Source organism: Talpa europaea (assembly GCF_964194135.1).
Source record: "Talpa europaea genome assembly, chromosome: 3".
Taxonomy (NCBI): Eukaryota; Metazoa; Chordata; class Mammalia; order Eulipotyphla; family Talpidae; genus Talpa; species Talpa europaea.
In genome coordinates, this window is record NC_140069.1 from 62,859,003 (window position 1) to 63,003,181 (window position 144,179).

At 37.2% G+C, this 144,179-nt stretch overlaps 3 protein-coding genes and 1 pseudogene across 4 annotated transcripts in view; 2 read left to right on the forward strand and 2 right to left on the reverse strand.

The window, feature by feature from the left end:
* Positions 1 to 25,947: 25,947 nt before the first annotated feature.
* LOC311168840 (large ribosomal subunit protein eL36-like) lies at positions 25,948 to 26,349 on the forward strand (the record flags this gene model as incomplete). The annotated part of the gene is made up of 1 exon (XM_084230565.1): positions 25,948 to 26,349. One exon carries the CDS (start codon positions 25,948 to 25,950, stop codon positions 26,347 to 26,349), a length of 402 nt encoding a protein of 133 aa, XP_084086691.1.
* A 16,608-nt stretch (positions 26,350 to 42,957) lies between these two features.
* LOC311168841 (transcription elongation factor A protein 1) lies at positions 42,958 to 92,439 on the forward strand (the record flags this gene model as incomplete). Its single annotated transcript, XM_084230566.1, has 11 exons — positions 42,958 to 43,044; positions 52,102 to 52,164; positions 58,847 to 58,952; positions 63,521 to 63,608; positions 66,889 to 67,034; positions 68,580 to 68,645; positions 69,663 to 69,820; positions 78,886 to 79,032; positions 82,487 to 82,558; positions 91,370 to 91,460; positions 92,252 to 92,439. Exons 1-11 carry the CDS (start codon positions 42,982 to 42,984, stop codon positions 92,437 to 92,439), a joined length of 1,188 nt encoding a protein of 395 aa, XP_084086692.1. The 5' UTR covers positions 42,958 to 42,981.
* Positions 92,440 to 94,719: 2,280 nt separating this feature from the next.
* Positions 94,720 to 113,195, reverse strand: RGS20 (regulator of G protein signaling 20; the record flags this gene model as incomplete). Its single annotated transcript, XM_084229809.1, has 4 exons — positions 113,045 to 113,195; positions 102,342 to 102,425; positions 95,820 to 96,054; positions 94,720 to 94,908 (listed from the first exon to the last, which is right to left on the reverse strand). Exons 1-4 carry the CDS (start codon positions 113,188 to 113,190, stop codon positions 94,720 to 94,722), a joined length of 654 nt encoding a protein of 217 aa, XP_084085935.1. The 5' UTR covers positions 113,191 to 113,195.
* Positions 113,196 to 142,841: 29,646 nt separating this feature from the next.
* The window catches only part of LOC311168842 (protein SGT1 homolog), a 22,409-nt pseudogene continuing 21,071 nt past the window's right edge, over positions 142,842 to 144,179 (reverse strand). The window contains exon 5 of the transcript in view: positions 142,842 to 142,976. The product of the transcript in view is annotated as a protein SGT1 homolog (transcript). The remainder of the gene's footprint in view (positions 142,977 to 144,179) is intronic.

Genomic DNA, 144,179 nt, shown 5'->3' on the forward strand with positions numbered 1-144,179 from the left:
TTGAATGACAAGGAGGACACCAATTTCCTAAATGTATGGAATGCAGCAAAAGCAGTAATAAGAGGAAAATATATAGCAATAGAAGCTCACATCAACAAACAAGAAAGAACTCAAAGAAACAACCTAATCTCAAAGCTCAAAGATCTAGAAAAAGAACAACAAAAAACCCCCAAAGCCAGTAGAGGAAAGGAAATAATAAAAATCAAAGCAGAAACAAATGAAATCGAAACTAAAAAAAAATCCAAAAGATCAATAAAATCAAGAGCTGGTTCTTCGAAAAAAATCAATAAAATAGACAAACCCCTAACCAGACTCACAAAGGAAAAAAGGGAGAAAGCACAAATAAACAGGATCATCAAAAAAGAGGAGAAATCACAACGGACACAGCAGAAATCAAAAGAATAATCAGTAACTACTATGAACAGTTATATGGAAACAAGTTCAACAATCTAGAGGATATGGACAAATTCCTACAACTCTACAATCACCCAAAGCTAGATAGAGAAGAAATAGAACACCTAAACAGACCAATTACAAGCAGCGAAATTGAAATGGTAGTCAAAAACTTCCCCAAAAACAAAAGCCCAGGACCTGATGGATTTACAAATGAATTCTACCAAACATTCATAGACGAATTAGTGCCTATCCTTCACAAACTTTTCCAAAAAATTGAGAAGGAAGGGTCAATACCAAACATTTCCCAAAAATTGAGAAGGAAGGGTCAATACCAAACACGTTCTATGAAGCCAACATTACACTAATACCAAAACCGAACAAGGACAACACAAAAAAGGAAAACTACAGGCCAATCTCCCTAATGAACACTGATGCAAAAATCCTCAATATAATTTTAGCTATCAGAATCCAACAATGTATCCATAAGATAATTCACCACGGCCAAGTAGGATTCATTCCAGGGACACAAGGAATGAACATCCAAAAATCAAACAACGTATCCAATCCATGAACAAAAAGAAATATAAAAACCATATGATAATATCATTAGAAGCTGAGAAAGCTTTCGACAAGGTGCAACACCCATTCATGATAAAAGCCCTTGAAACTCTTGGGATACAAGGAACATACCTCAACATGATAAAGGCCATCTATGACAAGCCAACAGCCAGTATCATCCTCAATGGTGAAAAGTTGAAAGCATCTCCATTAAGATCTGGAACAAGACAAGGATGTCCACTCTCACCACTGCTTTTCAATATAATACTGGAAGTCCTAGCTAGAGCAATAAGACAAGAGAAAGACATACAAGGAATCCAAATAGGAAAAGAAGAAGTCAAACTACCACTCTTTGCAGATGATATGATAATATACATAGAGAATCCCAAAAACGGCACAGAAAACTAATTCAACTAATCAATCAGTTCAGCAAAGTGGCAGTAGACAAAATCAACACGCAAAAGTCAGTAGCCTTCCTATACACAAACAATAAATCTGAAGAAGAAATTAAAAAAAACCATCCCTTTTATTATTGAAACAAAAAAAATCAAATACTTGGGAATAAATCTAACAAAAGAGGTAAAGGACCTATACAAAGAAAACTATAAAACACTGTTAAAAGAAATAGAAGAAGACACAAAGAAATGGAAAGACATCCCCTGCTCATGGATTGGAAGAATAAACATTATTAAAATGGCCATCCTACCAAAAGCAATATACAGATTCAATGCTATTCCAATGAAAATTTCAATGTCATTCTTCAAAGAAATAGAACAATTATTGATGAAATTCATATGGAATCACCAAAAACCCCGAATAGCCAAAGCTCTACTGAAAAAAAAAGAAGGAAATGGAGACATCACACTCCCAGACTTCAAACTATACTACAAAGCCATAATCCTCAAAACTGCATGGTATTGGAACAAGAACCGACACACAGACCAATGGAATAGAATAGAAAATCCAGAAATAAACCCACAGATTTATGGTCAACTAATCTTTGACAAAGGAGCAAAGACTATGCTTTGGAGCAAAGAAAGTTTGTTCAATAAATGGTGCTGGGAAAACTGGGTCGCTACATGCAAAAGAATGAAGCTTGACCACTACCTCACACCATATACAAAAATCAACTCAAAATGGATTAAAGAACTAGACATGAGACCTAAAACAATAAAATACACAGAAGGTAATATAGACAAAACACTACGTGATATTCACATCAATGACATCTTTACAGACACATCACCCAAAGCAGTGATAGTGAAGGCAAAGATAAACAGCTGGGACTACATCAAATTAAAGAGCTTCTGCACAGCAAAAGAGACAATAACAAAAACAAAGAGAAACCCTACCAACTAGGAGAACATTTTTGCACACAACACTAATGATAAAGGACTGATCACAAAAATCTGCAAAGAGCCAATGAGACTCAACAACAACAAAGAAAATAATCCAGTGAAAAAATGGGCAGAAGAGCTAAAAAGAAACTTCTCTGAAGAGGAAATGCAAATGGCCAACAGGCATATGAAATAATGTTCAACATCACTTGTAATCAGGGAAATGCAAATCAAAACTACCATGAGATACCATCTTACACCAGTGAGAATGGCACATGTTAAAAAAACTAGCAACAATAAATTTTGGCGAGGATGTGGAGAAAATGGAACTCTTCTGCACTGTTGGTGGGAGTGCAAACTGGTCCAACCACTATGGAGAGCTGTGTGGAGATTTCTTGACCTACTAAACATAGAGCTTCCATATGATCCAGCAATTCCACTCCTAGGTATTTACCCAAAGGACACAGAAACATCAATTCCAAAGAGCACCTGCACCCCTATGTTTATAGCAGCACTATTTACAATAGCTAAGCTTTGGAAACAACCCAAATGCCCAAAAATAGATGACTGGATCAAGAAGATGTGGTACATATACAGCATGGAATATTACTGAGCAATCAAAAAAGATAAGCACATGTAATTTCAGCAACATGGATGGCGCTGGAAGGGATCATGGTCAGCGAAATAAGCCAGAAAGAAAAAGAAAAATACCGGACGGTCTCACTCATAGCAGGAATCTAGAAAACCTAAATAAGGGACCAGGAACATGAATAACTATAAGAAAGTGAAAATCAAAATCAACAAACAACTATGAACCAGAGACACTCTATGGGTCATGGGGTGGGCGGGCAGGGGAGGGATTGGGGTCAAAATAAGGCGATTGCAATTGTATGGGGAATATACAAATAAAATTTATTTAAAAAAATCCCATTGGCATTCTTCAAAGAAATAGAACAAACATTAGTAAAATGAATATACAACAACAAAATACCCCAAAAAGCAAAGTTCTCCTTACAAAAAAATAATGGGAAAAATAGAGGAATTGCATGTCCAGACTTCAAACTATATTATAATAAAACAGCATGGTAATGGAAAAATAAAACACATAGACCAGTGGTATCGAACTGAAAGCCCAGAAATAAAACCACACATTTATGGATAGCTAATCTATGATAAAGGGCAAAGTATATATAATAGAACAAGAAAAGCCTCTTCAGTAAATGGTGTTGGGAAATTGGACTGTCACATGAATGAAAACTAGACTGCTATCTCACACCATACACAAATATCAACTCAATATGGGTAAGACATACATTATTCTACAATAAAATATATAGAAGAAAACATCAGCAAACACTCCCTGACAAACTTCAGAAACATCTTTGTGGAATCATCTCCAGCAGAAAGAAAACAAAGGAGAATTTAAACAATTGGGACTATAGCAAACTAAAAAGATCTGTACAGCAAAAGAGAAAGTAACCCAAATGAAGAGACACCCTACTGAAAGGGAGAAAATATTTGCACACTATACATCTGGCTAGGACTGATTTTAAAAGTCTATAGAGGGGCCTCCCTGGTGGCGCAGCGGTTGAGCGATGGGTTGCAAAGCTGCCTGCAGCCTCTGCAGTGCCAGTTCAATCCCTGGCCGCCGGCGAGGGTCCCACATGGCACGCAGACCTCTCCTGCCACCCGCTGCTCCTCTCAGCAGTGTACTTCATCAGTCTGCCTGTTCTGCTACCTGCTCTGGCTCTGGTGAATTCTCTCACCCTCCCGTGCTTCTGACTGTACCCAGTGCTTGTATAAATAAATTTTAAAAAAAGTCTATATAGACTTCATACAGCTGAACAAAAAGCAAAACAACTCCAAAATGGGCACTTCTTCAAAGATGACATACAGATGACCAACAGGTATATGAAAAAGTATTCATCATTTATCATCATGGAAATGCAAATCAAAACCACAAGGAGATACTGTAAGAATGACCCATATTAAAAAACCTAGAAACAAGTGCTAGCAAGGATGTGGAGAAAAAGGAACCCTCTTACACTCTTGGTGGGGAGGTAGACAGGTCCATCCCATATGGAAAGCATTATGGAGGTTCATCAGAGGACTGAAAATGGATCTGTCATAGAACCTGGCAATTCCACTTCTAGGTATCTATCCAAAGAACAAACAAAAACAAAAGCCCACTAAATTGAAAGGAAACCTGCACTACAACATTTATTGCAGCACTATTTATAATATCCAAGATTTGGATACAACCTGAATACTCCAAAACACATGAGTAGAAGAAGATGTGGTATATGTTCACTGTGGAATACTACTCAGTTATCAAAAAAGATAAACTCATGCTATTTGTGGCAACATGGATGGAGCTGGAAGGGACTATGCTAACCAAAATAAGCCAGAAGGAGAAAGATAAATACCTGATGGTTTCACTTATATGCGGAATATAGAAAAACAAAACAAAGGGTCAAGGTAAATCTTAAACTCTGAAAAGCTGATCATAGATCTGAGATATCCAGGAGGGCAAAGGGATTAAGAGGGAGGGAAGGAAGGGTGAAAATGGGGGTGAGTGTGGTGGCGGGGGAGAGGACACTGAGGACTATGGTGGAGGACTATGAGTGCTTTGGTGGTAGAGAGCTAAAGTGACCACACCTGAAGGTAGAAATCTTATACTGTTAAAACACTAAAATGGGTTTAAGAAAATGGTATCAAATTTTTTTAAATAATTTTTTTTTAAAAAGGCTATGTAAAAATGGAGGCAGAGGGCCTTCCCTGGTGGCCCAGTGGTTGAGCGCTGGGCTGTGAAGCTGCAGGCAGCTTCACAGCCCCGGTTTGATCCCTGGCCACCAGGTGAGGGTCCCACATGGCTCGCAGACCTCCCCTGCCACCTGCTGCTCCCCTCAGCAGTGTATTTCGTCAGTCTGCCTGTTCTGCTCCCTGCTCTGGCTCTGGTGAATTCTCTCACCCTCCCAGTGCTTGAAAGGGGAAAAAAAAAAAAAAAAAACCAACTAGAGGTGGTAATAGTTAAAAAAGAAAAATGGACCTTTCTTGCTGGAGACTGTGTGAACCCAGCAGAAGGCTCACCAAGGAGACAGAGGTAAGCTGGGAGGCTTGCCCATGCTGGGCGCCTTCTAGCCTGCAGTTCCAGCCCAGAGGGGAGCAGCACCCACCGCTGGGGCAGACTGGGCGTGCAGGGGAGCACGTTCCCACATTGCCATTTTGCAGCAGGGACCTTTCTTGCTGGAGACTGTGTGAACCCAGCAGAAGGCTCACCAAGGAGACAGAGGTAAGCTGGGAGGCTTGCCCATGCTGGGCGCCTTCTAGCCTGCAGTTCCAGCCCAGAGGGGAGCAGCACCCATCGCTGGGGCAGACCGGGCGTGCAGGGGAGCGCGTCCCTGGCACCGGCATTTTGCAGCAGGGACCTTTCTTGCTGGAGACTGTGTGAACCCAGCAGAAGGCTCACCTAGGAGACAGAGGTAAGCTGGGAGGCTTGCCCACGCCGGGCACCTTCTAGCCTGCAATTCCAGCCCAGAGGAGAGCAGCACCCACCGCTGGGGCAGACCAGGCGTGCAGGGGAGCGCGTCCCCTGCACTGGCATTTTGCAGCAGGGACCTTTCTTGCTGGAGACTGTGTGAACCCAGCAGAAGGCTCACAGAGGAGACAGAGCAGGGACCTTTCTTTGCTGGAGACTTGTGAACCCAGCAGAAGTTCCCCAGAGGAGCCAGTGGTGAGCTGGGAAGGTCGCCCAAGATGCCGGCCAGTACCAGCAACACAGTGTCACAAGGAATACGGCAAATTAGAAAACAGGCAGTAGGGAGTAGAAAAACCACATGCAACCCAGCAACTCCTCAGCAAAAAAGCACACCGCAAAAAGAAAACCATCTACCAGATTGCAATGACAGTAACTTGGAAGAACTTCTGAGCCTTCCAGATAGAGAATTTAAAATTGCTGTGATTAAAAAACTGACAGAAGTCATAAAGGAAAACAATGATAAGGGGAAAATAATTAATGACCAGAAGAATGAAATTGAGTCCCTAAAGAGGGAAGTAAAAGAAATGCAGGAGATCAAAGAATTAATGGAGACGCTAAAGAACTCTGGGAAAAGCAATGAAAGCAGAATAGATGAAATGGAAGAACGAATAAGTACTCTTGAAGACACAGAAATAAAAAGAACTAAAACAGAAAAGGAAGGAGAAGTATGAAGGAAAAAGACCGAAGAAAGACTTCAGGAACTATCTGACTCCATGAGGAAAGGAAATATAAGAGTTATAGGAATCCCAGAAGGAGAGGAGAGAGATGTAGGAACAGAGAAAATATTCATGGATATAATTGAAGAGAACTTCCCAAATGCGAAGAAGGATCTGAAAATTGATATACAAGAAGCAAGAAGAACACCAAACTTCCATGACGAAAGGAAAAATACAGCAAGACACATAATAATAAAGCTCCCAAGAATCCAAGACAAGGAAAAAATAATGAAACTAACAAGGGGGAAGAAACAGATAACATTCAAAGGGAAACCAATCAGACTGACATCAGACTTCTCTGAAGAAATACTACGGGCAAGGAGAGAGTGGAGGGACATAGTCAAAACAGATGCCAACCAAGAATACTCTATCCCGCAAAGCTCTCCTTCCTCTTTGAAGAAAGAATATGGACCTTCCCAGACAAACAGAAACTCCGGAATTTCATTAAAACTAAACCCCCACTCCAAAAAATACTACAAGGAGTCCTAAAGCCAGAACCTCAGAGGGACGAATAACAACAAAAGAAGTCCAAAGAAAGCTATTAAAAGAATAAATAAATAAAATCAAAGGAAAGACAAACACAATGGCAAATACAGATGCTAACATATCAATACTAACTCTAAATGTAAATGGACTAAACTCTCCAATAAAAGGACACAGAGTTGCAGGCTGGATTAAAAAACAAAACCCAACCTTTTGCTGTCTCCAGGAAACACATTTAGCTGCAAAAGATAAAAATAGACTCAAAGTTAAAGGATGGAAAACAATTCTACAAGCAAATGGACCAAAAAAGAAGGCAGGAACAGCTATACTCATATCAGATAAAAACAGATTTCAAACTTAAAAAGATAAAAAGAGACCCCAGTGGTCATTACATTATGATCAAGGGGACAATACTTCAAGAAGAAATAACACTCATTAACATATATTCACCAAACGAAGGAGCACCAAAATATATCAGACAACTATTGGCATCTCTGAAAACAGACATCAGAGAAAACACAAACGTAGTGGGAGACTTCAACACACCACTATCAACAATGGATAGATCAACAAGACAAAAAATAAGTAAAGACACTAAAGCTCTAAATAAGGATCTAGAGTGCTTGGGCTTAACAGACATATATAGAACACTAAACCGAAAAAAATCTGAGTATACATTTTTCTCAAGCGCACACGGATCATTCTCTAGGATCGATCATATACTGGGGCACAAGACAAACATCAACAGATACACCAAGATTGAAATCATATCAACCATCTTTTCTGACCATGAAGGCATCAAGCTAGAAATAAACCATAAAAAGAAGGCAAGGTACTCTCCTACCTGGTGGAGATTGAAACCCACACTACTGGAAGTCCACTGGACTAACGAGGAGATAAAAGAAGAAATTAAAAAATTCTTTGAATTGAATGACAAGGAGGACACCAATTTCCTAAATGTATGGGATGCAGCAAAAGCAGTAATAAGAGGAAAATATATAGCAATAGATGCTCACATCAAGAAACAAGAAAGAACTCAAAGAAACAACCTAATCTTGAAGCTCAAAGATCTAGAAAAAGAACAACAAAAAACCCCCAAAACCAGTAGAAGAAAAGAAATAATAAAAACCAAAGCAGAAATAAATGAAATTGAAACTAAAAAAACAATCCAAAAGATCAATGAAACCAAGAGCTGGTTCTTCGAAAAAATAAATAAAATAGATAAACCCCTAGCCAGGCTCACAAGGGCAAAAAGGGAGAAAGCACAAATAAATAGGATAATAAATGAAAGAGGAGAAATCACAACGGACACAGCAGAAATCAAAAGAATAATTATAACTACTATGAACAGTTATATGGAAACAAGTTCAACAATCTAGAGGATATGGACAAATTCCTACAACTCTACAATCACCCAAAGCTAGATAAAGAAGAAATAGAACACCTAAACAGACCAATTACAATTAGCGAAATTGAAATGGTAATCAAAAACCTCCCCAAAAACAAAAGCCCAGGACCTGATGGATTTACAAATGAATTCTACCAAACATTCAGAGACGAATGGGTGCCTATCCGTCACAAACTCTTCCAAAAAATTGAGAAGGAAGGTATAATACCTAACACGTTCTATGAAGCCAACATTACACTAATACCAAAACCGAACAAGGACAACACAAAAAAAGAAAACTATAGGCCAATCTCCCTAATGAACACGGATGCAAAAATCCTCAATAAAATTTTAGCTATCAGAGTCCAACAGTGTATCCATAAGGTAATTCACCACGACCAAGTAGGATTCATTCCAGGGACACAAGGATGGTTTAACATCCGAAAATCAATCAATGTTATCCAACACATCAACAAAAAGAAATATAAAAACCATATGATAATATCAATAGATGCTGAGAAAGCTTTTGACAAAGTGCAACACCCATTCATGATAAAAGCCCTTGAAATTCTTGGGATACAAGGAACGTACCTCAACATCATAAAGGCCATCTATGACAAGCCAACAGCCAGTATCATTCTCAATGGTGAAAAGCTGAAAGCAATTCCATTAAGATCGGGAACAAGACAAGGATGTCCACTCTCACCACTGCTTTTCAATATAATACTGGAAGTCCTAGCCAGAGCAATAAGACAAGAGAAAGACATCCAAGGAATCCAAATAGGAAAAGAAGAAGTCAAACTATCACTCTTTGCAGATGATATGATAATATACATAGAGAACCCCAAAAACTCCACAGAAAAACTAATTCAACTCATCAATCAGTTCAGTAAAGTGGCAGGATACAAAATCAACACGCAAAAGTCAGTAGCCTTCCTATATACAAACAATAAATCTGAAGAAGAAGAAATCAAAAAAACCATCCCTTTTATTATTGAAACCAAAAAAAAATCAAATATTTGGGAATAAATCTAACAAAAGAGGTAAAGGACCTATACAAAGAAAACTATAAAACACTGTTAAAAGAAATAGAAGAAGACACAAAGAAATGGAAAGACATCCCCTGCTCATGGATTGGGAGAATAAACATTATTAAAATGGCCATCCTACCAAAAGCAATATACAGATTCAATGCTATTCCAATCAAAATTTCAATGTCATTCTTCAAAGAAATAGAACAATTATTGATGAAATTCATATGGAATCACAAAAAACCCCGAATAGCCAAAGCTCTACTGAAAAAAAAAGAAGGGAATGGAGGCATCAAACTCCCAGACTTCAAACTCTACTACAAAGCCATAATCATCAAAACGGCATGGTATTGGAACAAGAACAGACATACAGACCAATGGAATCGAATAGAAAATCCAGAAATAAACCCACAGATTTATGGTCAACTAATATTTGACAAAGGAGCAAAGACTATGCATTGGAGCAAAGAAAGTTTGTTCAATAAATGGTGCTGGGAAAACTGGGTCGCTACATGCAAAAGAATCAAGCTTGACCACTACCTCACACCATATACAAAAATCAACTCAAAATGGATTAAAGAACTAGACATGAGACCTGAAACCATAAAATACATAGAAGGAAATACAGGCGAAACACTACGTGATTTGCATATCAAAGACATCTTTACAGACACATCACCCAAAGCAGTGATAGTGAAGGCAAAGATCAACAGCTGGGACTACATCAAATTAAAGAGCTTCTGCACAGCAAAAGAGACAATAACAAAAACAAAGAGAAACCCCACCAACTGGGAGAACATTTTTGCACACAACACTAATGATAAAGGACTGATCACAAAAATCTGCAAAGAGCTGATGAGACTCAACAACAACAAAGAAAATAATCCAGTCAAAAAATGGACAGAGGAGCTAAAAAGAAACTTCTCTGAAGAGGAAATGCGAATGGCCAACAGGCATATGAAAAAATGTTCAACATCACTTGTCATCAGGGAAATGCAAATCAAAACTACCATGAGATACCACCTTACACCAGTGAGAATGGCACATATTAAAAAAACTAGCAACAACAAATGTTGGCGAGGTTGTGGAGAAAAAGGAACTCTTCTGCACTGTTGGTGGGAGTGCAAACTGGTCCAACCACTATGGAGAGCTGTGTGGAGATTTCTGGACCTACTAAACATAGAGCTTCCACAGGATCCAGCAATTCCACTCCTAGGTATTTACCCAAAGAACACAGAAACATCAATTCCAAAGAACACCTGCACCCCTATGTTTATAGCAGCACTGTTTACAATAGCTAAGCTTTGGAAACAGCCCAAATGCCCAAAAATAGATGACTGGATCAAGAAGATGTGGTACATATATACCATGGAATATTACTCAGCATTCAAAAAATATAAACACATGGAATTTGCAGCAACATGGATGGCGCTGAAGGGATCATGCTCAGTGAAATAAGCCAAAAAGAGAAAGAAAAATACCGGATGGTCTCACTCATAGCAGGAATCTAGAATACTTAAATAAGGGACCAGGAAAATGAATAACTATAAGAAAGTGAAAATCAAAATCAACAAAAACTATGAACCAGAGACACTTTTTGGGGGGTTGGGGGCGGGAGGGGAGGGATTGGGGTCAGAATGGGGGGATTGCAATTGTATGGGGAATATAAAAATAAAATTTATTAATTAAAAAAAAAATGGAGGCAGAGATTGGAGGCAACTAGAAACCTGAGAATTCCAAGGCTTACTCGCAGCCTCCAGAAGCTTGGAGAGAGGCATGGAACAGATTTTCCCTTCAGAATTGATTTCAGAAGAAACCAACACTGCTTACGCCTCGCTTTTAGACTCTGGCTTCCAAGACACTGAGAGAATAGATTTATGTTGTTTAAAGTCATCAAATTGTGGCAATTTCTTATGACAGCCCAGAAAACTAATATAATGTTTATAATTTTTGACAATTTGAGAATGTTATATAAATGGGATCACATAGTAGATGACCTTTTCAGAATGGCTTTTTTTTTCCTTCAGCATAATCCCATGGAGATCTATCCAAGTTGCTGTGTGTAAATGAGTCTAATCCATGGTATGGATTATTTAACAATGATTTATTTAACCATTCTCTTACAGGGGGATATCTTGGTTGTTTCTACTATTTGGCTATTATAAAGTTGGCATTAAAATCATAAAATAATCTAAATGCTAGAAGAATACTGAGGAATCTAACAAAATGATTACAGAGTAGGAATGAGGAAGAAATGATATAGGCAAGGACAGGATGGGGAGCAAAACTACCCGGGTATACTTTTTCATCAGACATTTTTATTGAATATAATATACATAAAATTTTCCATTTTAACTATTTCAAGTGTACAGTATCATTAAGTGCATTCACAGTTGTCTGACAACTGTCACCATCATCCACCTTCAGAAATGTATCAGCTTCCAAACCCCATACTCATATTTTAATCATGTTAATTAATGACCTATGAAAATATTCGAATGGATATGTTAAATTGTATATTAGACACAACAGAATTGAAAAGAACTTTGAGGAATTTACTTGCAAGAAATCTCAGCAAAAGGCAGGGTAAGAAACTAGAAAAATAAAATTAGGAGATTCAATATAAAATTTACCAGATATTTATTACAAAAGGAGAGAAAAATATTTAAATGGAAAATAAACAATATTTAAAGATAAAATCACTTAAATTTTTCCAGAATCGAGGCATATTAAGGAACTTCAGAATAAGGAAGCAAAATGAATTAATAAAATGAGGATACACTAAATCTTTAAAGAGAACTTCATGGTGAAAGTAAGTTAAACACAATAGAAAAACATAATACCATCTAAAGAGAATGTATTTAAATTATCACACTGTACACATAAGAAAACAACACCAAATGTCTGGAGATAATGGAATAATATCAACTTGAAGAGTAAATAGTAATTTGGAATTTTCTACATAGGCAAAGTCAGGTCAGAACAAAAGAAGACCTTTTTTTTTTAAGATTTATTTATTTATGCATACAGGAGCTGGGGTATAGGCCAGAGATGCAGGGGGTGTGAGAGGATTCACCAGAGACACCAGAGACAGAGTGGGGAACAGAACAGACAGATTGACTGAAATACACTGCTGAGGGGAGCAGCGGGTGAGACAGGAGAGGTCTACTTCGGCATGTGGGTTGCTCCCTGGCAGGCCGGGATCGAACTCGTGCTGCAGAGGCTGTGTATTGCTTCATAGTGTGGTGCTTAACCCCTTGCACCACCAGGGAGGCCCTAAAGAAGACCATTCTTAAATAAATAAAACATATATAAGAAAATTGTCAGAACTTTTAAATTATGTTCTTTCAGAAAAAGAAAAGTAGACCAGAATAAAGAAAAATACAAAGAATGGAAAATGAAAACAATAGTAATTGGATAAATAAACAAACAAACTGATTATATAAAATTAGTAACACTAGGAGAGGAGATCAACTCGGTGGCTGGGAAATGCTGCAAGTAAGTCCTCCCATTAAAAAAAAGTTAATAGGGAGGAAAAGCTGAGTGTTCCTAAGAAAATCAGGACACAGAAGATAAACGGGCAACTCTGGCAAACTGCCCGAAGAGGAAAGTTGCCATAAAAGAGGACTAAAAGGGAGGAAAGCTCAGAACCCTGCTACCCTCCGCTACCCACAAAGCTTGCACTCTCCCACCAACAGAAAGAAAAAACAACAATAAGAACAAACTACAGATCAAGCAGGACTGTGAGTGGAAAGGAACCATTGCAGGCAACGCACCCCATGCTGCCAATGGGACCTGTGGAGCACTCTGTGGGAATTGCCACAGAGGTGAGCGAATGGCTCCAGGCGCCATTAGAGGAAGATAAAGACACTGCAGAGACCTGCAAATAGCCCTAGGCCAGCTGGTAAGCTTGTGCGGAAAAGCACGTGTGCGCTCAAAAAGTATATGTGGATCATGGCTGCCCAGTTCCCCACCCCCGCCACCTAGGTTCGTGGGGAGACACGTGGGAACAGTCACTGAGTTGAATGACCCTCACTGAGTAACCAAAAACCAGGCACTCAGGCACGGGAGCGGGGTGCAAAAGGCACCATTTCTGCAGATACTGAACTGGGCTACCGTCCGCATCCTGGATCTGAGGGCTTAGGAACGGAGACCCGAGGCACGAAATTTGGGGCGTGGGATCCCCACGAAGCGTGGCACAGGGCAGACACAGCACCCCATGCCGTTGAGCCATTCCATGCCACCCCCACTCAGTTCCCCGGAGACCCACTAGGGAAAAAGCACAGCTCTGGAGGATACTAAGAATGATCTCTGGTGACACCTAGTGATCAGAACAAAATCATCAACTTCCTAATAGTTGGAAGCCAGGGTTTCCAAAACCACCCTCAGGCTCTGAGAGGGAGTGGGCCAATCAAACAGGGGTAAGAAGGGAAACAAGGCCTGGAGCAAGACCCCATTCTGGTACTGAGAGCTAGGCACAGGATTCAGGGCATGGGACACGCCATAACAGTGGGCACTGCACAGGGTGACAGCTGTCATTTTGGATCTGAAACCCTGAGATTGAGAACTAGAGTGCAGAATTCAGAGCACAGGATTCACACAGCTGCAGGCATAGCACCAGGTGAACATGGGGCAGACACAGCACCCGGCAAGAGCAATAGCCTAGGTGCTCCCCTTCGCCCTTCCATTTCTCAAAGAACCACAGGGGAAAAGCACGGGTCGGCAGGTACAGGTCTCCTGCGCCACCTAGTGACCAGAGCAAAATCACCAACTAACTGATGCCCTTTGGAACTGAGTAAATACTAAAGGAGGGAACTGTAAGAGATAGTGTCCAGCAACACAGCCACAGCATCAACACTCTGGTGGGGTTTTGGCCTACCAGTGTTGGTTTCAGTCTGGTAAGTGGTTTTCGACACTCCAAAGAGATGCCCACCAACACCAGTGGCACAAAGTCCTATTGCACAAAACAAATTAGAAAGCAAACAGCAGGGAGAAAGAAAAATACAAATAATCAAGCAAGCCCGCAGGAGAAGGACACACAACAAAAAGAAAATCAGTCACCAGCGCTCAACAATGACATGGAAGAACTTCTCTCCCTGTCAGGTAGAGAATTAATAATCATCATGATTAAAAAGTATAATGAGGTTGAGACAAATAAACATTGAACCAAAGAATGAAAATGAGGCCTTAAGAAAGGAAATAAAAGAAAAGGAGGAGAACTAAAAAATTACTGCAGGAGACAAAGAGCTCTTGGAAAAACATTGAAAACAGGACAGAGGAAATGGAAGAATGGATCACTACTCTTGAAGATACAGAAATAGAAAGAACCAAAAGAGAAAAAGAGAAGTGCAAAGGAAGAAGAATGAGAATACCCTCAGACAATTATTAGACTCCATGAAGAGAGGAAATATAAGAGTTACAGGCATTCCAGAAGGTGAGGAGAGAGACAAAGGATCTGAGAAATTATTCAAAAAGATAATTGAAGAAAACTTCTCAAGTATGAAAAGGAGATGAATATAGATATACAAGAAGAGAGAAGAACACCCAATTTCTTTTCATTACAATGAAAAGAAAACTACAGCAAGACACATAATGGTAAAGCTTGCAAGTGTCCAAGACAAAGAAAAAATAATGAAGCTGGTAAGGGGGAAGAAATGGATAATTTATAAGGGAAAATCAATCAGGTTAACCTCAGACTTCTCCAAAGAAACACTACAGGCAAGAAAAGAACGGAGTAACATATTCAACAAACTTCAAGAATGAAAATGCCAACTAAGAATATTTTATCCTGCAAAGCTCTCCTTCCTCTGTGAAGGAAAAAATATGGATCGTCTCAGACAAACAGAAACTCCAGAAATATATTATAACTCAATGCCCACTCTAAAAAATTCTACAAGAAGTCCTAAAGCCAAAGCTAACAGAGGAACGATCAAGAAACCAGAATAAAGCAAGGAATAAAATCACAAAAAAGACAAACAAAATGGCAAATATAGATGCCAACATATCAATATTAACCCTAAATGTAAATGGATTACACTCATCAATAAAAAGACACAGAGTAGCACGCTGGATTAAAAAACAAAATTCATCCTTCTGCTGTCTCCAGGAAACACATTTAACCACAAAAGATAAACATGGACTGAAAGTAAAAGGTTGGAAAATAATCCTATAAGCAAATGGACCAAAAAAGAAGGCAGGAACAGCTATACTTATATCAGATGAAATAGACTTCAAATTTTAAAAAAAGTAAAAAAAAAGGGTCTCCCTGGTGGGTGCAGCGGGTTGAGCATCACTGTGAAGCTGTTCACAGCCTCTGCAGCGCAGGTTCGATTCCCAGCTGGCCAGGGAGAAACCCACATGGAGCGTCAGACCTCTCCTGCCTTGCTGGCTGCTCCCCTCAGCAGTGTCTTCGGTCTATCTGCCTCTTCTGCTCCCCACTCTGTCTCTGGTGAATTCTTTGACCCTCCCACACCTCTGGCCTGTACCCCAGGTTCTTGTATAAAAAAAGTAAAAAGAGACATAGATGGACACTATATTATGATCAAGGAGATAATGCATCAGGAAGACATAACACTCATCAACATATACTCACCAAATGAAGGAGCACCAAAATATATTAGACAGTTACTATTAGCTCTGAAAACGGACATTAAAGGAAATACATGTATAGTGGGAGACTTCAATCCTCACTTTTACCAATGGACAGATCAATGAGACAAAAAATAAATAAAGACACTAGAGCCCTAAATAAAGACATAGAACTCATGGACTTAACAGACATCTATAGGACACTGCACCCCAAAAAATCTGAGTACACATTTTTCTCAAGCACAAATGGATCATTCTCCAGGATCGATCACATATTGGGCAACCAGACAAACATCAACAAATACAGGAAGATCAAAATCATTCCAACTATAATCTCCCATCATAAAGGCATCAAACTAGAAATAAATCATGAAAAGAAAACAAGGAACCCTCCCACTTCATGGAGATTGAAATCCACACTACTGGAAGACCACTGGACTAATGAGGAGATCAAAGAAGAAATTAAAAAATACTTTAGTTGAACAACAAGGAGGACACCACTTTTCAGAATGTATGGGATGCAGCAAAAGCAGTAATAAGAGGAAAATATATAGCAATACAGGCTCACATCAAGAAACAAGAAAGAGCTCAAAGAAACAACCTAATTTCACATTTCAAAAAGCTAGAAAAAGGACAACAAAAAAGCCCTAAAGCCAGTAGAAGAAAGGAAAAAATAAAAATCAGAGCAGAAATAAATGAAATAGAAATTAAAAAAACAATCCAAAAGATCAATGAAACCAAAAGTTGGTTCTTTGAAAAAAAAAAAAAATAGACAAACCTCTAGCCAGACTCACAAAGGAAAAACAGGAGATAACACATACAAATAGGATTATAAATGAAAGAGGAGAAATCACAACAGACTAAGTAAAAATCAAAAGAATAATCAAAAATTACTGTGAACCCTTATATGCAAACAAATACAGCAACCTGGAAGAGATGGACAAATTCCTAGAACTATATAATCATCCAAAGAAGAAATAGAACACCTAAACAGATCATTAGAAACAGCGAAATTGAGGCAGTAATCACAGTACTCCCCAAAAACAAAAGCCCAGGACCAGACAGCTTCACAAATGCATTCTACCAAATGTTCAGCAGTGACTTAGTGCCTATCCTACACAAACTCTTTCAAAAAATTGAAAAAGAAGGAATACTACCAAATATGTTCTACAAAGTCAACATTACACTAATACCAAAACCAAACAAAGACAGCACAATAAAAGAAAACTACAGGCCAATCTCCCTAATGAACACTGATGCAAAAATCCTCAACAAAATCCTTGCCAACAGAATCCAACAATGCATCAAAGGGATAATACACCACGATCAACTGGGATTCATCCCAGGGGCACAAGGATGGTTCAACATATGAAAATCAATCAGTGTAATCCAACACATCAACAAAAAGAAAAATAAAAACCATATGATCATATCAATACAAGCTGAGAAAGCATTCGACAAAGCCCAACATCCATTTATGATGAAGGCCCTTGAAATTCTTGGGATAGAAGGAACATACCTTAACATGATAAAAGCCATACACAACAAACCCACCGCCAATATTATTCTCAATGGCGAAAAGCTGAAGGCCTTTCCTTTAAGGTCAGGAACAAGACAAGGATGTCCTCTCTCACCACTGCTCTTCAATATAACACTGGAGGTCCTAGCCAGGGCAATAAGACAAGAGAAAGGCATACAAGGAATCCAGATAGGGAAAGAAGAAGTAAAACTATCAGTATTTGCAGATGATATGATAATATACATAGAGAACCCTAAAAGCTCCACAGAAAAACTACTCAAAATAATCAACCAGTTCAGTGATGTAGCAGGATAGAAAATCAACACACAAAAATCATTAGCCTTCCTATACACAATCAATCAATCAATCAGAAGAAGAAGAAATAAAAAAAAAATCCCTTTTATAATTGAAACAAAAAAATCAAATACTTGGGAATAAACCTAACAAAAGAGGTGAAAGACCTATACAAGGAAAATTATAAAACATTAAAAGAAATAGAAGAAGACACAAAGAAATGGAAAGACATTCCCTGCTCATAGATTGGAAGAATTAACATTATTAAAATAGCCATCCTACCAAAAGCAATATACAGATTCAGTGCTATTCCAATAAAAATCTCAATGACATTCTTCAAAAAAATAGAACAAATACTGATAAAATTCAAATGGAACCACAAAAAAACATGAATAGCCAAAGCCCTACTGATGAAAACAAAGGAGAAAGGAGGTATCACACTTCCAGACTTCAAGCTATACTACAAACCCATAATAATTAAAACAGTTTGGTATTGGAACAAAAACAGACACACAGACCAATGGAACTGAATAGAGAGCCCAGAAATAAAACCACACTTATATGGACAACTCATCTTTAACAAAGGAGCAAAGAATATGTAATGCAACATGGACAGTTTGTTCAATAAATGGTGCTGGGAAAACTGGACCACCACATGCAAAAAAAAAAAAAAGAAAGAAAGAAAGAAAGAAATTAGACAACTACCTTTCACTGTGTACAAAAATCAACTCAAAATGGATAAAAGAGTTGGATATGAGACCTGAAACCATAAAATATATAGAAGAAAATATAGGTAAAACACTACAAGACATACATCGCAGTAACATCTTTAAAGACTAATCACCCAAAGCAAATAAAGTCAAGGAAAAGATAAACACCTGGGATTACATCAAACTGAAAAGCTTCTGAACAGCAAAAGAGACATTAAGCAAAACAGAGAGACACCCCACTGATTGGGAAAAATCTTTGCACTACACTCAACTGATAAGGGACTGATCACAAAGATATACAAAGAACTCACAGGACCCAACAAAAACAAAATAAACAATCCAGTCAAGAAATGGGCAGAAGACACTGCTGGTGGGAGTGCAAACTGGTCCAACCACTATGGAAAGCTGTATGGAGATTCCTCAACCGACTAAAGATAGAGCTTCTATATGATCTAGCAATTCCACTCCTAGCTATTTACCCAAAGGACACAGAAACATTAATTCAAAAGGGTACCTGTACCCCTATGTTTATAGCAGCACTATTTACAATAGCTAAGCTATGGAAACAACCCAAATGCCCAAAAACAGATGACTGGATCAAGAAGATGTGGTACATATACACAATGAAATATTACTGAGCAATGAAAAAAGATAAACTCATGCAATTTGCAGCAATATGGATGGAGCTGGAAGGGATCATGCTCAGCGAAAAAAGCCAGAAAGAAAAAGAAAAATACTGGATGGTCTCTCTTGTAGCAGGAGTTTAGAAAACCTAAATAAGGGACCAGGAAAAAAACTAATTATAATAAAGAAAAAATCAAAATCAACAAGCAACTGAAAACCAGAGACACACTATGGGGGGGGCGGAGAGATTAGGGTCAAAATAAGGGGGGTGTAATTGTATGGGGAATATAACCAAAATGAAAATGCATACATTGTGCAAAAATGAAAAATAATGTAAGAAATATATTTAAAAAAATTTAACACTTCCAAAAAGAGGAGGAAAAGAACAGGACCTTAATGATGGGTAAGCATCATAGGTACTCAGTCTTGGACTTCTGTGTTCCACTGTTAGGGATTTCTTTTGAAATAAAACTAGATACATTAAAAAAAAAAAAGAAATGGGCAGAAGAATTTAAAAGACTTTTCTCCAAAGAGGAAATGCAAATGGCCAACAGGCATATGAAAAAATGTTCAACATCCCTTATAATCAGGGAAATGCAAATCAAAACCACACTGAGATACCACCTTACACCAGTAAGAATGGCACGTATCAAAAAACAAGCAAAACAAATGTTGGTGAGGATGTGGTGAAAAGGAACTCTCCTACATTGCTGATGGGAGTGCAAACTGGTCCAACCACTATAGAAAGCTGTCTGGAGGTTCCTCAGTCTACTAAAAATGGAGCTACCATACCACCCGGCAATTCTACTACTAGGGATCTACCAAAAGGACACAAAAACAATGATTCAAAAGAACACCCGTACACCTATGTTTACTGCAGCACTATTTACAATAGGTAAAACCCAAATGCCCAAAAATAGATGACTGGATCAAGAAGATGTGGCATATATACACAATGGAATATTATTTAGCAATCAAAAAAGATAAACTCATGCCATTTGCAGCAACGTGGATGCTTAGTGAAATAAGCCAGAAGGAAAAAGAAAAATATCGGGTGGTTTCACTTATAGCAGGAATATAGGGGAACCAAATAAGACATCAGTGTAAAAAAAAAATAGTAACAGTACAAAACACAACAAAGCAAAAATGGACAATTAACATCAGAGACATACTGCAGGGAAGGAGGAGGGAGAGGGATAAGAGGGAGGGAGGGAGGAGCACAGGGGACTGAGGTGATGGTGCACTGGTACATTGGTGAAGGAAACTCTATGGGGACTACAACTGAGGGGGTGGGGGGAAGCAAATATTGTTTAAAAATGAACAATGATGGGGGCCTCCCCTCATGGCGGAGGAGGTTGAGTGCAGCACTGTGAAGCTGTCTGCAGCCTCTGTAGTGTGGGTTCGATCCCAGTTGCCAAGGAGAATCCCACATGGTGCGGCAGAACTCTCCTGTCTCACCTACTGCTCCCCTCAGCAGTGTATTTCAGTCAGTCTGCCTGTTCTGTTCCCTGTTCTATCTCTGGTGAATCCTCTCACCCTTCTGTGCATCTGGCCTGTACCCCAGTTCTTGTATGCATGAATAAATAAATCTTTAAAAAAATGTAAAAAATAAAATAATATAAAAAATAATTTTATATCATGAATTTTCATTAAACATGTTATAAATATATATCTTAAGAAAATAAAATTAGTAACACTAATTTGGGGCTGAAACATTAGATAAAAATTAAGTATACATGCAAAAATCAATTATTTTTTACAAGATACACATGGAACTCAAAATACAATATTTACAATCAATTTGAATTCTTAACTGTAAATCTAACACATGTATAAGATTTGGAGGCTAAAAACTATACAATGCTGATAAAAGACATCAAAGAAGAATTAACCCAAAGGAGACATAAGATTGTGTTCTTAGACTGGAAGACTCAACATAGTAAAGATTTTAATTCTTCTCAAGCCATACAAAATTTATTGCAGTTCCTACTGAATACCAGTGAGACTGTAATTATACATAAAATTATTTTAAAATTTATGTGGAAAGACAAAGACCAGATAAATTGAAGAATAATGTGGAAAAATATATGGGATTCAAATCTTTTATATAGCCATAGTAATCAAAACTGCAGTATTGGCAGAAAGACACATAGATGAGCAATAAACACCACGCAAATGTTGCCAAGTGATTTTTTTTTACAAAGGTATAAAGGAGGAAGAAGAATCACCAAATGGTACTATAGCAATTGGATATCCATAGGTCAAAAGAATTAACCTCAACCTAACCCTCATACATTTTATAGAAGTTAACTCAAAGTGGATCATGAATCTAAATGTCAAAGATAAAGCTTATAGAAAAAAAAAAAAACACAGAAGAAAATCTTAGAAATCTAGGGCTTGAAGTGTTTCAATATTTAAATTTACTTTTTTTGCTGGTTCCTTTATCCATTTGTATTTGTTTCTAAATAAGGGAGTGAAACTATAATCCCCAAAAGAAAAAAAAAATTAGTTTAACTTCATCAAAACTTAAACATTTTGCATTTTAGAAGTTATATAAGAGGATGTAAAGAAATTAAGCCTGGGAAAAAATATTTGCAAATCAAACCGTTTATCTGGAATACAAAAAAGAACTCACACAACTCAACAGTAAAAATAATCACATTAGAAAATAGTCAAAAGTCATGAAGAGGTATTTCACTGAAGAATGCTACATGGATGGCAAATGGGTTCATCAAAGTACATTCAACATCACCAAGCCATTAGTGAAATGTAAAATTAAAGCTATAATGAGTTTGTCACTATAAACAGAACAGCTAGAATAAAAAATGACAATACAGAGGTGAGGATGTACAAAAATTGGATTGCTGATACTTGGCTAGTGGGAATGTAAAATAGCATAATCACTTCATAAAAATTTGGTAGTTTCTGTAAAATCTAAACATACAGTTAATATAATACTTTGCAGTTGCACCATTGGACATTTATCCAGAGAAAGGAAATCTTATGACCACACAGAAACTTGTACATGATTGCTTATAACAATTTCATTCATAATGGCCCCAAACTAGACATAAATAAAATGTCCTAAATAGATGGATGGTTAAACTATAGCACTGCACAGTACTTTGCAATAAAAAGGGATCAATTATGGGTACAGAACAACTTAGATGGATCTCAATAGCATTATGATATGTAGAAGTCCACTTTCCAAATGCCACATACTGTATTACTTTATACAGTATGTATAGTTATATATTTTTTGTCAAGATGACAAAACTACAGTGGGTAAAAAAACAAGTAAATTGTTGCCAGGAGTAAAGGGGTTAGTGGTTAGGAGTGGGGGTGGGGTACAGCATTTGTGATTATAAAAGGATATCATGAAGGAAATTTTTCTGGTGAGGGGGCATTTCTGTGTCTTGACTGTGATAGTATTTACATGAATTTAAACATATGATAAAATGAGAGAACTCTATATATGTATTATAAATGCCAATTTCCTCATTTTAATATTTTATTATGATTATCTAACACTGGTGACCTGGGTGAAATGTATACATAACCTACCTGTACTATCTCCAACTCCCCATCAAACCGAATATTTTAAAAGAAATCTTAAAAAATATACATATAGCAGAAAGGATTTTAGAAGTTTAAATATGCAATGGTTTTTGTGTTTTCTGAAAGTAAATGAAAAGTATTGTTTCTTTAGATTAAGTATTTGCAATGTTGGGCTAACAAAAAAATATATATAGATGCAATTTCCAAATAGTGGACATGGGAATGAAATAAAGCTAGCTTAATTGAAGACAAGAAAGAAAAACGCACATAATACTGTAAAACAGAGCAAGAAATTTCATAAAATAATAAGACATAAATCCCAAAATAACAGGGGCCTCCCCGGTGGCGCAGAGGTTGAGCGCTGGGTTGCGAAGCTGCCCGCAGCCTCTGCGGCGCCGGTTCGATCCCCGGCTGCTCCCCGGCCAGCAGAGGAGGGTCCCACATGGCGCGCAGACCTCTCCTGCCGCCCGCTGCTCCCCTCAGCAGTGTACTTCGGTCCTTCTGCCTGTTCTGCTCCCCGCTCTGGCTCGGGTGAATTCTCTCACCCTCCCGCGCTTCTGACTGTACCCAGTGCTTGTATAAACAAAACAAACAAACAAATAAAACATGCCTCCATAAAAAAAAAAAATTAAAAAAAAAATCCCAAAATAACAGTAATTTCAATTGTGAATGTGAAATTGGACCAGAATTCCACAGCACAAGCCCCTTGGTAAGCCCAGCTCTTACCTGAGGCTTTCTCCCAAGGGATGTGAACCACTGGAGAGGTGTTGGTGATTTCTGAGGTCAGCCTCTCCCACATTCCCACATTCCCCAATTTCCTCACTGTGGGAGTTTCCACTGCTGATCAGGAGCCCTGCCTCTGGACAGCCCCCAGGCCATCCTGCAGCCCCCAGGCTGACTATGGGAAAGCCTACTTCAGTGAGCTGGGCTTGATGACAAATCCCAATAGCTGGTTTTGAGCAAAGAAGCAACCCTTCCACCTCGAGGATCAGGCACCTGGCCACAGAAGCTATATCCAGGCAGTGCAAGTAGCAGCAGGCAGAAGGATTTTACTGCTCATCCCCAGTGCTCTGGCTGTGGTTCCTCCAGTCCACCAGCCCATGAGTATGCCCTGAGATCAGAACAGGTTGGGTCTGTGCAGGTACCAAGTTTTTCTTTTTATATTTGGTGCCTGGATCATAGCATGGACCAATCAGGTGTGAGCTAAATGAATCAATCCTGTTCAATCAGCTCATTATTTAATTATTCAGATTGAAAATCTAGAATGGGCTGATTGATCCTTAAATGGTCTGATCAGTCACTTCGAATTGAATATGGTCCAATCATGCAAGTAGGGTGGGGGACCCTGAAAGAGGATATAAGGCAGGGCAGGTCAGTTCCTGGCCTCCAAAAACGAAAGAAGTACCAGCAGCTAACCCTGAAGAAAGAAGCGTCCGACAGCCAACCTCTGAAGAAAGAAGTCAAAGAGATTTGCAGAAACTGTGCTGGTGCACCCGCCCGGGTCCTGCCTCTGACGTCACCTGAAAGGAGCACCAAAGGCCCCTGGCAGAGGTCTACTGGCAGACCTTTGGTTCATTCTTTGTTGTCTCCCAGAGCTATTTGTTGGTGTAAACCAACAACTCACAAAGAGCTATTAACAGTGGTGTATCTAACACTGCCTCCTAGTGACTGGAAGTGACTGGTGTTGACTGGCACTACAGGCCAGTACTGCACTGTTGATGGGTGACTGGCACCCTGTCCTGGTCACCTCTGAGAGTTGTCCACAACTTCTGATCATCCAGCACTGCCTTCCATTGCTATTGTTTCCATTGCCCTCTAATCCACTGTCTAGTGCTGTCCAGCCCGACCTTCAAACTGTTGCTGTGGTGTCATCTCAGTGACCCCACCTGTGAGCACCACCAGTTGCCACTGTGAGTTGGATCCTGACCCCACTGCTTGCTGATGTGTCACAATCTCCAGGTCCTCATTGACAGGATAGCAATGTCTTGTAGGAGCAGTCTTTTGTTTGGGATTTCTGGACACTATGGACACTATATGGGGTGAGATAGCTGGTGACATGTAGCCTCGGGAACCTTTTGTTTCCCTTCTCTGTTAAATAAACCACATTGTAGTTGCACCTTGAGCCTGAGTGGTCTTGCAATTATGCACATAGGTAAGAACCCACAGACAGTGATCTGTCCTCTACCCTTGCACTGTCCTTTTGAGGTTACAGCATTGCTACAGCACTGTTTCAAATGGACTAAATTTTCCAGTAAAAAGACAGAGGTTATCAGATAGAACCAAAGGATGATAAAAAGCTACATTTTAATTATAAGAGATTATAGTCAATTACAAAAAGGTTGGAAGTAAAGAAACAGGAAAATGTAAGAAGCAAATAACACCAAATGTAAGCCACTTCAACTATTTTAGTATGAGGTGAAATAAACTGTAAGACAATGAATACATGTCAATGAAAAAAAATTATTCATGAATTTTGGTAGTATTACCCATAATAACAAAATGAGAAAAGAACCTAAATGTTCAAAACTGATGAATGGAAAAATAAAATATGGCCTGTTAAAATGCTATTAATACAATATAATAGTATTCAGCAATGAAAAAGAATGTAACAAAATGGACTAAACTTGCCAATGACTTCATATTTTATGATTCCTTTTATATGAAGAACTAGAATAGATGAATCTATAAAGTCAGGATGTAAATTACTGAGGATTGAGAGAGTAGAGGTGTTAGTAATGGGTTGTGACTGCTAATGGTTTTGGAATTCCTTTGGAGAGGACCAAGATTATTTTAAAATAAGATTGTAATGGCTTTTTTACAAATGTACGAGTACATTGGAAATCATTGATCTATATACACTTTAAATTCGGTGAACTATATGGTGTGCTAATTATATTTACAATATTTATAAAATCGACTTAAATACAAAGGGTATTCATAGGGAAAAACTGATCACTGTGTCATGGTAAGAGCAGTATTTCCCCGGGAAAATACACTATGCCCCAATGTGTGCCTAATACATTCTAAAATGATAGTGACATTAGTGAACAAAGTAATTCCACAGAAATAGACACACACACCTGGTGAAATCATCTTTATGGAACTCTGGAGAACAATTAAAAGTTTACAGGATCCGGAGTTCTGCGCGGCGCCGGCCTCTCCGCAGCGGCCGCCATCACACAGCAGCAGCCATGGCTCTGGCTGCTCCATGGCCGTGGGCCTCAACAAGGGCCACAAGGTGACAAAGAATGTGAGCAAGACGAGACACAGCCGCCGCCGCGGCCGCCTCACCAAGCACACCAAGTTCGTGCGAGACATGATCCGGGAGGTGTGTGGCTTTGCCCACTATGAGCGGCGCGCCATGGAGTTGCTCAAGGTCGCCAAAGACAAGTGGGCCCTCAAGTTCATCAAGAAAAGTGTGGGGACACACATTCGCGCCAAGAGGGAGAGAGAGGAGTTGAGCAATGTCCTGGCTGCCATGAGGAAGGCAGCTGCCAAGAAGACTAACCCTCCCACCTCCCAATATGCGCAAATAAAATCTTTGCAGAAAAAAAAAAAAGTTTACAGCATCCACGTTTCTGTTAATGGCATGAGTTTATCTTTTTTTTGATTGCTGATTAACTTTCCAGTGTGTATACATACTATATTTTCTTGATCCACTCATCTGTTTTGGGGCGCTTGAATTCTTTGTTGTTTCCATAATCTGGCTATTGTAAATAGTGCTGCAACAAACGTGGGAGTGTAAGTCCCCTTTTAAATTAGTATATTTGAATTTTGGGGGTGGATGGCTAGGGATAGAATTACTAGGTTGAATGGCAGATCCATTTTTAATGTTTTTAGATCTCTTCATACTAGTTTCCATAAGGACTGGACCAATCTTGATATTAATAAGCAATGCAGGAGGATTCCCTTTTCTCCAAATCCTCACCAGCATTTATTGTTTCTGATCTTTTGATATTGGTCATTCTCTCAGGAGTGAGGTGGCATCTCATTGTGATCTTGATTTGTATCTACCTGATAAGTGATGATGAACATTTTTTCATGTGACTGTTTGCCTTCTGTATGTCTTCTTTGGAGAAGTGTCTGGGTAGTTTTTCTGCATATTTCTTAATTGGTTTACTTGTTTTTATTGAGTTGCATGAGTTCTTTGTAGATCCTTGATATCAGTCCCTTGTCAGATGTATGGTATGCAAATACTTTCTCCCATTCAGGTGTCTTTTTGTTTTAGTGATTGTTTCTTTCACTGTGCCGAAGCATTTTAGGTTGATATAGTTGCAGTTGTTTATGTTTTCTTTTGTTTTCCTTGCTATTGGTGATGAATCACAAAAGACATCACTGAAGTTTAAGTCTTGAAATGTTTTGCATATGTTTTTTACTACATACTTATGGTTTCATATCTTACATCCAAGTCTTTTATCCATTTGAATAAATTTTTATTTATGATGTGATAATTGCATGCAATTATCTAGTTTTCCCAACACCATATATTGATGAGGCTGTCCTTGTTTCAGTGTATGTTCTTGCCTGTTTGTCATAAATTAACTGTCCACATAGATGTGGGTTTATTTCTGGTATCTCAATTCTATTTCATTGGTCTATGTTTTTGTTTAGGTACCAGTCTGTGCTAATTATTATGATTTTATTATATAATTTTAAGTCCAGAAGTCTGATACCTCCACTCTCATTCTGTAACAGGGTGGTCCCCAGGAAAGGGGGAGGTTCCCTGCCCCACCCAAGGGAGGGTGGAGCTGAGCAGGAAGAGGAGAAGCTGAAGAAGAGACTGAGGAAGGAAGCAGGATGGAGCCAGGAGACCTGGAGGAGGCGCATGGAGCCTAGAGACATGTGAAGAAACTGTGTTTGTCTTTTGGTCGTGGACTGGGTGACACAGATGTGGGTGAGACCCGTGGGGAGGTGACAATGGCAGCTTTTATCTTGATGTTGATTTTGCTCTTTTCCTTCTGGGCTTGTCTGATTGTTTCTGACCCTTTGCTGTGGGTCCCCACTGGAAGGTGCTTTAGACTCATGGCAGGCTTTGGGGCCTTGCTCTGGGCCAATCCCATTTGGATGGACTTTTACCCACGAGGGGACGGGTAACTTTGGGTACTTCATTTAGAAACTAGACTCTTTGCCTTACCTGTATTGTTTACGAGTTTTATTAAAGATCCTTCCCATTAAAGTCTCATGTGTTTTGTGTTGATGCAGCAGATGGCAGAACCCATTTAGAACAGGCAGGTTTGCAGGGTTTGGGCTGCCCCTCTCCCTGTCCTATAACAATTCTTTTTTTTTTTTTTTTTTGGTTAGGATTGCTTTGGTTATTTGGGGTCTTTTATGATTCCATGTAAACTTCAGTAGTGTTTGTTCCAGATCTTTGTAGAATGCCATTGAAATTTTTATTGATATTGCATTGAATCTGTATACTGATTTGATCAGGATGGTCATTTTGACAATGTTGACTATTCCAATCCACGAGTGGGGAATATTATTCCATTTCATTGCATCTTCTATTTCTTTTAACAAAGTCTTATTTTTCTCTTTGTATAGATTATTTACTACTTTGTTAGGCTTACTCTAGTTATTTAATTATTTTGGTGTGATTGAAATGGGATGGTTTTCTTAATTTCTTTCTCCTCAATCTCATTATTTGTCTCTAGTAAGGCAACTGATTTTTGTGTATTGATTTTATACCCTGCTATTTTGCTAAACTGATTGCTTTGATTAGTTTTTCTGTGGAGTCTTGAGGGTTATCTATGTATATTATTATGTCACCTGAAAATGACAGTCTTACTACTTCTATTTGTATTCCTTTAATTTGTATTCCTTTAATCTTTCTCTTGCCTAATTTCTCTAATACTCCCAATACTATATTAAATAGCAGTGGTAAGAGTAGAGATTCCTGTCTTGTACCAGATTTTACTGAAAAGTTTTCAGTTTTTCAACATTTTGGATGATATTAGTGGAGTTGCAAATGGCTTTTATTATGGTATGCTTCTGTTATCCCCACTTTTTTTAGTTTTTTCATCATAAATAGATGTTAGATCTGATAAGCAACTAATGATACGATTATATCATTTTTAACTTTCTTTTTGTTGATGTGGTGAATTACACTGATTGATTTTTAGATGTTGAACCACCCTTGTGTCCTTGGTATGAATCCCATTATGTCAAAAGGTCAAAAAGGTCCTGTTGTTTCCTTTTTGCATTGGTTTTGGCATTAGAATAATGTTAGCCTTATAAATGAATTTGCAATTATTCCTTTTTTCAGTTTTTGGAAGAGTTTGAGCAGAACAGGTAGTAGTTCATCTTTGAAGGTTTGTTAGAATTCAAATAGTAAAGCCATCTACTCCTGGATTTTTGTTTTTTTGGGAGCCTTTTGACTACTGTTTCAATTTCCTTGCTTGCGACTGATTTATTCAGGATTTCTATTTCTTTGCAATTCAGTCTTGGATGACTGTATAATTCTAAAAATTTGCCCATCTGTTCTATGTTATTGAATTTGTTAGCATTTAAGAGTTCATAGTAGTTTCTAATTACTTTCTGCAGCATCTGCTATAATTTCTCCTTTTTCATTCTTCACCTATTCATTTGCAATTTCTCCCTTAATTTCTTTGCCTTGCTAAAGAAAAGCTCAAAGAATCAGCTTTTGGCGTTGATAATCTTTTGGACTGTCTTTTCATTTTATTTCAACATTGATTTTTATTACAACTATTCTTTTACTGATTTTTGGATTTTCTTGTTCTTTTTCTAATTCCTTGAGAAAAATATAGGATATTTAATTAACTCTTGCTTTTTTTTTTCAAAAGGTTTATTTATTTATGCATACAGGAACTGGGGTGCAGGCCAGAGGTATGGGGGGTGGTGAGATGATTCACTAGAGACAGAGTAGGGAGCAGAACAGGTGGATCTACTGAAATACACTGTTGAGGGGAACAGTGGGCAAGACAGGAGAGATCTGCTGTACCACATAGGTTAGCTCTCTGGCCAGGGATCAAACTCATGTTGCAGTAGCTGGCAATAGCCTGATAGTGCTGTGTCTTTAACCCCTGTGCCACCAGGAAGGCCCCTCTTGTTTCTTGATATAGGTCTATATTCCTTTTCATTTCTCTCTTAGTACTGCTTTTGCTGCATCCCATAAGTTTTGGACAGTTGTGTCCTCTTTATGATTTGTGAGAAGGTATTTTTCTAAATTTCTTTTTGATTCCTTCATTTCCCCAGTAGTCTTTTGGTATTGTGTTGTTCTGTCTTCATAAAGGATTTCACTGCTTTCTTTTGATAGATGATTTCTAGTTTCTAATTGCCAGGTTATTATTTCAATCTTTGTGAATTTTTTGAATCTTTGTGAATTTGTAACCCAGAATGTGTTCTATTCTAGAGAATGTTATATGTGCACTTCAGAAAAATGTGTGTTCTAATTTTTTGTGATACAGTGCCCTGTAAATGTCTATTAGGTTTATGTGTTCTAATTCTTTGTGTCCCTGTTTATTTCCTGTCTAATTGGTCTGTCCATTGGTGAGTGCAGTGTTGAAGTCCCCTAACACAAATGTGTTTTTTCTAATGTCTCCTTTCAGAATTGAAAGTAGTTGCCTATATTATTTTGGTGCTCTTTCATTTGGTGAGTATACATTGATGAGTGCTGTGTCCTCCTGATATATCATCCCTTAATCATTATATAATGCTCTTTAATCTTTAAAAAGGGAAATAAAGGAGATGCAGGATGCTAAAAGATCAAAGAAGGAGCTAAAATATTCTGGGAAAAGCCATGAAAATAGGATAGATGAAATGGAAGAGCAAATCAGTACTCTCAAAGATACAGACAAAAAAGAACCAAAAAAGAAAAGCAAAGAGCTACAAGGGAAAAAGAATGAAGAATCACTTCAAGATTTATCTGACACCATAAGGAAAGGAAATACATAAGTCATAGCAGCCCCAGAAGAAGAGACATAGGAAAAGAAAATCTATTCAAAGAAATAATTGAAGAGAACTTACCAAACCTAAAGAAGGAAATGAAAATACACATACAGGGAGCTAGAAGCACACCAAATTATCAAAATGAAGGGAAAACTACAGCAAAATGCATAAAAGCTACTGGTAGTCCAAGACAAAGAAAAAATAGTGAAGCTGACTAGGAGGAGGAAACACACAACCTGTAAAGAAAAACCAATTAGGCTAATATCACACTTCTCTGAAGAAACACTAAGGGTGAGAAGAGAATGGTTGTAACATATTCAAAAACTCCTAGCCAAAAAATGCTGACCAAGAATACTTTATCCTGAAAAGCTCACCTTCCTCTATGAGGGAAAATAAGGACATTCTCAGACAACCAGTATTGTCATATACTTGCTTCTAAGCACCTCTCCAAGAAATATTACAAGAAGACTTAGAGTCTAAACCAACTGAAGAATGGACAGAAAGAACTGGGTAATGAATAGAACAATGAAACTATGAACAAAATGACAAGTATAGACATCTCATGTATCAATAATCATCCTAAACATAAATGGACTAAATTCACTAATAAAAGGGCACAGAGTAGCAGGCTGGATAAGAAAACAGAATCCAATCTCCTGTCTCCAGGAAACACACCTAACTTCTAAAGATAAACAGAGATTAAAAGTAAAGGCTTGGAAAACAATTCTACAAGCAAACGGCCCCCAAAAGAAGGCAGGGACATCCATACTATATCAGATAAAATAAACTTCAAGCTAAAAAGGTGACATACACTGATGAACACTATATAATGATAAAGGGGACAATACACCTGGAAAAAATAACTCAATAATATATATTCAGCAAATGAAGGAGCAACAAAATACATTAGATAATTACTATCAGGTATGAAAACAAACATTAGAGAAGATACATATGTAGTGTGAGACTTCAACACACCACTCTTATTAACCAATGAAAAGGTTAATAAGACCAAAAATAAATAACTACACAATAGCCCTAAACAAAGACTTACCATATGGGCTTAACTGGCATTTATATGACATTGCACCCCCCAAAACCCTGAACAAACATTTTCCTCAAGTGCACATGGACATTCTCCAAGATAGACCATGTACTGGGATGTAAGAGAAACTAACAAATACATGAAGATTAAAATCACACCAACTATCTTCTCTGATCATAAAGGTATGACTAAAAATCAACTCCAAAAAGAAAGCAAGGAACCTCCTCATTACACGGAGAATGAAGAACATGCTAGTGAAAGATCACTGGCTTATGAGGAAGTCATAGAAGAAATAAAATACATTGAGACAAGTGATAAGGAGGACACAACTTTCCAGACGATGGGACAGCAAAAGCAGTAATAAGAGGAAAATATATAGCAGTACAGGCCCACATCAGAAACAAGAAAGAATCCCCCCAAACCATCTAATCTCCCATGTCAAAGAAACAGAAAATAGACAACAAAAAGATACAAAAGTCAATAGAAGAAAGGAAATAATAAACATTTATGCAGAAATAAATGACAGAAATAAGAAAGACAATCCAAAAGATGGATGAAACCAAAAGTTGGTTCTCTGAAAAAAATATATAGACAAAACTGTAGAAAGTCTTGCAAAGAAAGGGAGAGAATTCAAATAGGATCATAATGAAAAAGGAGTAATTACAACAAACATAGCAAAAATCCAGAGGATAAGAGATTACTATGAACATTTATATGCAAACAAGTTCAACAATCTAGATGAGAAAGACAAATTCTTAGAACTATCAATCATTCAAAGCTGAATAAAGATGAAATAGAAAATCTAAACAAACCAATTACAAGCAGCAATACTGAAATGGCAATCAAAATCCTCCTCCAAAACAAAAGCCCAGGACCAGATGGTTTAAAAAATGAGTTAATCCAAACATTCAAAGAGAAACTGGTGCCTATCCTACAAAAATGCTTTCAAAAAATTGAGAAAGAAATATTACTACCAAATACATTTCACGAAGCCAACATTTCACTAATACCAAAACCAAAAAAAGACCATAAAAGAAATATACACTCTCCCTGATTAACATAGATACAAAAATCCTCAACAAAACCCTAGCAAACTGAATCCAACCATGCATCAAAAGAATAATATATCATAACTGAGCGGTATTTATTCCAGGGACACAAGATGGTTCAACATCCATTTATGCTGAAAGCCCTTGACATTCTTAAGAATATACCTTAACATTATAAAAGCCATACACAGCGAGGAGACGCTGCGAGTAAGATCTCCCATTAAAAAAAGTTAATAGGGAGGAAAAGCAGCAGGTCCCAGTGAGAACTGGGACACGGAAGATAAACGAACGACTCCAGCAAACTACCCGAAGAAGAAAGTGGCCATAAAAGAGGACCAGAAGGGAGGGAAGCGCAGAACCCTGCTCCCCTCCCTCACCCACAGAGTCGGCACTCTCCGACCTGCAGAGAGGAGGAAAACAACAAACTAAAACGACCAACAAGAACGAACTACGCAGCAAGCGGGACTGTGAGTGGAAAGGAACTATTGCGGCCACCACACCCCGTGAACGGGAGCTGTGGAGAACCCTGCAGGATTCGCCGCGGCGGTGAGCGAACGGCTCCGACCGCCAATAGAGAAAAGACTCTGGAGACCCGCACACAGCCCCCGGCCTGCAGATAAGCTTGTGTGGAAAAGCGGCGCACTTGGTGCGCTTGAAAAGCAAACACGGATCAGGATCGCGGCTGCCCAGGTCCCCGCGCCTGCGACCTAGGCTTGCGGGGAGACGCGCAGAGGCCCTCACTGAGGTGAAAGTCCCTCACTGAGTAAGCAGGAACCAGGCGCCCAGGCACGGGAGCGGGGTGCGAAAGGCGCCATTCCTGCGGCCACTGAACTGGGCTACAGCCGTGTCCTGGACCAGAGGGCTTTGGAACTGAGACCCGGGGCACGAAATTCGGGGCGTGGGTTCTCCACGATGGTGGGGCACAAGGCAGACACAGCACCCCAAAGCCGTTGAGGTTTACCCTACCATTCTCGCTCTGTTCCCTGTCCCACGGGGTGGGGGGGGGGCGAAAAACAGCCCCCCAAGGACAATAGGAGAGATCTCTGGCGCCACCTAGCGACCAGAAAAAAAGTCACTAACACCCCATAGAACAGGGAAATTTCTTAAGACTGCTTGAAAAGGGCAGAAGGCTCCCGGAGCAGACAGTGGCCAGCTGGGAAGTTAGCCCACGCCAGGCCCCTTCTGACCAGCAGTCTGAGCCCACAGAGGGAGCAGGCACCCATGGCCGGGGAAGACCGGGTGCGCAGAAGAGTGTGCCTGACACCGGATGCACAGGGACTGAGTCCCGCGTCGCCATTGTAGAACAGGAAAATTTCTTCAGTAAAGACTGCCTGAAACCAGCAGAAAGCTCCCTCAGAAGCCAGAGATGGCTCCTGGAGGAGCCAGAGGGGAGCGAAGAAGTTCACCCAAGATTCCGGCCAGTCCGAGCAACACAGTGTCCCAATGCATACGACAAATTAGAAAACAGACAGTAGGGAGTAGAAGAACCACACGCAACCTAACAACTCCTCAGGAAAAAAGCACACCACAAAAAGAAAACCACCCCCCAGATTACAACGACAGTAACTTGGAAGAACTTCTGAGACTTCCAGAAAAGGAATTTAAAATTGCCATGATTAAAAAAGTGACAGAAGTCATAAAGGAAAACAATGATATGAGAAAAATAATCAACGATCAGAAGAATGAAATTGAGTCCCTAAAGAGGGAAGCAAAAGAAACGCAGGAGATCAAAGAATTAAGGAGGCACTAAAGAACTCTGGGAAAAGCAATGAAAGCAGGATAGATGAAATGGAAGAATGAATAAGTACTCTTGAAGACACAGAAATAAAAAGAACCAAAACAGAAAAGGAAAAAAAGAGAAGTACGAAGGAAAAAGAACGAAGAAAGACTTTGGGAACTATCTGACTCCATGAGGAAAGGAAATAAAAGAGTTATAGGAATTCCAGAAGGAGAGGAGAGAGATGTAGGAACAGAGAAAATATTCCAGGAGATAATTGAAGAGAACTTCCCAAACGCGAAGAAGGAGCTGAAAATTGATATACTAGAAGCAAGAAGAACACCAAACTTCCATGACGAATGGAAAAATACAGCAAGACACATAATAGTAAAGCTCTCAAGAATCCAGGACAAGGAAAAAATAATGAAGCTGACAAGAGGGAAGAAACAGATAACATTCAAAGGAAAACCAATCAGGCTGACATCAGACTTCTCTGAAGAAACACTATGGGCAAGGAGAGAGTGGAGGGACATAGTCAACAGACTCCAAGAAAACAGATGCCAACCAAGAATACTCTATCCCGCAAAGCTCTCCTCCCTCTATGAAGAAAGAATAAGGACCTTCTCAGAGAAACAGAAACTCTGGAATTTAATTACAACTAAACCCCCACTCCAAAAAATACTACAAGGAGTCCTAAAGCCAGAACCTCAGAGGGACAAAAAACAACGAAAGAAGGCCAAAAAAAAAAAAAGTTATTAAAAGAATAAATAAATAAAATCAAAGGAAAGACAAACACAATGGCAAATATAGAAGCTAACATATCAATATTAACTCTAAATGTAAATGGACTAAACTCTTCAATAAAAAGACACAGAGTTGCAGCCTGGATTAAGAAACAAAACCCAACCTTTTGCTGTCTCCAGGAAACACATTTAGCTACAAAGGATAAAAATAGGCTCAAAGTTAAAGGATGGAAAACAATCCTACAAGCAAATGGACCAAAAAAGAAAGCAGGAACAGCTATACTTATATCAGATAAAACAGACTTCAAACTCAAAAAAATAAAAAGAGACCCCAATGGTCACTACATTATGATCAAGGGGACAATACTTCAAGAAGAAATAACACTCATTAACATATACTCACCAAATGAAGGAGCACTAAAATATATCAGACAACTGTTGTCCTCTCTGAAAACAGACATCAGAAAAACACATACGTAGTGGGAGACTTCAACACACCACTATCAACAATGGATAGATCAACTAAGACAAAAAATAAGTAAAGAAACTAAAGCTCTAAATAAGGACCTAGAGCATTTGGGCTTAACAGACATCTATAGAACACTAAACCCCAAAAAAATGGAGTACACATTTTTCTCAAGTGCACACAGATCATTCTCCAGGATCGATCACATACTGGGACACAAGACAAACATCCACAGATACACCAAGATTGAAATCATACCAAGCATCTTTTCTGACCATGAAGGCATCAAACTAGAAATAAACCATAAAAAGAAGGCAAGGAACTTTCCTACCTCATGGAGATTAAAAACCACACTACTGGAAGACCACTGACGAATGAGGAGATCAAAGAAGGAATTAAAAAGTTCTTTGAATTGAATGACAAGGAGGACACCAATATCCTAAATGTATAGGATGCAGCAAAAGCAGTAATAAGAGGAAAATATATAGCAATAGAAGCTCACATCAAGAAACAAGAAAGAACTCAAAGAAACAACCTAATCTCGAAGCTCAAAAATGTAGAAAAAGAACAACAACAACAAAAAAACCCAAAACCAGTAGAAGAAAAGAAATAATAAAAACCAAAGCAGAAATAAATGAAATTGAAACTAAAAAAACAATCCAAAAGATCAATGAAACCAAGAGCTGGTTCTTTGAAAAAATCAATAAAATACACAAACCCATAGCCAGGCTCACAAAGGAAAAAAGGGAGAATGCACAAATAAACATGATCACAAATGAAAGTGGAGAAATCACAATGGACACAGCAGAAATCAAAAGAATAATCAGTAACTACTATAAACAGTTATATGGAAACAAGTTCAACAATCTAGTGGATATGGACAAATTCCTACAACTCTACAATCACCCAAAGCTAGATAGAGAAGAAATAGAACACCTAAACAGACCAATTACAAGCAGCGAAATTGAAATGGTAATCAAAAACCTCCCCAAAAACAAAAGCCCAGGACCTGATGGATTTACAAATGAATTCTACCAAACATTCAGAGACAAATTAGTGCCTATCCTTCACAAACTCTTCCAAAAAATTGAGAATGAAGGGACAATACCAAACACGTTTTATGAAGCCAACATTACACTAATACCAAAACCGAGCAAGGACAACACAAAAAAGGAAAACTACAGGCCAATCTCCCTAATGAACACGGATGCAAAAATCCTCAATAAAAATTTAGCTATCAGAATCCAACAATGCATCCATAAGATAATTCACCACGACCAAGTAGGATTCATTCCAGGGACACAAGGATGGTTCAACATGCGAAAATCAATCAACGTTATCCAACACATCAACAAAACGAAATATAAAAACCATATGATAATATCAATAGAGGCTGAGAAAGCTTTCGACAAAGTGTAACACCCATTCATGATAAAAGCCCTTGAAATTCTTGGGATACAAGGAACATACCTCAACATCATAAAGGCCATCTATGACAAGCCAACAGCCAGTATCATTCTCAATCGTGAAAAGCTGAAAGCATTTCCATTAAGATCTGGAACAAGACAAGGATGTCCACTCTCACCACTGCTTTTCAATATAATACTGGAAGTCCTAGCCAGAGCAATAAGACAAGAGAAAGACATACAAGGAATCCAAATAGGAAAAGAAGAAGTCAAACTATCACTATTTGCAGATGATATGATAATATACATAGAGAACCCCAAAAACTCCACAGAAAAACTAATTCAACTCATCAATCAGTTCAGTAAAGTGGCAGGATACAAAAAACAACACGCAAAAGTCAGTAGCCTTCCTATACACAAACATTAAATCTGAAGAAGAAGAAATAAAAAAAACCATCCCTTTTATTATCGAAACAAAAATAATCAAATATTTGGGAATAAATCTAACAAAAGAGGTAAAGGACCTATACAAAGAAAACTATAAAACACTGTTAAAAGAAATAGAAGAAGACACAAAGAAATGGAAAGACATCCCCTGCTCATGGATTGGAAGAATAAACATTATTAAAATGGCCATCCTACCAAAAGCAATATACAGATTCAATGCTATTCCAATCAAAATTTCAATGTCATTCTTCAAAGAAATAGAACAATTATTGATGAAATTCATATGGAATCACCAAAAACCCCGAATAGCCAAAGCTCCCCTGAAAAAAAAAAGAAGCGAATGGAGGCATCACACTCCCAGACTTCAAACTATACTACAAAGCCATAATCATCAAAACTGCATGGTATTGGAACAAGAACAGACATACAGACCAATGGAATAGAATAGAAAATCCAGAAATAAACCTACAGATTTATGGTCAAGTAATCTTTGACAAAGGAGCAAAGATTATGTATTGGAGCAAAGAAAGTTTGTTCAATAAATGGTTCTGGGAAAACTAGGTCGCTACATGCAAAAGAATGAAGCTTGACCACTGCCTCACACCATACACAAAAATCAACTCAAAATGGATTAAAGAACTAGACATAAGACCTGAAACCATAAAATACATAGAAGGCAATATAGGCAAAACACTAGTGATATTCACATCAAAGACATCTTTACAGACACATCACCCAAAGCAGTAATAGTGAAGGCAAAGATAAACAGCTGGGACTACATCAAATTAAAGAGCTTCTGCACAGCAAAAGAGACAATAACAAAAACAAAGAGAAACCCCACCAACTGGAAGAACATTTTTGCACACAACACTAATGATAAAGGACTGATCACAAAAATCTGCAAAGAGCTGATGACACTCAACAAAAAACAATAAAATAATCCAGTCAAAAATGGGCAAAGAGCTAAAAAGAAACTTCTCTGAAGAGGAAATGCAAATGGCCAATAGACATATGAAAAAATGTTCAACATCACTTGTCATCAGGGAAATGCAAATCAAAACTACCATGAGATACCATCTTACACCAGTGAGAATGGCACATATTAAAAAAACTAGCAACAACAAATGTTGGCGAGGGTGTGGAGAAAAAGGAACTCTTCTGCACTGTTGGTGGGAGTGCAAACTGGTCCAACCACTATGGAGAGCTGTGTGGAGATTTCTGGACCTACTAAACATAGAGCTTTCATATGATCCAGCAATTCCACTCCTAGGTATTTTACCCAAAGGACCCAGAAACATCAATTCCAAAGAACACCTGCACCCCTATGTTTATAGCAGCACTATTTACAATAGCTAAGCTTTGGAAACAGCCCAAATGCCCAAAAATAGATGACTGGATCAAGAAGATGTGGTACATATACACCATGGAATATTACTCAGCATTCAAAAAAGATAAACACATGCAATTTGCAGCAACATGGATGGTCCTGGAAGGGATCATGCTCAGCGAAATAAGCCAGAAAGAGAAAGAAAAATACCGGATGGTCTCTCTCAAAGCAGGAATCTAGAAAACTTAAATAAGGGACCAGGAAAATGAATAAGTATAAGAAAGTGAAAATCAAAATCAACAAAAAACTATGAACCAGAGACACTTTTTGGGGGGTTGGGGGAAATAGGGGAGGGATTAGGGTCAGATTGGGGGGGTTGCAATTGTATGGGGAATATAAAAATGAAATTTATTATTTAAAAAAAATGACAGTTTAAAGGAGAAATGAACAATTCTGCAAAAATAATTTGTGACTTCAATATATACCATTTTCAATAATGAACACCCTCAATAGGAAATAGGGGACAACAACTTTAAACCAATTAGACCTATAATACTATACTCCCTACCCTCCAAAAAAAGAATGCATATCATTCCCAATGCACATGAAACAATCTCCAGGATCAATGGCATGTTAGGCAAAGTAATTCTCAAAAAATTAAGAAAGATTGAAATAATGCAACGTATTTCCCCAACTGCAAAGGAGAAAAGTTAGATATAGGTTGCAGATGAAAAAGTGGAAAATTCACTAATGTGTGGAAATTAACACACAATAAGTGATTCATAAATCAATGGCTTATAATTAGAAAATACTTTGGGTCAAATAAAAACAAAATAACAAAAAAAAAACCTGGGCGTTGAAATGAATATAGTGCTCAGATGGAAATATATATCTGTACATACCTACATTAAAAGAGAAGAAATATCTTACATGAATAATATTATTTTACACTTGAAGGAATTGGGGGGAAAAAGCAGCAAACAAAAGTCCAAGCTGTCAGGAAGAAGTAGTAAATATTAGATCAGATATAAATGAAATGAAAACTTAAAAAAGATAGAATTGACTAAATCAAAGTTCGTCATTTGATAAAACCCACAAAATTGACAAATCTTAAGCTATACTAAGAGAAACTAGATGGAAATTATTAAACTCAGAAAGCAAAGTAGGAGTATTATTACTGACCTTACAAGTACAAAAGAAATATAAAGTACCAGCAGTAAAAGGAAGAAAAACATTGAGCGTCAATAAAATACAGATTTTTGCATTAAGAGTGAAGAGATAGCTGTAGGGTAGGAGACAATATTTGCAAATCATATACATAAGAGTTTAGAATCCAGCACCTGTAAAGAACTCAATACTCAACAACAAAAAGACAACTCGTTAAAACCTGGGTAAAGAACTTGATTAGACATTTATTGTATTACCAACAAGCATTTTAAAATCTGCTCAACACCATTAGTTACTAGGTAAATGCAAATTAAAGTCACTATGAAATATCACTTGATACCTACTAGGATGATTGAAATAAAAAACTGGTTAAAAACAAGTGTTAGCAAGGATATGGAAAAACTGAACCCTAGTACACTGGTGGTGGGAATATAAAGCGGCATAGCTGTTGTGGAAAAAGACTGGTGGTTCCTCAAAATAAAATAATTAACATACAACTTAGCAATCCTCTCCTAAGTATATACTGAAAAGACTGAAAACATGTTTACACAAAATTTATACATGAATATCATAGCAACATTAGCCCCAAAAATGAAAATGTGGAATAAATGAATGTGAAGGAAACACGTGTCCATCAATTGAATGAATGAATAAATGAATGAATGAATAAACAATCTTATAATGTGGTCCATCTTATAATGTGGTCTATACTACAATTCAATACTACTGAGCCATAAAATGGATACATTTTATATTTTTACTGATATATGCTACAACATAGAAAAACCTTGAAAACATGGTAAGTGAAAAAAGTCAGTCCCAAAAGATCACATATTGTATGATTCCATTTATATGAAATGATCAGAAAACTCAATATTCAGAGATAGATTATTGGTTTCCAAGGGCTGGGGGAAGGGAACAATCAGGAATAACTGTTTAAGGGGTACAAGGTTTCACTTTGAGGTGATAAAATTTTTGGAAATCTTTTTGGAACTAGATAGTGGTGATGGATTGCACAATATTGTGATTGTATTAAATACTACTGGTATTACATTTTAAACTAGTTTAAATGGTAAATTTGCAGGGGGCGGGGAACAAAAATGACTTATTAAAGGTACAAATCCACAATTACAAAAAAAAAAGTTTACATACTCATAAATGAATGCATTGACCACACAATGAACAGGGATACACACATTTGAACAATAAAATTAATTTCTTGTAAATGGGCCTATGTAGGGTTAGGGTTAAGTAGGCAGCTTCAGGGACAGTGCCAGTAGGGACTTTGGGAAAGTTATGGGAGGCCTCTGAGATAAGGGCAGAGAAATTCAGGAGGGGCTGATGAGGGCAGTAAACAGTAAATTTTAAGAGAGCTTGACCAGGGAGGTAAAAAAGAAAAACTCTAAGATAAGAGCTGGGAAAATGGGCAAATCTGCCTGGAGGAGTATAGCCACTAGGAGGAAGAGTCAATCACAAAATAGGATGATGAAATTTTAGAATAGGGGGGAAAAAAAGGTTTAAATACTCCTAGACACAGGCCCCTAACAGTTTTCTTGCCCCTCCTAAGTACAGTGTACTTCCTTACTTCCTTTAAATAAACTTTACTTTCTTAAGCAAAGTTTGTTTCTCTCTGCTTACTTACCTAAAATGTCTGTGAATTCCTACCCTCCTCCCCCCCCCCCCTTTGTGGGACAAGAACCTGTGGTGGTTCAAGGGCTAAATTAACAGCGCACACTGGCATCGTGTAGACCCTCCTATTTGTCATTATGAAATGAGTACAAATTCTTTTTCAGGACATAACAAACCTCAAGAAATGCTTTAGAACGAGAACTTCTCAATCATATAGTTTTTATCATAATTTAAATTGGGAATCAATCATTTTAAATTGAAATGAAATAAGGAAATAGGGAAAATAGTTCAAATTACTTACCTCCCTCCCCAATGATTGAACGAGAACTTGGAAAAATCTGTCATCTTAGTACAGAAATAACATTACATGGTGAATTTTGATTAATAACCTTAAATTTGGTGTGGGATTATGTCTGAGTTGGTAGTAATAGATGTAACTGGGTCTAGAGCCTTTGAAGGAGCTTATGCCCATCACTATTAATCTTACAGGCATTTCAACGTCTAGCTTGCTCTGTGGTGATGACTTCCTCATTGATTTTCAGAAAGGGCGAGATACCTGGTTTAGTTTCTTGGATGAAATAATTTCTGGTCATTATTTCATTCAACTATATTCCAAGTACTATGTCCAATATTCTGATTGGGACATGGTCCTTAAGGAGCTTACAAAAGTCTTGACTTTCGAAAAGGAACCGTTTAAAGCGGTTAAGTCTTTATTATAACAGGTTACTTAGAGGCATGGAGGGGTTTTGTTTTTCACGGCAGTTGGCTACCGTTAAGTAAACTCTTGGGTTTTTTAAAACCTGACTTTAAAAACCTCCAACAACAACAAAACAACAACAAACCCTCAAATTTCCGTCCTTCTAAACCTGCCTCAATTCACAGGTCTGCCCGGTCCAACCTCAGGGAAACCCCGGGCGACCTGCACGCGGGCAGAGGGGGCAAACCCCACACTGTGCGAAGGCCCACCCCGAGGCTGAGGCGCGGCGGAGCCAGGCCTCACCTCCTTCCCACTTTCGCTTCTGCCTGGCAGCCGCCCCAACCGCCGCGCGGGGCTCGAAGTCAGTCCAGCCCGCGCCTCGGCCTGCGCCTGACAGAGCCCGGCAGCGCATCGTCGATTGGTAGCGTCTGCACGGCGCGCGCGGAACTCGATTGGCTCTGCCTGTGGAGGGAGGAGACGCCATCGCCACTGCTGCGGCCTGGGTTTGTGAGGAAGGGCCTGGGCCCGGGCCTCCTTGGTGGGCTCGTTGAGCGCCTGGGCTCGTGTCCTGCCGCCGTCTCTGCCCCAGCTTTGCCCACTTCCCAGCCCAATAGGGGTGGGCGCGGGGAAGACCTGCCGGAGCCATGGAGGACGAGGTGGTCCGCATCGCCAAGAAGATGGACAAGATGGTGCAGAAGAAGAACGCGGTGAGCGCGGAGCGCGGCGCACGGCGCGGGCGGGGAGGGAGGCCGGGCGGCTGGAGGGGGCCGCCTTCGTGGGGGCCGGACGCGGTGGGCCTCAGGCCGGGCGGGAGGGGGTCCCGGCCCGCCTACACCCGCCCTCCAGTCGCGGGAAGCGGAGGTGAACCGCTCCCGCGTCCCGGGCAGGGTGTCATGGGTGGAGGGAGTGTGTTCCCGCGGCCACGGGCGTTGGGGCCAGTTTTCGGTGCTTCGATGTCCCTCACACGAGACATTCTCTATCTTTATTTTTAAACGTCTGTGCTATCAAATCCTCGCTAGGTTAAGAGTGGAAGAATATGGAAAGCCCTAGCTAGTTGAAATAATTCATTCGGTTTTCCACCATCGGTGGCTTACAACTAGAAATAACATCAAGTAGAGGTTAGTCATATATTTTAGACATGTGTAGGTTTATCAAGTAAAATGTAAAATTCTTGGATTTTAGTTTTGAGGAAGACTAGGCATTTTATCTGACCTAGGTTACGTGTTTGCGTAGCAGTTAAAAAGATAAACTTGGCAAGTTGCTAAACATTTCTCTAAAAGTGGATTCTGTTGGGTGGGCTTGTACAAAAGAGCTGTGATTACAAAACGCACATTAACTAGGGGGTAGAATGGATTGTACAGTTGTCATTACTGAGCATTCCCTAAGTGATTTACAGCAATGCCAGTGGCCTTATTTTGTTATTGATATGTTTGTGTGAGATCTGTCGTCCAGTTTCTGCACTGTTGTGTGCACTTGACATCCTTTGCTTCAGTCACCTCTTTTCAGTTAAATCTCTGCGATTGCCCTCATCTGGATTTGTTCCACCATGCTCAGCACATTGCAGTGTCAGTGTACCTTAAACAACATACTTTCTAAGAAACAAATTCCATATCAAACTAATGTGAAGGGGAAAAGGGATGCTATGCTTTTGTACAGCATATTAGAGTTATGAAACATCTGTAAAACATTCTTTGGAGACTCACTGCAGCTGTGATGTATCTATTTTACAGAATAAGAAACTGAATTAGAGAGATTAATTCATGTACTTAAATGCTGGACAGTTTTTAAAAAATATTTAAAATTTTTGTGTAGAAGAACTGGGGAGCAGGCCAGAGGTGCTGGGGGTGAGAGGATTCACCAGAGACAGTGGGGAGCAGAACAGGAGGAGCTACTGAAATACATTGTTAAGGGGAGCAGCGGTCGGTCGAGACAGGTGAAGTCTGCTAAGCCCTATATGGGTCAGCTCCCTGGCTGTGGATTGAGCTCAGGAACTCAGGCCGAAGTGGTGATAGTGCTTAGATTCAACTCCTAGGCCACTAGGGAGGCCCTGGACAGTTGGTTTAAGCCAGGTTTTTTTTTTTTTTTTTTTACAGGACAGCATGTAGTGTTTTAAAATGGAATTCTTGAGATTTCAAACATAGTCTGTTCCTCTTTTAACAGGTGCATTGCTCAACATTTTATTTTGTACCCTGTCTATCTGTATTTGCAATTTTGGCCTTTTAAAGTACTTCCTGCTTGTTTTCTGTTCTATCATTGCCCATTTTTTTTTTCTTCTATTGATACAGCTTTCTGGTTGTTTCATATGCTGAACACTTTCTGTTATTTTGTTAAAATTGGAATTTTTCCCCTTACCTGGAGATCACTACACTCCCACATTAGAAGCTCCCAGGGAAAAAGATGGTTTCTTGGGTAATTTTTTTTCTCTAGCTCCAACTGTGATGTGTTTCTTTTAATCATCTGATGCATTAGGTGTTTGCTTTTATTTTTTTCCCCCTTCATTATATTAGATGTTACTTAAAATAAATAGTAATTCATTAAGGGCAAGTACAGAGTAGACCAGTTAGTATTTATCTGCAGCTCTCAAATTATCAACATATTTTCAGATCTTTAGTAATTAGTGTGGGGAAAGGCGGGGGGGGGGGGGGGGGGTAATTGCCAAAGATAAATCCTCAAATCTTACTTTCCTTCTCAAATCTTATTTTTCTAATAGTTCAAAACTTTACCAATATGAAAATTTGCCCCCCCCCAGACTAAAATCGACTCTTTATTTTTTCTTCTCCCTTTTCCTGTCTTATAGAAAATCAAATAGACAAATGTTGTTTTAGGGTTGCAAGTGTATGGTAGATTTCTGTATTCTGTAGTTTCTAGATTTTCTTTGTGAGCTTTTTTTTTACATTTATACATGAAAAAGTAAGCTTTGCTTGAATAACATGTCATCTCAATTGAGAAGTTTAAGTGCTACTTTTGGACATTATTTTGTTTTAATAAAACTAGGTGTCACATTTAAGTAATAAAAACAGCTACCATTTACTGATCTGTTACTCTGAGCCAGGCATTTTTTACTCCAAAGACATTTTTGCAAGGTAAATATTATCCCCATGCTAAAAATGAGGAAACTAAGTATTTAGAAAACTAAATGAACTGTTCTGAGTCAAATAGCAAGGAAGTGCCCAAATAAAGATGTGAATCTTAAATCTGTTTTGCTCTAAAGCCAGTTCCACTCTGTTAAGTTACAGTGTTTGTAGAAAACCCTTGCGTCTGTTTTTGATCTTTGTATGGGTACAATTAAGTGACTATTAGATTGGAAAGTAAGGGTATTAGCTCTTTTGGGGCAGACAGGTTTTGCTAAATACCCAGTTTCCTGAGTGTAGTACTACTGAGAATGTTGTCCCATATATATACTTAATCTAAAACAGTATTTAGCAGTTTTATAAGTGCTCAATTGAGCCCATGATGGTACCATATGTTAGTTTCAAATTTTCAGGTATTAGCTGTTTTTCACTTAGCTATTTTCTTGTCATCCTGACTTGATGTGACTTGATGTCAATAAGCAATTCTTACTCCTAATCTGGGTCCAAATTCTGGCTCTTCTCAATTTTAGCTTTGTGATCTTAGGCAAGTTCTTTAACATCTCTAAAGTTTTTCTTTATGATAAATTAGAAGTAATTTATCATCAATTAAGGATTAGATGAATATAAAATTCAGCTTTCTGGATTGTATTGGTGATAACACTATATGGTGGAAGGAGTGAGGTAAGAATTAGAATTTTCAAGTTCATGGAGAGACTGTGTGTGTTGCTATTTTTATCCTTGAAGACCCAGGCCTGGGCGGAATTAAATTTCAGGGAGAGAACTTGAAATTAAATATTAGAATTTCCTAGAAGTGGAATTCTTGAAATGTGTATATTTCTAAGTTTTATTGTACCTGAGTTGGGAAAAAAAAAAACAAACCCTTAGGTTTCATGTTAATGTTAGCCTAATAACTATAAATAAAAATTTAGAATGACTACACAATTTTTTTAAACTATGGAGATGATAAATTCACTCTTTAAAGTGTGTAATTCAGGGCCTCCCTGGTGGCGCAGCGGTTGAGCACTGAGTTGTGAAGCTGCCCGCAGCCTCTGCAGCGCCGGTTCCATCCCCGGCTGCTCCCCTGCCACTGGAGGAGGGTCCCACATGGCGCACAGACCTCTCCTGCCGCCCGCTGCTCCCCTCAGCAGTGTTTTTCAGTCCTTCTGCCTGTTCTGCTCTCCGCTCTCGCTCTGGTGAATTCTCTCACCCTCGCGCGCTTCTGACTGTACCCAGTGCTTGTATAAATAAATAAATAAATAAATCATAAAAAAAAATAAAGTGTATAATTCAATGACTTGTAGTATGTTCACAGATTTATGTAACTTTTACCACTGTTTAATTTTAGAATATTTTCATCACCCCAAAGAGAGACCTGTACTCATTAAATTAAGTAGTCACCTTAGTTGATCTCTTCCCATATACTACCACCCAGTAATTTTTCTGTCTCTGTGAATTTGCCTATTCTGGGCATTTCATATAATGAAGTGATAAAATATTTGTATAGATGGAACTTAAGTGATCTTTTGTGATCAGCTTCTTTCAGTTTGTGTTTAGTTTCCTTCATGTTATAGCATGTATCAGCATTTCATTCCTTTTTATTTAACTATGTTTAATCTTTTGAGGAACTGCCTGTTTTCCAAAGTGACTATCATTTTACATTCTGAACAGCAAGTATGACTTGATATCTAATTTCACCATGTCTTCTTCAACTCTTGTCTTTCTCTTTTTTTATGATAGCCATGGTAATGAGTGTAAAATGATACCTCACTGGTTTTGATTTGCGTATCTGTAATGGCTATTAATACATGTTTTTTCATTGTTGGCTATTTGTCTATCTTTGAAGAAATGTCTGTTCAGACCCTTTGCCCATTTTTTAATTGTTAGTATCACTGCGTTTTAAGAATTTATATTCTGAACAGTAGACCCTTATCAAAAACAGGATTTGGATATGATGTCATCCACTCTGTGGGTTGTCTTTTAACTCTGAATAGTCTTTTTTAATGTTTTAATTGATGTAGCATTGGTTTATAGTGTTGTATATGATCTAGAGGTATAGAATCACACTGGTCAGGCACTGAAAGTCCTCCATGTCCATTGTGCCACCTCTCTACTTTACTCCTTCCTACCTCTCCAGTAGCCTCAATTCTACAGTCAGAGTTGGTATTGGTTTGATTTTATCTGACCCTTTGTTTTGTTTCTCTAGATTCCACATATAAGAGACACCATTTGGTATTTGTTTTTTTCCTTCTGCCTTATTTTGCTTAGCATAATCCCCTCCAGTTCATCTGTGTTGTTGCAAAAGGCAAAAGTTTATCTTTTTTTTTATACTGAGTAGAATTGCATTGTATGTATATACAACATCTTTGAAATTCCAGAACTTTTACTTTTGATAAAGTCAGAGTTATGTATTTTTTTTTTCTTTTGTAGCTTGTGTTTTTGGTATAGAGTAACTACTAATTTGAGATGACCAAGTAAAATTTTAATTCCTAAGTTTATCATGATGCTGCCAACCTGTAACTCAAGTATTGATAATTTTGTGTTTCCTTTTTAAAACAAAGCATCTTAGTTCTTATAATAATTCTTACTGAGAGGTGGTTGTTGATTGAGCTTAAATAATGCTCACTTAAATGCAGATCTATTTTTTTATCAACTGTATCTTATGTGTCAGGAATTTTTTGATACTTTATGTGTGTCATATTTCATCATTTGACCATTTTAATTACTCGAGGGCTGTGTATTCTCTCATCTACATGTAAAGAAGCTGAAATTTGAAAAGGACAAATAAGATATCTAAGATCTAATAATTAGGAAGTTACAGGGCATGGATTTGAATCTAGATTCTATCTCCCTTGTTCTTAACTGTGTATTTTCTGTTGCTCTCCCATTATATCTCCTAGAAGAGAAGGATGTTTGTATCCTGCATAATTTTGTATAAACTGAGTGCCCATACAAGTTTATGTAATTCATCAAAGTACTTATTTCCATTGACAGAGAGGAGTATCAGTATATAATAACATGGCCTGATAGCTGATGTTTATTTTTCAGCCAGAAGTTAAAGTAAAATCTTACTTTCTCTTGCATCATTAGCTATAGTAAATGTTGCAATCTAATAGACATGACTTCTTGAGGCAGGTAAGAACTGGGATAGGATAAAATTAAGTTTCTTGTTTGGGTGATGTTATTCACTCAAATTCATACAGCAAAATGGCAATGGGTGGACCTGTGGAATGGAAATAGCAGTTGTGTAATAGTCGAAGGACTATATTTCTTGTCCTTCATCTTACCCATCATTATGACATTGGCAAATCACTTTTCTTTCCTGAGTTTAAATTTCTTTGTATAATTGAGGATTTGAAGTAGATGCTCAAAGCTTTTTGTTTATTTTTAAATTCCCTGATGTCTAAAAGAGTTTCTGCTTGCTTACTGCAGTATTGTCAACACAGAGCAGAGCTTGCTCATAGTGTTAAAAGAATACTTTTTGAGAGGCAATAGAATAGAATAGAATTGAATGGAATAGAATAGAATGGAATAGAACCGGGTAGTTCTCACCTTTTTTTAAATGACCTTGTGTAAGTACTTAAGTTATCTGGGCTTCAAGTTCCGCATGTATAAAATGTAAAGTGTATGTTTTTGTGTGTCTTTCTGTAGTAAGATCACCTGTTTCCAAAGGGTTTCTTGTGGAGATGAAAGGAGGAATATATGTAATGTATTTAACACACTACTTGCATATGGTAACACTGAAAGGTTTGTCACTGGTGTAATACACAGTCATCTTTTTTTTTGCGATTTTCATTCATTCAAATCATCATAGCTGTTTGTTAAAGAAGTTGATTGAAGTACTCATTTTATTTGATGAGAACAGAGTGTGATTATGAGAAAGATCATAGTTTTATTCCATTAGTTTTATTTAGCTTTTTCTTCCTTATGTATCTCTAACCCAGTCTCATCAGAGATATCTGAATAAATTGGAAAAGTGTGATGAAATTAATGCAATTATATGGACTTTAAAAGCAACTTAAACCTTATGCCACATTACTAATGTGTTAGAATAACTTTATATGTAACAGATAGCATTATGTAAGTCTTAGGAGACCTTGCTTTTTAAGGAACTCTTAGAAGTTTGACTCTTTATCTCCCTTTCTAATTGATCCAAGGTTAGAAATGGAGTGGAGTGTCCATGGATACATGAGTAGAAGAAAAATGTCCATCGTAGATAGAGCATACAGGTCCACAATCTCTACATCAAAACCTTTGGAATCAAGACATGTATTTTGGGCCTCCCTGGTGGCGCAAAGGGTTAAGACGCAACCTGTGAAGCTATCCGCAGCCACTGCAGCACGAATTCGATCCCTGGCCAGGGAGCTACCCACATGGCACAGCAGACCTCTCCTGATGCACCCGCTGCTCCCCTCAGCAGTATATCTGCCTGTTCTGTTCCCCGCTTTGTCTCTGGTGAATCCTCTCACCACCCACACCTCTGGCCTGTACCCCTGTTCTTGTATGCATAAATAAATAAATCTTTTTTAAAAAAAAAAGACATGTATTTTAAAGTTCCAAATATTTTCAGATTTTATAAAGGTAATATGGTACACACATCATATATACTTAATGTCTCAAGGAGATCTGGGCAGTTCCCAGTTATATAGGCATTAATATTGTATGGCAAAGTGCAGTACTCTCGCGTTAAAAGAGAGAAATAGAACATAAATAACTATATCTGTTAGGGTTAGCTGCCAAATGAGTTTATTGAAAACCAGTGAGATATCTTTTGGTTTTCAGAGTTTTTTTGGTTTGGGGTTTGCAGATACAGAACTGAATACCTTATTTGCTCACAGTGGTAGTGTACGTCTCTAATAATTGTATTTCACTTTTTAAAAGTTGCTTCCAAGTAAAAAGAAATTATAGAATTTCAAGATCAGAAGGATTCTTCAAGCAGTGAATCATTAAAATCCTTTATAATTTATTTTATAATTTCTATTGAATTTGTTTTTATTTATGGGACACTGATTATATTAAAATGATGTATCTGTAGCCATAAGAAAGTTTTATTCTTGACAGTCAATTCCATTATCAGTCCACTTAAAATGGAAACATTTTTTGACTGTAAGCCTTTACTTGATTTTATATTTAAGAAATATAATTATGCTGTGTGATTCCATGTTTATTTCTTCTTTGGGCTGAATAATGAGGGACTAACTCTGGGGCTTTCTGTTTCCTTGGAGCATACTGTATTTCATTGATTTGTAGAATGCCTAGTTTTCATATTTAAGCATTGCAGAAAGCAGAATGAGTTACACATATCATTGGCCAGATGGCTTTTGGGATCTACTGTCACAGGCAGTACATCAAATTCAGCATTAACATTTGCGGAATGGGTGTCCGGGGCTTGGAAGAAAATCTGAGTGCCATTAGTAGAGTGCTCTTTGAACTTCAAGGAAAAAATGACTGAAGAGCAGTGCAGATAAAAATCAGCTAACTGTACATACCACAAAGCTAGCAAAGAGCCAATGATTTTAAGCTCTTCATGGAGTCTTTTATGAAATGCTACATTATTAGTGTTCTTGATAAAACTTTTTTGTGCAGTAAAAATAGGTATTGTATCTGAGTCAGATTCATAACCATTGAACTCTAAATGTGAACTAGTTTTAGAAATCCCTTTATGTTTTGCTTATATTTTTCTTTTTATATATGTTAAAGGCAATTTATAAAACTTTCAAGTCTAAAATAATTCAGTAAGCAAACGTTAAGAAAACACTGTCATAGCTTAATAGATTTTCATTATTAATGGTATATAGAATAATGATGTGTCCAAATAGAGTACATTCTATGAGTATTGGACTAAACAAAATGATTGACTAAGTCAGTGTATTAGGCAAAATATGGTAGATGAAATGAACATCAGTTTGGAATATTTGACCAAGCACTGTAGGTGGTGCTGTTGCTTTTTATTTAATTCCATTCCTCGTGCTTTATGTAATTTTTTCGAGTCTTTTGTTCTTTCTTCATCATCTGTGGGAGCCTTTGATTCTAAATGAGAATTGGCAATGTGGACAGGCCTGTAAGCTTAACATAGATCTTAGTTCTGAATTTTTTTCAGAATTTTGCTTTTTACTATATTGCAAGAAGAAGGTATATAGCAGTGTTCTTGTGACAGACGCGTAAGATACAGAGTGATCTCAAGAAAATTCTAGCAAAGAGACACTCTTTCCCACTCTCTCCATGTTTGAGCGAATGCTAGACGTACTGCATCTTCCTATTTCCATTCCCATTTTCTCAGGGTTAGCTCCTTTCACAGGTAGATGATGTCCATGGAAATTTGGAATATGTTATACCACCATAGTATTTTACATTTCCGCTTGCAACACATAATAAACAAGTAACATTGAAAATAAACTTTCACAAAACATTACTTAACTAGTCTGGTCATAAGCTAGTAAATGGTTTTTTATGATTCTCTGATGAACAGTAAGCCTTATTCGGAAAACACTGTTTCTCTCTCTCTCTTGTCTCTCTCTCTGTCTCTCTCCCTCTCTCCCTCTCTCTCTTTCTCTCTCTCTCTCACACATATCTTTACTATTATTCTGATTTAAATAAATAAGCCATAGTGAGATTTAGATAGAAAAACATAAACTCTCTAGCTAGTCCTTTCTTTGTCATTTGGGAAATTCATTATGAAATTGTTTTATTTTATAGGCTGGAGCATTGGATTTGTTGAAGGAGCTTAAGAATATTCCTATGACCCTAGAATTATTACAGGTATGTGCAAATATGTGTCATATTTTTTGAATAGATAACTATCAGGAAATTCTGATGTATCTTCAGTACCAATATAAATTTTTCTATTCTGTTATGATATGGACCATTATTAACTTTTTTAAGATAGTAAAATAAATCAACGGGTTACTAATTCACTGTTACAGAAAAATGTTGTTTTTCTCAGCAAAAATGAAACTTGAATCTCTAAGGTTGACAGAAGGAATGAAATCTTACTGTGAAAGGAAGCTAGACTCTTGTCTCTTATTTAATCTCTCAAGATTTCACTTTCTTGGGCTATCATCAGTAGCTGCTGCCAACATGAAACTAGCATTAGGAGTGAGGATAGCAAAGTGTCACTCTTCTCCCTTTTATAAGCACTGATTAACTGCAAACACAATCAGGTTATCTAGTAGTCTGTGTAGATTCATTTCTGAGGTCTTATTTTAATCTTCTATTAAGACTAAAACATAAATATAAAACTTTAAAAATTATTTTTATTATTTTTGTCTAAGTGTTCAAAAAGAAAGTAAATATTAAGATGAATTTTGGCTTTTTCTACCACACATTTCTTATTACCCTTAAGGGTCACCTTTCACATTTCTAATCAGTTATGTCTGAATTTATGAAAAGGTGAACATGATTGGGGAAAAAAATCACCTATTTATTTTCACTAACATCTTAACTGAAATTGAGCATTTCTTGCATTTATGAGGGCAGTAAACTGTGGTTGTATTAGCAATATTTATGATTGTAATCTAAAGAAATCACTAATTTTTAAACTTTGTATTATAGTTGTAGATGTATTGACATTCATTTTTGCTGATTATGCTGGGAATGGCTCTTAATATTTTAATAAAGGAGCACATACGGTGTCATCTGTGAAAATATTTTGTAACTATATTGCAATTGATTTTCTAGAATTGATTTCTGTTTCTAAAACAATCTTTAGTCATATGCAATCCTATGTATTTTACTTAATCCTTTTTAAAAGTGTTCTAGAAAGGATACATAGGCTTTACCAGATTGCCAGATGGTGCAATAAACACGGTAGGAACTCCTCTACATGTAGACCCAAGAAAGAGAAAGGAAGGAAGTCATTAAGTCTTATCTCTGTTCAGAGACTATTTCAGGATCAGAAGCTTCTTTCACAAATCAACTCTGAGAATAACCTTTTTTTTGAGACAGTACTTTACTCTACCTGGGCATGGCCTTATCATAGCAGCCTATGTGGGAAAAACCACATAATATAAAAACAACATAGTTAACCAATATTTAAGAGAAATGTATAGCATTAAAGAGGGTGTGGAAGTTGGGTAGGGTTATATTTATAACATACCTCTGATTGTTTTGTTTACTTCATTCCTTGGAAAATCTGTGTATTTATGTCATAAGCATTTGAGTTTAATTAGGGTTAGGTTTTAAAGTTTTTAGGTATTTGGCTGGTCTCATTGAGCTTAAAATCTAGTACAGGTTTCCCCCACTATCCAAAAGTATAATGTTGTTATTTGTCATGATTTTGTAAGCTATTTTTTGAGTGAAAATGCTCAGAATTTTTCCATATAAATTAATGATAATAGTGTTATATTTCTAGAAAGTAGGGAAAGTCTAACATGTAACAGACAGACAGATATAGTTGTCTAGATTGAAGTTTGTGAGAATTAATTTGTCAGAGATAGGGTAGGAAGCAGCAGAAAGTTTATTTCTTAATCTGGGAATCTCATGAAAGCCTTTATTACAAGTGATAAAGTGTAAACTGAGTCTCAGAAAATGAATAGGTTCTCCCTTGGCAGATCTGGGAAGGGTATTCCATTAGAGAAAACAGAATTTGAAAGCATTGTGGCATACTAAGCTAAGGTAAAGAAAGAACAAGTCAAACAAGATTTGAAGAAATATGCAGACTAGCCTGCTGGATTGTGTATGCAGTCTTGCTGAAACCTATGGGAGAGGAGAGTGGGTGGCCACATTTGTACAGTGGAAGAAAAGGAAGGCTGGAAAACAGGAAGATGTGTCAACTAATGCCATTACTCAGGAGAGTCATGGAAGGCTTGAACTAAGGTAGCAGTAGTAGAAATGGAAAGCAGGGGTACTTGTCAGTGATGGACAGCCTGTAAAAACTGGTAGTTTACTGGTGGTGAAGTGAAGGAGGAATTTAGGGACAATGAGATTTTTGGCATAGCAATAGGGTAGATGGTGCCATTTAACACTGTAGGAAAAATTTAAGAAAGTTTATGTTGTGGAGTTGAGATGATAAGGAAATAAAAGTGTAGGGATAAAGAGATGGAAATGTTTTATATCTGTGTTGTCTAACACAGTAGTTGACATGAGGCTATTGAGCACTTGAAGTGTGACTAAAGAACTGAATTTTAAATTTTATTTAATTTTAAAGAATTTTAATTCAATTTAGAATTTGATTTAAAAAGTTATATGTAAAAGGCACTTGAGTACAGGAGAAAGAATCGGTTTAGGAAATATTTGGGAGCTGATAGCTTGGGGTGAATTAGAACTTCCAGGAAAATGGTAGGAAATGTTAGCATTGGTTTAATCAGATGAAGATGCAAGAGTCCACTAAAGTCTGTATTACATTAAAGGAAACATTAAGCAGAGTGATTTGAGTAGAAGCTTAATTGATATGGGCTAACGGTGAGGAAATAAACAGGAAGAAAAAATACTGTAATAGAAAGGCTTAGTTTTGTAACTTTTGTATGTAACGCAGTCATTCATTCAGTAATTATTGAATGCCTGCTGTGTGCTAGGTTTTTTACATGCGAAATATAGTAGTGAACAAGACAAAGTCCCTGCCCTCATTGAACTAAGTGAGTTATAACATAGCTGTGTGTATCTTTTTTCTTAACAGCTTTATTGAGATATTCATATGCCATGCCATTTAGTCATTTAAAATGTAATATTCAGTGGTTTTCATATTGTCATTTCTACTGTAACTACAATTAATTCTTAAACATATCACCTCAAAAATAAAACCTGTAACTTCTATCAGTCATTCCCTGTTTTTCTACTCCTACTTGTTTCCCTTTTGGTCCTAGGCAGTCAGTAGTCTACTTTTGTCCCTCTAGATTTGTCTAGTTTGCAGATTTCATTTAAATAAAATTATGCTATGTGTGATCCTTTGTATCTGTTTTATTTTATTTTATTTTTTACTAAGCATAATCTTTTCAAGGTTCATTCTTGTTGTAGCATGTGTCAGTATAGTCATCCATTGTTTATCAACTGGGATATATATTGTTAGGCAATTTCATAGTTTTATAAATATCATAAGAGAATAATACACAAACCTACATGTTATAGCTTATTATACACCTAGGCTATACATTGTGTAGCCTAGCAGGACCACTGGTTTTATATGTGATCTGTCATTGACAGACTATGTCTACACTTTTTTAATATTTTTAATGACTTCTTCATGGTACGATTGGGTTGTTTCCACATTTTTGAATGACTCATTCTTCTCTGCACATTAATGTACAAGTTTTTGTGTGAGCATACATGTTTGTCTCTTGGGTATCTTACAGTAGAAATGCTGAATTGTATGGTTACTTTTTGTTGAACATTTTGAGGACCTGCTGTATTGTTTTCTCAAGTGGCTGTACCATTTTATGGTCCCATCAGCAAGTAAATGAGGGTTCCAGTTTTTCCACATTCTTGCTAGTACGTGTTATTATTTGTCTTTGGGCATAGTCTTCCTAATGTGTGTGATGTAATATCTTCATTGTAGTGTGGCTTCCATTTCCCTAATGACTAATGTTATTGAACATCTTTTTTTTTTTTTTTTTGAAGATCTCTTTATTTATTTATACAAGCACTGGTTATAGTCAGAAGCGCGGGAGGGTGAGAGAATTCACCAGAGCCAGAGTGGGGAACAGACCAGGCAGACTGACGAAATACACTGCTGAGGGGAGTAGCGGGCACGGCAGGAGAGGTCTGTGCGCCATTTGGGACTATCGCTGGTGGCCAGAGATCAAACCAGTGCTGCAGAGGCTGTGGACAGCTTCGCAGCCCAGTGCTCAACCACTGCACCACCAGGGGAGGCCCTATTTAGATCAACTTTAATTTTATTCAACAATGTTTTGTAGTAGCTGTTTGTTTTTTACCTTAAGATTTAGTGGCTGTCCTCAAGTCAATAGTTTCTTAGATATGATACCTAAAGCATAAGCAACCAATGAAAACAGATTAAACTGGATATAACAACAAAATTTAAAGCAGTTGTACTTCAAAGAATACCAAGAAAGTAAAGATCGTCCACAAAATGACAGATATTTGCAAACCTGTTTCTGCAATATATATGGAAATGTTATAACTAACTAAATAAAAAGACACATTACCCGACTTAAAAAACGGCAAAGGAGCTAAATAAACGTTCCTCATGTTGCAAATTCATGTTGCAAATACTCCTCAGTGATCACCAAAAAGGATTTTTCTTTTGGAGCATATGAATTTGCTTATTTTCTGTGATAGTGTCTCTTGATCTCAGTACTCATTCCTTCTGTTTTACCACCATTGTGCAGATAATTTCCTAAGTCTGCTTGATTTATTTTCCATCTTTCTCAGAGTATACTTGGTGTTCCTTAGAAACTAGATGTCCAGCCATGAGCAAAGGTACATATTGTCTTTGTCTAGAATTTTGCAATGTATGGTTTGCTTCAAAGACTCATTAATCCTTTAGTCAAGAAACCTGTTTAATTCTACAATTCCTAACATTATTTGAGAACACAAAAGTAGCCCACCTCTTAAATTCTGTAAATTATAGTGTACTAGTTTCAGGAAAATCCAGAGTCTAGGGAATTCTTAGAGGCAAGTCTAGACTTGGTTATTCAAGTGAAATTGTTTGTAATCCTTTCTTATATCTACTTTTACTTCTCCCAAAATATGCCCTAAAAGGAAAAACAAAAACCACTGTTTCAAATCTTTTTCAATCTTAACTCAGGAGCCTCATTTCTTCTTATCCTGGATGGATAGTCTCTTCTTTAGATAAATGTGTTTATTATGGATGCAAATTGGTTTACTTAGGTTCTAAGCAGGAAATTGACTCTAGTGATGAAAGACATTCTTTAATAATTAAAAAACAGTCACCTTACAGAATGCAGTTTGATCACATTCTTATTTTTGCCTTTGCTCATTTCTGATCACTTTTTAAAATATCATTTTCTTTGTCAATCTGTGTCAGTTCCAAGTGTTAGAACTATGTTAGTAACCCAGTATTCCTTCCATTCGTTCAAAAAGTAGGTTCTCTTCTAGAAAATGTGTCTTATTAATCCCAAATTATTTGGGGACTTTAGAATTTCAGAGACTACTTTTACCTTTCTCCTATGGAATCTTACTTGCTTTGTTCAGCTTTCCAAGAGATAACATTGTACACTCTGGCAGAATATATATTGAATATTTTAAATTCTTGAAAAAAATTTCTGTGCTAAATCTGTTTCTTTGTTGTGAGAATTAGATAATTAGTTGGAAACCAAAGTACCCATTCATTTCTCTGCTTTAAAGTTTACAGCAGGAGTTACCTTCTTTTTTTCACCACTAAGAATTCCTTTTGTTATTTTTTTTCTTCTTGAGTCCATATATTTTGAAAGATTGTGTGGTACAAACTTGAATTTACTAAGTAACTAAACCATCTTTTATTTATCATCCATAAGTGATCTGTCATAGTTTTGTGTTCTTTGAGCACAATTTGAAAACCATTGATAAGCATTAAAGAGGTAGGTAGTCCTGTATTAAAATTACAGTTTTGCTAATTAGTAATGGTGCACTACTGGGCAAATCATTTATTTGTACTTCCAGTCTCTTCATTTTCAAAATAATGATCTCCACTTCAAAAGATTGTTAGGAAGATTAATGAATGTGAATGCTCTTATTATAATGCTGGATCCTTAGAATTGCCACATGTTGAAGACTGTATTCTGTGAAGTCTATTTTAATATAGCTGTGATTATATGCTGGGTATCGGCAAAAATTAAACCTCTATGTGGTGTTATTTCTTAGGGTACTATTGGGTAGCAGCAGTTGGTTTCTTGAAATAATCTATGTAGAAGAATGTGTAGAAACAAATACATGTATATATTAGCCATGATTGTTTCATCCTGCATTATATGTAAATATAAACATTTTATATTTTGTTGTTTTATGGAAAGACTGATTTAATTTTATTAGTTAACCAACCTTATTGCAGTAGCAAGTTACAAAATTTGTAGGTCTCAGTGATAAGAACCTTGATCAGTTCAGTGTTTGAATATGTATCTCTCTTAAGTTTATTGTATACTATTATAAGAATAATTCAAATAATGGATGTTTTTTCTCTTTTTTTAAAGATTTATTTATTTATACAAGAACTGGGGTACAGGTTAGAGGCACGGGAGGGTGAGAGAATTCACCAGAGAGCGGGGAGCAGCACAGGCAGATGGACCGAAGACGGATCGAAGGAGCAGCAGGCGAGGCAGGAGAGGTCTGCCACGCCGTGTGGGTTTCTCCCTGGCCGGCTGAGAATTGAACCCGCGCTGTAGAGGCTGCAGACAGCTCCACAGCGCTGCGCTCAACCCTCTGCACCACCAGGGAGGCCCTGAATGTTTTTCTATTCTAAAATAGAAACAGGAATCTGGGAAAGAAGAAAATGAAATACTACATTGTCTGAAATAAAATTGCTTATACATATTTTTTGGTTCTTGTCTTACAGTCCACGAGAATTGGAATGTCAGTAAATGCTATTCGTAAGCAAAGTACAGATGAAGAAGTTACATCTTTAGCAAAGTCTCTCATCAAATCTTGGAAAAAGTTATTAGGTATAATTGCTCTTTCCTTGTATATATCTATTATTTTCTGGTTTAGTCAAACATTTGGTTTTTGCACTTTTTTCTTTATGAATATAGATGTATTGAAATCAGTGACTTATAGTAAAAGTGATGGGTGTTAGTTTGACTTTGAGGATTTTGCTTTTTTGGGCCAGTCAAATTTAGCTTTCTTTTCTTTTAATATTTATAACTGAATTGACTTGTTAAGTAAGAAGAAAATTTTTCCCCAAGGGAAAGTTATACTTTTTGAAAAGGTTTTTGAAATACTTTTCTAATTTAGAGAAAACTTGTGAGAATGTGAAACTCACATGTATCATTTTTCTAGATTAATTTTTAATATTTGCTACGTTTGTTATATTCTCTTTTTCTCTATGTAGTCACACACAATTTTATGTTTGTTTACCTTATATATTTTTTTCTTTTTAAAAAATATTTTCTTGTACTTACAGCCTTCAGGTATAGTTCCCATGGTTCTCCCCCATAGTCCCTTGTGATCTTCCCTCCTCTGTTTTGACCCTTCTCCCTCCTCCTTCCCTGCTATAGTCCTCAAATTTATAGTCAGCTTGCAAGTTTTGTCTTTTTTCTTGACCCTTTGTTTGATTTCTCTAGATTCCACATGTAAGTTAAACTATCCGGTATTTTTCTTTCTCCTTTCAACTCATGTTGCTTGTAATCCCTTCTAACTCCATCCATGTTGCTACAAGTGATGTGAGTTTATCTTTTTTGATTGCTGAGTAGTATTCCATTATGTACATATAGCACATCTTCTTGATCCAGTCATCATTTTGGTGCATTTAGGCTGTTTCATATCTTGGCTATTGGAGGTAGTGTTGCAGTAAACACAGGAGTGCAGGTTTCCTTTCCAGTTAGTGTTTTTGTATCCTTTGGGTTGATTCCTACATGTGGAATTGCTGGGTCATGTGGTAGATTCATTTTTAGTGTTTTGAAGAATCCACACATCTTTCTATAGTGACCGGACCAGTTTGCATTTATACCAGCAGTGTAAGAGGCTTCCTTTATTTTATTTTATTTTATTTTTTTAAGATTTATTTTATTTTACAAGAACCAGGATACAGGCCCAGGCCCAGATATGTGGGAGGGTGAGAGGATTCACCAGAGACAGAGGGGGGAACAGAAAAGGCAGAATGACCGAAATACACTGCTGAGGGGAGCAGCGGGCAAGACAGGAGAGGTCTGCCCCGCCATGTGGGTTGCTCTGTGGCTTGTGGGCATTGAACTGGCACTGCAGAGGCTGCAGACAGCTCCACACTGCTGTGCTCAGCCACCTGCGCCACCAGGAGGCCCCAAGAGGGTTCCTTTTTTCACCACATCCTCACCAGCATTTCTTGTTTCTGTTTTTTTGGTTTTTTTTTTTTTAATAGGAGCCATTCTCACCAGTGTAAGGTGGTATCTCATTGTTAATAAGAGATATTGAACATTTTTTAAAATGCCTGTTGGTCATTTGCATTTCTTCTTTGGAGAAGTATCTTTTTAGCTCTTCGGCCCATTCTTTGAGTGGTTTGCTTTGTTTATGCTGAGTTGTATGAACTTTTTGTAGATCTTTGATATCAGTCCCTTATCAAATGTATGGCGTGCAAATATTTTCTCCCATTTCATGGGGTATCTCTTTGTTTGGTTGTCTCTTTTTCTGTTCAGAAGCTTTTTAGATTGAGGTAGTCCCAGCTGTTTAACTTCTCCTTTGTTTTCCTTGCTTCCAGAGAAGAATTCTCAAAACGGTTTCTGAAGTTTATGTCATGGAGTGGTGTTTTTTTTTTTTTTTTAAAGATTTATTTATTTATGCATACAAGAGCTGGGGTATAGGCCAGAGATGCTAGGGGAGGGGGTGGTGAGAGGACTTACCAGAGACAGAGTGGAGAACAGAACAGTCAGACAGACCGAAAGCACTGCTGAGGGGAGCAGGGGGCGAGACAGGAGAGGTCTGCCTTGCCATGTGGGTTGCTCCCTGGCTGGCGGGGGATTGAGTTTGTGCTCCAGAGGCTGTGGATTGCTTCATAGTGTGGTACTTAACCCCTTGTGCCACCAGGGAGGCCCATCATGGAGTGTTTTGCCTGTGTTTTCTTCTGTGTATTTTGTGGCTTCATGTCTTACATTTAGGTTTTTTATCCACTTTGGGTTGATTTTTGTATATGGTGTGAGATACTAGTCTAGTTTTGTTCTTTTGCATGTGGCAGTCCTGTTTTCCCAGCACTATTTACTGAAGACACTTTCATTGCTCCAGTGTATCTTTTGTGCTTATTTGTCATAGATTTAATGACTGTGTGGTTTTATTTCTGGGCTTTCAGTTTAGTTCCATTGATCTGTGTGTCTGTGATTTTGTGATTCCATATGAATTTCAGCAATATCATTCCTTTTCTTTGAAGAATGCCATGAGATTTTTAATGGAATTGCATTGAATCTGTAAAATACTTTGGGTAGGATGGCTATTTTGATAATGTTGATTCTTCTTCTCCATGAGCAGGAAATGTCTATCCATTTCCATTTCTTTGCACACAATTTTTTGTTTCCAAAACTATTTGAGTATGTTGTTTCTAATATCCTCTGTGCTTTAATTCTGAATTGTGGCATGTCTTTGGAACAGGCTTGTTTTCTCATACAGGAAAGTTAACATTGGTACTGTACTTTAATCTCTAATACAGGTTCCAGTGTTGTTTGTCGCCACAATAATGTTCTTTATAGCTTTTTCATTTTTCTTCCAGAGTAAGATCCAGTCTAGAATCACATATCTAGTCTCTAAGTCTAAAATAGTTATTAAATCTTTTTGTACCTTTTATGACAGTGGCGTTTTGAAGAATAAAAGCACCCCTAATTAAGGTGTACATTTTATTATTTTTTCTATTTTATCTAATAGGCATTCTCTGGTGCCCAATGTAAGACCCTGAAACTTACTCCTAATCAGACATTCCCCCAACTCTCCAGATCCCAGTGAGCCTTAGAGTGGAACCTGTAAGCAACCTTGATTGAGTAAGCTCTGGCAGAACCCCATGAGCCTTGGAGTAGGAAATGCAGACAGCCTAGATGTGGTAGGCCCTGGCAGCAGTGGGCCTTGCCCCATCAAGGAGTGAAGATGTGGCAAACCCTGGCAGAGGCAGTGGCCAGGCCTGGTCACCAGTAGTGGTTACTCTTGGAACAATGAGCCAAAGGGACCCTGGTTGCAGAGACAGTCCCATGGATTATTCCTCTGATAGTGGAGACCAATGCCGACTTCAACAGCATTGTCACTGAGGAGGTTGACACTACAACAGGTTGTGGGCAGTGAGCGGAACTCTGGTGTTATGGACCTAAGTAGGGGAAACTGGTGGCAGGGCTGTCAACTCAGCCAGGGAACCTGGGGAGGAAGGTGTGGGGATTGTGTAGAGGTACACACTCTTGATGGAGAGAAAACTATCAAGTAGCTGATGTGCTCCACACAGGCTGGGTAAAGATAATAGCACAGCAGGTGTTCTGATCTGGATTCCCTGACTAATCCTTTGGGACTGGTACTTTCCTTGTGAGGCACACTGAGAGCACAGGGACTGCTAAGTCACACATCTCAAACCTCAAAACTCCTGAAATCAGGAGTACCACAGAACAGATCTGAGTACATACAGACACCAGCAAAGGCATGATAAATCAGTTAATCAATCAATCAATAAATAAAATCAAGACTACTGTGAAATTATTTAATCCCTTAAAACAACAATGACGTAGGATACCTCAAGTAGCAAAATGGGCACACAAAACAATATAACGTTACAAGCTGAGAGTGTGACATTACAAGGTGAAAATAACGCTCTTGTGTTCTTCTATATTCTATAGAGAGAGATGTGGAGACCTGAATGAATGAGAATTGAATTGCTTATATAGTTCTTCCTGAGCACAGATCAAAATGTAGATGAGTGGGAGTAATTTATGCAATATGTCTAAACATTTTCTGAACCCAGCTTCAAGGCTGTTTTGATTGATTTAAAGATGGTGGTTTTAAGTGCTATAAGACTTCATTTGCCTAACTTATTTTATATACTTTATTTCCCGAAGTCTTATTTACTCACCTCAAGTCTTAAAGCTTATATATCTGTATTACTTAACAGATTATTTAAGATGGCCATGGTGCTTGGTAGGCCTTTTCTTGAGATATTTTCTATGACAATGTTCTTTGTTTACTATTCCTGAAATATGTGTTTATGTTGGGTCCTACATTAAATATTTTGATTTCATGAAAAATTATGCTTTGTGTATTCCATTTTAAAAATAACTGTGCTGAACTCTTTTCCATTTTTTTGTCCTGTATACTTCCCTTGCTTTTAGGTTTTTGTTGGCATATAAACTTGGGGTTCCCACCAAATGAAGGAATTTATTTGGGAATGCTGACTGAGCATAGCACACATTGTGAAAAATACCCAAGTACACATGCTAGTAGAATAACTTTCATAAACTTCTTTTTCTTGTTGAAAATTTAGGTTTTTTTTTTAATTGTTCTATAAATAGTCTGAATGATATGAGTAGTTTAGTTTTTCTTTTTTAAGAAGTGATAACAACCTAGGGATTTGTTAAATTTTTAGATGGACCATCAACTGATAAAGACCCTGAAGAAAAGAAAAAAGAAACTACAATTACATCACAGAATAGTCCTGAGGCAAGAGAAGAAAGGTATTTTGCTTTCTGGAAATCCCTTTATGTTGGGAAAAAATCATAGTTTTACTTGACTATCACTTCCACAGTGGTGTTAGGTTCTTATAACCAAATTTCCTATCCAAATGGGATTAGTAAGTGTACAAAGCCAAATGTTTTATTAAAATTTTTATAGATTTCTTGGACATTTAAGAGAGAGAAGACACTGTATAAATAAGGAATTATTTACTTTGTAATAGACAGGTTTAATTGAGTGAAATTTTTGAAATAGAATTGATAAAGATGGTAGTGATTAGGTTGTAAATGTTACTCCCTCTATCACATTTCTTTTAGATTTTTTGACCCTAGTCTGATTTTCCTGTCTATACTTTTTTTCTTCCAAGTTTAGTTATTTGTCATAAGAACTTAAAGTGTGATTTTCAAAAATGAAATATTGAAATTGTTCTTACGAGAACTTTACAGTTCTATTATATATGGGCTGTGCAATATTCAACATATTGTAATAGGTGATATGCCTAGTTGATCAAATAAAGTTTTTTTGTTTTGGAGAATCTTGTAGCTTAACACTTAACACAGAACTAAAGCAATAATAGTTCTCCAAATATGACTTACCCTTGAAAATTCGGGGAACCTGGCAGCTTGCCAGAATAGCAGATTCTTGGGCTGTACCCTGGAACTGTTGGATCAGGAATATTGGTGGTGTATTTAAAAAAATAATAATAATTCATACATATAAGAACCAGGATACAGGCCAGATGTGCAGGAAGTTGAGAGAATTCACAAGAGACAAGCAGGGAACAGAACAGGCAGATCTACTGAAATACACTGCTGAGGGGAGCAGTGGTTGAGACAGTGGTCTGCTGTCCAGATGTAACCCATACTGCAGAGGCTACAGACAGCTTCATAGCACAAGGCTTAACCGCCTGCGCCACCAGGGAGGCCCAGGAACCCACAAATCTTGTTTTAACAAAGCCCTTTTAGAGGATTCAGATGCACTGAGTTGAGCATAACAATTTTAACTTTATTTCTTAGTGTTTTCCCAAAATTGATAAGATGCATTTTTAACGACAATTACTAATATCCTATGCATTATTATGTATTAGTATTAAACTTGGTGATGAAAGAGTTTAGCTAAAGGTAGTATTAAACCATTTAATAAAGTTTATTCTTTTTTTTTTCTATTTTGAGATAATTTCACACCTTCAGAAAATGGTACAAATTTGACCGTTTTTTATATATATATATATATATTTGCAATGTGTGTATATACGTACATGAACTAATTTTGTTTTGAAGCAGATATTGAGTCATTTTTAGACATGCCCTTTATATCACTAAATAATAAATGACCTTATAATTGAGGTAAAAAGTAATAGCAGTTATTAAAAAATTATTCACACTCTTTTTTGGTTGAGAACTGTCATTCACTGGTGACATTCTTCTCCTCATTACATGATTCTTCCTTGCTTTTCATTTATTGTATGGAGCTGTGTGTTTTCTAAGAATAAAGACATTTTCTCACATAAAAACCACAATGGTTATTAATATCTGGAAATTAATGTTAATATAATACTTCTGTATTTCAAAACCTTATTCATATTTCAGCAATTATTTCAAAGATGTCTTTTTTTATACAATGGAAAGATATTTTTCTAAAATATCCAGAATCAGGTATTTTGTTTCTTTTTTTTTAAGTGTCTCTCTTTAGTTTACTTTAATGTGGAGTAATTAATTCATCAGTCTGTAATTCTTTCATGACCTTGATAATTTTGAAGTGTACAGACTAAAATTTATGAATTTTTTATTTTATGGTTTCAATTGTGTTGAATGTGACTTTGAATGTATTAATTTTTGGCGTGTTACCTGTTTTTTGTAATTGAAGTGTAGGGATATAACCTTTTTACAGAAGCATAGAATTATTGTATGTGAAATCTGTAAGTGGTTGGTATGTGTCCACAAACTGACGAAAATTTTAAAAGGATCGGAGAAATGAGTCTGAGGTGTCACCTAAAGGAAGAAACTTATAGCTAAATGACTTGCAACTGAGAAGGGTTTTACACTTTTGCTCTAAGAATTTTAAGGAGAAAGCAGTGTGGCTAAATGCTTAGAAAGGTGGCACCAGACTAAGAAGTGGAGCCAGTAGTTAAGTTAGTAAGAAAAGAGCTCCATTAATTCACCTGGGAAGTTTCCAGTGGGTGAAGTAGGCATTTGGCTACAAGTCGAGAGAGGCTAAAGCACATAATTGAAGAATTAAGAATTTAATTTTTAAATATTGGTTTGTTTATCACTTTATCACCGATATGTGTGGTACGCTGTGTAAACACAAAGGAGGAGTAAGTTGTATCTGTGGTTGAGAAATTCAATATGATGGGGGAGAATACCTGAAAAGTCATAATAAGAATCTGTATGTAGACAGTTCTTTCGGAATACATGGGGAAATCAGAGAAGGCTTCAGGAAGGAAATGACTAAACTTAGAAGGTATGAGCATGGACCATTTTCTACTTGGTGATCTGTGTGTGAAGTTTAACAGTTTTGGAGAGAAGGGATGGAGGTATATCATCTTACAATTGTGCAAGTTATATTTGTGAAGGGTGAATGATTTAATTAGTCTTTGGAAAGGTTTGTTGCAAATATCTTTGAGGTGGTAAAAGTTAATTTGAAACCAGTCAGAAAACTGTTTTGGTGAGAATTTAATAAGTTAATTAGAAACAGTTATAAGATTACATTAACTAGTAATTACTGAACTGTCCTGATTGAGTTGATATTTCTGGGGAAAACTTAAGAGGCAAGTTCATATTTTTATGAGTCCTTACCACTCATGGTTTTTAATCTTGAAGATAGGTGTTTTAAATATAATTTGCATAGGTTGTCTAATTGAAACAGGTTTTTTCAAACATTTTCCCCCCTATATTTTGATTAAGAACTACATTGTCTGCTACCATTCCTTTCTTCATTACCAAGACCCTTCCTTGCTTTTCATTTATTTTATTGAACTGTGCTGTGTATTTTCTTTATTAAAAAATACTGCTTAGTATTTAAAAGCTGAATCAAGGTAAAATGTTTAGTTTGTGAGAAAGTATATGAGACTTGTCTTTTACCTTTACTGAAATTTTAACTTCTTTTTGATCTATGTGCAGGCAATTTTTATTTTTTGCAGGCAATTTTTTTTTTCAATATAATAATCATTGAAACTCGGTCTCATTTATTAACGTCAAAAATTTTCATATTAGGAGAATGATCATAATATGTTACTTTAAGTGAAATTTTCCTGATATTTTTTTGGGGTGTGTATTCTAGTAGCTCCAGTGGCAACGTAAGCAGCAGAAAGGATGAGACAAATGCTCGTGATACTTACGTTTCATCTTTTCCTCGGGCACCGAGCACTTCAGATTCTGTACGGTTAAAGTGTAGGGAGATGCTTGCTGCAGCTCTTCGAACAGGAGGTAGGTTTAATATATGTTGTTTCATTGTTCGTATTTCTTTGACCACCACTGACTGTCTCCATGTCCGTTTCCATATTTTCATTTTACCAATGGCATCTTGTTGATACCTGCCCACTCCTGCTTAGCTGAGGAGTTACTAAAGGCAGACAGGTATAGGTATATGGGGCCTCTACTTGTTTACTGTATAACCCCAAGGAATAGATTGCTTCTGTTACAAACACATCTCAGCAGTATTGCAGGTTTGGTTCTGTAGACTTGGTGATGTACACAGGGTTGTCACAACCCTTCTATTGTAAAAAACAAAACAAAACAAAAAGCACGCATGATTTTTTATTAAGTGCAGTGAAGTGACATGCAATAAACAAAGCATACCTGTATATGGATGTTTCCCCAATTCATAGTTTTTTTTTTCTAATTTTAAAAAAATATTTATTTATTTATGCATACAAGAGTGGGGTACAGGCCAGAGATGAGGGGGGTGAGAGGAGCCACCAGAGTCAGAGTGGGGAACAGAACAGGTAGATTGACTGAAATACACTGCTGAGGGGAGCACCGGGTGAGACAGGAGAGGTCTGCCTCGCCATGTGGGTTTCTCCATGGCTGGCTGGGGATTGCTTCATAGTGCAGTGCTTAACCCCTTGCGCCAGGGAGGCCTGATTCATAGTTATATAAACTGTTTCTCACAAATGTGTTTTGGGGAAATTTCCCCCACATTGAATCTACAAATGTTTATACCCAGAGTGAGTGTTAATGATACTGTATTTAGGTCTCATTGTTAAATATTACTGTGACATATAGTATACATTTGGATTCATGATTCTATTTTCTACTCTTTTTGAGTGGAAAAGAGATCTTGATTTATACATGGGAACTTTAATTTGAAGGTATTCATTCTTATGTAAATTTTTGAGTTTAAAATGTCATATATAGAAAAACTACCTTTACACAAATTAATCCTTTTTCCTTTATATTGAACCATGGTTAGTATGTTCTATTTTTCTCCTTACTCTATCATTTCTGCTTTGATTCTTTTACTGTCTCTTTATTGTTTTTCTTTTTTCTTTCTTTTTTCTTTTTATTTCTTTTTTCTTTTTATTTCCTTTTATCCTTTGAATATTTGCATAGGAGTCTTCTGAGTTTGTGCATATATGTGATTGGCAGATGAAATGAATGGTTTCTTTGCTTTGAAGTCTGACTCACAGGAGACAAGACAGTTCTTTTTATAACTTTCTCTACTATCTGCTGGATCAACCAGAATTTATGGAGTAATGAAATGAGGAATTGCCTGCTAGATCAATTACTTCCCCACACCTGAGGGAAAAGGAATCATCAATTCAGGAACACTGTGGACATTAGGTGAATTCACAGGAAGAGTAGTGGGTAGTAAAGAGACCAGATTCTAATGAAACTAAATAAAATGATTTTTTTATATAAGGCAAATGGAATTGAAGAAATAGGAATGCAATTTAATTTACTCTGTATTGACATTTTCTTTTCATATGTTATACTCACTTATTCTCCACAATTCTTGTTGCCTTTGTCTAGATGACTATGTTGCTATTGGAGCTGATGAGGAAGAATTAGGATCTCAAATTGAAGAAGATATCCTTTGTGTATATATTCATATTTGTTTTAATTACATATTTGTTTTAAGAAATATATTCATATTTGTTTTAAGTAATTTTTCTTCCTGTATAGAATTCAAAATTTTAATCCTCAGTTTCTATCTTGGTTGTATTGTTTTGATGGGAAGGAGAGGACCATCTTTGTCATTTTATTCCTGTTTTCCTGTCATTCAGAAGTAAAGCACATGAGCATTGATAGTATTTTTATTTTTCTACCCTATGAATTGAGAGTGCAGCATCTCAATTGAAGTTACGCAAATGAGCATTGAAAACATATACATTTGAAAGTTTAATGTAAGATTTCACATTTGGGGGGAATTCAGCAAAGCATACAAAATCCACTGAGCTCATTATCCTGGAGGGATATGTGTATATGTTGAGCACCATAGAAAGATCTCAGTTTTGGTAGAGAGGTCTTGTATTTGGGTATGGAAAGCGGGGAACTTCTAAGTGATAGTTGAACTATTATAGTTGAGAAAATGATGTTGTTGGACAGGGAGCTCATTTAGGGAACAGCTGTGCCCTGTTCTTTTGAGAACCACCTGATAAACTAACTTCTTGTTGAGCTAGGGGAGAAAAGAACCTTCAGGACTGTGGTAAATGAATGACCACTTCTCAGAAAGTCCACATTAACACTTTTAGGATCCTTGGTGAAATTCAAATTTGGGTAAATTGAAAAAGCGTCTATAAGTTCTTGAACTTTCTGCTTGAAAATGTTCATTTTCAAAAATTTTCTCACTTTGTTGGTTACCTGAATTTGAAACCCTACTAATATGTGTGCTGCTGGCATTAAAGAAGAAGAAAGCATTGCTCATTCATAGTGTAAAAAACACAATCACTGTTATTTGCAATTGCTGATCAAGGTATCAGGCACAAACAGTGCCTTGTTAAATCTAAGCTGCATATAGTTTTTGTGAACTGCTTAGAAATGTTAGGAGTTCTTTTAGGGACAGAATAGGGAAAATGATCTTTATAATTTAACCTTTTTTCCTTAATGGCCTAGTACCTATATATCAAGAAATAAGAAATACAGACATGAAATACAAAAATAGAGTACGAAGTAGGATATCAAACCTTAAGGATGCAAAGAATCCAAATTTAAGGAAAAATGTACTGTGTGGGAATATTCCTCCTGACTTGTTTGCTAGAATGACGGCAGAGGTGAGTATATCTGAATGTTTCCATGATGTGATTGCATTATATCAAGTGTAAAGTCTGATTAAGTCATAAAGTATTATATAAATAGGACACAGAAATTACTTTTTTTTTTTTTAAAGATTTATTTATGCATACAAGAATTCTTGGGTACAAGCCAGAGCTGCAGGGGGTGAGAGGATTCACCAGAGACAGAGCGGGGAACAGAACAGGCAGATGTGCTGAAATACACTGCTGAGGGGAGCAGTGGGCTAGTCAGGAGAGGTCTGCTGTGCCATGTGGGTACCTCCCTGGCCGGGGATTGAACTTGTGCTGCAGTGGTTGCGGATAGCTTCATAAGTTGTGTCTTAACCCCTTGCGCCACAAGGGAGGCCCAAAATTACATTGTTAATGGCTGCTGGACAAATGCTTAGAAGGATTAAATCCGTTGATATCAGCACTTTTCCCCTTCTATAATTGTACCATAATCTTTGGGTGATTGCCTTAAGTCATTTTCTAAAAACAAACATTTGTTTACTTAATGTGGATGAATGTAGAATCGAAGACAAATTTTGTAACTTCTAAAGTGTTTTACATGGTTAAACCCCGCAGAATTTGTCACATATTCTCAGTTATCCAATTGTCTCCTTTGTGAATGTTTGTTAGTTGTCATTTTCATTCTGATACACTTTTTCACACATAATTCTCTAAAGTTCTTTTCATTTTGTTGACAATAGCTACATTTTTCCTAGTTAGGATATACCATATCTTCTTGAGCCATTCATCTGTCATTGAGCATTTAGGCTGCTTCCATGTCTGGCTATTGTAAATAATGCTACTGTGAACATTGCTGAACATGTGGATTTTATGACGCTGGCTTCTTATTCTGTGGATATATGCTCAATGGTGGGATTGCTGGATTGTAGTATATTTCCATTTTTAGTTTTTTAAGGTAAATCTAGATTGCTTTCCATAATGTTTGCAGGAGTTTACATGCCCACCAATAGTGTAATGGCGTGCCGTGTTTTCCACATCCTCTCCAGCACTTGTTGTGGAGGTCTTTTTAACATGTGCCATTTTCATGGTTGTGAGATGGTATCTCATTGCAGTTTTTAACCTACATATGAAAAAATGATAAACATTTGGTAAACAATGATAAATATTTTGGCCTTCTGTATAATCCTCTTTAGTGATTTGTCTGTTCATATCTACTGCCCATTATTTAGTTGGGTTGTTTATTTTATTATTGTTGAATTGTATAAGTGTTTATATATTTTGGGTATAAATCTCACATCAGCTATAGATTATGTAAATATTTCCTCTGATTTAAGGAGGATGTTTTTAAATTTTCTGGTATATTTTCTTTTGCTGTATAGAAACTTTTAAACTTGAGGTAATCCCAGTTGTTATTTAGGCCCTTGCTATAGGGGTTGAGCCACTAAAAATAATAGCTTTATTGTCCATACCATGGAAAGTATATTGCCAGTGTTGTCTTCTGTGTACTTTTTGTTGCAGGTCTTAGATCAAATTGTAATTTGTTTGGTGGTTATTTTTTTGTTTGGGTATAGCATGTGATCCAGCTTCATTCTTTTATGTGTCGCTTTCCAATTGTCCCATCACCATATATTAAAGACACTGTCCTTACCCAATTTTATTGCCATAGTAACTTTGTCATAGATTAGGCATTGGTATGTACATGGGTTCTAGGCTTTTGATTCTATTCTTTTGATCTATGTATCTGTTTTTGTGCCAATGTCATGTTGTTTTTAGTACTGTTGCTTTATAGTAAAGTTATAAGTCAAGTAATGTAATACTTGTTCCCTTTTTCCTCAGGGTTGCTTTTGCAATTCAAGGCCTTTTGTGGTTCTGTGTAAATTTCAGTATTTTTTGTTTAATGTCTTTGAAAAATATTGCTGGTATTTTGATTGGGATTGTGTTAAATTTATGTCATGTTAGGCAGGATAGTCATTTTGATTGATTTGATTCTTTCAGTCCACGGGCACGGGCTATCCTTCCATCTCTTTCTTTCACTGTCTTTGAGTAACACCTCGTAGTTCTCATTATACAGGTCTTTTTATATCCTTAGTTAGGTTGATCCCAAGTTAATTCTTTTTGAAATAATTATAAATGGAATTATAGTCTTAATTTCTTTTGCTTATTGTATATAAAAAGGTATTTTTTTTTTTTTTGTTTTATGTAGGTTTTGTAACCTGTTACTTTGCTGTGTTCATTTATTGTTTCTAATAACTTTTTGATGGCATCTTTTTTTTTCCACTTTCTATTTTTTTTAATTTTTTTTAAACAATATTTGCTTCCCTCCATCCCCTCAGGTTGAGTCCCTATAGAATTTTCTTCCCCAAGGCACCCGTGCACCATCACCACAGTCTCCTGTTTTCCTCCCTCCCTCCCTCTGATCCCTCTCCCTCCTCCTTCCCTGCAATATATGTCTCTGATTTGTAATTGTCTGTTTTTGCTTTGTTGTGTTTTATACTATTATTATTATTTTTTTTAACATTGATGTCTTATTTAGTTCCCCTATATTCCTGTTATAACTGAAATCATCCGATATTTTTCTTTTTCCTTCTGGCTTATTTCACTGATCATAATTCCTTCTAGCTCCATCCACATTGCTGTAAATGGCATGAATTTATCTTTTTTGATTGCTGAATATTATTCCATTGTGTATATATACCACATCTTCTTGATCCAGTCATCTATTTTTGGGCATTTGGGTTTTACCTATTGTAAATAGTGCTGCAGTAAACATAGGTGTACAGGTGTTCTTTTGAATCATTGTTTTTGTGTCCTTTGGGTAGATCCCTAGTAGTAGAATTGCCAGGTGGTATGGTAGCTCCATTTTTAGTAGACTCAGGAACCTCCAGACAGCTTTCTATAGTGGTTGGACCAGTTTGCACTCCCACCAGCAATGTAGGAGAGTTCCTTTTTCACCACATCCTCGCCAACATTGTTGTTGCTTGTTTTTTTGATATGTGCCACTCTTACTGGTGTAAGGTGGTATCTCAATGTGGTTTTGATTTGCATTTCCCTGATGATAAGGGATGTTGAACATTTTTTCATATGCCTGTTGGCCATTTGCATTTCCTCTTTGGAGAAAAGTCTTTTAAGTTCATCTGCCCATTTCTTGACTGGATTGTTTATTTTGTTTTTGTTGAGTTTGATGACATCTTTAGGATTTTCTATATGTAATACATTGCTTGTGGGTAGTGGTAGTTTAGCTACTTCTTTTCCAGTGTGAGTTCCCTTTATCTCCTGTGTTTGTGTGATAGATCTGACCAAAACTTTAAGTAGTGACTCAAACAGAAGTCGTGACAGTGGACCCCTTGTTTTGTTCCCAATCTTAAAGTGAAAGCTTTTAGTTTTTCACCTTTGAATCTTATATTGGCTCTTAGTTTGTGATATGTGGTCTTTATTATACTGAGGGAGGTTTCTTCTTTCCCATCTTGTTTAGAGTTGTTATCATAAATGTGTGCTGAATCTTACCAAATGCTTTCTCTGTGTCTTTTGTTGATATGATGTATTACAAATAAATGATTTTTATATATAGTAAACCATCCTGCATCCCTGGGATAAATCCCACTTGATCATGGTGTGTGATCTTTGTGATATACTTTATGTTCATTTTACTAGTATTTTATTGAAGTGTTTGCCATTGATGTTCATCAAGGATATTATCTATAATTTTGTGTGTGCGTGCTGTCTTTGTCTGGTTTTGGTATAAGGAAGGGTAATGTTGACATTGTAAATGTTTTAGGGAGCAATCTTCTTACTTGTATGTTTAAAACAATTTGAATAAGAGGGGTATTAGTGTTTTAAAGGTTTGATAATTTGTTTGTACAACCATATGGTCATGGGCTTTTGTTTTGGGGGAGGTTTTTTTTTTTAATTACTGTTTTAATTTACAGTCTTGTGATTGGTTTTTTGAATTTATCTGTTTCTTCCTGGTTTAGTCTTAGTAGACTATATTGGTCTGGAAATTTGCCCATTTCTTCATGGCTATTGAATTTATTACTATATATTTGTTCACTGTAGTCTGTTAGGATCTTTTGTCTGTTTGTGCTATTTCATTCATGATGCTGTTTGTTAATATTTTCTCTTTTTATTTTCATTTACCTAGTTAGAGCTTTACTTATTTAACTTTTTAAAGAACCAGCTTTTAATTGATTTTTTTGCTTTTGTCTCTAACTTCATTTATTTCTGCTCTTATTTTTATTATTTCCTCCTTCTACTAACTTTGAGTTTTGTGTATTCTTTTTCAATTACTTTAGGTGAGATAGCAGATTGTTTATTTGGGATTTTTCTTGCTTCTAAGTTGGTCCTTTATTGCAATTATATTTTTCCTTTAGAATGCTTTTGTTGCATCCCATAGTTCTGGTAGTTTGTATCATCATTTCATTCATCCTAAGGTATTTTTGTTTAATTTATGCTTTGATTTACTAATTTATCCAGTTGCTATTCAGCAGCATCTATTTTTTAGTCTCCATGTACTCAGTTTTTTCTGCTTATTTTTCTTATGGTTGATTTTAGTTTTATGGTGTTCAGGGAGAATACTAAATATAATTTCGATATTTTTAGTTTTATTGACAGTTGACTTGTATCCCAAGATATGGTTTATTCTTAAATGTTCCATGTGCACTTGAAAAAAGTGTGAAATGAGCGGTTTTGGGGTGGCATGTTTTGTTGATATCTGTTAGACCTATTTGGTGTATGTAGCTCCTTGTTTATTGCTATTTGTTTCCTTGTTTTCTTTGTCTTGTTGATCTGTTGTAAATAGAGTACTTTAGACTACTATTGTGTCGTTTTCAGTCTCTCTTTATTATTTGTCTTATGTATCTTGGTGCTCCATCATTCACTGCATAGATATTTTTGAATCTTATATCTTGTTGTACTAGACCCTTAATCATAATGTCGGGTCCATCTTGGTCTCTTTACTAGTTTTTTTAATTGGAAGTCTATTTTACTGGATATAAATATTGCTGTACTCTTTTTGAGTTGCCATTTGCTTGTATAACTGTGCTTGTCTTTGTTCGTGAAATGAGTTTCTTGCAAACAACAAAAGACTGGACTTTGTTTTGAAATCCATTCAACTATTCTGCAACTTTTGACTTGTGTGTTCAGGTCATTTATGTTTAAGGTGATAATTGAGATGGACGTGCTTATTGCCATTTTGTTATACTTTTGGTTTTGTCTTGTCTTTCATTTTTGAGGGCTTTGTGTTTTGTTTAAATTCCATTTCCATTGTCTTATGTGTTATTTCTATTATTATTTTTTGTTTGAGGGGTCTACTGAGGGTAGTATATTATGGGTTATTTGTTTACCTGTTCTGTAGGCTGGTCTCTGGTTCTGATAGGCCATATTATCACTTTTCCTCTCCATGTTAAATGACTTAGGGGTCTGTTGCCTTGATAGTTGTTGTTCTGTTACTTTATAATAACCCCTTTAGAATTCCTTTTATGTGTGGCTTGGTGTGATAAACTCTTTCATTTTTGCTTTTCAGTGTATCTCCTTAGTCTTCCTTATTTATTGAGTGTTAATCTTGCTGTGTAAAGAATTCTTAACCAGAAATCTTATTTAAGTACCTTAAGTATCATCTTCCATTTGCTTTGTGTTTATAATGTTTGTACTGAAAAATCTGTTGACACTCTGATTGGTTTTCCTTTATAGGTTAACCATTTTTCTCTTGATGTTTTTAATCTGATCTTGTTAGTTTTCAAAAGCTTTATTTTAATAAAGCTTGGTATCTTAACTATAATTAAGCTTGTCTTGGTATGTATCTGTCTGATAATATTTTGTTTGGAATTCTTTGGGTCTCTTGGATCATACCTTCTGGTCTGTTTTCCAGATTGAAATGATTTCCAGCAATTATTTCTATAAATAAATTTTCTATGCCTTTCTCTTTCTCTTCTTCTTCTGGGACTCCCATGATATGAATGTTACTTCTTTTTAAATTGTCCCAAAGAGCTCTTACATTATTTTCAATTTTATTTTATATTTTCTCTACATTGTTCTGTTATATTTGTGTGTTCTCCAAAATTGTGTATTCAAGCTTATTAATTGCTTCTGTTTGTCTGGTATTGATACCCTCAGTTGAATTATTAAAATGAGCTAAAGCTACGGGGTTTTGTGATTTCTAATTGCTATATTTTCTTTGTCTTCATTCTGTTCTTGTTTTATATCTTATGTTGGTGGTTTTTATTTTAGTTTCAAAATTTTTAAAACTTGAACCCTTTGTCATCCTTGCATTTCTGCCAGGTTGGTGCTCCTCTCAGGGTTTTTTTTTGTGCTGGCTTGTGAGTTGTACTGCCCAGTTCTGACTATATCAAAATTCACCTAAAGTTTTCCTACCCTTTCCATTGAACAATTGCTTCTAGAGTGTTCTGTGGCGGTTTGTTTTTTCCTCGGGGGTTTTTGGTTTTATTTTACTGCAGTTTATTGTTGAGTATCTGAAGAAGGGTAAGTCAAGTATCTTCTTTACTCTGCCATTTTCTTGCTGGACTCCCTACTCCTAAAAGTTATATAGAAAACGAAGTTAGGAGTTCATTGTTTATAGACTTAGTTGTTCATAGATAATAGTTGAAATGTGCCTACAATATCATTCTTTTATTAATCATCTAGAAGATTAAATTTGTCTTTCTATATGGTTAATAAAAATTGCTTTATTTTCAAAATTTATTTCTTGAAAGCATTATTAAAAAATTTAAAACCTCCACATAATAATATTTTATCACCCTTTTCATCTACCTTTTTTCATTTTCCTTTGAATTAATTTTAAGCATTTTCAGACAGTGTATTCTTTTACCTCTATGTACTTGGAAGATAGCTTTAAAAATATTTTTTTGCATAACATAGTGTCATCGCCACAACTGACAAAACTAACAACAGTTGCTTAGTGTTATCTGATACTTATTTCAGATGTACATTTTCCTGATTGTACATTTACTTTGATCAGAGTCCAATATTTGCACATTATCTTTAGTTTGGTTTCTTAAGATTTTGAATATATGTATTTAGTTCTAAATTTAAGTCTATCCCTGGCCCCTTTTTTATCTTCATGACTTTGATCTGTTGAAGAAACTTGTTTATTTCTTCTGGATCTTACAGTATAAATTTTATGTTTGCACATTATTATGATGTTATTTATCTTTTTTTGTTCCTTCTATTTTCTGTAAATTGGAAGCTAGTTTTATGGCCTTGATTGCATGCAAATTCAACTTTTTTTCTGCATAACTGCTTTCTAAATGTACTTTTTCTTTGTATTGTCAGCATAAGATACACATAATATCTTGTTGGTCTAAGCTTGCTGAAATTGATCTGTGGGTTTGGGAACTGACAGTCTCACTCCTCTATTGTAAAGTTCTTTTCATCTAATATTTTCTTGAAAATTTTTTATAAGTGTTGCAAAGCAGTGGTTTCTCAAATTTTGTCATTTTTCTCATATGTATTAGCTAGGTTTATTTGATAAAGAAGCACTTTCCCTTGTAAATTTAGACTTTTTTTTTTTTAATATTTATTTATTTATTTATACAAGCACTGGGTATAGTCAGAAGCGCGGGAGGGTGAGAGAATTCACCAGAGCCAGAGCAGGGAACAGAACAGGCAGACCGACGAAATACACTACTGAGGGGAGCAGCAGGCGAGACAGGAGAGGTCTGCCACACCATGTGGGACCCTTGCTGGTGGCTGAGGATCGAACCGGTGCTGCAGAGGCTGCAGGCAGCTTTGCAGCCCAGCGCTCAACCGCTGCACCACCAGGGGAGGCCCCCTAATTTAGACTCTTTCTTAACCCTATTGGTTTTAATTGCAAAGGCAGTGTAGATGTGTAATTCTTTCCCTTTAATTAACAGTTATCAGAATGAGTTATTGCCCTGGTAACTGCAAATGGTTGTTTTTGTTGCTGTTATTTCTCAGTGTGTGCACTATCCTTTTTTAAGTGTCATCATGGGCACTTAGTCATGATGGACCAGTTGGGATTGGTTTTTTACAGCAATTTATTTTGTAACTGAAGGTATTATTCAGTCTTTTTTTTTTTTTTAAAGATTTATTTATTTATACAAGCACTGGGTACAGTCAGAAGTGCGGGAGGGTGAGAGAATTCACTAGAGCCAGAGGGGAGAGCAGAGCAGGCAGAGAGACGAAATACACTGCTGAGGGGAGTAGCGGGCGGCAGGAGAGGTCTGCGCACCATGTGGGACCCTCGCCCGGTGGCCGGGGATTGAACCGGCGCTGCAGAGGCTGCGGGCAGCTTTGCAACCCAGCACCCAACCACTGTGCCACTGGGGAGGCCCTATTATTCAGTCTTTAGCTAGTGAAGACCTCCCTCTTATTAACTCCTCTGTCTATTTGAGTCAACCTCAGTAATCTTTGGTAGTTTCCATGCTTTCTACCGTAAAATGTTCCTGGCTTATCTTGCTCATTTCTTGATGAAAAACTTGAACCTGACATTTCTCTGAAGTTCCTTGATTCATTTTTGGGGGGCATAAGGTAGAGGCAACTGTAGAGTCCACTGTTTGTGTATTAGAGATGCTTACTGCTACATGATTACATTGTTTACAAGTCTTTAAACAGTAACTAAGTTCACTTTCACACACAAAGTTACACATATTTGAAAAGATTTTAAAAAGAAGCAAATTCTTTACCAGTCATTTGAGGAAAAATATTAATATTTCCTTTTTTTTAAGATTTATTTTATTTATTTTGTGTGTAAGAACTGGTGTGGGGGAAAGGGGAGAGGATTCACCAGAGACAGAGTGAGGAGCAGAACAAGTGGATCTACTGAAATACACTGCTGAGGGGAGCAGTGGGTGAGTCAGGAGAGTTCTGCTGCGCCATGTGGGTTAGCTGGGGTGTGGGGGGGGATCAAATTCAGCAGCAGCATTGGCTGAGGATAGCTTCATAGTGCTGAGACTTTAACCCCTGCGCCACCAGGGAGGCCCCAATATTTCCTTTTTGAAGAAGTGTTAAAAGTTGATTTTTATTTTATTATTACTAAGTTATTTGAGCATACTATCATTCAGGATATATGTCTATAGAAGGAAGATGCTTTTAACGGATTGGTTTTGCCACCTCCCTGATAGGAAATGGCTAGTGATGAGCTCAAAGAAATGCGGAAAAACTTGACCAAAGAAGCCATCAGAGAGCATCAGATGGCTAAGACGGGTGGGACCCAGACCGACTTATTCACATGTGGCAAGTGTAAAAAGAAGAATTGTACTTACACACAGGTTGGTGATTATGTGTGTAAGCTTATACTTATATAAGAATACTTGGAATTCCTCTTATAGAACAAGTAACAAATATAGCTACTGTTGCTTCGTTTGTTATATTTTAAGAGATGTGATCGCTTAAGTGTAAGAATGCTTTCTTAATACTCACAGATTCCAGCAGTTCCGAATAAGTTGATATATTTATACTTTCATAAAAATTGTTAAAGCTATGTTGTAAATACAATTTACAAAATATTATGAGTTTAATAAAATAACTATACTCTCAAGAGTTCATAAGCAGTTGATTATTGGTTAGTATGTTAAAAGGCTATTGTGTTGTTTTTTTTTTTTTTTTTTAATTTGGCTGGATTGAAGAAAGTTCTTTGTATGTTTAGCTTAACTGTGTATCAGGATATTTATTCTGTTTTTTTTTAACATCCTGATGACTTTTATTTTCATAGATGATCTGACTGATCTTCCATTTTGATTTTAAATAGCTGAACCATGAAAAAGAACCTTTGAAAAAGAACCATGTTATAGTTATTTTGTTTTTGTGTGTTTATGTGAAAAATTTTTAATCACTGTCTTAATTTTATTTGCCGACTACAGTTTTTTGTACTGTATCTATAAATCTGGTGTATTTAAAGTTTTCCCCTGAAAGAACACTTAAGAAATATAACTTAAAAATAGCATTACTAAGCTCTGTATAAGTAGTAGAAAGAAACCTTTACTTGAAAAAAAATGTTAATGGGTATTTTTAAGGTTAAAATTTTATAGCTACAAAAGATTATGAATATAAAGTTCCCCTCCATTTTTTCCTGTAGGTACTTAATTCTTTTCAGTAAAGTTTTCTAACTATATACCATGAATAGGTATCAAGTCTTCATATTCTTTTTTAACATTACCCAAGACAAAGACTTTTTTTTTTTAATTGAACTAACATTTGTTTGCAATACTGTATATGCTTTAGGGGAATAGGATCACTCCTCTTCAGATGTGTGTCATCACACCACACCCACCACCCAGGAATATGATTTACACATAACAGAATCATTAACAAAAGAGGACTTCAAACACATTGCTGCTAAACGCTTTGATATATTTTAGGGGCCAGATTTCAAAGTACATAATATTATCATTCATAAAGAGTTTGTGACATAAAATGGTAGTATTCAAGTTGTCAACTCAGAAGACAGAATTTTTTGATTCTCAGGAAAGCATGCTAGTTCATCTCTTGACTGGGTTCTTTCTGTTAATGGAAATGAGTTTTGTTTTTAATCTTAATTATTTAAATATGGTTATATAAAAATATCACTCCTACTTTGGTAGTTATATAAAAATATCACTCCTACTTTGGTAGTTTTAAAGAAACTTTAACTTAAATGCCTTGCCACTTCTACTTAATATGTTATAATACATGATATTTTCAGGATAGAATTTTTTTGCTGAGATTTTTCTCTGATTACAAACATGTAAAACTATTCAAACGATTTTCTGAGACTGTTCTCATAATGTTGATGTATTTCAGTAACTATCAGTATTATACTTCTGCAAAATAAGACACTGAGATGTCAGATTTACAAGTATGGCTAAATGAAACTTTTTTTAAAAGTTAAGAGAATTTAGATTGGGTAAATGCAGTACTATATCTGAAAATGGAATGTTGCGCCCCTTTATAACTGAAAAAGGTATATAAGCTTATATACGCTAACCACATGTGTTTCATAAACAGGAAAATCAACATAAGTCCATATTTGCATGTATATGCCTCAAGCATGTAGAAAGCCACACAACAGACAGTAATTCCATGAGGGGAAACTAGATACTGCAAGCAAAGACATGCTAACCTTGCTAAAATTAGAAATTATGGTTTAAAATAGGATTGATGTTTTTGATTCTTTTTGCTTTTTGAAGTCATCGCTTTTGTGTTATATAGGTTGTGGTTTTATCCTCTCAAAAATTTCTGCTGTAGGATCAGTTCACCAGAGTCTTACTTTTAGGTTAGATACAGAGTAAGTCTTATTTGTGTGAAAACAGCAAAAAAATAGTGGCTCTAAATGGAGAACACTAGAACTCAAAATCAACGTATATTCAGAATGAAAGCTTTGGAGTTAACTTGTCTTTGTTTATAAATCTAAACAGATATGAAAAGTTGGCTAGATATGTAAATAATGTTTCCTTTCAAGTGCTGATTTTTTTCCTTTTCTGTTATCTACATTCAGCGTTCAGTAACACTACCAATAAATATAACTCTACCAGTAAATATATTTATAATCTCTTAATCACACAAAATTCCCTCTTTAGGTAGAAAACTTGTAAAGTGGTAAAATTGACAACAGACACAAAACCCTTGAGTGTGATTCTCGTGTACCCAGCAGAGATCAGATGTTTTTTCCATAGAACCAAAGGTTTTTCATATCTACTTTTAAGCCTCTAGATAGCAATATTAAGTTGATGTAAAATATTTTAGAATTTTTCAAATCATTTTTTTTAATTTTATTTTTTTATTTTTTTAAGATTTATTGATTATTTATACAAGCACTGGGTACAGTCAGAAGCGTGGGAGGATGAGAGTAGAGAGCAGAACAGGCAGAATGATGAAGTACACTGCTGAGGGGAGCAGCAGGCGGCAGGAGAGGTCTGCGCACCATGTGGGACCCTCGCCGGTGGCCGGGGATTGAACCGGCGCTGCAGAGCCTGCGGGAAGCTTCTCAGCCCAGTGCTCAACCACTGCGCCACCAGGGGAGGCCCTTTCAAATCATTTTTATATCAACACCTTAAACAGAAGGCTGTTACTTTGAAAATATATCTTCAGATACAGTTTTTTGAGTTAAAAAATCATGTTGATAATTTATGGATATCATGAAGCTTCTTATTTTTGAAGTGATGAAATACTTGGATTGAACTTCTTATATTAAATTTAAATAAACCTAACTCAAAATGCACCATTATTTAGTATATAGGTTCTTCCATCTTCCTCTTCTCCCCCGTAACTAACCTGATGTAATAAACATGAAAAAAACAAAGAAGGGAGAACTTGGAAATTTGAAGTTTGGAATGTGTATTCTCTTGATATTACGTAGCTTATTTGAGCTTATTTCAGGGTCGCCATTATTTATATATACCACATCTTTTTTCCAATTCATGTTGTTGGGCACTTAGGTTGTTTCTCTAGATTGGCCAGTGTAAATGTTGCTGCAGTGAACATAGTGGTGCATATATCCCTTTGATTTAGTGTTTTTATATTCTTTGAATAGATACCTAGAAGTGGAATTGCTGGGTCATATGGTTGATCTGCTTTTAATCTTTTGAGAAGCCTCCATTCTGTTTTCCTAGGCCAGTCTACATTCCCATCAACAGTGCGTGGAGGTTCCTTTTTCTCCATATCCTTGCCAACATAGAATGTTCTTATTTAGGTTGAACTTTTTGTAGTACTGTAAAAAGTAATATTTTTCACTTGATTTTGCTGCAGGTACAAACTCGTAGTGCTGATGAACCAATGACAACATTTGTTGTCTGTAATGAATGTGGAAATCGATGGAAGGTATGGCCTATTTTTGGATTTATGTTTTGTTTATTTCCTTATGTATTTGACAGTGGGCATGCACTACTGCTATTCAATTCATGGTAAATTTTGAAACATTGATAATGAAGTGTATACAAATATGCCAATCCAAAATATGCTACTTTGGTATATTGATTATTTTGAGTTTGTAGGCAATTGAAAATAGCAAGTGAAGGGAGAGACTTTTCCAACCTCCTTTTATATGCCTAAAGACATATCCTCCAAAAGGAACTTAATTGTCATAAGGTCTTCTCCTTGGGGGTTTCATTAATCCAGGAAGATTGACTCATCACTCAGACAAATTAGGGTCAAATTTTTGTATAATCCACATAAAGTGTGGCTTTACAATTCACACTTAAAAATCATCTAAATAGGGATTGGGGGTGGAGAAGGTGGGTCATATGCCTCTTAGGGAAGAGTAAACAATTTTTAAGAAAGATGAAAAGGATCCTTCAAAAAATAGATATTTTACTCATTTATAATAATTTCTTTAGGTATTTTCTTAAGCCTACCTAGATATCTATCTTGACATCTAAATATATTCCTAGTTTCACACTGTCCAGTATTCTGGAAGACCTTGAGTAACCATTTGTTATGAAATATAAATTTTCTGTGCTATTAGAATAGTGTTAACTTACTATTTTGATGCAGGAATAACAGCAGTGAATCTTAAATGTGTTATTATCACAGTCCTGTATATTAAATTGCTTCAATTCTTATACTTCTGGAAAATCGGTTTATGTGTATTACATATCTTTGATTCTGATTCTTTCTGATTCTGAAAGAATTATTTCATCTTGTTGAAATTCAGTTGAGTGTTTTTCAATTTTTATTTAGCAATTACAGATGAGTGTTTTTACAACTTGGTAGGCTTTTTTATCAAGATATCATATCACTTATGTACTCTTGAATTAGTCTAAAAAGGATCAGGTTTATGTTATTTAAATAATTTATTTGTTAGTGATTTTTTTGTAAAGCACAAAAAATAAAATTTAAAATTGAGAGAAGAATTACACATCAGTCCTAAGACCATTTTTATTGATAATACGTGTGGGGAAGTTAGGACTGTGGTGTTGGGGAGGCTCACATAGCAGGAATGTAGTCTTTGGAGCCAAACTGATTTTGAACTTTTTTGCCACTTACCATTACTGAATTGTAATTTTTTAAAAAGATTTATTTTTATTTATTTATGCATACAAGAACTGTGTTGTAGGCCAGAGGTGTATGGGGTAAGAGGATTCACCAGGGACAGAGTTGGGGAAAAGAACGGACGGATTGACTGAAATACACTGCTGAGGGCAGCAGCAGGCAAGACAGGAGAGGTCTACTGTACCAAGTGGGTTAGCTCCCTGGTGAGTTAGCTTCTTCGCTGGGGGTCGAACTCGTGCTGCAGTGGCTGCCCATGGCTTGCTAGTGCTGAGACTTAACTCCTTGCACCACCAGGGAGGCACTGAATTGTAATTTTTCATGTATGTTAAATCATACATTGTGATGAGAGTAGAGTTAATAAATTTAAAATGCCTGATAATTGTTGGTGTTTCAATCATGCTAGTTATTTTTATTCGTTTTTATGAAGTTTGTGCAAGATTTTTTAAGTGACAGATTTTTCAGTTTAATGCTTATTTTGAGTTACTTAGAGTTTAAGACATTCTCTGAAAATCAGAAGTGAATTGAAAACCAGACAGAGAGGGAATAACCTCCACAAATATGGTAATTGACTTGACTTTAGATAATATTTTAGGGGTTGAGACTAGTACCCACTTTGTTATATACAAAGACTTACTTTTTTGAGTTGGGAAGGTTACTAGTTATGAGAGCAGGAATGTAGTCTTTGGAGCCAAACTGATTTTGAGCATCTTCATAGTTTGAAACAGTTTCTCCTATCCTGAGTTGGCAGAAGTTTTTTCATAGTTTAAAATGGACTTTCATTTTTTTTTTTCAATGTTGAGAATATCTCACTTTTTCAGATAGCTTTCTTAAATTTGTGTTACATGATGAATGATGATTGTTATTAGTGGGTTATTGCAGTTTGTTTTAAATATAGTCAGTCTGCATCATAAATTTTGTACATAGTACCTATTTGATTTAAGACAGTTCAGAACAGCATAGAAAACTGATACCTAGGATGACTGACTCTAGAAGTTCGAGTTTGAAATTATTTTTTAACCTGAAAACATTAAGAAGGGAGGTACTTAATATTTCATAAGTATTTCTTTATACATTCATATTATTCTAAATTGTTGAAGCCCTTGTATTTTTCATGTTTGAAAAACATGAAGCCTTTATATTTTTCATGTTTGAAAAATATAACATCCTTCTCAAAAATGTCTCTTTAGCAGTATATGCTGTATTAAATGGGGGAGGGGAGAAACTATATGCCCATTGTTTGTCTTTAAAGGTCTCATATAATATTTCTTCTTTTTTTGACAGTTCTGTTGAGTTGGAAGAATTGGCAAACTCTCTGGACCACTAAGAAAATGGATTTTGTAATTAGCTTTAATGCTAGGCCAAGCAACTAGTTTCCTGCAAATCAGATTTTAAAAGTAACTCTATCCCTTGAGTTAGTTATTGTTTTTGACATAGCACCCATTCCTTCCATGCATTCTGTAGTTTCAGATTGATAGGGAGACCTTATAATTGTATGGTATCTGTTTCAAGACATTTTTTTCTTTTTTATAAGTAAGATGATATTAAACTTTTATCAATTAAACTTTGGGCAGTTAGTTTTTACCTTTTTCCTTCTTAAAGGAAACATACCTTAACATTTTTCCAGCCTGAAACTGAAATAACAGATAAGTTATTCTTCTCAGTTAATACATAAATGAAAGTTACATTTTTCTCCCATATTGTTATGTACCTGCAAATACTAAAGTAGGAGAAGAGGCAGTATAATTGCAAGTTTACCAAATACAATGTGTATTCAAATTATGCCTTGACCAGCTTATCTAAATTGTACATAATATTTGAACTAGCATATGATATTGATTCTAATTACTATGTTCACAAGTCTGGGATAATTGGATATTATTTTGCATTTGTAACTGATCATTTCTTGTAATTTCTTGTACATGTTTATTGTTCTTAATAGATTTTACTTTGGAAACAAGACTTTGCTTTGTTGAAATCAGTTTGGTTTGTTTAGTTAGCTGTTTGACTTGTAGTGTATTTTAAGTTTGCAGAAAACTGTTTAGTAGGCTTTTCAGAAATCCCAGCACAGAAAAAGAATGAAATCTTCAGGTTGTTTTTTTTTTTTCCCCTTGCTTAGGAAGATATACTGAGAAGAAAATGTTAGCTTTTTAGTGTAGTGAAGTTATTGTAAACAGTTCATAACTTGATTTTGATTTGGAACGCTGTACTGACCAAGGATTAAGTTTAGAACTGTGTAATTTTAAAACTGTGGTCTTTCCATATGGAGGTTGATAGAAAATATTTTTATCCAGTCTAGTTTGTTGACTTTTTCTGTTACACGATGAATGAGATAGTTGAAAAAGCAGAATATATGGGCAATAATGCTGTTCCTTTTACAGTACAGATATCATGATTACATTTACTTTTTGTTTAAGTGTGTACTATTTGTTCTGTTAGGAATAAGAAAAAAATGATTTTCATAGAGGTTCCTTAGGGTTCATTTACCCTAGCACATCTTCAAGGCTACTGTTACAAAAGTCTACGTTTTATCATGCTAAGTCTGTATTCTTTTAACCACCTATAGAAAGACCTCAGTATATGCTTTGCATTCATTCCCCTTTCTTATTTTTTCCCATTTCTTACTACAAATCAGTTTGATGTCATGCAGAAAACAGCATTTACAGGCCCATGTTGTCTCCATGTGTCAGAATTGAATTGGCCCACTGATACTATTGCACATCTACTCCGTAGGTTCACAGATTAACCTTTTGTTTTATCATTTCAGAAAGGAAATGCGTTTTTGAAAGAATGAGTTTTAGAAGACGTGAAAGTAGCCCCACTTTTAAATTAAGTGATCCATTTTAAAATTTGTAATTCAATAAAGTTTCTTCTTATTAAACTTACATCATATTTTGTCATTTTATTTAGATACTGAAACTTACTTTACCTTTTGTTTGAACGTTTCCCCTCTCGTTTTAATTAAATGGTGCATGCCCAGTTTTAAGTGAAAACTAGTTTTGAGCAGTAGTATAGAAGCAGCAGTATTATGTTCTTCTCTTTCCTGGGAACCCCAATGAAGGATGAGTAGAGCATGCGTGTGTCCCATGTGTATACTTAGTGTATATAATGTGAGAGATTAAATACCTTTTAACCATTAGGAAACACTAGCCAGTTATAAATTACTGGAAGTAAATGTTTTCAAGGGTATTATTTGGCAATATTTATTGCCTGAGCAAAGTATTTGTTAAATGAACATACAGAGAAATTAAGTTAATGAAGAGCCATCCTAGGCACGCAGAAAATAACCACTTTACTTCTCTTCCTTACCTGAGAGTTGTAACTTTGGCTTTTAGGTTTTTGCTAGACCACGGCAAAAGTTCAGAAATGTTTATGTACACCTAGATATCAAAATCTATATATGTTTTACAAATGGAAGAATGTTTAAATAGGACAGCAAAAATAATAACAGGCTATACTTAGAATTTTTATAGGTATGTGATGATTGTCCTTATAGTACAAATGTAATTTGGGGATTTGAGTTGAGTTTCCTTCTCAAAAACTGTAATTAAAAATGTTGCAATTTAAAGTTTTAATGAACAATTATCCCCCCTTCCCCACCTCCTGACACACATTATATAGCTATAGAAAATTAGTCATTCAAGAGGAACTGAGTAGCTCGCTGGGAAATGCTCTGAATAATCACTGACATAAAATCCACATATTTTTCTGTTTTAAAAATAAGCAAAGTATCAGCATTAATGATGTTACTTCACAGTGAATAGATGAGTGACAACTTCCTAAGTTGTAATGGAGGAATTATGTTGAAGAAAACTTAAGTAAATTGAAGTCAATCAGTAGTAATAAAGAAGTGTTTTGGGGGCCTCCCCTGGTGGCACAGAGGTGGAGCGCTGGGCTGCGAAGCTGCCCACAACCTCTGCAGCGCCGGTTCGATCCCTGGCCACTGGCGAGGGTCCCATATGGCGCACAGACCTCTCCTGTCTCGCCCGCTGCTCCCCTCAGCAGTGTATTTCGTCAGTCTGCCTGTTCTGTTCCCTGCTCTGGCTCTGATGAATTCTCTCACCCTCCCACACTTCTGACTGTACCCAGTGCTTGTATAAATAAATAAATAAATCTTTTTAAAAAAATGTTTTAGAAAAAAAATAATCACAAATCTGTTAGATAACCAATAGCTGTGACTATTAGAAAAAAGTTTTTATTTGACACTTGTTTACTGCTTTGTCTTTAGCACTTGTAAAAATGTTTGTCACATAGTAGGTGCTTATGAAATAGTTTTTCTTGGTTATGTTTGTGTCATTTCACCTGAGGAAATAGGATAGATAGCTAACTACCGGTTGATGTTTTTTTTAAATTTCAACTTTAAAGGAAGGAATATGAGCTAGCGTGTTGAGATCTCTTTTGGCACCTTAATTCTTCAAAGTGATGCAACAGTTATTATTAATTGAAATTTCTTTCCCCCACGTTAATATGTGTACTCTTGTACTTGTTTATCCATCTGGTGGATGGAAAATGAAGGCACAGATGATTACCTCAAATGACTTACCTAGTTCTGGTTCCTCTGGGTGCTATAAAAAGACAGCTAATATATTTTTTTTTCCTTAATGATCATGACTGCAAAGATAGGAATATCTTACATATGATGTGCCATACTCCGGTTAAATTAGCCAAGTGCTTCCATTGGATGGTGATGTTGGAAAGTATAACTGATGATATAGCACAAAAACTACAAGAGCACTGGAATGGAATGGCATAGTTATAGCTTCTATCTTTTTGTCACTTATTTCCCAAACATATCATTCATTTAAGGGATGCCTTCTCACTTCCATATGACCCTAGTGGGTCTGTAAGTCATAATGCCCCACCCTACTTCATGCTCTTTTTCTGGGATTACTGTGTGGAAGATGGCAGAAATACTTTTTCTACTGGAATAGCTAAATTAGGAGAAGCTGCATTTTGCCCATGATGTGGAGAGACCCTCTGTGCATGAGGAAGTTCAGGGAAGTTAGTTGGAAGGAAGGTCTTGATAACAGGTTTCTTGCTGCAAGCAACTGAAGGAAAAAAAAAAAAAAAGCAAAAAATCCTGAATTGTTTTGGATGTGTTTGAGCTAAGTAAATGTATAATGATTTTAAAAAGTACTGATAGAACACCAAAACCTATGGAGCACTATAAGATTTTCAATTAATTACAGAAGCAAAGTGATCTGGAAGGAGCATTAAAGTCATAGATCTATATCAGGCTGATTTGTCTCAATGTTGTTTCACTGATCTCTTTTTCTCCTTGTAATCCTAATCCTCTTTTAAATGATCAAAATACATCCATAGATAAGTGCTTGCTAGTTCTCTTCCTATTAAAAACATACGAATTAATACAATTAATTAATTTTAGGTGTACAATACGATTTAATATGTGTGTGTATTGTGAAATGAACACCACAATAAGTTTTAGTTAGTATATATCACCACACAGTTACAATTTTTATCTTCTAAGAATGTTTAAGATCTATTCCTTAGCACTTTCAAAGATAAAGTACAGATTATTAATTATAATCATCCTGCTGTATATTTAAAAAAAAATTCATGATTAAGTGGATTTTTTTTGTTGTTCGGATTTCCCATTCTACTAAATTTTAACTCCTAGTTTTCTTACAGTTAACATCTTTTGTTATTTCCCTTTACAGAATATTCCTCTGGGATTGTTCATTCAAGTTGATGTCAAGGTCATTATTTTATCTTCCATGAGGTTAAGTTGCATTCCTTAGGAGAAATCCTCTTTGGTGACTGCTGTACTTTAGATGATTCAAAATAAAAGAATTTGGCTATGTACATGTCAGGAGAGAAAATTTAAGAAAGTTTACCTCCAAATTCAGTAACTAATAGGGAAAAAAAACCCTCACTTTTTACTTTGACACAGTAGAATCATATTTTTATATGAAGGCTGATATTTTAAAATAAATTTATTTTGTCATGTTAATATGTGATAAAAAAGACCATGACTACTTGAGCCTTTATGAGTTCTGGGAGCAAAGAGGATTGGATAAAGACTGTTTTTAACTATCGCCTCATGAAAATGGTTCCATTGCCTTTGTCTTCTTCTAGGTCAAAATCATGAACTAGAGAACATGAATCTTTCTGACTCTGATTTTCTCAGTTTTCCATGCTCCTGTGTATTGTATCATACCAGGCTTTCTAACCTTCTTTCCTAAGAAATTAGCATTGTGTAATGGTTAGGAGCATGGATTTTTGATCTGTGCAGATTCAATTTGAACTATAACTTGCTGTGAGACAAGTGCCCTTGCCTATCTGTCTGATTTGTAAGGAGGAATACCGTCCTATAGTTGTGGGTAATGTGGTACTAAACAATAGTTGTAAATACCTTAGAAAAAGCCAGTTTCAGCTTAGTAAATGAGAAGAATTTTTTTGGGGGGGAGAGGATGGCCATTATTGGTATTATCAATGGGTGCACCATTATACATATCCTACAACTTGCTTTTTTCATTTGACAGTTTACTTTTAGAATACTTCTGCCAGTGTATGTAGATGTATTACATTCATTTTCACCATAGAGCACTGTATAGATAGGTAACAGTCCCTTTAAAAACTACTCCCTTATGGATAGTTTTCTTACCATTGTTCTAGGAACTATCATTCTTAGAAGTTTAACTGTTCAGCTAGTGGATGTGTATCTTCAGAATGCTACATATTGCCAGGTTGCTTTTCAAAAAGTTACACTAGTTTAACCACTTGTTAGGATATAAATACCTATTTCCTGATACATTTGCTAATACTGGATATTATTAATCCTTTTGATTCTTGCAAACCTAGGAAAAAATAGCAACCAATATCTCACTTTGTATTCATGATTATATTTTTGCATTTATAAAGTGTATCTGTTATTAGCCAGTTGATTTCGTCTATTAATTTTGTTTTTTATTGTGTCTCCTTTTTTGTATGGAGGCCTATTTCTCATTAATTTGTAGGCACTTCTAATACATTCTGATGTTTGTGTTTTGATTGTTTTTACGTCTTTTTTGATACATGATTAAACTTTTTTAAGTGTAATTTAATCTCTATTTTCATTGATTTCTGGATGTTATGTTTTGCTGAGGAAGACCTTTTTCATCTGAGATAAAACTATTGATTTTTTCATTATAAATATGTTTTCTTCCAGTAATCTATGTTCTTTTTTAGAAAAGCTTCTAACTCTTTAAACCATTTTGAAATTATAATAATGTGTACTTATACTTTTTCTAAATGGAGAGTCAATCATTCCAACCAAATCAGCTTGTCAAATTTTACTAAAAACCTTGGAATTGCATTGAATTTGTGGGGAATTTGGGGGTGGCTTCTAGATTCATTCACATACATAGATGGTACTATAATTTTACCTACTGAATTTGTCTGTAGTAGAAGAGTTTCCTAGTCACATGAACTGTGATATCTTTCTGAGGTAGGACATGTGTGAAACACATTTGAAATGGAGTTTTTATTTTATAGTTATGGAAAGTTCAGTTTTCATGCTTTAACACTCTAGTTCAAATATTTATTGAGTCCTTCTAAGCTAGATGTATATAAATTGAACTCCTGTGCTTACAGTCTAATGGAGATGACATATGTGTAAATAAATGGATAATTTGTTCAACTCAGGTGGTATGTATTGTACAGGATATTCTTGGAACACTAAAAATGGCACCCACTAAAATGGACTTAGGAGATCAAGTAAGGCTTCTTGGAGGAGGTAATATGTAGGGTGAATCTTGAAAGAATGACGGGAGTTAGCTGAGTGAAGGGTAACATTTTTGTGAGAATTTAAAGGGTAGCAGAAAGTAGGTAACATAACCATTCCATAACTGCTCTCAGTTATGAAAGTATGAAGTGGGATATGTGCCATATATATATATATATATATATTCTAGAGTCTAAAGCATACATAGGGTTGGCTTCAGAACCTGTAGCCTGATTGTAGAAGTCTTTGCTTATACACCATTACAAGAACTTACTATTGTACTCCAGGCAGTCAGGAACTGCTAAAATTTTTAGGGAGTGAAGGTACAATCAAGCAGATTTATATGTGGGAAAGATTACCTTAGGATGTTTTATTTCTTAACTTCAGTAACCTTGGTTACTATACATTTTAGGAATATTGGTTTGCACCTCTTCAAATGTGCATTACATACCTCACACCTAGGGCATCTTGAAAGATGTATATGAATGGCCCAGATGGGTGCAGGGAGGTTAGTTAGGAGACTCTTGGCAATGATGCAAACAGATGAGAGATAAATGGGATCAGAAGAAATAGCAGAGACACATGAGAAATATTCAGAAGGTAATCACAGTAGGATATGGTGATATTTGGGAGACTAAAAAAAGGAGTCAAGAACTTAGTGACTCACTAGGTGGTCAGGGGGCTGGGTCTTGACAGGGATGGGTACAGAGTAATAGCAATAACTAATGTGTATTTTATATGGATCTTTCAATTTTTACAGCAATGCTAGGGGTGAGGAACTGTTATTACCCCCATTTCTATAGATAAAGAAGTTGACTCAGAAAGGCTAAGCATCACAATCTGCAGTAAGTGGAGTCAGGAAGTGCCTCCAGAGCCCAGCTGCTGTGCCCTTCTGCCTGGGGAGAGAAAGGAGAAAGATGAGAGAGAAAATGAACGACGAGCACACCTCATGAACAAGGAAGTAGTATTTCAAGCAAGGCAGCAGCAGTGATGTCAGTAAACTTAGCAGATCACTGGGAAGATCTGGAAAGTAGTGTATGTTGGATGTGGCAGGGAGAGACCTCAGTAAAAGCAAGATGGTGCATTGTGTGGGAGGAATGACAAGAAACAGCAAGAGTGGACTATTGTGGGAAGTCTGATGAAAAAGGAAAGAGAAACATCAGCAGTTACATAAGGCAGGTTTGTTTGAAATTGGGGAATCTAAGGATGTGTTTGGTAGGAAAAAGTCAAGGTGAACCTGATGATATGGTGTGGGAAAATCAGTGGAGCAAAATTCTAGGTAAGAGTATTTCACTTACCACTGTGGACCTTTGTCCTCTGATTACACACCCATTTATTTGCTACTGTGTTCCCCACATCCCTGGCTTGCTTCCTAGCTGTATTGAGTGGTGAATCCTAACTCTCCCTTGGGAGCCCTTGTTTGTCCATCCTTACAAGGATTTACCCTCAGCCCTTTTTAAGACTACAACTCTCTTGATAATCTCATTCATCTGTGTGCTTAAAAATAGCAAATCAGCACGTCAACCCAGACTGGACCACACTGGACCCTCCATTCAACTGGTTTCTTGACATTTTTCCTATGTTATCTTGTACTCTGCATGTCCACAGCTGGACCTATTTGGGTTTGCTTCAATTAAGAATATCTTCCCTACAACCTCGCCCCTTAACACACATACTGTTCTTGTTCTGTAGGTTTTAATTTTGGAGCTTCACCGAAATCTTTCTATAGCCCTTCAAGATTTCATAGTTCAGTATGCTCCTGTTCCAGTCAGTGGTCCTGACTATAGCTGACATGGTTACATCCGCTGCCCTTCCTTGAATGTAAACTACTGACTGAATGGCAGGCTTTATGCCTTAACCATAACTATATCCTTTATGTTAAAGGAAAAAGTGAGACTAAGTTATAGCAAAGGAGTGATGCTTTGAAAGGGAGAAGGAACACTTTTTTGGGGACTGGATGGAAGAAGGTGAGAACAGATGTTGATCTATACATATTTATAGGTTACATGGGAAGAAGAAGGTATTGGGGGAAGTTTTCATGTAGGCGGTAAACTGGTTTGAGGGTGAGGGTTTCAAGTGAGGGGCCTAAGGAGAGTAATGAAATCATCAAGCTGAGGTCTGGGTTAGGGAATGACCAAGAGGAGCCTGTCCTACATAGGGCTTAAGAGGCCAATTAATTTGCCCTCTTATTAATTGCCCTCAAATTAATTGCTAACCCACTGCTGAAATCAGTCCAAACTGTGAATGTCTTTCCCATTCATTGTAGTGATGGATTTCTTTGGATGGTGTAGGGTACAAGCCAACATTTTTACCTATAAGTCATAAAGTTAACAATTTGCCAATGATAAAATAGTGGGATTAAACAAGATCCTAGTCAGGGAGCTAAAAGATACCTTGTATGTCTTCCTACTTACTTAATCTTATATTTCCCAAATATTTACATCTGAAAAAAAAAAGATTGAGATAAAATTCTTGTGCTTTATTTTTTAGAGGGAAAATGCCCATATTTCTTTCAATAATAAAAATGGAAATATGCTTATTTGAAAGTTATGAACATGACTAAGTTGTGAAGTTATAAATTCAATTCTTTAGGTTGGCAGATTCTGATAACAGTAACTTTTCAACAAAAGAATTTTCTAAGCACTACTTTTATCAAACAATTTAGACTGATCCACATAAGAGAACAGTACTTTACACTAACCATATATAGATACAAACATATGTGTCTACATATGTATATTTTTAGACACAGTGGTATATTTTTAAAGTAGTAGTCACATCTTTATAAAATGAGTATTTGGGTTTGATGCATAATGGCATCAAAAAGTGAAATGTTCAAAACTGAGCTTGATGGAAGGGAGGAGTAGCTGAGAGACACTTGACTGTCTTTGCTTTGGGGGAAGAGTAATCAGGTACTGAACTCATGCAAAATGGCAAAGTGGTCCTGTTTGCTCCAGTAGCCGGACATGCTCTAGGCAGTATGGAGCTTCTAGTGTATCCTTTGTCGTTGAGAACATGCTACTGGTATTGTAAATGGAAACACTATCTTTTTAAAATAGTCATACCCCATTAAAATAAAAAAAGAGTATCACTAAAGGCTGCTGCAATTTACATTGTGAATATCTAGCCATCTATAGAAGGAAGCATCTGTTATTAAAATAGCCCCAGTTTTACTCCAGCAGGAGGTCCCACTATCTCTAAATTCCCTGTACTAGATGTGGTCCTTGAGTTCTTTTATTATTTTATTAATAATAAATATATTTGATACATCCTATGCTTCAGCTGATTTCTCAGATAAGGACTGAAGCAAATCCTTATAGAGAGAAGAGTTCATGAATCGGGGGTATGAGTCTCTGTGCATTAAGGTGTAAATCTGAAGTTGTGCATCATCGAATATGTGTTGGGAAGGTTCCACCATGTTCTTGTTGATGACTTCTCTTACTCGGGAGTCTAAGCTGACCTGTCAACACAAAGAAATGAGTTCTATTAGATTCACTTCTCTTTAGAAATCCATCCCAAGCTCCCATAGATTGTTCTGTCTTTTTTTTTTTTTTTTTTAATCTGTGTGCTTTTATTCTTGGCCCATCTAGTACAAGGTCTAGGTCTTCATCCTATTGTGTTTTTTGTAATTTCCTTTTTATTATCCTTGGTCCATCTACAGCTTCTTCCAGGACCTCTTCTTTATTCCCAGCTCTCCTACTATTGATAGCTCACTCCACCTGCCCCTGTTAGGACACCCCATCAGCTCACCAGGGGCTCCATGTCTGTCTTACCCTGGTGTATGAGGTCCCTGTTGGGAGAGGTCTGTTTTATACATTTTACATTCTTAGTGGCACATGTACAAATGAATGCATGATTTTATAATGAGAACTACAAGGCACCTAATTTTGAGACCAACCTAATATTCTAGATTTTAGATTTGAAGGAACAAAAACTTGCTTGATTTGACTCACCTGGTATCTCTTTAATATGAAAAAAGGATGCCCTGGGAAAACCTCTGTAACATCAATATCATATTAGTGGTGCCATTATTATATAAAATAAAAATACCCATATGAAAGGCTTTGTATAGAATGAAAGAATATATTTTTTTAATAAGAAATGTTTATAGGGTGTAATAATTTTAAACAGTGGTAACATAGAAGTGCATAGACTACCCTTCTGAAGAAACTGATGAGAGGTATGGACACTTTTTATTCCAGGAAGGTGCACAAAAATCTTTAGATTTTCAGAGGCATTGGAACCCATTTGTAGGACCCTGGTCGAAGGGATTTATCTACTATGAATAGTGGGTGGAGTCATGACCAAACACTGAAGGGGTAATTTTACCAATGGCCTTGGGAGAAAATCTTTTGGTGAGTATATACACACCTCTTTAGGAGAAAGAATAGAAATGTAGTCTTCGTATATTATCCTTGCTTTCTCTTCAATAATGTTTTTATTAGCCTCTTTTTTCAGTTCTTCACATGCCATCCAGAAAAGCATATTTTCTTCACTGAATTCTGTTCTGAGGAATTCACGAAAAGTATTCCTTCCTGCTGGGGTGAGCATTAACTTGTCGAATGACAGAGCCCAGGAGTGGACTTCTTCCAGAGTAGGACTTGGGCTTAGCAGAAACCAAAGAAAAGAAGCAAAGGGAATTCTGTTATTGATAATTAATTTGAATTTCATCACTTGAAACATATCTTTTTCCCTCTGAGAATGAAAGTATGCCCTTAAGCTCTTTCGGAAATGGAAAGAGTGTCTCATTTCCTAAGCCAAATTCTTTAGCTAGAATGCATAGCTACTAGAGAAATTCTTACAGACCAATTTGCTAGAACAACTGCTAAGAACATACTTGTTTACATCTAGCCACCTCTTGGCATCACTTAAATTATAAATGTAAAGAAAAATCCTATAACCAAAAAACTCCCCATCACCTGCGACAGAGCTAATCAGAGTTGACCATACTAACTTCCCACAATAGTGGAATATGACAGCAATAGTCAGTGTCTATTTAGTATTTTAGAAAATTCTGCTAAAATTTTAGAGGGAAAAAAAGATGTTATGTAAATGCAAATTATAAAAGGTAACAATGAAATAAACACTTAGGAATTCGCCCTTTACCATACCAGCCAGGAACATACCCTGCATGCCACTTCCATGTTCACCACTCCTAGGAAACTCTATGCTTTATTTGGTTTTGAGAATTTAGTTTGGAGAATTTTATTTAGTTTGGAGAATTTTCTTTTTTAAAAAAAAATTGATGCAGGGCCTCCCCTGGTGGCGCGGCGGTTGAGCGCTGGGCGCGGGTGCTGGCGAGGGTCCCACATGGCGCGACAGACCTCTCCTGCTGCGCCCGCTGTTCCCCTCAGCAGTGTGTTTCATCAGTCTGCCTGTTCTATTCCCTGCTCTGGCTCTGGTGAATTCTCTCACCCTCCTGTGCTTCTGCCTGCACCCAGTGCTTGTATAAATAAATAGATTTTTAAGAAATTGATGCATAATTGTCATATAACATATATTACTTTCAGGTACATGACATGATTCAATATTTGTATACATGATAAAGTGATCACCACACAATCTAGTTAACATCTCTCACCTCATGTTACATTTTTTTTCTTTATTTTTGTTGTGATGAGGACTTTTAAAATTTACTCTCTTAGGTACTTTCAAATATTCAATACAATATTATTTTTCCTTTTTTCCCCCATTACCATGCACAGTTATGGGATTCTTTTTTTTTTTTTTTAATAGAGGCATGCTTTATTTATTTGTTTGCTTGTTTGTTTGTTTTGTTTATACATGCACTGGGTACAGTCAGAAGTGCGGGAGGGTGAGAGAATTCACCAGAGCCAGAGCGGGGAGCAGAGCAGGCAGAAGGACAGAAGTACACTGCTGAGGGGAGCAGCGGGCGGCAGGAGAGGTCTGTGCGCCATGTGGGACCCTTCTCCAGTGGCCAGGGAGCAGCCAGGGATCGAACCGGCGCTGCAGAGGCCACGGGCAGCTTCGCAACCCAGCGCTCAACCGCTGCGCCACCGGGGAGGCCCGGGATTCTTTTTTTAAGATGACAACTTTAAGAGATACTCTCTTAGCAATTTTCAAATTTATAATGCTGTTGTTGACTATTGTAACCATATTGTACAGTACATCTCCATGACTCAAGGTCCATCTGCCTTGTTAAAATTGGCAAGACTTTATAATTTTTTATGGCTGAATAGTATCCTGTGTGTGTGTGTGTGTGTGTGTGTGTATCAATCATATCACCTTTTTTTTACCATTTACCATTGAGGAAAACTTTGGTTGTTTTCATGATACAACTATTGTAAGTAATGTTTTGATAAACATAGGGACTCATATATCTTTTTAAATTAGTGTTTTTGTTTTCTTTGGGTAAAAACTGAGAAGTGGAATTGCTAGATCAAAATTATTTTATTTTTAATTTTTTGAGAAAATGCCATACTGTTTTCTGTAGTGACTGTACCAACTTATATTCCTATCAAATGTGCACAGGGTTCCCTTTTCTTCATATCTTTACCAACACTTGTTATTTCTTACCTTTCTGATAACTGTCATTTAACAGGTATGAGCTGGCATCATAGTTGTGATTTGCATTTTCCTGATGACTAGTGATGTTAAACATCTTTTCACATAAAAACATCTGTTTTTCATTTGTCTTCTTTGGAAAAATGTCTTTTCATATACTCTGCCCATTTTAATCAGATTTTTTGTTCATTTGTTATTGAATTGTATGAGTTCTTTACATATTTTGGATATAAACCCCTTAAAAGATTTCTAAATATTTTTTCCTATTCAGTAGGTTGTTTTTTCATTTTGTTGATGGTTTTCTTTGCCTTTTAGTTTGAGATTGTCCCGCTTGTTTATTTTTGCTTTTGTTACATTTGCTTTTGGAATCAGATCCAAAAAATGACCAAGACCATGTCAAGGAGTTTACCACATATATTTTCTTCTAGGAGTTTTATGGTGTCAGGTCTTGCATTCACTTCTTTAATCCATATTGTTATTTTTGTGTATGGTGTAAGACAATGTTAACTTCCTTCTTTTGCTTATGAAAGTCCAGTTTTCCCCACACCATTTATGGAAAAGGCTATCTTTTATGGGGTTTCCTTTAGAGTCTCTATTCCGTTCTGTTGATCTGTGCCTGTTTTTATGCCAGTACAATACTGTTTTGACTACTATGGCATTGTAACATAGTTTGAAAGCAGGAAGTATACCTCCAGCTTTGGTCTTTCTCATGATTGGTTCAGCTATTTGGGGGTCTTTTGTGGTTCCACATACATTTTAGGATTGCTCTATTTCTTTGGAAAACACCACTGGGATTTTGATAAGGATTGAATGGAATCTAAAGATTGCTTTGGGTAGTATGGGTATTTCCACAATATTAATTCTTCAGTCCTTGAGTACAGTATATATTTTCATTTATTGCTGACATCTATCAGAAAGAAGGGGAGGCAAGAAAGGATTCTCCCCAGAGTTGTCAGAGAGCATGACCATGATAACGCTTTGGACTTCTAGTCTCAATAAAGGTGTTGATTTTTGGCCTCCAAAAATATTAAAAAGTTGGGCTGCCACAGTAGCACAGTGTGTTGAGCGCAGCGCTGTGAGGCTGTCTGCAGCCTCTGAGGCACGGGTTTGATTCCCGGCTGGTCAGGGAGATACCCACATGGCGTGGTAGATTTCTCCTGTCCCAACTGCTGCTCTCCTCAGCAGTGCTTTCGGTCTGTCTGCCTGTTCTGTTCCCCACTCTGTCTCTGGTGAATCCTCTCACCCTCCTGAGCCTCTCGCCTAAACCCCAGCTATTGTATAAATAAAAAAAAAATGTTAAGAAAAAATAATACAGACTATTTTCCTGGTTCCTCTTTCAGAATGAGGCAAAAGTTGCTCTTTATGTTAAACAACGCATGTACATTTGCCCAAATTTTCTCCCACAATGGCAAGTTTTAAAACTATAGTACAATTTGTCACTATCCTCCTGGACATTTTCGATAGTTGAACTCTGCATACTGACTTTTGTGAGTTCATCTTTTTAATTGTTTTAAATATTTCAGGACCCAATACTTATTATGATAGATAATTCTATTATTTGAAGTCCTTTGGGATCTAAATCTGAATGTTGTTTCTACTGGATCTCATTTGTGGTGGGCTGATTCTTTTTAGTTTCATAATTTTAGTTGGTCTTAATCCTTGGCAATGTTTTCTTTTCTCAAGAAAATATGTGTATTTTCTTCTTCTGAGATCTGATAGGTACCAGGACCACTTCTGCTGCTTTCAGGAATCAGGGCTTAATCTTGGAATCTCAGTTTCAACACTCCTGCCCTCACCTCCTGTCAGCCTCCAGCAATGATGCCATGAGAAGAGAAAAACCCTTCTTTCCTGTACTTAGCAGTCACTCTTTGAAGTTTTGCTTATTTTTATATGGCTTTATTTGTAATGTGCTTTGTCATTTTCCTTACTTTCTGTAAGCCCTGAAATACAAAAATTTCAGATTTATGCAAAATCTGTTGTTCAGTCTTAGGAAGGACCTCAGAGTTTCTATTCTCACACTGCCAAAACCCCCCTACTTAGTTTTTTTTTTTTTAATTTTTTTTTAAGATTTATTTATTTATTTATACAAGCACTGGGTACAGTCAGAAGTGTGGGAGGGCAAGAGAATGCACCAGAGCCAGAGCGGGGAGAAGAACAGGCAGAAGGACCTAAATACACTGCTGAGGGGAACAGCGGGCGCAGCAGGAGAGGTCTGCGCGCCATGTGGGACCCTCGCCGGCGGCCGGGGATCGAACCGGCGCTGCAGAGGCTGCGGACAGCCTCGCAACCCAGTGCTCAACCACTGCGCCACCAGGGGAGGCCCCCCCTACTTAGTTTTGATGTACAGAATTTTATATGCCATTAATATCCTAATTATGCAGGTCATAGGAGAATACTCTTTCACCTACAAAGGTCCAAAATGTAAATTCTATTTTTGAAATCATAACTTGAAGACGAGTTACAGTTGACCCAGCAATGAAACATAAATAAAAAGCTCAAGACCAGAGAAAGTAGGTTATAGGAAGAGAGTAGTCAGCCAAGAAAATAAACACAGATGTCTAAGTAATAGTTTTAAGTTTAGCTTCAAAATGAGATTCAGTGTATGTACATAGAGCTTATCTCAGTGTGTTTATACAGACCAGAATATGTAACACACGGGAAATTTCTTTGAGAATATATTTAAAAATTTTTGGTGGCAGTTCTAACTGGAGATTGAAACAAAGTCTGGAATAAGAGAAGGACTAAGCTTTTACTATAAATTTGTGTGTTGGTTGACTTTTATTTATAATAGTTGGCATCTGAACTTTTCATCATCAAAATAGTATCCCATATGAAAACAAAGTATCTACCATAATTTGGAAATTTGGTTTTGAAAGAAAACAGGTTTAAAAAACTATTTAAAAGATAATCTAAAAACAATAAAGCCACCATGTAAAAGTCTTGGGCTATTTTTAGAAAGGTTACTTAAATTGATGAGGCTTATTTAAGGTATGTTAAATTAATCTCTCAAATACAAGGATTCAAAAGATATCATTTCACTCCTGTCAATTTAAGAAATTCTTATGAGCAAATTATTTTGAAAAAATTAATCAGTAGTGTATTTTTTGAAAAAATGAGTATATACTTTCCATAATACTGAATAATATAAAAATGAAGAAAGCACAATTAATACAGGAAGAAAGGAAATAATAATTAGGGGGTATTACAAACAATCAAAGAATATGCTATAAAATTAGATATATTGCTAATCATCAAAACAACTGACCCAATATAATTAGATTCTAATTCATGACCCAATATAATTAGATTCTAATTCATGATAAAGATTCAAATGGAACCAAATGAGCAAAATACAATATAATATTAATTGGGGGAGGTAAATAAAATATTAATAAAAATTAAAGACAAATACGCAAAGATATAGGAGGCTAGTGCTAATAATATATCAATATCTAATTAAAATTGGAAACCAATGTCATCAAAATAAAGTTTTATATTATTATTTAAATATGATTGAGAGAAAATAATGTTTAACATGTGCTGGATGCTTGCCTTTTGCCCAATTCTATTCTCAGTGCTTTCCTTACTCAATGGGAAGAACCAGGACTACATGTAGGCACCCTGGTTCTAGATATAGTCATCTTCAAGTTTTGTATTACAGTATACTGGGATATGTAATTAAAGCTGTTTTTAACAAACTCATAAATTGCAAAAATTCTGAAAAATCTTGATAAAGCTATTAAGATAGAGAATAAATAAAAATATTTAAATAAACTTATGGGCCACTTGTTATTTTCTCCTCAACAGTAAGGAATTCTAATACAAGACCTATTTTATCAATGCTTTTTGGACATTGTCTAATATATGCAATTACATAGTCATAATGCCAAGAAAAGGTAAAGGAATAGTTGAATGAAAGTAAATTAATTGATAAGGAAAAAGTTTTATAATTTGGTAATATGAAAAGTAATTGGGTATTTTTTCCTGACATACTTAAAAAATAATACATTAACTAAAGTATAAATATACACTTAAGAAAAAATGGACTTTTAAAATACTCCTGTAAACTAATGTTTCATTATGAACTTTTATTTTTAAAAGTATGTCATATAAATATAAAATAAATTCATATATTTTTCAAGGAACAGCAATTTATATTTGTGATCAGCAGTGGTTACATTAATAAAGGAACTGATTTTTCTGTCATACAATGAAAGAATTGCAGAGTAAAGATGTGGTGTCATATTTTGATTTGATAATATTAAACTGCATTTGAGGAGTTGTTTTGCTGAAACATATAATGCAACAAAAATTTAATAAGACATGTATTTCTGTCAATTTATTAAATAAATCAATGTGAGATTTCACCTTTCTTCACAGGTCGGAAGGTCTTCCCTTCTGAGCTCTTGGGACGCTCTCCTGGGTATCTGTTCTTGGTTTCTAACAGTGAGGCTTTCAAAACAAGACAGTAATTCATCAGTTAAGATCATTCTGTATCAAGCAAAATTTTTTTCACAAATATTTTAGACTTCAGATCACCAAATAGAATTTTTTCTCTCTTGTTGAAGATAAATGATCCCAATTAGTTTCTTAAGAAAACCAAAAATTAAAAAACAAACATGACAATAAAATATTTGCAAAATAATTTTAACATTGAGGTCTATACTTTTTGATGGAGAGTTAAATTTATTATTCAATCACGTTTTAATAAAAATTACATTTCCATAAAATAAATTTATTAGACAGTAGTAATAAAGTAGATTATTAGGAATGTTTTGGGTATCCACTTCATTTCCCGCATCTTGAAAAAAAATTATGTTTTCCAGACTTTATTTCCAGTCAAAATGGAGGCTTTATATATTGAGAGGCACACATAAAAATCTATTAAAGAAAACCAGCTAAATCCAGATTCACAACTGTATCTTTGAAGACAGTTTTAGGTTTTGCCAATGTATGCCAAATATTGTTTTGATTGTAAATGGAGTTTTCATTTCCATCTCACTTCTAACTAGTTACTGTTTGTACATATGAATGCTATTACTTTCTTAACAACTCTGAACTATTATTTATCTACTATAAAGTTAAAGTATACATTTCAGAGGTCTTTGGCATAATCACAAGATTATACGACTGTCACTTCTATTTCAGAGTATTTTCATCACACCCTGCACATATGCCCCATATCTGTCAGCAGACACTCCTCATCCTCCTATCTCTACTTCCACCAGTCCTAGACATACACTAATTTACTTCCTATCTCTATATATTTGCTTATTCTAAATCATACGATATTTAGTTTTCATGTGGTGTAGTGTGCATTTTAAAAAATGTTATTTATTTTCATTAAGGAACCATTGGTTTACAATGCTGTATTTGATTCAGAGGTATAGGCTCACAACTCTTCAGATGTGTGTCACCACATCTCACCCACCACCCATAATCCTCGGCCATAGTCCATTTGGTCCACTTCTGCTTTTGGACCTACCTTGACCATGCCCTCTCATAGCCTCAAATCTATAGTCAATTTCTAGGTTTTGTGTTGTTCAGTTTTGTCGGTTTCTTTGTTTTGTTTCTCTATATTCCATGCATGACTGAAATCATCAGGTATTTGTCTTTCTCTCTCTGACTTATTTTGCTTAGCATAATATGCTCCAGTTCCATCCAAGTTGTCACAAATGGCAACATTTTATTATTTTATGGCTGGATAATAGTATTCTATTCTGTATCCACCACATCTTCTTTATCCACTCATATGTTGTTGCATACTCAACTTGTTGCCATAGCTTAGCCATTGTAAATAGACTGAACACTGGAGTACATATATCCCTTTGATTCCATGTTTTTTCTGTTCTTTGGGAAGATACCTAGGAGTGGAATTCCTGGATCATCGGGCAGATATATTTTTAATGTTTTTAGAAATTTCCAAACTGTTTTTCATAAGGACTGGAACAATCTACATTCCCATCAACAGTAAATGAGGATTTGTTTTTTCCCACACTCTGGACAACACTTGTTGTTTCCGGTCTTTTTGATATGGGTTCTTTGCAAAGCAGTGAGGTGATTATCTCATTGTGATTTTGATTTGCATTTCTCTGATTCTGTGACTAGTGATGATGGACATTTTTTCATGTGTCTGTTGGCCATCTGTATGTCTTCTTTGGAGAAATATCTATTTAGCACTTCTGCTCATATTTTGATTGGGAAGATATATGATGTTCAAATATTTTCTCCCATCGGGGTAGGGTTTTTTCATTTTAGTGATAATTTCTTTCACTGTGCAGAAGGTTTTTAGTTTGATGTAATCCCATTTATTTTTGCTTTTTTTTCCTTTGCTGTTGAAGTCTAGTCCCCCCAAACAGTCCTGAAACCAATGTCAGGGAATGTTTTACATATGTTTCTATGTATTCTATGGTTTCTGGTCTTACATCCATGTCTTACATTCAATTTGAATCAATTTTTGTATATGGTGTGAGAATAATGGTCTAGTTTCATTCTTTTGCATAGGCCTGTCCAATTTTCCCAACATCATTTGTTGAAGAGACTTCCCTTTCTCTTGGAGCTTTTGTCATAGATTAACTGTCCATGTAAGTGTGGGTTTATTTCTGGGCGCTCAATTACATCCATTGGTTTATGTTTATTTTTTATTCCAATACCATATTGTTTTGTAGTTTAGTCTGAAGCCTGTAAATATAATACTTCTTTTTCATCAGGATTGTTTTAGCTCTTTAGTATTGTTTATGGTTTCATATAAATTTCAGTAATGTTTGTTCTATTTCTGTGTGAAGATTGTAATAAACTTTGAAAAAGATTGCATTGACTGCATATTTTGGGGGGTAAGATTGTCTCTTTAACAATTTTAATTCTTCCAATCCCTGAGGAGGGGATATCTTTTCATTCCCATGTGTCTTGTATTTCTTTTAATTAAGAGTTACAGTTTTCATTTTACAGGTCATTCACTTCTTTTGTTAAGTCTTCTTCTAGTTATTTAATTTTGGGAACAAAACTGATTTTTGTATATTGATTTTGTAGCCTATGATTTCACTGTACTGACTTATTGTTTCTAATCATTTTTTTTTTGTGTGTGTGTGCAGTCTTTAGGGTCTTCTATGTATATTTTATGCCATCTGCTAACAATGCTAGTTTCACTACTTTCCCAATTTGGATTCTTTTCATAACTTTTTCTTGACTAATCACTTTAGGTAAGATTATCTTGAATACTAGTGGTGAAAGTGAGCATCCTTGTCTTATACTTAATCTTACAGGAAAAGCTTTCCATTTCTCATCATTGAGTATGATATGTTAGCTGTGATTCCCCCTCCCCCCCCATATATGGCCTTTACTATGTTGAGGCATTTTCCTTCTAGTTCCATATATTGAGAGTTTTTTGTCATAAATGGATGTTGAATCTTAACCTAAAACTTTCTCTCCATCTATTAATAATGACGTTTGTCTTTCCTTTTACTGATGTAGAAATTACATTGATTGGTTTGTGGATATTGAACCATCATTATGTCTCTGGAATAAATCCCAGGGTTTTATGATCATTATGATCATCATGTATGATCCTTTTAATGTTTTGTTGAACTCAGTTTGCTAAGATTTTATTGAAGATTTTTGCATGTGTGTTCATTGGGGATATTGGTTTGTATTTTTTCTCATTTTTGAGATGTCCTTTTCTGCTTTTTATACCGGTTTTTGCTGGCTTTACAAATCATGCTTGGAAGCATTCCTTCTTTCTCAGTTTTTGGAAAAGTTTGAGAAAGGTAAGTATTTGTACATTTTTGAAGGATTGGTAGGACTAACTAGTGGAACAATCTGGTTCTAGGCTTTGATTTTTGGGAAACTTTTGATTATTGTTTCAGTTTCCTTTTTTATAATTGGTCTGTTCAGATTTTTAATTCTACCTGATTCAGTCTTGGAAGGTTGGATGCTTCTAAGAATTTGTTTCTTGACCTATGGTATCTCTTTGATCTCTGTTTTTTTCCTGAGATGTCTGTTGTAACTTCCCTTTCATTTTTATTTCTGTTTATTAGTGTTGGCTCCCTCTTTTTCTTTGTGAGCCAGCTAGAGTTTTGTCTATTTTCTTTATTTTTCAAAGAAGCTTTTGGTTTCATTGGTCTTTTGAACCCTTGTTTTGATTTGTATTTCATTTATTTCTGCTGTGATTTTTTATTATTCCATCCTTCTGTTTGGTTTCATTTTGTTTGTTGTTTTCTAGTTGAGGCTAAGATTAGATTATTTATTTGAAATTTTTCTTGTTTCTTGATGTGAGCCTGTATTACTGTATATTTCCCTCTTAGTCCTGTTTTTGCTGCCTCCTCTGGGTCTAGTAGCTTATGTCTTCATTTTTATTTGTCTCCACATATTTTTAATTTCTCCTTTGATTTCCTTATTCATCCAATAGTCATTCAGTAGTATGTTTTTTTGGTCTCTACATACTTCATTTAGATAGGAGAACTTTCAACATTTCTTATAGGGGAAGCTTAGTGTTTGCAAACTCCTTATGCTTTTATTTGTCTGGGAAGGTCTTTATTTTTCCCTCATTTTGCAAGAGATTCATGCATAATATAGTAGTCTTGGCTGACAGTTTCTATCTTTAAGTATTTTGAATAGTCATTCTATTTTCTCCTTGTCTGTAGGTTTGGAAGCCTGATGGATGAGACTAGAAAACTTTAATAGATTGCCTTTTCCACCCTTGTCACCTTTGTTTTTTAATTTTTTTAAAGATTTATTTATGTATGCATACAAGATCTGGGGTACAGGCCAGAGGTGGGGGGGATGAGAGGATTCACCAGAGAGAGTGGGGAACAGAACAGGCAGATTGACTGAAATATACTGCTGAGGGGAGCAACGGGCAAGTCAGGAGAGGTCTGCTGTGCCATGTGAGTAGCTCCCTGGCCAGGGATTGAACTCATTCTGCCATGGTTGCAGATAGCTTCATAGGTTGCATCTTAACCCCCTGCACCACCAGGGAAGCCCCTAGTCACCTTTAATATTCTTTCTTTGTCTTGAAATCTTGGTAGTTTTACTAAAATGCATCTTGGTGTAGGTCTCATCACATTTAGATAAACAGGTGTTCTTTTAGTTTCATGGACTTATATATTCAATTCTTTCCCCAGGTTTGGGAAGTTTTCCACTATTTTTTTTTTTTTAATACACCTTCTGTTCGCTCTTCTCTATCTTCTTCTTCTGGGATGCCCATTATCCTTATGTTGGCTTTCTTAATGGAGTCAGATTGTTCTTGAAGTGTTTCATCTCTTCCCACCCCTCTTTCCTATTTCTCTTTCTTCTTCTACCTGGGTTGTCTGTGCATTACCTTCTAGGTCAATAATTTGATTCTCCATTTGGTCTTCCATAGCATTCTCTAGAGTTTTTAAAAATCTTGTCTGTTGAGCTTTTTACATCCTGAAAAATCTTTTATTTTCAGCTTCAATTTCTATTTTCTGTACATTAATTTGGATTTCATTATTAATTTGCTTTTCTGAATTTTGTCATATTTCTTTAAGTATCTTTTCTGAGTACTCTTATATTACTCTCATTTGTTTTTCTGTCTCTTCTTCCATTTCTGACTTTCTGTACTATGGTAATTTTAACTCTTTGATGGAAAGATAAGATCTTCCATATATTTGTGGTTAGTTGGAATCTGGAGAGTCATTCTTCCCTTGTGATATCAAATTCCCCTCAGGTTTCAAGGGCCTATGTGTTGTATTTTTTTCCTTTTATCTGCCCATTTTACTGCTTCAGCTTTTTCTTTATATATGTAAAGTCTCCATAGCAGTAACTTAGAAATTTGAAGTACTTCCACTTTTCCAGCAGGTACATGGTTTTATATTTAAGTTTTTTTTTAGACCTTACTAGATTCTGTAGGTCTAGATAACTTAACTTGTAGCAGGATATCTTATCTTGTAGCTGCTAAACAGAGGGTGGGGGAGGGGGTCCAGCTACTGGTGTTAATGTGCTGGTGTGTGGGGAGGCTGGCTTCTATTTGTGGCACCATCAATTTCCCTCCTTTCTGATGTTTCAGATCAAGACTCTCCAGTTTGCATGTTATCAGAGTGCCTCATGAGGTCATTAGAGGGGTTGGAGAGGAGAAAAACTGTTGAGCTCACTGTTCTTGTTCTTTTCTCTAGCAATCCAGCCTTCGAGGAGCAAATCAGCAACTCTGCACATTGCCCCTCAGTCAAGGGGGTGTGCCTCCCACACTATTTGGGTTTCCCTTCCCTATGATCCCTGACTGAGCAACAGCAGTGTGTACCATAGCCTCCCATCCTGGACTACAACCTCCAGGCATTTCTCCCCACCCACCTCTTTTTCAATGAAGCATGAATAACCTCCATGTGCCTTCTGGTACAGTATGTGCTGGTCATTGATAACCAAGAAGTGTTCCAGCTTTACCCCAAGCCATGGTATTCTCTGGGTGTAGTGTTCCTCTAGTTAATTTTTAGATAATTCTCTCCTGAGCAAAGCAAGGAACTACTTCTTATGTCATTTTGGTTTTGATTGAATATAATGTTTTTTAAGGGTCATCCATATTGTGACATACTTCATTCTTTTATGTGGCTGAATAATATTTTCTTCTAAGGCTATACCACAATTTGTTATTAATTCACAATCAATGATGAATATTTAGGTTATTTGCACTTTTGGCTTTTATAATGGCATCTTTCTGTACTTCATTCTTTTATGTGGCTAAGTGATATTTTCTTCTATGGCTATACCATAATTTGTTATTAATTCATCATCAACTGATGAACATTTAGGTTATTTGCACTTTTGACTTTTGTGAACAATTTGACTCTGAAAACATATACAAGTTTTTGTGTAGATATCTGTTTTTATTTTTCTTGGTTTTCTTTTGCTTGGCAATTGTTTTTGACATTTTGAAGAAATTTCAAAGCAACTTGTATCACTTTGCATTTCCACCCACAATGTTTGAGAGGCCTAATTTCTGTACATCCTTGCCAGCATTTATTATTGTTTATCTTCTCTATTCTAGACATTTAAGCAGGTAAAAGTGCTATCTTGTTGTAGTTTTGGATTTGAATTTTGCTAATGACGTTGAGCATCTTCATGTAATTATTAGTTATTTGTATATTTTCTTTGTAGATATGTATATTCTGATACTTTGCCCATTTTAAAATTGGTTTGTCCTTTATTTGTTAATTGTAAGAGTTATTTGCATACTGAAGGCTATTATTTTTATGCTAATTTTATCCTGTCTCCTCACTGAATTTTTTTGTCTTTACCAATTTTAGCAAAAGTTTTCTTGGGGCTTCCAAGTAAATGCTCATAAAATCTGCCAGCAAAGAAGATTTTACCTCTTTTCTAATTCTTGCCCTGAAATTGTCTTCTCATATTTGATTGTATTATTTGATACCTAAAATACAAGGTTAAATAGTAGTGGACATCCTTGCCTTGTTCTTGGTTTTAGCAGGAATGCTATCAGCTTCCCATTAATATCAAAATTATGATCTTATTGTTCATTTGAGTATGCTTTCTCTTACTATTGCCACAATATTGTCTTTTCTACTCCTTTTATTATCTTTCCTTAAGATCTTTTACTTCATTTTATAAAACTCTTTCATTTTATTTTGAGTACATCTGCTTTATGAATCTCCAGTAATTTTCTCTCTGTGTGTGTAGCTCTATTTTTCTTTAAATGCAAAGTCATTAGAAATGCAGGAAGTCTTTTGACTTTGTACTTCCATGATGCCAAGGCTAAAAAGTTTCAGTAAATACTGTTTTCTTAAAATAGAAACACAAACAAAATCAAAAACAAATGTGAGAGGCCTCTCTGTAGGAGCATTAACACTGCCTGACTTCCTAGGCTTCTTTTGTAAGCAATAATACATTCCTACACAGTGGGTATGAAAGCAAAGAGGAAAAAAAAAGGATGACTCTGACACAATTCCTGAGAGAACTGGAAGTTATATTGCAAACTAAATTATGCCAAATTCGTTTAAGCCTTGATATTTTTCCCAAGTCTCTTTTTTTTTTAAAGTAGGGATATTTCTTAAGGAGATAACGTGTTCTTTAAAAAGCGAAGAATATATTTTGTATCAAAATTTTAACCTGAATTTACTGTTATCATTATGGTCCAACAAGAAAATCTTAATATAAACTAAAATGCTTGGTCAGCATGTTGTATAACTTTTTAGTGAAAGAAGACAAAGACCCATGGTTAGATATATTTTGGTAAACTTATGAGTTATAAAGAGGAAAAAATTCTTCAATATTCTAGAAAGAAAACCAATTTATTTTTAAGAGACCAAGAAACTTTATGACATCTGGTCATAAGAACCTGAGGCAGAATTTTTAGAAAGGTAATACAATTGTTTAGAATACATATTACTATTTACCTTTCTTTAAAAGTGTCTAAGTATTAACATGGATAAATCTCAAAAGTATGTTTAACATTTGAGTTCATATTGAGAATGGGAAAAAAATCAAGGAAATTTTATACTAAAATAACTGAGGTTTTCTGTGTACTTTTCCCCCATCCTATTTTCTTCTCTCTCTACTCCAGAGATAATCACCATTCTTAATTTTTTATTTATTATTACTATTCATAGGTTTCTCTCTCTTCTCATATATGCATGTATGTAGGTATGTATGTTTATCTGTGTTCACACACAACTACACAAACACATTTTCAAACGATAGGTATTATATGCATTGTTCTACACTTTTCTCCTCCCACCCTCAGTACATGTTCAAATGTTGTATGGTATTGCATTGTATAACTGTATCACAATGTATTTATACAGTCTCCTGTTCATGAACTTCAGGAACATTTTCCATATTTCTCAATCAGATGAATATTGCATTGTATTCTCTCATACATGTTTCCTTTTTCATATATGTGAGATGTTTTCCTAGGATGAGGTCTTATATTTAGATCCTTGTTTGTAGACACACAAGTGGATTATACTTTATGTTTCATTTCATTTGCTTTCTTTTCTTTTGATCATTTGAAACTGATCTTATATTTAGGAATTGATTTTTACATATGGGAAATCTATTTTTGTGGATTTGGATACCAGGTAGGGTTAATGAGCCAATGTGTAAGTCAAAGAAAGTCCCAGGAAACTTGAATAAGTTTTTCACTCTAATACCAAATATCCTGGTATTTAGAGACTAGTTCATTTTCTCTTTTGCTGATGACATCTTGGCAAATACTTGTAAAGTTTTCTGAATTTCTTTTATTGTGTTCTGCTGATATGGAAATTATTCATTGTATTTCCAGACTCATCCTGAATACCATTAATTTTAAAATAAAATGTTCTTATAATTTTTTTCAAAGAAAGTCTGAAGTTATTTGATTTGTCTATCATTAACATGGGATTTTTTGTTGAAGACTTTAGAGATACACTTTTTAACACAAAAGTAAATATAGTGTTTTCTAGCTATTTTTGAGCCTTCTTCTATCTATTATCATTCATTATTGTTATTTATTTCCCATAATGCCTTCTGGGTTCACTTTTTTGCCCCTGAATGAAGTTTTCCTTAGTTTCATAGGGAGAGTCTGAAGGCAGTTAATTCTCTTGACTGTTGTATGTCTGAAAATGTCTTATTTTGGGCCTCCCCAGTGTTGCAGCGGGTTGAGCACCGCACTGTGGAGCTGTCTACAGCCTCTGCAGTGAGGGTTCAATCCCGGCCAGCTGAGGAGGATCCCGCATGGCGCAGCAGACCTCTTCTGTTGCGCCTGCTGCTCCCCTAAGCAGTGTATTTCGGTCGTCTGCCTGTTCTGCTCCTCACTCTGTCTCTGGTGAATCCTCTCACCCTCCTGCGCCTCTGGCCTGTACCCCAGCTCTTGTATAAAAAAAAAAATCTTAAAAAAAAAAAGAAAATGTCTTATTTTAACCATGCTATTGAATTATAGTTTGACTAAGTGTTCATTCATTTTTCTTTGGTATTTTGAAGACATGTTCTATTGTCTTTTATATACACAGATAATACCACATAAGTATTGGCTATGATGATGATGTCTAATTATATATTTATATTTTATTCACCCAAGTTGGTACAAATAGGAAGACCTGCTCTGGGGCCTGTTGCCACTTGCTACCCTTATACCATTAGTCCCATGTGGTTTAGGCCACATTTTCAGCCTTGTGTGTCTCCCAAGGCAGCAGAAAAGGGAATGTGGACAGGGTAAATATCACCTATGACTCTCACTCACATAGGGGCATCCTTCCACATTGCTCAGAAAATCTTCTCTAATCATCTCATTGAGCAAGATTAACAAAATAAAAAGTGGAGGAGGGGACTGGAAAGTGGTTTCTTTGCTATTGGTAGGTATCCTTACTGTCTAGGTAGGTCCTAGATCCCCATGTGTTTAGGCTGTACCAACATATCCCTCTCCTCAGTTTCCTGCCAAGTCTTCTAGATTCCCACCTAGGGTTGAATCTTGCCTTGAATGCCAGACTTCTTAGCTCCCCCAAATTCCCAACTGATATCTAGGCTCTGTCTCCATTGGATAGACCTTGTAGTATCATGATTCCATCAGTCTTTGCAGTCTCCTTGCTGGGTCCCAGAGACCAGATTTCAACATCTTGGAAATTAACGCTAGTTCAATCAAGCAACAGCACACTTAACTTTCCTAGAGACATTTCAGTTTCAATCTCTAACTCACACCATCCCCTCAATTTTAATGTTTCTTTGTTCATGGTCTTGATTAGTTCTAATATCAGTTTTTTTTTCTTTTTCTAAGCAATGATTGTATATATTCCTCTACCTACATGTTAGTCTGTATTTTCAGATTTTTCTCTCTGTTAAGAATGTATTTTTATATTTCCTTTGTTAAAAAACAAAATTAGTAAAGCAGAAGCACAAGGTAAGACCCAGAATCTCTCCACTTGATAGCCTTTATCTTTATGACCCATCTTAAATTCTCAGTCCTCCACAAACACTTTATTACCATCTAGACTATGTTGAGTTTACTCCTTTGTAAATATCGAGGCATTGCTTCTGCCCTGATATTAATATTTGACCATCATTTGACTTAGATTGTTTTTTAGTAATTTAACATACATTAGCACATTAGTAAAGAACTCCAAACCAAATCTTACCAAGAGCAGCTACAGCAGCAACACCAGCAGAAGCAGCATGCATTGGATCCTCGGTTCCCTACTCCTTGCTGCCCGGGTGTGGAGCCTGATGTCTCCTGAGCTGCAGACATCTGGGGCTTCTGCATCTCCATGTGTTCTGATCCCATTGGCTGCAACAACAGTGAAAGTAAAAGGAGGATCAGGGCGGGGTGCAGTTACTGCCTCAGAGGCCCAGATATTCTGTTGCTTTATCATTGAGAAGATGCAGTTTGACTATATCCAGGTCATTTCTGTGAATTCTGATAAAAGTTGGAATCTTAGACTCCATTAACTTATGAAACATTTAATTTAATATCTAGTCTCTACCAAGCACTGTGATAAATTCTAAGGATAAATAGTTTAGTAAAGGAGACAAGCACTGACATCACATTTATTGAATACATTGCAGAAAGGGCCACAAGAGGGACATTTCCCTCTGGGATGAATCAACACTTATAGGTGACAGCTGATTTATGATTGCCTACGAGGCCAGTCACAGACAAGGAAGGAAGGCAAGTCAAAAGGTGAGGCACACTAACATAGCAGTATGAGGAACCATCAGAAGAGAGGATGGAATTCTGGAAGGCCACTCTTTTCGTAGTGGTTATGAATTAGGAAACTTACCCCCTATAATTGGCCGACTCCAGTCTTCACCAGCTATGAATCCTTGAAGAAGTTAACCAACTCTGAAAACTGCCAAGCCCTTAGAACCCAGTCCTGTGCACAACATTCCTACAAAGTGAGGCAGGACTGTGAATGGCCCAGACCTTCCCTGCCTTCTATAGTATAGCCATCCTGTTATATCTCAGTGGAAATTAAGGCATCAGGAACAAGGCCTACATCCTTCAATTTTGCCCCTTTTTCAGAGGATAACAGGAATGGTCGAAGGAGAAAAAGCACAAAAGTGGTGTAAAAAGTAAGATATTGTTGAGTTCATTTTAATTTTTGATATAATGATTGACATGGTGGAGTAAAACAAAACAAAAAAAAAGTCAAGGCCATATTGAAGAATCTTAAATAAAACTTTGAAGTTAAATTATGGATTTGATATTCTATTCCAAAATTAGATTGATCTCGTCCTACAATTATTGTTACATACTATTTGGACATTGTTTAATTTAATAATTCATTTATTTAAATGCTTAATAATTACATGTTTTTATATTGAATAGGTCAAATTCAATTCATTAATTAAAAAAGAATTATTGGAGATTGCTCTTGTTTGTATTTTTCTCCCAGTTGAATTTTGGAACCGGCTTGTCAGGTATAAAATACCATTATACTTGAGGATTTTAGCCAGGACCACATTGAATTTTTGGAAATGTGAGAAATGATATCTATTTTAGCACATGATGACTCGTTGTCTAAATCCTTTTTCTTTAAATTATACTAGGATGTAATTTCCAGGACAGCAAGAGAGAACTGTGAAAAGATTTTGTTGTCCCATCATCCACAACCAAACAAAGAGTTCACATGAATGCACAGGGCCCGCTTGAGCAACCAGGACTTCTGAGCCAGATGGCTTAATTGGTCTAAGGGTAGAGGCAGAGATATTTTCTCAACTCACAGCCACATTTTATCAGAGACAGATTCCTTTTATGTTGCCTGGAGGAGAAGCTCTGGGCTTGTCTGAGGATCACTTTCTCACAGCACTTGTGATATTTCAATGGAGATGCACAAAGACAATAGTTTTACTTCAATCTTACACTGAGGGGTAAGAGGACCAGTCATCAGAAGCATCAAAGATGCTTTGAGCAGAGGTGCTCCAGGTAATTGTTATTTTCTAAGGGATATTTATGCAAATTGCCTCATTATAGAAATATCCAGTTGCTTCTCAGAAGAAGGTATTACAACAGTAATGTAACAGTTTTCAAGGGACTCCAACTTCAAATCTTTACAACACTGGGACTTCTCAGTCAGCATATGAAATATCTATTCATTTAAATCTTCTTTTATGTGGGAGCCCTCCTACACTATTGGTCCAACCCTTATGGGAATATAAACTGGAAAAGCCCTATGGAAAGCAGTATGGTGATGTCTCAAAACATTAAACAGGGATCTGCCATTCAACTTAGTAATTCCTCTTTTAGGCATCTACTAAAAATTGAAAAACACTAACTCAAAAGGAAACTTGCACTCCCATGTTTATTGCAGCACCATAGCTACATTTGAAAATAACCTAGGTGTCCCAAAACTGGTAAGTAGATTAAGAAGATGTGGTATATATGCACAATGGAATATTACTCAGCTATCAAAACAGATAAACTCATGTCATTTGTGGCAAGATGGATGGAGCTGGAAGGGATAATGCTCACAAAATTAGTCAGAAAGAAAAAGTACGAGATGGTGTATAATACATGAAAATAAAGTAACTAAATTAAAGTCAGATAAAGAGTAGCTAAAAAACTAACCCTTGATTGCTGATTGCAGAACTGAAGTACCAAGTGAGAGAAGTGATGGGGGAGAAGGAAGGAAGGAGGGATAAGAACAAAGAGAGAATGAAGCACAATGGACTATGGTGGTAGAATATGGGTGAGTTGATGGTGGGTGCACTAGGTGGTAATACCTGATTAAGGTATCCAAATATTACCTCAATTAAAAATAAATAATAATAAATAATAAATCTTATCAATAGTTAGTTTTTTTCAAACAAGCCTCAAATAGTTTTGATAGCTTTATTTCTGAATATTTTACAGATCAGTATGAGTATGTTACATAAAGTTCACCACTCAAGTCCATTTCTGTCCTTCATCACACAATGAAAATAACCATTCTTGAAACAGACATTGGGAATATGATGAACATTAAGTATTGTGCAGAATTTTTTGGGGGGGAGGTAACATTGATTTTACATTGTTGTTTGTATTTTGGAAGCACAGGATCCTCTCCCTGTACTCTCTGGTACTGTTACCCTAGGGTTCCCACCACAAATGGTCCCCTTATCCATAGTCAACCACCACAGTCCATTGTGCTCCCTCTCTACCTTGTGCTTACCACCACCAACCACCACCCCTTCCCTTTACGCTCTGACTATCTCAGGTCAATAGTCTGTTTTCAAGGTTTGGTTTTTGAATTTGTCTCTGTCTGACCCCTTGTTTCTCTGTCTTCCACATATAAACCATATAGTCCAGTATATTTGTCTTTTTCCTTCTGACTTATTTTGCTTAGTATACACTCCTCCAGCTCCATCCATGTTATTGTAAATGGCATGAGTTTATCATTTTTTGGTTTCTGAGTAGTAGCCTATTGCATATATATACCATATCTTCTTCATCCAGTTGTCTATTTTGGTTGTTTTCATAGTTTGGCAGTTGTAAACAATGCTGTGGTGAACATGGGAGTGCAGGTTTCCCTGTGAATTAGTGTATTTGGGTTCTTTAGGTAGATTCTTAGAAGTGGAGTTGTGGGGTCCTATGGTAGATTGATTTTAATCCTTTGAAAAGAACCATTACTGTTTTCCATCTTGGCTAGACCTGTTTACACTCCCACCAACAGTGTAAAAAAGGCTCTTTATTCCCCACATCCTTACCAGCACTTATTGTTTTTGGTTTTTCTGATATGGGCCATTCTGACAGGCACGAGGAAGAATCTCATTGTGGTTTTGACTTGCTTTTCCCTAATGATAAGTGATGATGAACATTTTTTATGGGCCTATTGGTCATCTGTATGTGTAAAGGAGTGGTCCCCAGGGAAAGGGGAAGTTCCAGGTTCCCTGCCCCACCCAAGGGAGGGTGGCGCTGAGCAGAGAGGAGGAGAAGAAGGTGGAGAGGAGCCTGGAGAAAAAAGGAAGAAAGGTGGGGAGCAAGAAGAAGACCTGGAGGAGGCACATGGAGCAGAGAGACCTGTGAAGAAACTTGCACTTGCATTTTGATCCTGGACTTGTTGAAACAGATGTGGGTGAGAGACCCGGGGAAGTTAACAATAGCAGCTTTTATCTTGATTTTGCTCTTTTCCTCCCTGACATGTCTGTGGTTTCTGACTCTTTTCCATGGGTACCCACCAGCATGTGCTTTATATTTGTGGCAGGCTTTTGGGCCTCAGTGGCCCTGCTTTGGGCCAACCCCATTAGTCTGAGCATTTACCCATGACGGGATGGGTAACTTTGGGTACTTGATTTGGAAACTTTATTCTTTCTTGTCTTGTCTTTGTTGCACACTAATTGTATTAAAAGTTCCTTTCCATTAAAATCTTATGCCTAGGGCCTCCCCTGGTGGTGCAGTGGTTGAGCGTTGGGTTGCGAGGCTTGCCCGCAGCCTCTGCAGCGCCAGTTCTATCCCCAGCCACCGGCGAGGGTCCCACAAAAAAAAAAAAAAAAGGTCTTATGCACTAGAATATGTTTTGTCTTGATGTGGTAGATGGCAGAACCTACTTAGCAAAGGCAGATTTGGGGGTTCTGGGGTGCCCCTCAACCTCCTCTGTAACATGTATTCTCTTGAGAATTTCCCATTTTGTTCTTCTCCTTAGTTATTGATCAGGTTGTTTGTTATTGGATTGTTTGTTTCCTTTATATTCAGGAGTATGAGTTCTTTGTACATCTTTGTGTTTTTTTTAAAAAAAGATTTATTTATTTATGCATAGAAGAACTGGGGTGCAGGGCAGAAGTGCTGGGGGCAGATGGTGGTGAGAAGATTCACTATAGACAGAGTGGGGAACAAAACAGGCAGATTGACTGAAATACTGCTGAGGGGAGCAGCGAGTGAGTCAGGAGAGGTCTGCTGTGCCATGTGGGTAGCTCCCCAGACAGGATTGAACACGTGCTTCAGTGGCTGTGGATAGCTTCATAGGTTGCGACTTAACCCCTTGCGCCACCAGGGAGGCCCTCTTTATATATCTTTGAAATCTGCATTTGTGTAGTGTATAATTTTTTTTTTTTTTTTGTGGGACCCTTGCTGGCGCCTGGGGAATGAACCGGCGCTGCAGAGCTGCAGGCAGCCTCACAGCCCAGCGCTCAACTGCTGCGCCACCTGGGGAGGCCCTGTACAAATATTTTTTCACATTCAGTTGAGTGTCTATATATCTTAGCTACAGTTTCTTTTGCTGTATAGCAGTTTTTTAGTTTGATGTAGTCCCAATTATTTATATTCTTTTGTTTTCCTTACTGTTGGTGACAAATCCAGAAAAATATAGAAGCTTATAATGTGAAGTGTTTTGCCTATGTTCTCTTCTATGTATTTTATTGTGTGTGTGGGGGGGGGGAATCTGATCTCTTAATCCTGAAGACCTGAATCCCTGTTCCATAAGGGTTAGAATCAGACAAGATATTCATGAAGAAAAACTAAGAACCTTAAAGCAGTAAATATAAAGCCATCTCTAGTGTCCCCTAGAAACATGATCCTACCATCAGGGGACAGTTTAAGGCTAAAAAAAAGATAAACCTGCAAATAAGGAAGTTGGATAAGCCAGATTCCCTTAAGGGCAACTCATTCCAAATCTATTTATAGTCTTTGGGTTGCTTTTACTTTAACAAATATGGCTGTTGAAGTGTTTTGTCTTTATGGAATACTGTTGGATAGCTCATGATTGCTTCCGATACAAGATCTCCTTAGTACTAACTCAGTTACCTGCTTTAGACATTAACCTTAAACAACTTATTTAGTATTAATTTACTTAGTTTGCGATCATGCATAGAATTTTGCTTATGGTTCATTTTCTTTTCCCACTGTGAACCTTGCCATGGGCTTCACCATTACCCTATCTGAACTCTGATTTATATATTTTTTTATTTCTGCCTTCTGTGTTTTTTCATCCATTCCACCTATTTCAAGACAGTAATATCCAGACGTTAATGAGAATATTACAGAGATATTAAAGACAAAAGTGTTTGAATTCAAATTCTAGAGCTCTTGTCATCATAAAGTCTGGCTTTCAAAAGATGCTCAGAAGTCCAGTGGAGAATATTTCATTGTTTCATGCAGTTGAAACACTTCACTAGTTAAAAAATAATGAAGACAGAAAAATATTCAAACTAAAAAAGAGAAATGAACAATTCCTTCAAAATGAATATGCAAACCAAAATTCTAAAATACACTAAGAAATACAAGGCTAAGAAAGAATTATTGAACTTTCCCATTGGATAGCATTTTTCAAAGAAATGGAGCAAACATTACTGAAATTCAGGTAGCTAGTGGACAAACATTTATTTTGGAAAGTCTACTATGTGTCAGTAAGAGTTTGACATTTGATCCATGAAGAAATCCTATCTTTCCCACCCCAACTCTGCATCCTTGGAGCTGTTCTCTGGTATAGCCAAGAAGGTGGGATGTTTTTGCTTCCTATTTCCAATGCAGAGCTCTGGTTTTATTCACAGGAGGGTTAAAGGAAACCCACATTGTTTCCAAGTTCTGTGTTGCAGAACTTCTATTCTGGGTAAGCATGGTCTCCCTACTCCTACATAGTCTTCATTTGTAGGATGGAAGTTGTTGCTTCTGGTAAGGAAAAGATTCCACTCAGGAAGAAATAAGCTGAGAAAACAAATACCCATGCTTGCTTTTTTAGAATTGGGGTATAAATATGGGGAGGGGCAAGCTGCTGTTTCTGCCCCTGCCTCTGATGTAGAGGTGCTAAGTTTCTTCCTAAGGCAAGAGCAGGTCTTCAGGACAAAGAATTCCACAGGGGACTAACTTTATTTGGATTGGAAGAGTTCAAGTTTAAGGGAATTCTTAAAAACTCTGGAGATTTAAACATTTAAAAGAGAGCTAGTATCTCTATGATACTAGTAGCAACAAGTACAGAGGCGTCAGTTCACATATAACAAACTGCAAGGAAAAAAGACATAAGAAGGGACTAGGGAAATCTATGTGTAGGCTTCCTTCAACTTTCTCCCTCTCATGAAAAATCAGAGTACAAACCTCCCAAGAAAACAAAATGCACCAATGTGTGTGTGATGTTATCCTGCCTAGGAGGCCCAGTAGAGAATCAACATCCAGGTATTTGTTAAAGAGCTGGGTCATGTAGGCATCTTCTGACTGGCATATATCAAAACTAGACTTCCAGAAGGAAAGCAGCTATTCATCACACAGCACTGTTTGTACAAACACTTAAGGAAGAGTGAACCACTGTTATCAATTAACTACTGGTTGAAAACACTTGTGAGAGTCAATTGCATAGTCACCAAACAAGGGCCAGTGTTCTAGCAGGACTTAGATCCCAAGGATAGCAATCTGAGGCTTGCTATACTAATACTTTTTTGCATAGAGACAGAAAAAGTATTTGAGGACATAATGGCTAAACTACCCAAATTTGATGAAAGCATTAATTTACATAACAACCAACTTCAAGTAGGATAAATTCAGAGATCTACACTCAGACATATATAGTCAAATGTTGAAAGCCGAAAATAAAATCTTAAAGTAGGAAGAGAAAAATGACTCATTATGAACAAATAAATCACAGTATGATTAATAGCTGACTTCTCCTCACAAACAGCAGAGGCCAGGAAGCAGCAGGACAACATGCTTAAAGTGCTAAAAGATAAAAACTGTCAACAAAGAATCACATATCCAGCAAAGCTATCTTTAAAAGGGTGAAGGCAACATAAATAAATTTCCAAATACAAACAGTTTGTTGCAAGCAGATTGCCTTACTAGGAATGCTAAAGGAAGTTTAGCATTCAAGTTGAATGACAACACATAGTAATTCATTTTCTCTCTGTCTCTCACACACAAACACAAGTTCCCATAAAGTTAATTATGTAGGTAATGATAAAATATTTGTTTTATTTCCTTTTTCTGAAAAAAAAATCTGTTTTATTTCTTTTAACTGATTTAAAAGACAGTTGCATAAAACAACATCTACAAAATTGTATTGTAACATAGCACACAAAAATTACTGGATTCAAAGTGCTAAACAAAAGAATCCTTTGCCAAGCAAGAATACCCTATCCTGAAAAGTTTTCCTTCAGAATTGGAGAAATAAGATTTCCAGACCAAAAAAAAAAAAGAAAAGTCAGAGGATTTTATCATCTCTAGGCCAGCTTTATAAAAAAATGTTAAAGGGAGCTTTCAAACTGAAATGAACTGACACTAATTTCAATAGGAAAACGTAAAGTCTAAAACTCACTGATAAAGTATATAGGTCATTAAATCCAGACAACTCTAATATAATGGTGCTAAGCAAATAATTTAGAATACTACTATGAAGACAAAAAGAAAAGTATTTAAAATTACCATAATTATAATAATTTGCTAGTGGATATACATATAAAAATGCACAAATTGTGATATCAAAAACATAAAATATGGGGGAAGGGAGCTTTTATATGCATTTGAAGTTAAGTTCTATCAGTTTAAAATAGACTGCTAAAAAGATAAGGTGTTTTATGTAAGCCTCATGATAACCACAAAGCAAAAGCCTACAGCCAGAGAAAGGAATCAAAATGACCAGTACAGAAAATCATCAAATCACAAAGTAAGACAGCAGGAGAGGAAAAAGGAAAGAAAGGGATTACAAAATGAGAAAACAACTAACAAAACAACTCCCTATCTATCAATAATTACTTTAAATGTAAATGGACTAAATTTCATAGACTGAATGGATTAAAAAAATCAAGTCCTATAGGCTTCAGAGAGAGCCCCTAAAGCCTTTTTAAAAACATAATAACTTATTTTGGGGGGATAGAAAAGGGACATTTCAAAAGGTATGGCGATTCCTTAAACAACTAAAAATAGAAATACCATACAATCCAGGAATTCCACTTTTTGGAATTTATCTGAAGTATAAAAACACTAAATCAAAAAGATATGTGCGCCCCTATGTTCATTGCAGCACTATTCCAAATAGCTAAGACATGGAAACAACCTAAGTGATATGTGTACTCAACAGAATACTACTCAGCTATTAGAAAAGATAACTTGTATTATATGACAAGATGGATGGAATTTGAGGTGGTTTTGCTATGTGGAGTCAGCAAGTGAAAGAAAAATACTGGATGGTTTCATGAAAATGTGGATATATAAACAAAGAAAATGAACTGATAAATCACAACAAAAATACCAAGAATAGCTCATATACTCTTGAGATTATTTTTAGAGAAAAAGAGATTCCACTGAACAAAGTTTGAAAGAGAGGTCAGTGACGTTTCTTCTCCTTTCCCTCTAGATAAATACTGGGGCAGTGTGTGTGTGTGTGTATTTAATTTTAATTATTTCTTTCATGTCGAAGAACTGGGGTATAGGCAAGATGTGGGGGTGGGGTGGAGTGAGAGGATTCACTAGAGATAAAGTGGGGAGCAGAACAGGTGGATTTACCAAAATACTGCTAAGTGGAGCAAGGGGCGAGAGAGCAGAGGTCTGCTGCGCCATATGTGGGTTAGCTCCCTGGCCAGGGATCCAACTCAGTCTATAGCAGTGATAATGGCTACCAGGAGGCTCTGCAGAGCAGATGTTAGGGGATGTAGTCCTATGGTATATATTGCTGAGTTAGAAACTAAGATGCCAGCCCTATCCTGGTCCTCAGATGAAAAAAGACAGTTTCATGGAGAACATGGCAGGCTGAGGATTATAAAGACTGGAGCCTCATCATTGTCTGGAAAAGACAGAATGAAGGAGGTTGGTTGGAACAGATTATTTTAGCAGAAAGGAAACCAATCAAGCTTCACAGATAGATGAGTTTTTCCATGTGAAAGTGTACAACACAGAAGATAGCCAGGCTTGAATGTTCTTCGAAAGATTCTAAGAGCAGGACTGAAGCAGAGATCACAAGGGTGTACTTTTGGAAGTTTGAAGAGACCAGAAGGAAGTAGGGAGATCTATCTGGGGGAGCAGTTGTTTCTGAAATCCTATAACAAACACTACCTCTGCATTGGACTTCATTGTGGTTGAGGAAATAATGGAGAGAAGATGAAGAGGAAACAGAGAGATGGTAACTTTCTCTGCTTTGCCAAGAAATTTCTGGAGAGAGCTGAGCTGGGTGAGGAAAAACTGAATTGGATGACACTAAAGTTTTTAGACAGGACTGAGTCCATTTATTTAATGAGATTTTTAAAATACTGATCTTGACCTACATAGCTATGGAATCTTCCCCAAACAGATTCAGTTGGAAAATAAGGAAGATCTAATATATTGCGTAAGGGTGGTGGTGGTGGCAGGAAAAACTAGTTGTTTATTTGTACTGTCTTGAGTCCAACTTGTTTAAGTAGTGAAGTTTGAAAAGAGATTTGAGAATATCTAGTATGGGTGAGAGGCAACAGTCAGTAAATGTCACAAATTATTCAATTATTCTGGAGCAGGGACATTAAGAGAAATTAAAATGGGCGAGAACAAAAATAGGAAGGACAGACTAAAGTGAATTCAAGGGCTAAGACTAAAATTGGGTTACTATCCAAGAACCTAGTAGTGAGACAATAGGATCCAGTAACTCAAAAGACCACAGCTCAGTTAGTGATGTAAGTAGCTATGTCTACACAGTTTTTTAGTAGAAACCAGGATGGCCCCAATTTCCATATCAGAATAAACCTTAATGTCTATATTATTTTCGTTAGGCTGTCCCAAGAAATTACCACCAAACTGGGTGATTTTAAACAACAGACATTTATTTCACAGTTCTTGAGAATAGAAGTTCCAAGTTGAGGTGTTGGCAGACACAAGACCCCTGTGAAGCTTCTAGGAGGAATCCCTCCTGGCACCTTTTGGTGTCTGGCAGTTGCAAGCAATCTTTAGCTTCCCTTGATTTGTGACTACCTAACTGTACTCTGCCTCCAGCATTACCTATGCATCTGTGTCCCAAGTGCTCTCTCTTTATAAGAGAGTCATTGGATTTAGGGTCCACCCTAATCTGGCATGACCTCATCTTAACTCAATTACATCTGCAAAGGCCTAATTCTAAACAAGGTCACATTGAAAAGTACCAGAATTAGGACTTTATCTTAGTACCCAAAGGTTGTTCTAATAAAATACCACAAACTGAATGACTTATAAAGAACAGAAATTTATTTCTCACAGCTCTGAAGACTGGAAGTCCAAGATTAAGGCACCAGCATGGTCTTTTTTTTTTAATGAAGATTTTATTTATTTATATAAGAACTGGAGTACAGGCCAGAGGTGTGGGGGGTGAGAGGATTCACCAGAGACAGAGCGGGGAATAGAACAGGCAGAATGAATGCAATACACTGCTGAGGGGAGCAGCAGGCGAGACAGGAGAGGTCTGCCGCACCATGTGGGTATCTCACTGGCCTGCCAGGATTGAACCTGCACTGCAGAGGCTGCGGAGAGCTTCACAGCACTGTGTTTAACCTGCTGTGCCACCGAGGAGGCCCACCAGCATGGTCATTTTCTGGTGAGGTCCCTGTTTCTAGTTCAAAGTCAGCACCTTTTCACTGTGGCCTCAAAGGGTAGAAGAGGCTAGGGATGCCAGCCTCCCATTCTTGAGGGCTCCACACTCAGACTTAGGCAACTCCCAAGTCCCCACCTTCAAATACCATCATCTTTGGGAGTTAATATTTCAACACATGAATTTTTTGGTGGGAGGGATACAGACATTCAGACCACAAAAGGCTTCAATATATTTTTGAGAGGAGGGACACAAGTTAATCCACAACAATGTCTGCTGTGGGATGAGGAGCTCCTGGGACGCTATTATTATGCTTCTATTCAGGGTCATCATCTGCACTGTCATCTGGAGTTGAGTTGATAAAACAATGTGAAAATTTACTAATTTTTAGAGTTATTTTATTTTTATTTTTTTTAATATTATGTGTGTGACATTAGATGATCTGTAAGGTTCTGTGCCTTATATTTTTCACTTTGAAAATGTCTCAGAAATCTTTAGACCATATGTAAAATTCTGTTATTCATGTTAATAGTTGCATAGTATATCATGGTTTAGATGCTTAAATAATAATGTTATTTACTATTCCCCATCTCACTCCCCAACCATAAAAGATTGGCACATTTATTATATAAAACTGCTAAACTTCTGATCCACAAAGGATAATATAAACAAGGTTGCGCCAGTCAACTGTGAGAAGTTTTGTCAATAAGAATCAAAACTGCAATGAATTGTTATATGTCAGTGTAGGGAAAATGGTTTTTCAGGCTTTTCTACCCTCCCACCATTAGGTTTGCCCTGCCTGATGGGGTACCTGCAGTTGTTACATTGTTGCTAACTGACTTACTTCTGTGGGCCATGGGAGGAGTATTGAGCTAGTCATCAAGAGAAGCAGAAGCAGAAGAAGCAGAAGAGGCAGGAGAAAGAGGCCAGAGAAGCCCAGAGTGAAGACTTACCTGGGACCTGGAGGACTCCTGGCCTCCTGGCCCCCAGGCACCCCTGCGTGCTATGTACCTGGTTGCTGCAATGCATGTATGGCTCAATAAAAGCCTGAGAAAGCCATCGAGGGCTTCAGGACTCTCCTTTACCCATCTGGGGGAATCATAGATAACCTGCTCAGGGCCCGTCCTGCCCTTACAGTCAGATATGTGCAAATCCATGAATTCATGATTCATCAAACTGCTTACTTTTAGAAGATGTTAAGGAATCAATTGATTTTGAAACTGGTAAATAAGGGCATAGGAACAAGTTTTTACCCTGCCTTTTATATACAAATATTAGTTCAGGGTAACCTAATAGTTGATAAAGAGAAGGTCTTCTTTCTTCCTTTATTATTTAAATTTTTTATTTTATGTATTTTTTACATCATTTTTCATTTTTGCACAATGTATGCATTTTCATCTTGGTTATAGTCCCCATACAACTCCCATCCCCCTTGTTTTGATCCTACTCCCTTCTCCCCCCCCCCAGTGTGTCTCTGGTGTATAGTTGCTTGTTGATTTTGATTTTTACTTTATTATAATTAGTCTTTTTCCTGGTCCCTTATTTAGGTTTTCTAAATTCCTGCTATGAGTGAGACCATTCAGTATTTTTCTTTTTCTTTCTGGCTTATTTCGCTGAGCATTATCCCTTCCAGCTCCATCCATGTTGCTGCAAATTGCATGTGTTTATCTTTTTTGATTGCTGAGTAATATTCCATTGTGTATATGTACCACATCTTTTTGATTCAGTCATCTATTTTTGGGCATTTGGGTTGCTTCCATGGCTTAGCTATTGTAAATAGTGCTGCTATAAACATAGGGGTGCAGATGCCCTTTGGAATTACTGTTTCTGTGTCCTTTGGGTAAATACCTAGGAGTGGAATTGCTGGATCATATGGAAGCTCTATCTTTAGTAGGTCCAGAAATCTCCACACAGCTCTCCATAGTGGTTGGACCAGTTTGCACTCCCACCAACAGTGCAGGAGAGTTCCTTTTTCTCCACATCCATGGCAACATTTGTTGTTGCTAGTTTTTTTAATATGTGTCATTCTCACTGGTGTGAGATGGTATCTCATTGTAGTTTTGATTTGCATTTCTCTGATTACAAGTGATGTTAAACATTTTTTCATATGCCTGTTGGCTATTTGTATTTCCTCTTTGGAGAAGTTTCTTTTTAGCTCTTCTGCCCATTTTTTGAATGGATTATTTTCTTTGTTTTTGTTGAGCCTCATCAGCTCTTTGTAGATTTTTGTGATCAGTCTTTTATCATTAGTGTTGTGTGCAAAAATGTTCTTCCAGTCGGTGGGGTTTCTCTTTGTTTTTGTTATTGTGTCTTTTGCTGTGCAGAAGCTCTTTAATTTGATGTAGTCCCAGCTGTTGATCTTTGCCTTCACTATCACTGCTTTGGGTGATGTGTCTTTAAAGATATTACTGAAGTGTATGTCATGTAGTGTTTTGCCTGTATTACCTTCTATATATTTTATGGTTTCAGGTCTTATGTCTACTTCTTTAATCCATTTTGAATTGGTTTTTGTGCATGGTGTGAAGTAGTAATTAAGCTTCATTCTTTTGCTTGTAGCAACACAGTTTTCCCAGCACCATTTATTAAACAAACTTTCTTTGCTCCATTGCATATTCTTTGCTCCTTTGTCAAAGATTAGTTGACCGTAAGTGTGTGGCTTTATTTCTGGATTTTCTATTTGGTTCCATTGGTCCATATGTCTGTTCTTGTTCCAATACCATGCAGTTTTGTTTATTATGGTTTTGTAGTATAGCTTGAAGTCTGGGAGTGTGATACCGCCATTCCTTTTTTTCAGGAGAGCTTTGGCTATTTGGGGTTTTGGGGCACTCCATATGAATTTCATCAATATTTGTTCTATTTCTTTGAAGAATGTCATTGAAAGTTTTATTGGAATAGCATTGAATCTGTACATTGCTTTTGGTGGGATAGCCATTTTGATCATGTTAATTCTCCCAATCCATGAGCAGGGGAAGTCTTTCCATTTCTTTGTGTCTTCTATTTCTTTTAACAGTGTTTTATAGTTTTCTTTGTATAGTGGGTCCTTTACCTCTTTTGTTAGTTTTATTCCCACGTATTTGATTTTTTTTTTGTTTCATTAATAATAGGGATGGTTTTCTTGATTTCTTCTTCTTCAGATTTATTGTTTGTGTATAGGAAGGCTACTGATATTTGTGTGTTGATTTTGTGTCCTGCTACTTTACTGAACTGGTTGATTATTTTGATTAGTTTTTCTGTGGAGTTTTTAGGGTTCTCTATGTATATTATCATATCATCTGTGAATAGTGATAGTTTGACTTCTTCCTTTACTATTTGGATTCCATGTATGTCTTTCTTTTGTCTTATTGCTCTGGCTAGGACTTCCAGTATTATATTGAAAAGCAGTGGTAAGAGAGGACATCCTTGTCTTGCTCCAGATCTTAATGGAAACGCTTTCAACTTTTCACCACTGAGAATGATATTGGCTATAGGCTTGTCATATATGGCATATATGAAGTTGAGGTATGTTCCTTGTATCCCAAGAGTTTCAAGGGCCTTTATCATAAATGGGTGTTGTACTTAGTCAAAAGCTTTCTCAGCACCTATTGATATTATCATATGGTTTTTATATTTCTTTTTGTTGATGTGTTGGATTACATTGATTGATTTTCAGATGCTGAACCATCCTTGTGTCCCAGGAATAAATCCTACTTGGTCATGGTCAATTATCTTATGGATACATTGTTGGATTCTGTTAGCTAAAATTTTATTGAGGATTTTTGCATCAGTGTTCATTAGCGAGATTGGAATGTAGTTTTCTTTCTTTGTGTTGTCCTTGTTTGTTTTTGGTATTAGTGTAATGTTGGCTTCATAGAACATGTTTGGTATTATCCCTCTTTCTCAATTTTTTGAAAGAGTTTGTGAAGGATAAGAACTAGTTTGTTTCTGAATGTTTGGTAGAATTCATTTGTAAATCCATCTGGTCCTGGGCTTTTGTTTTTGGGGAGGGTTTTGATTACCATTTCAATTCCACTGCTTGTAATTAGTCTGTTTAGGTATTCTGTCTCTTCTTTATCTAGCTTTGGGTGATTGTAGAGTTGTAGGAATTTGTCCATCTCTTCTAGATTGTTGAACTTGTTTGCATATAACTGTTCATAATAGTTTCTGATTATTCTTTTGATTTCTTCTGTGTCTGTTGTAATTTCTCCTTTTTCATTTGTGATCCTATTATTTGTGCTTTCTTCCATTTTTCCTTTGTGAGCCTGGCTAGGAATTTGTCTCTTTTATGTATTTTTTTGAAGAACCAACTTTTGGTTTCATTGATCTTTTGGATTGTTTTTTAATTTCAATTTCATTTACTTCTGTTTTCATTTTTATTATTTCCTTTAGTCTACTGGTTTTAGGTTTTTTTTATTGTTCTTTTTCTAGTTCTTTTGTTGCGAGATTAGGTTATTTCTTTGAATTCTTTTTTGTTTCTTGATATAAGCCTCCTGTATAGATGTATATTTTCCTCTTATTACTGCTTTTGCTGTGTCCCATAGCAAAGTCTCCTGCCTTTTTTTTTTAATGGTTTATTGAGATTTATTCTATATTACGAATGGTTTCCAAATCAGCTGAAATTATAGCCAAGTGGACCACTTGTTTTTCACACATCACTTTGTTAATCACTTTTAAATGTTTCAGCAATGTGACTCCACCTACTCTTACAGTACTAGTGAGACTGCATTTTAATCTTTGAAACCTTCATGACCTTCACATTGGAATGCCCTCAATCATCTTTCCAATCTTTCTTTTTTTATGATTTTTAGATTTAATATCATTAAAAGTGAACTATACAAATGATGAGTAGAATAATATTCTCCAACAAATATTGCACTGGGAATTTTTTTACAACATATTGTCAAAAAAAAATTTCAAAATTTGTAAAAAGTCTCTGTGTCTTCCTGATTATCGAATCAAAATCCAATTATTTATGTGATTTCACAATTACCTCAAATATCTATAAATAAGCCAAGAAGATTTATTTATTTATTTATTTTTATTTTATTTTATTTTTTTTTTATAAATTTTATTGTTATATTCCCCATACAATTGCAGCCCCCCATTCTGACCCCAATCCCTCCCCTCCCGCCCCCGCCCCCCTAAAAGTGTCTCTGGTTCATAGTTTTTTGTTGATTTTGATTTTCACTTTCTTATAGTTATTCATTTTCCTGGTCCCTTATTTAAGTTTTCTAGATTCCTGCTATGAGTGAGACCATCCGGTATTTTTCTTTTTCTTTTTGGCTTATTTCGCTGAGCATGATCCCTTCCAGCGCCATCCATGTTGCAGCAAATTGCATGTGTTTATCTTTTTTGAATGCTGAGTAATATTCCATGGTATATATGTACCACATCTTCTTGATCCAGTCATCTATTTTTGGGCATTTGGGTTGTTTCCAAAGCTTAGCTATTGTAAACAGTGCTGCTATAAACATAGGGGTGCAGGTGTTCTTTGGAATTGATGTTTCTGTGTCCTTTGGGTAAATACCTAGGAGTGGAATTGCTGGGTCATATGGAAGCTCTATGTTTAGTAGGTCCAGAAATCTCCACACAGCTTTCCACAGTGGTTGGACCAGTTTGCACTCCCACCAACAGTGCAGAAGAGTTCCTTTTTCTCCACACCCTCGCCAACATTTGTTGTTGCTAGTTTTTTTAATATGTGCCATTCTCACTGGTGTAAGATGGTATCTCATGGTAGTTTTGATTTGCATTTCCCTGATGACAAGTGATGTTGAACATTTTTTCATCTGCCTGTTGGCCATTTGCATTTCCTCTTCAGAGAAGTTTCTTTTAAGCTCTTCTGCCCATTTTTTGACTGGATTATTTTCTTTGTTTTTGTTGAGTCTCATCAGCTCTTTGCAGATTTTTGTGATCAGTCCTTTATCATTAGTGTTGGGTGCAAAAATGTTCTCCCAGTTGGTGGGGTTTCTCTTTGTTTTTGTTATTGTCTCTTTTGCTGTGCAAAAGCTCTTTAATTTGATATAGTCCCAGCTGTTTATCTTTGCCTTCACTATCACTGCTTTGGGTGATGTGTCTGTAAAGATGTCTTTGATGTGCAAATCACGTAGTGTTTCGCCTATATTTCCTTCTATATATTTTATGGTTTCAGGTCTTATGTCTAGTTCTTTAATCCATTTTGAGTTGATTTTTGTGTATGGTGTGAGGTGGTGGTCAAGCTTCATTCTTTTGCATGTAGCGACCCAGTTTTCCCAGCACCATTTATTGAACAAACTTTCTTTGCTCCAATGCATAGTCTTTGCTCCTTTGTCAAAGATTAGTTGACCATAAATCTGTGGGTTTATTTCTGGATTTTCTATTCGATTCCATTGGTCTGTATGTCTGTTCTTGTTCCAATACCATGCAGTTTTGATGATTATAAGCCAAGAAGATTTAAATCTAAGTGTATATTAGACTAATAAAATTTCTTCCCAGAGTTTAAAATTAGCAGAGCTTTTTGGGTCACATTTTATAAAAGGTTACATTTTATTATTTTTTTTATTTTTTAAAATTTATTTATTTTTTTTTAATTTTATCCTTTTGCGTGTACGATTGTTTCCCATCCTTTTGCTTTCAGTCTATTTTTATCTTTTTGTATTTATATGTGTTTCCTGGAGGCAGCAAAAGGTTGGGTTTTGTTTCTTAATCCAGCCTGCAACTCTGTGTCTTTTTATTGAAGAGTTTAGTCCATTCATATTTAGAGTTAATATTGATACGACAGTGACTGTATTTGCCATTTTGTTTGTCTTTTCTGTGGTTTTATTTTTTGTCTTGTTTCATTCTTATTCATCTCTTTGTTGGTTGCAGCTTTAGGACTCCTTGTAGTACTTTTTGGAGTGGGGGTTTAGTTGTAATGAAATTCTGGAGTTTCTGTTTGTCTGGGAAGGTCCTTATTCTTTCTTCATAGAGGAAGGAAAGCTTTGCGGGATAAAGTATTCTTGGCTGGCATTTGTTGTCTTGGAGTTTGTTGACTATGTCCCTCCATTCTCCTTGCCCGTAGTGTTTCTTCAGATAAGTCTGATGTCAGCCTGATTGGTTTTCCTTTGTATGTTATCTGTTTCTTCCCTCTTGTCAGCTTCATTATTGTTTCCTTCTCTTGGATTCTTGGGAGCTTTACTATTATGTGTCTTACTGTATTTTTCCTTTCATCATGGAAGTTTGGTGTTCTTCCTGCTTCTTGTATATCTATTTTCAGCTCCTTCTTCATATTTGGGAAGTTCGCTTTGATTATTTCCTTGAATATTTTCTCTGTTCCTATGTCTCTCTCCTCTCCTTCTGGGATTCCTATAACTCTTATATTTCCTTTCCTCATGGAGTCCAATAGTTCCCAAAATCTTTCTTCATTTTTTTTCCTTCGTACTTCTCTTTCTTTTTCTGTTTTGGTTCTTTTAATTTCTATGTCTTCAAGAGTATTTATTCATTCTTCCATTTCATCTATTCTGCTTTCACTGCTTTTCCCAAAGTTCTTTAGCTCTTCCATTAATCCTTTGATCTCCTGCATTTCTTTCACTTCCCTCTTTAGGGACTTAATTTCATTCTTCTGATCCCTTATCATTGTTTACCTTTATGACTTCTTTTAGTTTTTCAATCATGGCAATTTTAAATTCTCTATTTGGAAGGCTCAGAAGTTCTTCCAAGTCACTGTTCTGGCATTCTGGTAGGTGATTTTCTTTTTTGTGGTGTGTCTTTTCCCTTAGGACTTGCTTGGTTGTTTGTAGTTTTTATTCTCCCTGCTGCTTGTCTTCTAATTTGTCCTATTTGTTGGGACACTGTGTTGTTGGTATTGGTTGGCATCTCTTTGGTGTGCTCCTTCTGGGATGTCAGAGACTGGTGGCCCAATCAAGTCCAATACTGTTATGCCAGAATTCCAGTAGGGCGTGGTACTAAGGATATGTTGATGGGCACTGTCCCTGGAAATCCACCCCCTCTGTTTTTATTTAATATCAGAGGGAGGTCTGGCATTGATTAGCAATTTGACCTGGGAGAAGTCAGCTATCTTTCTGTATCTCCTCACCCATAGAACTGGGATAGTGCCCCTTGCTGGTGCCACCATACTCTGGGGATTCCTGTTCTGGCTCATAGATGTACCCTCGCCTGGCTGAGGCACAAATGCATTGCTACTGTGGGGTCCAGAGACCTTTACTGCCAATACATCAAGCTGGAACCCCATCAGTGCTGGTGGACAGCAGGAAGCTTTTGTTCAGTGGACTGAACTTTCTGAACAGGGGCTACTGGAACCAAGGGGCAGGACTGAGTGGTGAAACAAATGTTAAAAGGGAGCACTGGCAGCGGTTTCTCTCTTTCCTACTGACTTCCTATTGCATGACAATGGATGACGTCCTCTTACAGCTCCAGGCTTCAGTTCTGCTTGGCAGAGAGACAGGCATTTTCTGGCATCATAATATCATTGGATGCAAAGCCTAACTACTTGCCCTCCAGCCTAGGCACCTCTCTGGCCTTCTCCTGTGTGATGCAGGCTCTTACTTGCCCTCATATGTCTGTTAAAGTAGGGTGGCTCCCTCTTGAACTCATGTCTTGGGCAGCCACCATTTTGCTACATGCAGCTTCAGTTTGGAACCAAGTGTCTGCTCAGTGGATCCTTTGTGGGATAGGATAGACTGCCACATGCTAGCCAACAATTTTTCTTCCCTCTTTTTCTCTTCATTCTCTCTTTTCCCCACTCCCTTTGTGAATAAACCTTTAGCATTACTCTCCATGTGTATGCTTTCGGATCATGTCCTATGTTCTTAAGCATATGGGGGAGGATCCACCACTGGGGTCATCCCCTTCCTCTGGGTTTGCCCCATTTACTTTGTGTTGTTAAGAAGAAACCAGCTATAATTCACTTCATGAGATTAAGAATGAGATTTTTCTTTTGGCCTTCCTTGTTCAATTTAGTCTTTTTTTTTTTTTTAAAGGTTTATTTATTTATACAAGTACTGGGTACAGTCAGAAGTGCAGGAGGGTGAGAGAATTCACCAGAGCCAGAGCAGGGAACAGAACAGGCAGACTGATGAAACACACTGCTGAGGGGAGCAGCGGGCAAGGCAGGAGAGGTCTGCGCACCATGTGGGACACTCGCTGGTGGCCAGGGATCGAACCGGCACTGCAGAGGCTGCGGGCAGCTTCGTAGTCCAGTGCTCAACCGCTGCACCACCAGGGGAGGCCCAAAGTCTTTTTTTTTTTTTAAGATTTATTTATTTATGCATACAAGAACTGGGGTACAGGCCAGAGGTGCGGGTGGGTGGGTGAGAGGAATCACCAGAGACAGAGCAGGAAACAGAATAGGCAGATTGACCAAAGTACACTGCTGAGGGGAGCTGTGGCTGAGTCAGGAGAGGTCTGCTGTACCACCTGGGTTGCTCCCTGGGCAGCTGGAGGATCAAACTCATGTTGAAGAGGCTGTGAACAGCTTCATAGGTTGCATCTTAACCCCTTGTACCACCAAGGAGGCCCCAATTTAGTCTTCTTATTCTACTCTCTTTTAAAATTAAGCTGGACAGATTTCCATCAGTTTTCTGTATTGGAACACTGGAACCCCTGATTTTAAAATGAACCCATAGAGCCTTCCTGGTGGTGCAAGGGGTTAAGTCTCAGCACTATGAAACTCTCAGCAGCCACTGCAGCATGAGTTAATCCCCAGCCAGGGAGGTGACCTATATGGCATAGCAGACCTCTCCTGATTCACCTGCAGCTCCCCTCAGCAGTGTGTTTCAGTAGATCTGCCTGTTTTGCTTCCCACTCTGTCTCTAGTCAATCCTCTCACCACCACCCCCACCCCTGCACCTCTGGCCTACATCCTAGCTCTTGTATGCATAAATAAATAAATCTTTAAAAAATAATAAAATGAACCCATAAAACTACCCTATCTTAGTCAGATTTTCTAAAGTTTAATTTGTGTTCAGTTTTCCAAAGAACTGACTTTAGTCTTCCTGGATCATTTTTACTTTTTGTTAATTGTAAATTTCATTAATTTTTGCTCTCATTTGTACTTAAAAAAATTATCTACTTTCTTGAAAATGACTTTGGTAATGCCTAGAGGGGTATCCTATACTTCTAGTATGGATGTAAACCATTATTAGCTCAATAAAAACTTATGAAAAATCTACTTTATTAGCTTTTTTTCTAACCTCTTTTGCTTCATTAAATTCTTAATTCATTTACTTTTGATCATCACTAATTAGGGCTTTATATTTTGATGCAATTACTGCTTTGATCATACTCTATGAGTCTTGTTTGATATGTAGCACTGTTGTTTAATTCCAAATAGTTCAGATCTAATAGCTCAACTCCAGAAAGCTCAATTCTAATCTCAGATGTCTTTTTATTGCAAGTATTTCAGGAGTTATTTTAAATTTCTTGACTAGACGGTCATTAGCATATATATATGTGTGCATATATTTCTATGTGATTAGAAAATGTGGTCTGTACAATTTTATACATTTTTAATATGTTTTTGGAAAATGATTTTGAAAATGTTTTTGAAAAATTTTTGGAAAATGATTCAACATGTATAGAAACATAGCTATAGGCACCTATAGTTTTGCCTTTTCCAAAATGTGTTGTAGATTTTCCAGAGAGAATCTGGATGGTGGTGTTGGAACCATCTGCCTCCTGGAACCATTGCTGCTCTAGGAAATCCCCAGGGAACAGGGCTGGGCAAGCTGAGATGTGCTCCTCTGCTTTTGGCCATCGGCAGTTTCGATGGTAGTAGTTTTAGACAATTCCGGGGATTTCAAATGATCTGTAATAATTTTTAGATACCCTCTGAGTATTTTAGGATTCCTTCAGAGTGGGTAAAAATTAACAATGTTTTTTTAAAGGTTCATATTAATTTTAATTTTAATGCCTGACATGATTCCCTGATTTGAGCATATTTTTCCTCCAATATGGGGATAAGACATTACAGTATTGCTAAATAACTACTTTTAAGTACAATCTATATCTTGGGCAAATCTTTGCGTTTCTCACTGTCTCCACCTCTAGAATATTCGGTTCATTTTCTGGCATCATAATATCATTGGATGCAAAGCCTAACCACTTGCCTCACAATAGCATCATTACCTTCCCAATTGATGGTGTCTGACTCCTCGAGTATTTTGGAAAGAGTCTTTAAATCTTAATAGATATATCTAAGAAGGCTGACAACACAGAAAACATAAAATGTTTCAAGAAACATGATTTATAAATACAAGAAATTGTAATGTTGCTCCTTTCCCTGAAATAATAGAGTGGGAACAGAGGATTACAGTAAAAGCTGTTAATCTGCTAGGGTAGTGTGAGGGGAACCCTGGAAACCCCAAACCTGCCTGCTGTAAATGGGTTCTGCCACCAGGTACACCAAGATAAAATATACTCTAGTGCATATGACCTTCCATGGAAAGAAACTTTAATACAATTAGTGTGATAAAGAGAAGAAAAAGAATATACTTCAAAATAGTTTCCCAAAAGTGCATTTACCCACCCCCTTGTGGGTAATGCTCAGCTAAACAGGGTTGGCTCAAAGCAGAAATGCTGAGGGCCAAAAGATTGCCACAAGTCTAAGGCGCCTTTTGGTGGGGAACCAGAGGAAAGGGGCAGAAGGGGCCAGACAAGTCTGGAAGGAAAAGAGCAAAATCAAAACCGAAGTCAAGATAAAGACTGCCACTGTCAGCCTCCCCACGGGTCTCTGGTTTTTCAAGTGTCTGCTTTCATGTTCCCCAAGTCCTGGTACAAGTCCTCGGCCAAGAAGCAATTGCAGCTTCTTTACATGTTTCTCTGCTCCACGTGCCTCCTCTAGGTCTCCTTTATCCCCTTCCTTCCTTCTCCCAGCTTCCTCTCTCATCTCCTCCCTACTCAGCCCCACCCTTCCTTGAGAACCTGGAACCTGCCTTTGCCCTGGGGATTACCTAGTCTAGTACAAGGAAACACAGGACAGGTTCACTGTCACTTCAGGCAAATGGAAAGGAGAGTCCTGGAGCCAATAGATTTTACAGTCCTTTAATGCTCTCTCAGGGAACAAGGTACACGGTACACAGGCATACCAGGCAGGGAGGCTGGCATGCAAGGAGGCAGGCTCAGGCCCCGGGCAGAGGGGCTTGGAAGAAGGCAGCCCTGGTGAATCTCTGTGTTCCTCTCTGGCCTCTCTCTGGCATTCTCAGTCTCATATTTTCTTGCCGTCTCACCCCAGAGTGATCGTCAGAAGTCCGGTCTCATAGTGATGCTGCCCTTTTATCACTGGCTTCTCGGCACAGGTGTGAGCACTTAGATGTGCATACACAGGTGCTCTCTGGGCCTAGATGTCCATAAGTCCCGGTGTGCATGCCCAAGCCCCTTAGCCCTGGGCATCCATGCTAGTGGTGGGAGGGTGGAAAAACACCTGATAACTTAATCTACCCTACACCCATTACACATCCACACTACCAATCAACTCAATCACTCCTACAAACTTTGTTACTCCATGTTGCAAAAGTAACTAATTTGAGATCTGCCCCCTTTTCTACTTTCACATTAAAAAAGTTACTAAAGAAATGAAAATGGAGCCTCCCTGGTGGTGCCAGGGGTTAAGCACAGCACTGTACTGTGAAGCTGTCCGAAGCCTCTGCAGCATGAGTTCCATCCCTGGCCAGCCAGGGAGCAACCCACACGGCTCAGCAGACCTCTACTGTCTTGCCCGCTGCTCCCCTCAGCAGTGTATTTCAGTCAGTCTGCCTGTTCTGTTCCCTGCTCTGTCTCTGGTGAATCCTCTCACCCCCCGCATCTCTGGCCTATAGCCCAGTTCTTGTATGCAGAAATAAATAAATCTTAAAAAAAAAAAAAAAGAAAAGAAAATGGGCTGGGAGGGAAATAATGAGAATGATTTCTGGGTATTTTATAATGCTAGTAATTTCCAAGTTAATGACTACACTCGATTGACTACAAATAAGGAGGGTGTCCCTTATAGACCATAAGTATAAGATGCCATTTCCATTTTTTTATGACACTTGGATTTTACCTTATTTCCTCAGTTATGCCCTATAAATATCTCTTCCAATATTTTTTGAGCCTGTTCAAATGATTAGGTCTTTGCTGCTGTCTGTATAGGGAACAAAACTCCTTTTCTCTAGGGCCCCTCTCCTGTTCATTTTCCTCACACAGCTTTCAGAACTCCCACAGGCTCTATATTGCAACCTCAAGAGACTCTCATTTCCTTGAATGTTAGCAAGTTGGCTCCTGAATTTACTTCCTTTTGGTCTTCCTGCCCTCTCAGTTTCCCCAGCCTAGGAAGGTTTTTTCTAACATTTTCTTTCTTGGACGCAGGATGATCCCATATTTAGTGTACAGTGTATTCTGCTCCATGACTCCGCTACAGGGCAAGCACATCCGGGGTGTTCTCAATATTGACAGGGTAGGTAGAGATTGAGTGTGAGCCTCTTACAGGTGCTTCTGCAAACATTTGTGAATTTGGGTCCTCAATAGTGGTGGGGTAGAGGAAGCTTTGCTCCAGGACCCTTTCTGTACCATCTCATTTCTGGCAGAACTGGAAGAAATCAAATGAATGGGATGGGAAAGGGAACTATTAAAAATCTTTAGGGTTTTGAAGGGAGAGGCACATTTGGTGTGATGAACACTTGGCATCAAGTACCTGAAAGGAGCTATTTCAGAGGATATTGGCTTCAACCTGATTAATCCGCCCAGTCTTTTTTGGCCTCTCATCCTCTCTCATTCATGAATCTCTACACTGAAGTCTGAAAATCAAACCAACTGAATCCAGCAGCGCCTGTTGAACTGCGCAATTCTCTCTGGGTTTAGCTACCTGCTCTGAAAATAGCAACAGGTGAATATAGCATTCTCTGAATCCCATAGTCGAAGCATAAACACCCAATCACCTGATGCTAATTAAGTCACAAACAGGTTCTCTGCCTGCCCAAAGAGCTTCCACCTGTTATTGTTAACTGCTGGGAAACAAGCTGAATCCCAGTCAGTCAGTAGTTATGTTTCTGCTTTGTTTAGGATCCTGAAATAAGCCAATTTTTAGTTTGAGAGAACACTGGCATGTTATCCTGTGGTATATTCATCACCAGAAAAAAGTCCAGCTTGCTCAAGCTCATGAAATATTCATGAACAGCTGGAATTACTTGCACTGACTTCAGTACTTTCAAACAGACCAAAAATCAAATGAAAGCTGTATCTTCCACTTAATCTGACTCAGAAAGTTAACAACTAATTAGCTAATGGATTTTAATTGAAAACTAGTGGGCTTTAGTAGCTAGTGGGTTTTAACTCTTCCTTTGCAAAGCTATGAGTTTTTGAAATTTTTCTGCATTTTGTCTTTATTGTCTGAAAAATTTGGGGGGCATTTTAAGATGAAGTTAGTTCATTGTCCTAGTAGGGGAAGTCATCTGAGGCTTAATAATAAGACTTTTTAGAATTATAATTACTTCCAGATGGATGCTTACACATGCCCTCACCTTTCAAAAAACTACTTAAGCAGGTTACCATCTGTTTTTTAGTGACTTCAAATGGAAATCTTTACTCTTTGTTTCTATAGCTGTTGCTAAGTGTATAATTTAAATGACCAAAGGTTTTTAAGACTATAGTAGTAATTTCTTTCTCTTTTCCACTGTTACTAACTGAATATATTGTATAAATCAACTTTCACAAGGGCCTTTGGGAAATATTAGAAATAAGAAACTATGACCTGAAGGAAATTTTAAAAAAATGCATTTATTTGTTCTTTCTTAATACAAATCAACAACTAAAGAACATTTTGCAAAGTACAGTCTTTATCATGGGGATGTCCCAATGAAATTGAAGATGGGTGCATTCTTAGCGATAACTTAGCCTGGGGCAGTCCCAAAAGTATTACGAGCTGTTAAGATCTTTGTGGGCTACTTTAGAGAATCATCACAAACACTAAACAATGTGTCAGTCATGAACAATTTGAATAACTTCTATGTTTTTTGGTAAAAGAATAGGCTTGCTAAGGATCTGAACACTAAAATTACAGAACAAAAATATTTTCAGGGCCTCCCCGGTGGTGCAGCAGTTGAGCGCTGGGTTGCGAAGCTGCCCGCAGCCTCTGCAGTGCCGGTTCGATCCCCGGCTGCTCCCCGGCCACTGGGAGAAGGGTCCCACATGGCGCGCAAGCCTCTCCTGCTGCCCGCTGCTCCCCTCAGCAGTGTACTTTGGTCCTTCTGCTTGCTCTGCTCCCCGCTCTGGCTCTGGTGAATTCTCTCACCCTCCCACGCTTCTGACTGTACCCAGTGCTTGTATAAATAAATAAATAAATAAATAAATAAATAAATAAATCTAAAAAAAAAAGTAACTGAAAAGAATATTAAATATATATATTTATAGATATGGAAAAATTAACGTATAAAATTGAAATGACAATCTACTAATTCTTTTTTCCATTTTGGTAAGCAATGTTACTGTCCACTTATCTAATAAAGCTTGAAGTTATCCTGAGAGATTGAGAGATAAAGTAGGAAGAGTTCAGTATATTTTTTGTGTCTATCCCGTTATTTCCACATGTACCACTGGCTAGTGGGTATCATGGTGCTGGTTTATGTAGGAAATTTCCATTTGAAACACTCTGCCTTCTTTCTTGCCTTGGATAACTAGAAAAGGAGCTATGAGGCATTATAAACACCCTTCCTCCCTGTGATTTTTTTTCCTACTCTTCCTTCTGAAGCAGCACGTTAGGTGGTGAGACTTGGTAGGGAGGGTGCTGACTTGATGTGAGTGTGCCTCACCTTTCATTTTGGAGAGTGTTCTGCAACCATCCCAGGCCCCATAGGTTCATCATTGTTTAGGCAGCTTAAGAGAATCTTGGAGGCCTTTGGCATCACCCCATGGGTTAGTGGAAAACATGCCAGCAGGGAGACAGCATCTTGGGCCCTCCTGTGAATCTCTATAAGCTCTTTCCTCTCAGCCTTTCTCCACTGCACTCCACCCCACTGTCCTCTGCCGTCAATTGTCCTCTGACCCTGCCCTTACGTGCTCAGTAACTTGGTTCAGGTGTGCCCACTTATACATGCCCACACCATACTCCAGGTGTCCACCATCAGGCATGCGCACCTCGAGCCCAAGCTTGCAAGTGCCTCCTGCATTCAAGGCTGCAGGTGACAGCCACAGAGGCCAATGGCACAAAAGCCTGAGCATCTTCATTGAATCCATCCCCTTAGGGTTTTTGCCATACAATCTACACATAAGTTTCCCTTGGAGGATATGAACACTGTATGACCCACAAAAGTAAACTGAATATAACTGAATAAAACAAAAATATGACAGAATACAACTAAGCCCAGGGAGGGCACAAACCTAGGGACCAAAAAAGACAAGATGGTTATTGGCGCCACCAGATGACCCACCAAATCTCCTGCTGAAGGCACAGCTCATGCAAGAGGGGAAACATTATCACTTATAGCATCTCCTGTCACACGCCAGCAGCCACCAGGCATCCTGGCCTTCTCCAGCTGTGTGGTCTCAGCCACAAGTCAGACACTACATCTGCCCCCAGGATGTGCTAACTCTTGAGAATGGTGACACACTATACTCTTTTGAGGATAATCATGCAATCCCCAGGGGTATCGATTGATGTCACTCCCAACACTCCACCTTCATAGCCACTACTGTGACAAGCAGACCCCTGCATTAAGGCCAACCCTCTGCACATGCACATGGGTTGGGGGCTGTAGAAGGAGGAAGGCACAGGGCAGGATCTCTATGATTCAAGCAGATGGGGTAAAGAAGGGTGAAGGCGCCCTCGGTGGCTTATGCAGGCTTTTATTGGGATTTACCAGGTACAGGACAGGCAGGGGTGCCAGGGGGCCAGGAGACTGGCAGGCCTCCTAGTCCTCCAGTGAATCTACACTCTAGGCTCTCCAGCATTCTCTTACGGCCTCCACTTCTCTGCTAGTGCTGCTCTCTCGCTTGTTCTCCTTCTTGTTCTGTTCCATGACGCTGCTCTTATGGGCCCAGTCTCAGCCTAGATGTACCCACCTACATATGCCCACACCCTACTCCAGGTGCCCACCATTAGGCATACATTCAGGACTGCAGGGATCCATCATCAATCCTAATGGTGGGAGGGCAGAAAAGCCTGACAATCATTTACCCTACAAGCCCCTTATGGGGAGGTGCCCACCCAAAGAGGAGGCCGGCCACCGAGCACTACATGCTTGCAGCCTACCATGCCTCAGTCCCTCCCGAGGTCTTCTGGGGTCTCCATACCCATCTGTGTCAAATCATGCTGCCAACTGACACCAGTGTAGTGGCAGGGAGGCAAAGGGCAGGTTCTCTATAATTCAGGCAGATGGGTAAAGGAGAGTCCCGGAGCCCTCAGTGACTTTTTCAGGCTTTTAATGATTTTTTTTTTTTTGATTCTCCAAACAATTTTATTTTCCAGGCTTTGATTGACATATATTTTATTATCAGAAATGCTTATTTTAATGATCTTTTTACACCACTTGTAGTAAAGCAATTAGGTGCAGGGCAGCTAGGGGTACCGGGAGCTTTGGGGCCTCACAACCCCTGGCAAATCTTCCTCTGGGCTTCTCTGACGTTCTTTTGTGGTCTCTCCAACCATCTCCACCGAATTCTGCCGCACAGGCCTCTACTGCCCATCGTCCTCTGTGAAGCCGCCCTTATATGGTCAGTCTCTTCAGGTGTGCCCACTTACGCATGCCCACACCATACTCCAGGTGTCCACCTGGATTCCATGCTCCCAAGCGCCTCCTGTATTCATGGCCATAGATGATAGCCACAGACTTCAAAGCCTGAGCAATCTTCATCTACTCTATAGAGTAAAGAAGGTAAGGCCAAGGGACAGAAGAACAGGCTGCCTAATGCTGGCTTAGGTGCTAAAGAATTGGAGAGAAGCTGAATTGGGAGTATTTGCTTTAAAACAGCGCTATTGCAGTGCTGTAGGTAGAGGACAGGTCGCTGTCTATGGGTTCTCACCCATGCACGAACTGTAAGACCACGCAGGCTCAGTTAACAATAACAATGGGGTTTACTTAATAAACAGGTGAGGGCCTCCCCTGGTGCCGCAGGCAGTTGAGCACAGCGCTGTGAAGCTATCCGCAGTCTCTGCATCCAGGTTCGATCCCGGCTGGCCAGTGAGGGTCCCACATGGTGCTGCAGACTTCTCCTGACTTGCCCGCTGCTCCCCTCAGCAGTGTATTTCGTCAGTCTGCCTGTTCTGTTCCCTGCTCTGTCTCTGGTGAATTCTTTCACCCTCCCACACATCTGGCTTGTACCCTGGTTCTTGTATAAATAAATAAATCTTAAAAAAAATAAAAAAATAAACAGGTGAAACACAGGGTTTCTAAGGCCACAAGTGGTCCACAGTGTCCAGAAGTCCCAAACAAAAGCTACTTGTACAAGATGATGCTGTCCCATCAATGAGGGCCTGGAGTTCATGGCAGCTGGAAAGCAGTGGATCAGGATCCAACTCATGGTGGCAGCTGGAAGTGCTCACAGGTGGGGCCACTAAGATTATACCTCAGCAGCCCACAGCAACAGTCTGAAGGTCAGGCTAGACAGCACCAGACTCTGAACCAGACAGCAATGGAGACAACAGCACCAGGAAGTGGTGCTCAACAATCAGAAGTGGTGGCTGGCTGTCAGGAGTGATGCAGTGCAGGGCAGCACTGGCCAGTAGTGCCAGTCTCTAGGAGGTGGTGTCAGAGACACCAGTGTTAACAGCTCTTTGTGAGTTGTTAGCCTACACCAACAACAAATAGCCCTGAGACACCAGGCCGAGAACTATGGTGCTCTATTCAGGCAATGCCAGTGGAAGGGCCAGAGGCAGGTGCAGCAGCCAGGTCTCTGTGGTTTTCAATTTCTCTTCTTTTTTTGGAGGTCGCCTGCTGGATGCTTCTTTCTTTGGAGATCAGAAACAGAATTTCTAAGCTGGCTCCTGTCCTGCCTTATATCCTCTTTCAGAGTCCCCTACCTTACAAGCCTGACTGGACATTTTCAATCCTAAGTGACTGATTGGACCATTTAGCACTAATCAGCTCATTCTTATTTTTTTATCCAAATAATTAACTAATGAGCTGGGCTTAGATCATTTAGCTTGCACCGATAGGTCCATTCTACAATCGAGGCACCAAATATAAAAGAGAAAACTTGGTGCCTGCATAGACCCAACCTGCTCTGACCTTAGGGAAGATTCATGGGCTGGCGAACTCTGGGGAACCACAGCCAAAGTGAGCCTCAGAAGGGCCAGAGGCACTCTGCACCTGGGACCCCTTCAGGCAGGCTGGATCTAACAATGTGAATAAAAGGGGAGAAGGGAAGAGCTGCAGCAGTACTGGGACATGGGGTTTCAGTTGCTGCAGGGCGGGCTTTGCTGAGAGCCTGTTATGTTGTTCTGAGATTCCATGGGCTACTCTGCTGCCTGTGCTCCAGAGAGCCCCAGTGACGAAGCTTTCCCGGTGGGGCCCCATACTCCTCCCTTGCTATTGCCTTCTCTGCTGGAGCTTGATCTGGTTCAGGGCAACCATGCCACTGCTAGCCCAGTGGGACTTCATGGCCTGGGGTGGTGTGGCAAGGGAATCACTACCTTCTTGCTGTCACTGCCAGCCTCTGCTAGTAACCAGAGCCCCAGTAGGGCCACTGGTGGCAGGCGGTAAAAATGCCTTCTACCTACTGCCACTTGGACTACCCACAATAAGCCCAATTCTGGGGCCAGAAGAGAAGCCTTGGGGGGGAGGGACGCTGACACTCAAACCTGGGTAGCATGGCGGGCCATCAGACCTGGCCCACGGAGGGGGGCCTCTGTGTAGCTGTCTGGCAGCCTCCTGCTGCACCTGGGTGCTACCCAGAGTCAGTACTTCTGGGCAGCTGACAGGAAATTCCTGCTGCTGCA